This window comes from Pristiophorus japonicus, chromosome 4, assembly GCF_044704955.1.
Source record: "Pristiophorus japonicus isolate sPriJap1 chromosome 4, sPriJap1.hap1, whole genome shotgun sequence".
NCBI classification, from domain to species: Eukaryota; Metazoa; Chordata; class Chondrichthyes; family Pristiophoridae; genus Pristiophorus; species Pristiophorus japonicus.
The window spans coordinates 92,658,055-92,802,233 of NC_091980.1; the positions used below are offsets into that span (position 1 = coordinate 92,658,055).

The 144,179-nt window shown below is 46.3% G+C and overlaps 1 protein-coding gene across 1 annotated transcript; it reads right to left on the reverse strand.

The window, feature by feature from the left end:
• Positions 1–16,355: 16,355 nt before the first annotated feature.
• LOC139262994 (prenylcysteine oxidase-like) lies at positions 16,356–96,833 on the reverse strand. The gene is made up of 6 exons (XM_070878424.1): positions 96,589–96,833; positions 84,756–84,962; positions 69,102–69,276; positions 65,918–66,129; positions 50,124–50,264; positions 16,356–20,219 (listed from the first exon to the last, which is right to left on the reverse strand). The coding sequence occupies exons 1-6, from the start codon at positions 96,677–96,679 to the stop codon at positions 19,561–19,563; spliced, it is 1,485 nt and encodes a 494-aa protein (XP_070734525.1). The 5' UTR covers positions 96,680–96,833; the 3' UTR covers positions 16,356–19,560.
• Positions 96,834–144,179: the final 47,346 nt, after the last annotated feature.

A 144,179-nucleotide genomic window follows, 5' to 3' on the forward strand; every position in this document is an offset into this window, starting at 1 on the left:
CCCAGTGGAATTCAGCGAGCGCACCAGCTGGAGGAGTCTTCGAAGGGCCTCACCTGCATGAACATGCACAAGGGACTGTTCATCTACAACAGATGCCAGTTTGGAATTCGGTCGGCTGCAGCGATCTTCCAAAGAAACATGGAGAGCCTACTCAAGTCGGTACCACGCACGGTGGTTTTTCAGGACAACATATTGGTCACGGGTCGTGACACCGTCGAGCACCTACAAAACCTGGAGGAGGTCCTCCAGTGACTGGATCGCGTAGGGCTGTGGCTGAAGAGGTCGAAATGCGTCTTCATGGCAACAGAAGTGGAATTTTTGGGGAGAAAGATCGCGGCAGATGGCATTCGGCCCACATATGCCAAGACAGAGGCTATCAGGAATGCGCCCAGGCCACAGAATGTCACGGAGCTGCGGTCGTTCCTGGGACTCCTCAACTATTTTGGTAACTTCCTACCAGGATTAAGCACCCTCTTAGAGCCCCTACATGTGTTATTGCGTAAAGTTGAGAACTGGGTATGGGGAAAAAAAACAATTAATTGCTTTTGAGAAAGCCAGAAACATTTTATGCTCCAACAAGCTGCTTGTATTGTATAACCCGTGTAAAAGACTTGTGCTAGCATGTGATGTGTCGTCGTATGGAGTCGGGTGTGCATTACAAGCTAACATTGCGGGGAAGATGCAACCTGTCGCCTATGCCTCCAGGAGCTTGTCTAAGGCAGAGAGGGCCTACAGCATGATTGAGAAAAGAGGCATTAGCGTGTGAGTTCGAGGTAAAGAAAATGCATCAGTACCTGTTTGGCCTCAAATTTGAGCTTGAAACCGATCACAGCCCCTCATATCCCTGTTCGCTGAAAACAAGGGGATAAATACTAACACTACAAAGGTGGGCACTCGCGCTATCAGCGTATAATTATACCATCCGCCACAGGCCAGGCACCGAGAACGGGGGTGGAAATGGCGCAGCCTGCAAACTCGCAGACTTGTTGATGGTCATGGAAGAGTTTGAAAATGATAAATCACCTGTCACGGCCTGTCAGATTAGGACGTGAACCAGCCAAGATCCTCTGCTGTCCCTGGTAAAAAAAACTGTGTACTGCATGTGAGCTGGGCCAGCATCCTCGTTGAAATGCAAGAACTAATCAAGCCGTTCCAGCGGCGAAAGGACGAGCTGTCCATTCAGGCAGACTGCATGTTGTGGGGTAACCGTGTAGTGCTACCCAAAAAGCGCAGGGAGACGTTCATCTCGGATCTCCACAGCATACTCCGGGTATAGTAATGATGAAAGCGATAGCCAGATCCCATGTGTGGTGGCCCGGTATCGACTCTGACTTAGAGTCCTGAGTACGGCAATGCCACGTGTGTGCTCAGTTGAGCAACGCGCCCAGAGAGACACCACTAAGTTTGTGGTCGTGGCCCTCCAGACCATGATCGAGGCTGCATGTCGACTATGTGGGCCCGTTTCTCGGTAGAATGTTCCTGGTGGTGGTGGTGGTGGATGCTTTTTGAAAATGGATTGAATGTGAAATAATGTCGGGAAGCACCACCACCGCCACCATTGAAAGCCTGAGGGCCATGTTTGCCACCCACGGTCTGCCTGACATACTGGTCAGTGACAACGGGCCATGTTTCACCAGTGCTGAATTTAAAGAATTAATGACCCGCAATAGGATCAAACATGTCACCTCGGCCCCGTTTAAACCAGCCTCCAATGAGTAGGCAAAGCGGGCAGTACAAACAATCAAACAGTGCCTTGAATGAGTCACAGAAGGCTCACTCCAAAGCCGCTACCGCACGAGACCCCACTTACATACAGGTGTGCCCCTGGCTGAGCTACTCATGAAAAGGACACTTAAAACCAGACTCTCGCTGGTTCACCCCAACCTGCATGATCAGGTAGAGAGCAGGTGGCAGCAACAAAATGTAAACGATGGTTGCGCCATTGTGTCATGGGAAATTGATCTGAATGACCTTGTGTATGTGCTAAACTATGGACATGGTCCAAGTGGATCGCGGGCACGGCGATAGCTAAAGAAGGGAGTAGGGTGTTTGTAGTCAAACTAGACAATGGACAAATTTGCAGAAAGCACCTGGACCAAACGAGGCTGCGGTTCAGACTGCCCTGAACAACCCACAGCAGACACTGCCTTTTTCGAGCCCACAACACACACCCAAAGGATCAACGACACCACTCCGGACCAGGAAATTGAACCCATCATGCCCAACAAGGCCAGGCTCACCCAGCAGGGCCAACAACACGCCAGCCCAGCGAGGGCACAGCCAACACACCAGAACAAACATTTGTACCGAGGTGGTCCATCAGGGAAAGAAAGGCTCCCGACCTCCTCAACTTGTAAATAGTTTTCACTTTGACGGTGGGGGGGGGTGGGATAGTGATGTTGTGTATCTGTAAAGCATTCACTCCCATGTTCCGCCACCAGGGAGTGCATCCCCTGAAGTCCTAAGGGATCCCAACATCCCTTGGGAGCACTGTATATAAGCCAGCCCCCAAGGCCTGTTCCTCACTCTGGAGTGTCTTAATAAAGACTGAGGTCACTGTTACTTTAGCCTCCCTGTGTGCAGTCTCATCTGTGTTAGGAACACAATAAAGAGGATCATTGGCATCTTGAAACAGCGTTTCCGATGCCTGGACCAGTCCGGAGGCCACTTGCTATACTCTCCTCAGATTGTCAGTCACTTCACTGTTGTGTGCTGCATGCTCCATAGCTTAGCCATCATGAGGCAGCCAGGAGCTGGTATTGGAACCAGAAGACTCACATGAGGGGGCGAGTGCCTGATGATAGTAATTTGGAAGAGCAGGATGAGGATGATGGCAACGATCAGGAAAGCATGCAAGTGCCTGATGCCGGAGCACGAGGTCGGAGGAGGGCCGTCCCTCGTGCTCCTTTAACGATTGCTCGAGCCCTGCGCCAGCAGCTCATCCATGAACGCTTCAATTACTGATGCCCGAGCGCTCAGCGACAACTGTTGAGCATGGACATGTTTATTTTTTGGAGTTGTTCCTACGTTGTGTTGTGTTAATGGAACATGATTCAGTTTTAATGAAAAAATATTTTATTGAATAGTTAACGTTAGTGTTACAAAATATTTGTTGTATCAAACTTTATTTTTTACTATGACTCTTTAAGATCACTTATAAACTTGTAAAGTTACAAAAGTTACAAAACAATTTCAATGTGAAAATTCTTACACTCTTAGGATCACTAAGACTTCAGGATCACTTTTTAGGTGCAAAATTAAATAAGATACAAAATATGAGCGCATTTACACTACAAGATCACTTATAAACCCTAAGATCACTTATAAGTTGTAAAGTTACAAAACTTACAAAACAGTTTCAATTTGAAAAACATTACTACAATTACATCAAGAACAAGAACAAAAGCAGCAAAGAAAGGCTGCAACCATCTCTCATCCACATCTCAGTGAATGTTCACTTCTTCGTGGGCGTGTCATTTGATTGGCCGGGCTGTGTGCCCTTATTGCAGCAGCTATCTCCATGAGGGCCTGTGCCGTCACTTGCATGCCCTCCCTGACGGCCTGTGCCGTCGATTGCACTCCCTCGGACATTCCCTCCCTCATTTCCCGTGTCATTACTGCTATTTCTCCCGTCAGTACCATCACCTCTTCACCCATTGCACTGATGCTGCCGATGAATGATCGGGTAAGCTCATTGGTCTCCATACCCAATGCCACAACCTGAGCCGCATCTGTTGCACGCTGCATCTCAGGAGAGCGTGTCTCCAATCTCCTTCTCCCCTGCCTGGGTCTACCTCGCGGCACCACTACACTGGGACGGTGGGACGCTCGGTGTTCCAAACGGTAGCACTAGAGTGGGAGTTGCGGGCTGGGATTGTGCGGCCCTGGGTCTTGCATCCGGCACCACTCCAGTGCGAGCCATGGGCTGGGATGGTGGGTCAATGGGTGTAAACTGCTCCATTATATTACCAGCACCACTGGGACCTGCAACATCGGAATCAAAACTATGGAAGGTGGAACCAGAACCTATGCGAGTGGGAGGCGCAGGCGCAGGCTCGGACACTGGGGCACTGGCTGTAATCTGCTAAATTACACCAGCAGCACCACTGGGACCTGCAACATCGGAATCAAAACCATGGAAGGTGAAACCAGAACCTATGCAAGGGGTTGAATCTCTGATGCCCATTAATGTGGGCTCATAAATATTAATTTGGAAGGTCTCCCCTGAAGACATTTCAGTCATCACCGCCCGCAATCAGTCTGGATCTTCCTCATCTGGTTCTTGTTGTGGATCTTCAGGATTGGCATCATCATCATCATCATCATCACCTTCTGCAAAATATATCAGAACAGTCAAATGTTTAGCAGCAGAGGAGGGGGCCGGATGGGTGGCATGAGTACTCTCACACATAGCAGGCCAGGCAGTAGGTTGATTTGAAGGGCCACGATGCATTTTCAGGACTTACCCTCTTCCTCGCGTGCGGGAACAGCTTGTGCTGAACCGATTGCTTTTCTCCATGTATGACTCATCATAGCAGCTACCCTCTGTTCCAAGGGTATCAGTGGATGCAGATTGGGCACGCCTCCTCCTGTTGAGTTCTTTCCTTTTTGTTGTGGGCCAATTTCTTCTGCAAAGATTAAAATATAACTTTTTACAGAGTGCGTCTTTCTGCAAGGTGGGACATAGATAGTCGCATTTACAATTACAATTACATTAAAAAATGAAAATATTACTTACACTAGCTACTTGACCAAGGGCGTGCCATTTCTTTTTACACTGGCTTCCAGATCTCATGGTATGCACCACTGCGCAGTAGTCTTCTGCAACTTGGTTCCAGCGTTTCTTCATTTCTTTGGGTGGCACTTTTATGTGTCCTCTGTTGCTGGTATCCAGCTCCTGCCATCTCTGCTCAATGACATTAACTAATATCTCCACTTCCTCATGCAAGAAATTATTTGTTCTTGGTGGACGTTGTTCCATTGTTGTATTGAATTGACACTCTGATTTTTCAAAACACATTGTCCTTATTTTGCATGCACCTGTGCAGCACTTGTTCTGGAAGTTTAGCAACAAAAAGCAGCACTCACTGATTTCAGCAGGTGATTTCTTCAACAGTGCTGCGAAAAGCACTCCTTCAGGCACAAAAAAAATCACCAAGATTCAATCCCAAGCCTTTCCACAGCTCCATTAAACAAATCAGCACTTTACCTCCTGTACCTTTAAAAAGGCCGAGTGCCAATGTTTGCGTCTCACTGCGCGTGCGCGCACGCTCCAACACGCATGCGCAGGGCTGCCGGCACGACATCTTCTGCTCTGAGCTAGCCCCGCCCCCCTGCACTCTCAAATTCGGTGCAATGCTTTGACCATGCTCCCTGCTGAAATCTGCGCGCCGCGCCGAGCTGAGCTGGAAGCAAGCTGCTGGAAGGCCGAGAATTGCTCGTTAAGTTTTTGACGCGCTTTTGAGCGCGGAAAACGGGCGGGGTGTCGGGGCTGCACCGTTCTAGGCGCGGCCCGAAACTTGAGGCCATAGAAACATAGAAATTTACAGAGCAGGAGGAGGCCATTTTGGCCCATCGTGTCCATGCCGGCCGACAAAGAGCTGCACGGCCCTCGGTCAGCAGCCCTGAAGGTTATATATAAACCTATGAACAATGAACAATGGCGGAAAGGCAAAGAGCACACAGCCCAACCAGTCTGCCTGACACAACTGTTACACCCCTTATACTGAAACATTCACCCCAACTGAAGCCATGTGATCTCCTAGGAGAGGCAAAAACCAGATAAAACCCAGGCCAATTTAGGGAGAAAAAAATCTGGGAAAATTCCTCTCAGACCCATCCAGGTGATCGAAACTAGTCAAGGAGATCACCCTGGCCGTATTCGATTCCCTGCAGTACTTACCATTATATTTGCGCCGGCCAACAAAAGGTTATCCAGTTTAATCCCAATTACCAGCTCTAGGTTCATAACCCTGCAGGTTACAGCACTTTAAGTGCCCATCCAGCCATCTCTTAAAAGTGGTGAGGGTTTCTGCATCCACCACTCTTCCAAGCAGCGAGTTCCAGATCCCCACAACCCTCTGCGTAAAGAAGGCCCCCCTCAAATCCCCTCTAAACCTTCCACCAACCACCTTAAAACTATGCCCCCTCGTAATAGACCCCTCCACCAATGGAAATAGGCCCTTACTATCCACTGTGTCCAAGCCCCTCAATATTTTGTACACCTTAATGAGGTCTCCTCTCAACCTCCTCTGTTCCAATGAGAACAAACCCAGCCTATCCAATCTGTCCTCATAACTAAGATTCTTCATTCCAGGCAGCATCCCAGTAAATCTCCTCTGCACCCTCTCTAGTGCAATCACGTCCTTCCTATAATACGGCCCCCTAGTTCTAGTCTCCCCTATCAATGGAAACATCCTCTCTGCATCCACCTTGTCAAGCCCCCTCATAATCTTATACGTTTCGATAAGATCACCTATCATTTTTCTGAATTCCAATGAGTAGAGGCCCAACCTACTCAACCTTTCCTCATAGGTCAACCCTCTCCTCTCCGGAATCAACCTAGTGAACCTTCTCTGAGCTGCCTCCAAAGCAAGTATATCTTTTTAAAATATGGAAACCAAAACTGTACGCAGTATTCCAGGTGTAGCCTCACCGATGCCCTGTATAACTGTAGCAAGACTTCCCTGCTTTTATACTCTATCCCCTGGCAATCAGAACTGAATACAATATTCAAAGTGCAGCCTGATTAGAGTACTGCAAAGTTTGATCACTACTCCTCTGACTTGTATTCTACGGTTTGTAGTATATTATTCAACATTTGCTGATTCCTGCTTTGTATTGGTTGGACATGTTTAGCATGAAATCCACTAAGACTCCTAAGTTTCTTTCAGCTTCCCCTAGGGTTGCCAACCCGCCTGGATTGTCCGAGAATCACCCAGAGTTGAGGGTTGGTCTCCCAGGCACTGCTGATAGCAACCTGGGTGAAAAGCAGAACTTCAACAGACTGGAAAACAGGGAGAATCCAGGAAATAATCACAGAGTGATCGATGTATGGGGTAAACTACCAGATAGAGTAGTGAAGGCAAAAAAAAAAATCATTTAAATCCAGATCAGGAGAATTAACACATGGCTAAAGGTCTGGTATGGGAAAGAGGGGCTCCTTTTCACGGGACACTGTCACCAGTTCTGGGATCGGAAGAAGCTGTACCAATGGGACGGGCTCTGGGATAGGACCTGTGTCCTGGAGGAAGGGGTAAATAGAGAGGAGGCAAAGGCTTTAAACAAATAAGGGGGGGGGGGTGGCAGAGAGAAAGTAATCTACAAGACATGTAATCAGCCTAAATATAAACAAAACAGGAAAAGGGAGCATAGGAAAGAATAAAGTAAGGAAGGACATTGATAGTAAGGGAATAAATAAAGAACAGGAGTCTTAAAAGATGGTTAAACATAAAGTGAGAGGAAATCCTATTAAAAATTTTAAACTGTCTGTGCAGCAATGCACAGTGTCTGCAATAAAACATGGGAGCTGGAGGCAATCATGCGATGCGAGGAACCAGACATAGTAGGGATTACTGAGATATGGCTACAGAAAAGTCAGAAGTGGGAATTAAAAATTGCAGGGTTATTTTGACTTCGCTCCTAATCTTTTTGTATTCTCCCTTATCATGCACTCCCCTGCTGTCTATGTACTTAATGTATGCTACATTCCTTACCCTCAATTGTTCCGTTATGGCTTTATTCATCCATGGTTCTCATTGGTGTTTAGTTTGTTCTTTCCTTTTTGCAGAATATATTGTTTCTGCAATCTGCTGTACACCATTTTAAATGTTTCCCATATCATTTTTTGCCAATATTGTTGCACATTTTATTTCCCCAAGTTTTATTCTCTGACCCTCAATATCAGCTTTTCTCCAATCTATTACCCTGGTTTTTGTCATACTCAATTAACATATTTAGAAAAGTTAGAGAGGGGGAAAGGGGAGGTGGAGTAGCTGTACTTATTAGGCATAACATAATAGCAGTAGAACAAAGTGATGGAGCTAGAAGCAAGACATCAATAGAATCCATATGGATAGAAATAAAAGATAATAAAGGACCAATCACACTAATGGGTGTAGTCTACAGATCATCTAATAGTGGAAGGGAGGAATAAATACACAGACAAATTAGGGAAAGGAGTAAAAAAAAAAGAATAATAACCATGGGGATTTCAACTACCCCAATATTAATTGGACAGAAGAGGTAGGTAAAGGGGATAAGGGAATGGAGTTCCTGCAATGTGTACAGGATTCCTTTCTAACCCAATATGTAAAAAGCCCAAGGGAGGATTCACTATTAGATCTAGCAATGGGGAATGAACCAGAGCAGATAAGAGAAGTAAAAGTAGGGGAACATCCAAGCAAAAGTAGGGGAACATCTAGGCAATAGTGACCATAATATAATACGCTTTAAAATGATAATTGAGAGGGACGTAATTGAGTATGACAAAAACCAGGGTAATAAATTGGAGAAAAGCTGATACTGAGGGTCAGAGAATAAAACTTGGGAAAATAAAATGTGCAACAATATTGGCAAAAAATGATATGGAAAACATTTAAAATGCAGATTGCAGGAATAATATATTCTGCTAAAAGGAAAGAACAAACTAAACACCAATGAGAACCATGGATGAATAAAGCCATAACGGAACAATTGAGGGTAAGGAAAGTAGCATACATTAAGTACATAGACAGCAGGGGAGTACATAAGGGAGAATACGAAAAGATTAGGAGCGAAGTAAAAAAAAACAATTAGGAAGGCAAAGAGGAACTATGAAATTAAATCATCAAGGAACATAAAACAAAGTAGTAAAATATTTTATAGGCACATCAACAAAAAAAGGTTGGTTGGGATGGGAATAGGGCCATTAAAGGGACAGACAGGATAATACCATAGATAATGAAAGAGAGACGGCAGAAATATTTAAAAATTATTTTCCTGCAGTATTTACCAGGGAGATAGAACAGGTTGACATAATATTGGATGATGAGATTGGTAATAAGATAAGTACGTTTAAAATAAAAAGAGGGAATATATTAAATAAACTAATCAAACTCAGAGGATAAAACCCCTGGTCCGGATGGATTGCATCCATGCATTTTAAACGAATCTAGTGAAGAGATAGCAGAGTCATTGCTACACATTTAATAATTCATTAGAAAAAGGTGCAGTGCCAGAGCACTGGTGGATAGCTAACATAATAACTATATTTAAGAAGGGGGATAGAACATGACTGGGGAATTATATACCAGTCAGCTTAACATTGGTGATAGGAAATATAATGGAATCCCTACTAAAGGAGAAAATAGAAGAACATCTAGAAACCAAAAATATAGTAATGAATAGTCAGCATGGACTGCAAAAGGGAAAGTCTTGCTTGACCAACCTCATTGATTTTTTTGTAGAGGCAACAAAGAGAGTAGTCAATGGTAATGCAGTAGATGTAATTTATCTAGATTTTCAAAAGGTCTTCGATAAGGTTCCTCATAATAGATTGATGAATAAGGTCAGAGAATGCAGAGTCAGGGGACCAGTAGCAGAATGGATAGCTAGCTGGCTTCAAGACAGAAAGCAGAGAGTAGGGGTAAAGGGTAGATATTCACAGTGGCAAAGATGGGTACCGGTGTTCCACAGTGCTGGGACCACTGTTGTTCACAATTTATATTAATTTAGACTTTGGAATCAAAAACAGAATTTCTAAATTTGCAGATGACACCAAATTGGGATGGGGGGGGGGGGGTGGGGGGCGTGGGGAAGAGTGTCAAAACTGAGGAGGATTGCAACAAATTACATTAATAAACTTGCAGAAAGGGCATATAATTGGCAAATTAAGTTCAACACAGATAAATGAGATATATTACATTTTGGTAGGAAGAATAGGGAGGTCACTTATTACTTAGAGGATGTGAGTCAAGGTGGGATAGAGGAACAAAGGGATCTTGGAGTACAAATATACTTATCTCATTAAAAATCATTAAAAGTTGCGACACAAGTTGCAAGGCCATAAAAAAAAAGCAAGCCAAGCACTAGGGTTTATTTCTAGAGGTATAGAATTGAAAAGTAGGGAAGTTATGTTCAACCTGTATCGAACCTTGGTTAGAGCACATTTAACGTATTGCGTACAGTTCTGGTTGCCATATTATATTACATTATAAAAAGGATATAGAGGCACTGGAGAGGGTGCAGAGAAGATTTACAAGGATGATACCAGAAATGCGAGGGTACACATATCAGGAAAGGATGAACAGGCTGGGTCTTTTTTCTCTTGAAAAGAGAAGGCTGAGAGGTGACCTAATAGAAGTCTTTAAAATTATGAAAGGTTTTGATAGAGTGGATAGAGAGACAATGTTTTAACTTGTGGGGAAGAGCATAACTAGAGGCCATCAATATAAGATAGTCACCGAGAAGTTCAATAGGGAAATCAGAAGAAACTTTTTACCTAAAGAGTGGTGAAAATGTGGAACTCGCTACTACAGGGAGTGGTTAAAGTAAATTGTATAGATGCATTTAAGGAGAGGCTAGACAAGCATATGAGGGATAAGGGAATAGAGGGTTATGATGATATTTAGATGTAATGCAATGTAATCCTATGTAAATATGCCACAAAGACAGTAACAACCAGGAGAGCGGGAAATACTCTGCATAGGTGTTTGGGGACAGAGGGAAGTATGAAGGTAAAGCTGAAAAATGAAACTCTCACCCTGCAGCATTCCAATTCTCCCGTCAATTTAAATTACCCACAGAGTTCTGTGCCAGATTGGTTACATGGGTGCAATTGATTGACAGGAAAGATTGGGGCAGGCGCAGGAAAAAGAACAAAGGCAAAGGCAGCAGAGTAGTGAGAATGGATGGAAAATATAGGGAATGTCAGAGCAGACAGGGAATGTCAGGGTAAAGGGAATTGGAACAGTGGAAGGTTCTCTCTTAGTAGATAAAATTTCAGCAGTAACCCAAAAACAGCTCAGGAAACGGGTTAACCAGGCTTGCCTTGATTTATAAATTATGTTACAATTCATGTCACTGAAATCTTTGCATTTGACTAAACAAATAGACAGCTATGTTTTATTTGGCCCTTGGTGATAGAGACACTCAATTCAGGTAAATGCAATAACATTTGCAAACAATGAGAAAACATCACATGATTAAACCTCCATGAATACTTCTAACCAGAATTGGCAACTCTGGCTTCACCTGGAGCCATTTCAACATCATTCATCGACTACTTGCATCACCTATTTGTCCTTCCTATGTGCAGCACTTTAAATTTGTCTGCATTATATTTTATTTGTCTTTGTTATGCCCACTTCAGCTTGGCTCAGTGGCAGCAATCTTCAAGGTCATGAGCTTAAGCTGTACAACAGACTGCATCACCTATTCCAGGCATTGTTGCATTTTGGATGAGGTATTTAACGGAGACATCATCTGCCCGCTCAGGTTAATGTAAAAAATCCCAAGGCACTTTTCAAAGAAAAGCATGGGCATCTATATATATATCATTACTGTTTGTGGGACTTTGCTGTGCTGCTACCTGGTTGCTACATAACAAAAGTAATTCATTAACTGTGAAACACTTTGGGACATCCTAAGGACATGAAAGATGCTATTACTTTTAAATACAAGTTATTTCTTGAAGTTATTTTTGTAATTTCTGTACTGCCTCTTCGGATTCCATTGCCTGTCTACTTTTCATTCATTATCACAATGACTGAGGCTTGGGAAAGTCTCCAGCCTTTCCTCCATCATGGAAAACTACCTGGGATAAGGAGAGTTCAACAAGGCAGGGATGGGGATAGAAAGAGGTAATAACACGAGAGCTGTATAGCAGGAAAGATGTTGGGCAACTTGTAAACTTCCTGATGGCCTATTATAGTAGCATTGTCAACAGACTGTCATTGGCAGCTGTATTTCTCACTTTTTTTAGTGCTTGTATCCCCCATGTGGGATTTTGGGAATGCAATGTAAGATCTAAAGAAGTGAGAAAACAAACTGAGTATTAATCCACATCTATGATGTTTAAATAGAATATGCAGATGGAAGATGCATGTGTGGGTGGAGGAAGCATAATTAATTAAATGTTTTGTGACTTCATCCTGCTGAAGCCTTTCAAGGCTAATTTCAATCTACGTCCAGAGATTTATAAAAATAATTAGGTACTGAAAGAACAAGCACTTTTATTCATAAATGAAGCCACTATGCATTTTGTCATGGAGTGTTTGGAGAATTCAAATTTAATTTTAAGATTTATATTCAGTTAAGACAGAAAATGGATAAACAGTAGAATTCTTCAAATTTATTTACATAATTACCAATCCAAAATATTAATAAACATTAGTAGTGAGCTGAAACCATACAACACTGTTGGCCCTTCAATGATTTGTAGAGGCACCGGCCCCAAGTTTGCCCAGCACTGGGTGCCGTTTTCTTCGACACCCAGTGAGATTTTTGGCGCCGAAACCCAGTTCAAAGATTCCCCAATGTCGGGGCGCTGGTATCTACTACCAGCGCCAGAATATTTGACACCATATATTCTGCCGCTGGTGTACTTGTAAAAGAAGGTTGCGTGCCATTTCTGGGCATAAGGCAAACTTTCCCCACCAACAAAATTTTTAAAACCAGCACGCAGACCCTAGAAGCACTGTAGGAAAAACCCTTACCTGCAGTTAGAGAAATCCACGCTGGCCTGTTCCTATCCCCGGCCGAAGGGACGACTTGTCTCTTTTAAATAAACTTTTAGGGAATTTAAAAAGCAAACAATAACTATAGGCAAATATAAAAATAGAAATAAATGTAAACTTACCATTAATGCTGCTCTTGCGATGCTAAATGTCAGCTTGCAATGAAAGAAAAAATCTTTACCTTTTTCCTGCAATCTTCTCACTCCCCAAAATCTTCCAAAGTGCAGGGAAACCTTTTACAATTGCCAGGATTGAAAAAGTAGCAGACAAATCAGAGTCGGCTTCTTTAACCATCCAATGCAGCCTTCTCCCGATTCTCCAGCACGTCGACTGCTAGCCGCCGGTCGAAGGTCCTGCACCCACACAGTGGGTTTAAATATTTTTTTTTGGGAGCGCATGCAATGTGCGGTTCCGGTGCACAATGGAAGCCCCGCCCTACGAGATCAGCTCGGGTAGCGCCGGCGCCAGAAAGTGCACATGGTGGAAGACAACTTAGGTTTTTTTTATTTTCAGCGCTGGGGGGGCCTAATAAAAATGGGCAGCCAGGTAAGAGAACGCCATTATTTTGTTATTCGGGAAACTTGGGACCCATGGTATCTGATGTTCTGGACTTAGTTTTAGGAAATGAAGCTGGGCAGGTAGAAGGGGCATCAGTAGGAGAGTATTTTGCTACCAGTGACCATAATTCAGTCAGATTAAGGTAGTTTGGAAAAGGACAAGGATAGACCAGGAATAAAAGTTCTAAATTGGGGAAAAGCAAATTTTGCTAAGCTGAGATGGGATTTAGCCATAATGGACTGGAAACAGCTACTTGAAGGTAAATCAGTGTCAGAGCAGTGGGAAGCATTCAAGGAGATCCAGAGGGTTCAGACCAGATATGTGCTCTTAAAGACAAAAGGCAGGACTAACAAATCTAGAGCCCTCTGGATGTCTAGGGGAATAAAGGAAAAAAAGGGAGGCTTATGACAGATACCGAGTGCTAAATACTGCAGAATCTTTAGAGTATAGAAAGTGCAGGGGTGCAACAAAAAAGGATATTAGGAAAGCAAAGAGAGCATGAAAAATTATTGGCAAGTCAAATCAAGAAAAGCCAAAGATGTTTTATAAATATATTAAGAGTAAGAGGATAACTAAAGGGTAGGACCTATTAGAGATCTTAATATGGCCCTTACGGCCAAGGGGATCATGGGGTATGGAGAGAAAACAGGAAAAGGGGTACTGAGGGAATGATCAGCCATGATCTCACTGATTGGCGGTGCAGACTCGAGGGGCCGAATGGCTGACTCCTGTACCTATTTTCTATGTTAAGGGTAATCTGTATGTGGAGGCGAGAGATGTTGATAGGATTCTTAATAAATACTTTGTGCCTGTTTTCACAAAGGAGAGGGGCGAAGCAGACATTGCTATCAGGGAGGAGTGTGAAATATTAGATGAAATAAACAGAGCAAGAGAGGAAGTATTAAGGGGTTTAGCAGCTTTGAAAGTGGATAAATTCCCAGGCCTGGATGAAATGTATCCCAGGCAGTTAAGCGAAGCAAAAGAGGAAATAGCAGAGGTCCTGACCATCATTTTTCAATCCTCTCTGGCTACAGGTGTGGTGCCAGAGGACTGCTTATGTGGTACCTTTGTTTAAAAAGGGAGAAAAGGATAGACTGAGTTATTACAGGCCAGTCAGCCAATCCTCGGTGGTGGGAAAATTATTGGAAAGAATTCTGAGGGACGAGATAAATCTTCATTTAGAAAGACACGGATTAATCAAGGACAGTCAACACGGATTTGTTAAGGGAAGGTCGTGTCTAACAAACTTGATTTAATTTTTTGAGGAGGTAACACGGAGGGTCAATGAGGGTAGTGCGTACGATGTAGTGTATATGGATTTTAGCAAAGCTTTTGATAATGTCCCACATGGCAGACTGGTCATGAAGCTAAAAGCCCATGGGATCCAAGGCAAAGTGGCAAGTTGGATCCAAAATTGGCTCAGAGGCAGGAAGCAGAGGGTAATGGTTGATGGATGTTTTTGTGGCTGGAAGGCTGCTTCCAGTGGGGTTCCGCAGGACTCAGTACTAGGTCCCTTGCTTTTTGTGGTATAAATCAATGATCTAGACTTGAATATAGGCGGTATGATTAAGAAGTTTGCAGATACTAAAATCGGCTGTGTGGTTGATAATGAAGAAAGCAATAAACTGGTCAGGTGGGCAGAACAGTGGCAAATGGAAGTCAATCCGGTGAAGTGTGAGGTGATGCATTTGGGGAGGGCTAACAAGGAAAGGGAATACACATTAAATGGTAGGACACTAGAAATGTAGAGGAACAAAATGATCTTCAGTGCAGGTCCACAGATCCCTGAAGGTAGCAGGCCAGGTAGATAAGATGGTTAAGGCGGCTTACGGAATGCTTGCCTTTATTAGCCGAGGCATAGAATACAAGAGCAGGGGATTATGCTTGGACTGTATAAAACACTAGTTAGGCCACAGCTAGAGTACTGCATGCAGTTCTGGTCACTGCATTACAGGAACGACGTGAACGTACTGGAAAGTGTACAGAGGTGATTTATGAGGATGTTGCTGGGAGTAGAGAATCTTAGCTATGAGGAAAGATTGGATAGGCTGGGTTTGTTTTCCTTGGAACAAAGGAGGCTGAGGAGAGACCCTAGAGCTGCATAAAATTACGAGGGGCCTAGAAAAAGTGAAAAGGTCCAATTTCCCTTAGCAGAGGGGGCATAGATTTAAAGTAATTGGTAGAAGGTTTAGAGGGGATTTGGGTGGAAATTTATTCACCCAGAGGGTTGTGGGGGTCTGGAACTCACTGCCTAAAAGGGTGGTAGAGGCAGAAACACTCACCACATTTAAAAAGTACTTGGATGTGCATTTGAAGTGCCATAACCTACAGGGCTATGGACCAAGAACTGGAAAGTGGGATTAGGCTGGTTAGCTCTTTGTTGCCGGCACTGACACGATGAGCTGAAATGGTCTCCTTCGGTGCTGTAAATTTCTATCATTATTTGATGTCCTCAAAAATGAATGTCAACTTAATAGCTTCAATTCCAGGTTAACTGATCTCAGCCAGAGCAATAGTAGGGGTGCTCCAATTGACTGAAGCATCCCCGGACTAGCAGGAGTATGGACAAACCCAACTAGGTTTCCATTTCTGATCACTATCCTGCAACTCTTCCGGGAAAGTAATGTGTGCGTTGTCATCAAACGAGGACAGAATCTGGAGCAGTTATGAAAGTATTCACTTAGTCTAGTAGTACTAAAAATTGAACCATTTCGTTTTGCAACATGCAAAGTAAACCAATTGATGGAGTATCATCGCTCACTTTCTACAGAGGCACCTTTAGTCAGAGGTACATTTCACTGTACTCACAATGTCATTGCAAGGGTATTGAGAGAATTGCAAAGCACACAACATTAGGGTCCCAGTGATCCAAAATAACTGAAAATTATGACATCCCAATCTACTTTAAGAGCAAATGTCATAGGAGGTACAGGATCAACTCATGATAAAAGGGTATTTGGTTGACAGGCTGGGCTCCCTTCCATTCTGAATAATATGTTCATCACTGAGTCCTTCATAAACTACTGAAATAGGATTGAGGAAATGAATACATTTTAATGATGCATTACACGTGCACACAAGTACATCAACACATCCATGCAACATTTGTATCTAACCACGGTATTTATATCAAAGAAAAGACATGAGGGCCAAGGTGTAAAATAAAAACACTGTTCAATAAGAAATGTCAAATAATACTTAGCTTAGGTCACTCCTTCAATATTGGTAATGAATTGCTATTCTTAGCTAAAATTAATTAATTACTACGGTCAAGACATTCTCCGCAATAGGCAAGCTTTATTTGAATGACAGTTTAAGAATACAAGAAGCAACCCTTTCAAAGACAAATCCCCATTCCCCTTAATAAAGTCAGTCTTTGAAGCTCAGGTTTGGGCACATTCACTTATTGTTATACAGTGGTGAAAAGAACAGAGCACACTCACAGGCAGGAAGGAATATTCTGTAGCTCAATAGAGTTTGCAAGAGATTAAAAATAAACATTTGGGATGTTCACCTCAGCAATGCTGTGATAAATAACAGAATGCTGTCATCAATCTCTGCTTTTCTTCTCTTGCAACAATCTATTTTGATCATCAGAAAAGTAATTAAAATATTTCTGGTTCTTTCCTAGAACAAAACAATTAGGATTTATTATAATACATCACACAATTATATCTCCAATTCATTATCACAGTTTCATAACCAGAAGAAGAAATTTGTCACCTTGGAGAAACCTTTACTAAAACACAAATTGCATTGTGTGGCGAGGGTCTTCCTCCAATACTAGCCATCCTTCCCATCTTTCCCTAGCCATAGATACATTATTTTCAGTATTTGTTTTACTTCATTAAACAAGAGCAGCACTGTTGTGAACAGTGCACCAGTGTTTAGGTATGTTGTAAATATGCCAACACCATAATGGCACATTGTACCATCCCAATTTTCAATTATCTAAAATTAGAAAAATATAATAGCAGGTTTGACTATCAAAATTCCTACAGTATGTGTGTAAATGTACCGGTGTACCAACAGTGGAAAATCAATACATCACCATGTCAGATTTTGATCGAAAAATGCTTCCAAAGTGAAATCTTACCCATGTGCCTTTTTAACACATTTGTAATTTCTACTCATGTCAAAAAGCCTTTTTAAAGCCTATTGCAGAGGTTAGCCAATTTCTGCAGCTACAGTAACCATTGTCTGTAAAATATATTACTTTTTGTGATTCAGATATTTTAGGAAGGTATAGTGTGACCTGTGGGCGATTACTCTCCTCCCAACCCTGAAAAACCCTTCAATTTGCTAATTAATCTTTAGTAAAGGATTTTTTCTCCCCTCCTTTTACAATACTGAGGTATTATTTCACACATACTGGGAGCCCTCTAATGCCTTCTTTATGCATTATACTAGACAGATCATTATGGAAGCTATTTGACCACTAGTGCATCACAGCCAAGTCAGATCCTGCACCTGCTCAGTATCTACACATTTCATTCCAACAGGTGTCAATGGAATACAATGATTCTTTCCCCTTCTCCCCACCCTGACAGAGCCCAACTGTAATACCCCCACTGCCAACCCAGATAAGATTCCAAGATAGGCATAGATTAGGAAGGACATTTGCCCTATCTTAGGTTATCTAAATAAAAGCCTTCCATACCCCCTTCCCCACCATCACACCATCCTACTAATGTGGGACAGAAAGGAATACCATCTGGGACCTTGTTACTCTGTATGGCTCAGCACTACATCAAATATTATGGTGCAGAACCTTTCAGAAACAAAACTGCTGGCTATGTTTAATTACCTCTCTCCTACTGCCCAGATTTAAAGAAAGCTTCCCCCAAAGATTGTTCATTTTTATTTACATCTTACGGAAATTTATTAGCAAATCAGATGCGATAAAGCAATATCGTTTGCAGGATTAAGCAATTGAGAAAAAAAAATTAACAAAACTTCTATTGCTATAAGAGTTGCTTTTTTGCTTTTTCCACATTCTATTACAACATTTATTCTCATTTTAAACTGTGATGTTGCAACTACTATCTGAAATCTTGAGTTGAAGAAGCACTACTGCAAAATGTTAACATACAGGATTGTGCTTTTAGAGTGTTGGGAGAGCCAAGCACTGCAATTAACCTGTGAGTTATAAATGTCTAGAGATTTAACAGAGTAAATTAATAGAAAGCACAAGCTGGCTGTACTCTGTACTTTAAAGCAAAATACACTGGTCAGCAACTTGAAGAGGCATCTTCATATTGATCAATAGTTCCTTATATGCCTTGTAACAGTAACATAGGGTGAGCACTTCAAACAAATTATATACTTGTTTTTGTTAAACATTTGTCTCCCCATTAAAGGTCCCTTCTTGACCTACACCACTCCTCCTTCAGGTGACCTTTCCTTTTAACATTCAAATGCATAAAAGACCAGGGGAAAATAGGTTACCCCTCTTTTTCAGGGGAAGTATTTTACCTCCAACAGCATCTCTCAGATTGCTTATGTAAAATTGTAACTGTGTGAGGGTAATCCCAGGTATCGGACCTCTGTGGGGGGGGGGGGGGGGGGGGTGAGGGAATCCAAAGGATAGAACCATTATCCTATCATTCTACATAGTGCACTGGGCCACAACACATGTGCATTTATAGGTTGAATGAAATGGTGCTATATACATTTCACATGGACTAATAATGGCAACAAAGTAGGTTCACGGTGACAGCCAGGACATTTGTTTTCTCTGAGGTAGGTAAACCCTCTATTCATGATACAAAATCAGAAAACTGCAGATGCTGGAAATCTGAAATAAAGAGAGCACAAAAGCTGGAAACATTCAGGAGGTCATGCAGCATCTGTGGAGAGACAAGCAAAGTTAATGTTTCAGCTCGATGAATCTCATATGTTAGCTCGGTTTTTCTTTCCACAGATGCTGCCTGACCTGAGTATTTCCAGCCTTTTCTGTTTTTAACTCTATTCATGATATTGTTCATCTAAATGCTCTTCTATCATTCCTAAAACAATACAATGAGCATTGTGACCTTCCCCTTTGTGAAGCACAACAGAACTTAAGACAGTACTTTTAAAAAAAATGTTAAAATAAAACCTGAACGTTTCACAACTTTCATTCATAGCAATAGGTTACCAATCAGCAACAGGTGCTGTCTAATTCAATATTTCTTTACCATCAGATTAAAATGACAGCTGAACCTGTTACATTCAAAGTTTAAATTTGCAACTTCAAGTACAGAATCTGCTTATTCATTCAGCATTAACTTGTCTGTGCCCTTGCTCACAGTTCAGTTTTGATTTTATGTACCAAGTCTTTCTGATCAATCTTATCCAGTTGTTGGTTCCACCGATTATACACCAACAAAGCTACGTTTTTGGCAGCAATGGCACTCATTTCCATGGCACTCGCCGTCCACTCTATACCATTCAAATAGTACAGGTTGTCATGGAGAATTATGGGAGGTATTTCTTTCACGGAGTTGTATTGAGGATATGCCAGCCAATCAGTGACTTGGACAGAGTAGTATGAACGAAAGAGTGTCTTTAGTTGTTCTTTGGTTAGGGGGGCGGGTGAAAAGACCTTCCATACAGCAGCCTCCTGTGGTTGCTTTCTTCTGTAATTACCGGTGATATTCACTGGGCAAATACTGGCTGTGCTAAACATGAAAAGTTTTGGACTTTCTATTGTTAGAATTGCTGCAAATGGGAAGAGTTTGGGATCTGGGAACCCAAAATATGAGGAATTGAGGTAACCATGAACTACAGAAACAACCATTTGTTGGTAGTGACCAGGAAACTCCGTAACTGGTGGTGTAAGACCACTGAAGGTGATATTTGTAGTTTCCTGATGTAGAGGAGTTGCAATGACTACAATGTCATAGAAGTCATAACCGCCTTCATCTTCATTTTCATACTTCACTTGGTAAAGGGAATTATCTCCTACAGAAAGAAAATTGAAAAATTATTTACAGAAATAGATTGAATTTTGCAAACAAATCGTTGCTGCAAAAGACCAAGTCTGCCTTCTCTTTTTGTTTAAGCATAAAATGTACCACTGGTACATTTCAATAAGAATATAAAGAATGGAGTGAGAAAAGGTCATTCAACCCATCAATCCTGCTTCCGCTGCCCTACTGTCTGCACGTGCCACTGTCTGCCAACACATAGGTCTTGCACAGCTGGAGGCAGCCAGAAGCAAATTTCATGGAATTATTTTTTTTTAAGTTTGTGTTTTTTTTTTAAATAGAGGTTACCAAACTGCCACTGGCTGTTCGAAAACCAGTAATCATGCTAGTTAGGCAGCTTAATCCTTGTTAATGACATTAAAATGCCATCACGTACACATGTATGGCAATTTTGCTTCAGTCAGTACTTTATGCATGTGGACAGGCTAAACTAGCCCTGCCAGTCTGTGCATATACAAAATACCAGCACTCCTTTTGTGGTGTTTCTGGAGACTGGCTGCATTATTAGGACATAAATGTGGGAGAAAGGCATACTTCAGTCACTCTCCTAAGATCCCAAAGCAGCTTTTCTTGGGATCTGCTCTACTCTAAGGGAGAAAATCGTTCCTTCCACTCTCGAGTCCTCGGCTTCTACATTCACAGTTCGAGGTAAATAATCTGCTTACATCGACATAAATTTTGCTCCTCAGGGACGTAACCCAAGACTTTACAAAATGTCATTAATCTTCTTTGTTCCAAAGAAAATAATTTCAGCAAGTCTCTCCTCACAATTCAAGAGCCTCAGGTCCCAGAGTTAGCCGTGTCGCTCTCCTCTGAACCCGCTCCAAAAATTAATGTGCTTTTGAAGTGAAGACGTCCAAACTGGCATATAATATTCTGAATGTGGTCTCAATAGTGATCTATCCAAGGTTAGAATCAATTATTTCAGCCATAATTAAATGACCTCAAAATGGATAAAGTATTTGATTAGTCTTAATATCAGTTTCACATTGACTGGAATGTTTCAGTAACAAAATATTAATAAAAACTTTTTTTTTTTTTAAAAAGCTATATTTTCCTACAACATTATTTAAGTTTGATTTGCAACAAGATTTAACTTCACAAGAATGTGGTTTGTTTATAAGTGTTACACATATCTATCCTGGCTTTGTGACTGAAGGCATATATAGTTAGAAAGTATCAGCACCCTTAATATGCAAGCTGCATGATTACTGGGTTGAAGTTCTGAGACTGTCTCCAAAATATAATTATTTGCTCTACTGATTTTACCTTTATTCTTTTATACGACATTATGGTTTTAATCCCTTACTCCCTCCCTCTCATTTAGATATATTTTAGCTTAATCAAAAATTCCTCCCTCCAGGGAAGAAAGCTTGCGTTTATATAGCCTTATCAAGTCCCTATGAAACATTCCAAAGCACTTCACCTACAATTAATGACTAACTGTTATATAGGGAAACACGGCAACCATTTTGCATGCAGCAGGATTCCATGGAAAGCATGCCTGGGTGTCTTCTGGTGGTGATTGAAGGAGGAATGTTGGCCAGAACAATGGTGGAACTCCCTGCTCTTCTTTGAATAGCGCCATGCGATCTTTAGCATTCACCAGAACAGACAGTTGGGGCCTTGGTTTAATATCTCATCCAATGGCGGCACATCAACAATGCAGCACTCAGTACAGTTTAGAAATGCCAGCCTCGCTTAACGTGTTCAAGACCTGGAATGTAAGTTGAATCATAACCTGACTCAAGCAACAAGAATGTTAATAACTGAGTCAAGCTGACCTATAAGTACATACCTATTCGGGTCCCCTCCTTCATCTCTTTTTCCAGTACATTGACGACTATTGGTGCCGTGAACTAGAAAATGTCATTTAATTTGCTTCCAATTTCCATCCTTCCCTCACCTTCACAAGGTCCATCTCGGACTCTTCCCTTGCCTTCCTTGACTTGTGTCTCTATTTCTGGGGATAAGCTATTGACAAACATCCACTACAAGCCCACTGACTCCCACAGCTACCATGACGATACTTCCTCCCACCCTGCTTCGTGCAAGGACTTTATTCCATTCTCCCAGTTTCTCCGTCGCATCTGGTCCAATGATGCCACCTTCCATAGTAGTGCTTCCGATCAACCAAAGATTCCCCACTACTGTGGTGGACATGGTGCATGACTGTGTCCCTCTCATTTCCCGCACTTCTGCTCTCACCCCTTCCCCTTCCTCCCGGACTCACGATAGGGTTCCCTTGTCCTCACTTTCACCCCACCAGCCTCCATATTCAGCAGATCATCCATCCTCTGCCATTTCCATCACCTCCAGCTTGATCCCACCAGCTAACAGCCCTCCCCTTTCAGCATTGACGGGACCACTTCCTCCATGACACTCTGCTCCACTCCTCAATCACCCCCAACACCTCCTCCCCACAGCACCTTCGCATGCAAACGCAGGAGGTGCAACACATGCCCTTTTACCTCCTCCTTTCCCAAGTGTCCAGGGCTCCAAACACTCCTTTCAGGTGAAACTGCGATTTATTTGTACTTCTTGCAATTTGGTATACTGTATTCGCTGCTCACGATGTGGTCTCCTGTACACTGTGGAGACTAAATGCAGATTAGGTGACCACTTTGCGGAACACCACGGTTCAGTCCATAAGCATGACCCCAAGCTTCCGGTCCACTCCCACTGTGACCTCTCCATTTTCAGCCTCTTACACTGTTCGAACAAAGCTGAAATGTTAGCTCAAAGTAAGCGTGAGAAACAGCACCTCATCTTTCGATTAAGCACTTCACAGTCTTCTGGACCAATATCGAGTTCAACAATTTCAGGCCATAACCTCTGCCACTATTTTTTCCACATGGCGGCTATTGATTTTTCTGCCATTCCCATTTACACCTCTTCTTGACTTATCTTTTGTTTCTTTACTTGTCCCATTACTGTCTCCTTTTGCTTTGTACCATCATAACTTTTGTTATTTAATCACTCCTGTCTTCCACCCTATCACAGACCTTCCCTTTTGTTCTTTCCTTTCATTAACCCAAGGATTCTGGGGTCTATTTTAGCACCCCTAACAAAACCACAAAATGAACCTTAACCTTCTGTTCTCTATGATCTAGTTCCATAGTGGGGAACACATACATTTTTTAATAAAAGCTCTCTCTATCTCCATTTTAGGGTACCCTTCACATTCCCTAGCTGATATGATAAGCAGAAGAGTGCTCGGGTTCTGACAGTAATATCACTAGTTCTTCAGCCAGTTGCTTGAATGTGCATGAGGATGTCCCTGGACAGCTCCATCCTTGTGAAAAGGCAATTGGACCTCAGTTAACACCTCTTCCTGATAATCCTGATAATGTGGTGCACAAGGGGAACTTGCAGTGTGGAAATATCCAGGGTGAACACACATTCTACAATCCAGCGCTGTGGTGCCTTTGTACCAATGCGCTGTTTCATCTTCCCGCTCCATTAAGCAAGATACTGAATAGAGCCAAGAGTGTTTTTACCAGACAAGAGCACATATGTAAACAGGGTGGGGAGGGAAGAAGTCTTTGAAAGAGTACCAACCAGTGTTTGAAAACAATGCAGGTCTGTTTAATGGAGCCAAGAATAGTGTGTAAAATAGTTTGTCTTCGAAATATAGCTGGTTAAAAGTGAACATGTCTGTTGTGTATCAGTAAAGCATGCACTCCCATGTTCCGTCACCAGGGAGTGCATCCCCTGAAGCCCCAAAGGATCCCAGCATCCCTTGGGAGCACTGTATATAAGCCAGCCCCCTAAGGCCTGTTCCTGACACTGGAGTGTCTTAATAAAGACTGAGATCACTGTTACTTTAACCTCCCTGTGTGCAGTCTCATCTGTGTTAGGAACACAATAACTGACGACGAGTATACGAATCCAACGCAAAGATGCATCACACTGGGCATCCTGGAGAAGTTCTTGGTGGATGAGGACTGGGAAGCCTACGTCGAACGGCTAGACCAGTACTTTGTAGCTAACGAGCTGGATGGAGAAGGAAGCACTGCAAAAAGGAGAGCAGTCCTCCTCACGGTCTGCAGGACACCGACCTACAGCCCATGAAGAATCTTCTGGCTCGCGTGAAACCCACAGATAAGTCATATGAGGAGCTGTGTGCACTGATTCGGGAGCATCTTAACCCGAGGAAGAGCGCGCTGATGGCGAGGTATCGGTTCGACATGTGCCAGCGATCTGAAAGTCAGGAAGTGGCGAGCTATGTCGCCGAGCTAAGGTGACTTGCAGGACAATGTGAGTTTGATGGCTACCTGGAGCAAATGCTCAGAGACTTTTTCGTACTGGGTATTGGCCACGAGACCATCCTATGAAAACTTTTGACTGTAGAGACACCGACCCTCAGTAAGGGCATTGTGATAGCACAGGCGTTTATGTCCACCAGTGATAACACCAAACAAATCTCTCAGCACACAAGTGTTAGCAATGTTCATAAATTAACTGGAACTGTGTTTGCGAGCAGAAATGTATAGGGCAGAAACCACGAGTCTGCAACCGCCAGCAGGCCTCAGGTGACCCATATGACTCAGAGTCCGCAACAATGGATGAATGCAAGGCAAGTCACACCTTGTGGGTGTTGTGCAGGCTTCCATTCAGCCTATTCATGCCGCTTCAAAGGGTATGTTTGCAAGAGCTGTGGAACAATGGGGCACCTGCAATGAGCTTGCAGACAAGCTGCAAGCTCTGCAAAACCTGCTAACCACCACGTGGCAGAGGAAGATCGGTCCATGGTGGATCAAAGCAATTTCAAGCCTGAGCGAGAGGAGGCAGATGCTGAAGTACACGGGGTGCACACATTTGAGACGAAATGTCGATCTATAATGCCAAATGTAAAATTGAATGGCTTACCCATAGCCATGGAACTGGACACTGGCGCTAGCCAATCCATCATGAGTAAAAAGATGTTTGAGACTGTGGTGCAACAAGGCACTCAGACCAGCCCTGAGCCCCATCCACACGAAACTGAGAACGTACACCAAAGAGCTCATCACTGTCCTGGGCAGTGCCATCATGGTCAAGGTCATCTACGAGGGCATGATGCATGAAATGCCACTCTGGATTGTCCCGGGCGATGGCCCCACACTGCTTGGAAGCAGCTAGCTGGTCAAAATCCCCTGGAACTGGGATGACATCCTAGCGCTATCACATGTCGATGAGGCCTCCTTCCCTTTTTGAGCCAGGCATTGGAAACTTTTCCGGGGCGAAGGTGCGTATCCAGTTGGTCCCAGAGGCATGACCCATTCACCGCAAAGCGCTAGCGGTACCTCACATGATGAGGGAGAGAGTGGAAATCGAGCTGGACAGGCTGCAACGCAAGGGCATCATCTCCCCAGTGGAATTCAGCGAGCGCACCAGCCCGATTGTTCCAGTACTCAAAAGTGATGGCACGGTCAGGATTTGCGGCGATTATAAAGTAACTATTAATCGTTTCTCGCTACAGGACCAATACCCGCTACCTAAGGCAGACGACCTATTTGCGACGCTGGCAGGAGGTAAGCTCGACCTGACTTCGGCCTACATGACGCAGGAGCTGGAGGAGTCTTCGAAGAGCCTCACCTGCATCAACACACACAAGTGACTGTTCATTGACAACAGATGCCCGTTTGGAATTCGGTCGGCTGCACCGATCTTCCAGAGAAACATGGAGAGCCTACTCAAGTCAGTACCACGCATGATGGTTTTTCACAACAACATATTGGTCATGGGTCGGGACACCGTCGAGCACCTACAAAACCTGGAGGAGGTCCTCCAGCGACTGGATCGCGTAGGGCTGCGGCTGAAGAGGTCAAAATGCGTCTTCATGGCAACAGAAGTGGAGTTTTTGGGGAGAAAGATCGCGGAGGATGGCATTCGGCCCACAGGCGCCAAGACAGAGGCTGTCAGGAATGCGCTAGGCCACACAACGTCACAGAGCTGCAGTCGTTCCTGGGACTCCTCAACTATTTTGGTAACTTCCTACCGGGGTTAAGCACCCTCTTAGAGCCCCTTCATGTGTTATTGTGCAAAGGTGAGAACTGGGTATGGGAAAAAAAAACAAGTAGTTGTTTTTGAGAAAGCCAGAAACATTTTATGCTCCAACAAGCTGCTTGTATTGTATAACCTGTGCAAAAGACTTGTGCTAGCATGTGATGCGTTGTCGTACGGAGTCGGGTGTGTATTACAACAAGCCAACGTTGCGGGTAAGTTGCACCCCGTCACCTATGCCTCCAGGCGCATGTCTAAGGCCGAGAGGGCCTACAGCATGATTGAGAAAAGAGGCATTAGCGTGTGTGTTCGGGGTAAAGAAAATGCATCAGTACCTGTTTGGCCTCAAATTTGAGCTGGAAACCGATCACAAGCCCCTCATATCCCTATTCGCTGAAAACAAGGGGATAAATATTAATGCCTCAACCTGCATACAAAGGTGGGCACTCACGCTATCAGCGTATAACTATACCATTAGCCACAGGCCAGGCACAGAGAACTGTGCGGATGCTCCAATTGCCCACCACGGGGGTGGAAATGGCGCAGCCTGCAAACTTCTTGATGGTGGCGCAGCCCGCAGACTTGTTGATGGTCATGGAAGCGTTTGAAAATGATAAATCACCTGTCACGGCCCGCCAGATTAGGACTTGGACCAGCCAAGATCCTCTGCTGTCCTTAGTAAAAAAAAAACTGTGTACTGCATGGGAGATAGGCCAGCATCCCCGTTGAAATTCAAGAGCTAATCAAGCCGTTCCAGCGGCGAAAGGACGAGCTGTCCATTCAGGCAGACTGCCTGTTATGGGGTAACGGCGTAGTGCTACCCAAAAAGGGCAGGGAGACGCTCATCTCGGATCTCCACAGCACACACCCGGGTATAGTAATGATGAAAGCGATAGCCAAATCCCACGTGTGGTGGCCCAGTATCGACTCTGACTTAAGAGTCCTCTGTACGGCAATGCAGCGTGTGTGCTCAGTTGAGCAACGCGCCCAGAGAGACACCACTAAGTTTGTGGTCCTGGCCCTCCAGACCATGATCAAGGATCCATATCGACTATGCGGGCCCGTTTCTCGGTAAAATGTTCCTGGTTGTGGTGGATGCTTTTTCAAAATGGATTGAATGTGAAATAATGTCGGGAAGCACCGCCACCGCCACCATTGAAAGCCTGAGGGCCATGTTTGCCACCCACGGCCTGACTGACATACTGTTCAGTGACAACGGGCCATGTTTCACCAGTGCTGAATTTAAAGAATTCATGACCTGCAATGGGATCAAACATGTCACCTCGGCCCTGTTTAAACCAGCCTCCAATGGGCAGGCAGAGCGGACAGTACAAACAATCAAACAGAGCCTTAAACGAGTCACAGAAGGCTCACTCCAAACCCGCCTGTCCCGAGTACTGCTCAGCTACCGCACGAGACCCCACTCGCTCACAGAGGTGCTCCCGGCTGAGCTACTCATGAAAAGGACATTTAAAACCAGACTCTCGCTGGTTCACCCCAACCTGCATGATCAGGTAGAGAGCAGGCGGCAGAAATAAAATGTAAACGATGGTCACGCCACTGTGTCACGGGAAATTGATCTGAATGACCCTGTGAATGTGCTAAACGATGGACATGGTCCCAAGTGGATCACGGGCACGGTGATAGCTAAAGAAGGGAGTAGGGTATTTGTTGTCAAACTAGATAATGGACAAATTTGCAGAAAGCACCTGAACCAAACGAGGCTGCGGTTCACAGACTGCCCTGAACAACCCACAGCAGACACCACCTTTTTCGAGCCCACAACACACACCCAAAGGATCAACGACACCACCCCGGACAAGGAAATCGAACCCATGACGGCCAACAGCCCAGCAAGGCCAGGCTCACCCTGCAGGGCCAACAACATACCAGCCCAGCGAGGGCACAGCCAACACACCAGAACAGACATTTTTACCGAGGCGGTCCACCCGGGAAAGAAAGGCTCCCGACCGTCTCACCTTGTAAATAGTTTTCACTTTGACTTTGGGGGGGTGGGGGGGGGCGGGCAGTGATATTGTGCATCTGTAAAGCATGCACTCCCATGTTCTGCCACCAGGGAGTGCATCCCCTGAAGTCCCAAGGGATCCCAGCATCCCTTGGGAGCACTGTATATAAGCCAGCCCCTAAGGCCTGTTCCTGACTCTGGAGTGTCTTCCTAAAGACTGAGGTCACTGTTACTTTAACCTCCCTGTGTGCAGTCTCATCTGTGTTAGGAACACAATAATGTCCGTGCAGGTCAAGCATTTCTCTCTCCTTTCTGTTTTCTCTCTCGGTCTATGAATCCCATACATTCAGTGAATGGCCTCGGCACATGACCTGCTTTCAGACCACTGCCATTTCATGGTTCCCAACCCTTCCCTCTCCTTAGCCCGCTGACACTTTGTCACAAACTAACTGTTTGCCAATGCTAGTCTTGACTGGTTAGAGGTTAGTACTTCTTTCATTGTTTCCCTGCCCCCGCCACCCCACCTCAATGGAGAAGAACAGACATTCACTGGACACCACCCCTAACAGCACGCTGAGATGAGGATGTTGTCCTGTCGGAATTGGAAGTGAGAATACAAATCCTTCCAGTCAGCAGTACTATGCATTGAACAGCATGGAGGCCCTGACCTGCATGATAACACTAGCGGAAGGTCAGGGCCTGAAAAGGAGCGGAGGTGCGGCGGCCTCGGGAGAAGCATGGAGGCACACCACTTCAGGGAGCAGCGCGAGCTGGTGCAGGAGGGTGACGGCAGCGAAGAGTGACATCAGCAAGATCCAGATCGGTGATTAGAGTGTGGGCAGGTACAGCAGGAGCGGCGAGGTCGGGGCGAAGGAGCAGTGAGAGACTGGAGGGATGTGATTGGGGCCCAGGGGAGGCGTCAGTTCAGGGGCAGCATGGGCCAGCCCACACTGCGATATGTGTGCACACTAGGTCCGTGCAGCAGAGCTGGTCTCCAGTCGTCTTGGGTAATCCTTGCCACTGGACCAAGACCTAGCTCTGTCAAGCCCGTGTGGTGGCTGGTGTGCAATGGCCACCACACATTAAAAAAATCCACGCACAGGCATCTTCCACTCTTGAGGATATAGTTCGGGTCCTTCATTGAAACACCTGTGAACTCATCCTTTTTTTGGCGTGGAAGCAAGTCATCCTCATTTCGAGGGACCGCCTATGATGATGATGATGATGATGCATTGAGGTTATCAATTTGCCTGTACTTTGAACCACGATACTACACAACTTATTTTAGTTTTAATTGCTCCACCACTGCTGCCAAGGCCCTAAAGCTCTGGAATTGCCCCCATAAACTTCTCCGATCTCGTGCCTCTTTTAAAGACCCTCCTTAAAACTTACTTCTTTAATCGTCAGCCCGAATATCTCCTTACGTGACCAGGTGTCAAATTTTGTTTGATAACACTACATTAAAGGTTCTATATAAATATAAGTTGTTGTAAGGCCTCCCCTGAATGAATAGCCCACAGAGACCAAAAAGGTCTGTCTCAGATTTGATGTCTTGTCTGTGGTGAGTTAGCTGATCTTAGCAGTGCTGGGGTTTGGGGAATTATAATTGGCGTCAGTTCACCTGGGTTTCCACTTTGTTCTCAGAATCCAGTGACTTTGTGTGGTACATCGGGTGAAAGCAAAAGAGACGTCAGCTCTGATGCCTCTTGGAGTCAAATAGCTGTCAGTCAAATATCAAAACTCCCATATAAAGGATTGCCGCCTGGGTGAGGTGCCAGAAGGTGATTGCGGCTGTAGAACCAGCCCCCAAAGAGTCAACTTGTTTGGGAGATGAGGGAATCAACTGGAAAGGAACAAAGAACGATGGCCATGGACTAAAATGAAGTTTAAATTTCTTACATGTTCCCCCTACATTGGTTAACAAGTCACTGCCTGAACAAGATATTCATGCCTAAAAATCAATTATTTTACACCTATAGTTAACTAAGCAAATGTGCTGCTAAAACTTTACATGGAAAGGTTCATTTTTTGTTTGCAACTTTCAACATTTATTTCCTTCCTTCCACCCCCCACCGTGCTTTGTACTCAGGTGAACCCCCTCTATCTGCAGGGCTGAAAGATCTAGCCCACCTCTGGAGGCTATTGGCTTGGCTGCTACGATGCAGCTGTTGGATATCCTAGAGAGTTAAGGGTTAACATTTGAACATCTTTGTATCTTGGAGTAACAAACTTTCCAAGAAAAATAGGATGGCTTTGAAATATCGTGAGAAGAAAGCATGGTTTATCTTCTGCTTCCAATATCTCGAGAAATGCTTGTGCAAAGAAATGTGACTGGGAAGACATCAAGTTTGAGTGATTAAAGTAGAACAACTTGCATTTATATAGCACCTTTAACGTAGTGAAATGTCACAAGGCGCTTCACAGGAGTATTATCAAACAAAATTTGACACAAAGCCACATTAGTAGATATTTGGGCAGATGACCAAATGTTGGTCAAAGAGGTAGGTTTTAAAAGGGAAGGAAAAAAACTTCATTTCTATAGCACCTTTCATGACCACCGGACATCCCAAGGTGCTTTACAGCCAATGAAGTACTTTTTGACGTGTAGTCACTTCAAGGAGCATCTTAAAAAGGAGAGAGGTATAGAGAGGTGGATAGGTTTTGGGAGGGAATTCCAGAGCTTAGGGTCTCGGCAGCTCAATGCATGGTTGCCAATGGTGGAGTGATTAAAATCAGGGAATGTACAAGAGGTCAGAATTAGAGGAGCGCAGACATTTCAGAGGGTTTTAGAGCTGGTGGAGGCTACAGAGATAGGGAGAGACAAGGCCAGGGAGGGATTTGAAAACAGATGAGAATTTAAAAAATCAAGGCATTGTTTAACGAGGACCCAATGTTGGTCAGTGAGCACAGGGGTGATGGGTGAACCGGACTTCAGTGGTTAGTGTAATAATTTAGGCAGAGGAACCCATTAACTATAGTATAGAAAGGTAACATAATAAATCTACTCTTTAAAAGGAGTTGTGTGAGGAAGACTTGTTTGAGATAAGTAGCTTTGAACTAAACAACTACAACTATTTAAGCAAATATACTGTTTTCCAAAGGTTCAGGAACAGCTACTTCATGAGGTCATATGTAGGACATGTACTTTGATGTAAGCAAAATATGGTGTATAAAGAAGCATGGGGCTAGATATTCCACTTGGTGGCTAAGGCCGAAAAAAAGGCGTGCTGATCGTCGGCTCAAGGCCATTTTTTTTCGGCGATTTTCCACTCGGCCTTACCCCGGCGATGTCAAATGGGCGATGTGATTTCTCGGCGATCTCACGATCGCCCAAAGAAAACAGAAGTGAATGGAAAAAAAAAGCTTCCCTAGCAATGCATTACTGCGCATGTGCAGGTTGATTTTTTTTTCAGGTTGATGCTCTTTCCTGCGTTTTGAGGGGTCAGGGGTCTTCACACATGCTCAGAAGCTCTGTGTGGGTCTGGGAGAGAGAGAGTGGAGAAAGGAAGCAGGGATTTGACAAAGCACTTACCAGAGAAAAATACTACCCTTAATTCAACTTAAACAATGGAGGGATCAGTCGAAAGGCGAAGGGCCAAGCCCTTCAGCGAGGAGGCCAATGAGGCCCTCGTTAACATTGTTAGCACGAGGTGGGAGGATCCGACACGGGGTGGGCATGGGAAACCTCCACCCCGTGCATATCGGAGGATTTGAGCAGAGATTGCCGACGTGAAGTGCAGACACTGCACCAATGCCGCAAAAAATGGAACAGTCTACTGGCGGCTGCAAGAGTAAGATGAAATTTATATTTGAAATCATCCATATTTATTATTTAATGATGTATGGAAATACTAATTAGAATCTCCAATGTTATCTCGTAATCTTTAAACATAACTAAATAAGGATTAAATGATGATTACATTTATACACCGCAACATAAATTTGAATGTTACAGTATGAAATATCTTATTCCTATGCAATGTAGTACAAACTTGTAATTTAACTTATAAATCAGTCAGTCTTAAATGTTTATTGCCAAATCCATTTGCTTATGCCGTGCAATGTTACCTTATCTATTAATGAAGAAGATATCTATCAACCAACGCGAGCAACCCAGGACGGGCGGGGGCTGTGCCATGCTGCAGTTGCTCAATGCGTACGAGGAGCTTGCAGTGGCCTTGGTGGGGCCAGAAAGCCGTTCGGTCACAACCCGTGGTGTGGCCGAACCTACCCTAGAGTCACGTGAGTAATGAGAACTATGCATTGTGCAATGTGTGAATCAATAGTAAATATTTGTTATGCAGGTAATCCTATGCAATGATACTTTAATTTGATATTTAATTGAGTTATACTATTGATCTTCAAATGAGGTCATATTAGGCCTGGTGAGCGCTTGTGCATAAGGGCTAATGGTAATGTTTTGAGTTCTTGAAAAACTCAGATGAATTGATTTGAATTGTTAAACGTTGTTTATAAATTCCATTTGTCTTTCAAAGGTCAGCAAGTATCAGTGGAGTCAGCGGACAAGTCCACTGAACCTTCAGGAACCTCCCACGAGGAAGAGCCAGAGGAGGAGCCAGTGCAGACTCCTGCTGCTGCTGTGCGTGAGCAGGAGGAGGAGAGAAGAGGAGGAAGAATAGGAGATTTTTTTTTGGGGGGGGAAAACAACCTGCGGCTATCTCTTTTGAGACAGATGAGGCACTGGGACCAAACAGTGTGCAGGTGGTGGCACCAAGACGCGTGACATCGCACACACTGACCCCACGGTGGTCCGGTCAGCGTGATATGCACTCGCCTGCCACGGAGGACCAGACGGGGAGCTTACTATCCCTGTGCAGGGAGACGGTCGCGACCTTATCCAGGGGCTTGCGGGTTTCTCAGCCAATTGGAGCCAGTTCTCCACAACCTGGAGCGAGTTCTACTCGCGCTTCTCCAGCTGGTCTTCTGAGCAATCACAGACTGCTCGGGAGACGTTGGAGGCGATCAGGGAGCAGATAGCGCAACAAATGCCCTAGGACATGCATTGCTGGCTGGACACGGCGCTGCACCCCAAGGTGTCGTGTCCACTCGCAGCGAGACCCCAAGCACACAGTTCCACCTGACTCGGAAGTAGAGCCTGAGGCTTCTGCTTCCGCTCCGTTACGTCCACCACGGCAGGAAGTCTTGACATCCCACTCTGCACGACGTCTTGGTGTCGGTGTGCGGAGACCAAAACGGGCAGGTGGGATGCGAACACGGGGTGGGACAGGATCTGGAAGGAAATGTGGCTGTAGGTAGGGAGGGGGGAGTGCTTTTCAATAGTTCCGTTGTTACATAAATGTTCACTTGTTATCACTTTAGTATTCTCTTGTTATTCTTATTAAATTGGGCACTTGTTATCAATATTTAAATGGTCACTTGTTATCATTACTTAAATGTTCAATTTCTTCTTCTAATGTTTTGGGGATTTGAGGGAAGGGTGGGTTGGTGTGGGGGGTCGGGGGTTGGAGGGAGGGTTCTTAAAAAAAAATTTGTTTCTTAATAAAAAAAAATGTTTTCTACAACTTTTGTACCTTCTCTCAGTTACATTTATAGTTTTACAACGTACAGTTTTTCAGGCATATTTGTTTGTTTATTCGGTTTCCCCACGGAAATGAAACTTTTGATTAACCGTAACTGTAATTGAACGTTTGAATATCAGTTGTACATGGCCTTGGTGAGGCCGCACCTGGAGTATTGTGTACAGTTTTGGTCTCCTAACTTGAGGAAGGACATTCTTGCTATTGAGGGAGTGCAGCGAAGGTTCACCAGACTGATTCCTGGGATGGCAGGACTGACATATCAAGAAAGACTGGATCAACTGGGCTAGTATTCACTGGGGTACTTCAGAAGAATGAGAGGGGATCTCATAGAAACGTTTAAAATTCTGACGGGTTTAGACAGGTTAGATGCAGGAAGAATGTTCCCGATATTGGGGAAGTCCAGAACCAGGGGTCACAGTCTAAGGATAAGGGGTAAGCCATTTAGGACCGAGATGAGGAGAAACGTCTTCACCCAGAGAGTGGTGAACCTGTGGAATTCTCTACCACAGAAAGCTGTTGAGGCCAATTCACTAAATATATTCAAAAAGGAGTTAGATGTAGTCCTTACTACTAGGGGGATTAAGGGGTATGGCGAGAAAGCAGGAATGGGGTACGGAATTTGCATGTTCAGCCATGAACTCATTGAATGGCGGTGCAGGCTCGAAGGGCCGAATGGCCTACTCCTGCACCTATTTTCTATGTTTCTATGTTTCTAATAATAGTTTATGCGAAGATTTAATTAATGAGCTGCTGATGCAAAAGCTTAGCGGCCGTGTAACTGCCACTGGCTACTGGTCTTCGGGAAAGGTGTGGTGGTACCGGTGCTAGATCGCTATGCTGATTAAACTCCCCTATACCCTCGCCCTCTCCTGCCTGTTCCTCCTCTTCATCCTCGCCGGCTGCCTCTTCTGTCTCATCTCCTTCTGGAGGTGGACCTGCAGCATGATCTGGCATTATTTGCCCTCTCTTTATAGCTAGGCTATGCAGCATGCAACACACCACAATAAACTCTGCTACCTGATCAGGGTGGTACTGGAGGCTGCCTCCCGAATGATCCAGGCATCTGAAGCACTGCTTTAGGACTCCAATTGTCTTTTCAACGATGTTGCGAGTCGCTATGTGACTTTCATTATACCGTCTCTGTGCTTCAGTGACAGGATTACGCAGAGGGGTCATGAGCCAACTGGCAAGGCCATATCCTTTATCCCCCAGCATCCAACCGTGACCTTCTGGCTGATTGGCAAAAAGGTCAGGGATAGCACTTTCACGTAGGATGTGCGCATCATGGATGCTGCCAGGAAATGTAGCATTTACTGTCATGATTGTTTGATTGTGGTCGACAACAAGCTGCACATTTAGTGAGTGGAACCCCTTTCTGTTACGAAACACCTCCGCATTCTTTAAGGATGCTTTCAGGGCAATGTGCGTATAGTCTATTGCTCTCTGCACCTTGGGGGTGTCTGCTACTCTCGAGAAACCCAAAGCCCTCTCGATCATTGGGAAGCTTATGAAGTCCATCCTGCGAGCATAAAGGGCTTCAGTCACCTGTCGAATGCAGCAGTGTGTAGCGTGCTGAGAGATATGGCAGATGTCGCCAGCTGAAACCTAAAAAGATCCCGATGCGTAGAAGGCTAGGGCAGCAGTAACCTTCACCTCAACGGACAGTGCAGTTCTGAGGGTGCTGTAAGGCTGCAGATCACCCTTGACGAGTTGACATATCTCATCGATGACCTCCTTCCAGAATCGCAGCCTCCGAAGACAAGCATTTTCAGACAAGTTCAGGTAAGATTGCTTCTCCAAGTACCTTCGTTGGCTATACGATCTCCTCCTCTGACTTCGTCTCCGTCTACGCATTACTGTGCCACCTCTTCAATTGATCCTTTCAGTAACCAGTGTGTGAGCAGTTGCAATTAAAGGCAGGGAAAGCATGGGCCCCATCACCGTCGATAATTATTTTCACTAATTTTAATAATCTCTACTCTATACTCTCTAATCACTGTACTCTGCCCTCTCTAAGCTGTGTACCAGTCAGTTTGATAGGCCCCAACAATATCATTAAATAACTTCACTATGTAAAAGCTATTTACAAAATAATTCCAATATATGAAAACTATTTAGCATAAATAAGTTGATAATACCTATTTATTCCCTGTCCCAAATTTCTGAGTACAATTCTCTTCAATTTTACTCTCTAAAATGACTCACAACTAATTCTCCACCCTTCCTCCGAAGTTCAAAATGGCATCCGTAGTGCCCATTTCCTTCTCTTAGGCCCTGAAAAAGCAACTATTTTTCAGCACTCTTTTGGGCCTTGCATCTGCCCAGCGAAGTGCATGCTAGGTGCCGAAACTTGGGATGGGCCTTGTGTGGGCGAACAAAGTGGAAACTTAGGCACCTGTTTTTCCGGCAATATTTTGGGCCAAGTTTCCACTTTGTGCTCAAAATGGGCGATAGAGGTCCGTTTTGGGCATAGATGGGCGACGTGAGGTAGAAACTCTAACCCGTGGTTTTCAACAGCTCTTCAGGGGGCTCGATAGAACTAAAAGCCGTAAGCTTTTGGGCAGTCCGAGAGGCGGGAGTTCGTGGCGTTGGTGAGGCCTATAAAGGCCCAGCGGCAGCGAGAGGCGGCGGGAGTCCGAGAGGTGGGAGTTCGTGGCGTTGGTGAGGCCTATAAAGGCCCAGTGGCAGCGAGAGGCGGCGGCAGGAGCTCGAGGTGCGTGGTGAGGCCTATAAAGGCCCAGCTTGTGCAGCTCCAGCCGGGAGAAAAAGCAAAAAAGAAGTAGAAAGAAATCAAAAGGTGACATCACAGCCAAAGGGGTAAGTGATTGGCAAGTAGCTTTTCTTTTTCTTTTTTATATCCGTAAGTAACCTGTTAGCATAGTTGTTGCCAAATTAAGTGTATCTAAGGGTTAAGTCATGGCAGGAGAGCTCGGTCACGTGATATGCTCCTCCTGTACCATGTGGGAACTTGGACACTTCCGGTGTCCCTGACGACTACATCTGCGGGAAGTGTATCCGCCTCCAGCTCCTTACGGACCGCGTTGCGGATTTGGAGCTGAGGGTGGATTCACTCTGGAGCATCCACGATGCTGAGAATGACGTGAGTAGCACGTGTAGCGAATTGGTCTTACCGCAGGTGAAGGGTCCACAGCCAGCTAGGGAATGGAAGACCAGCAGGAAGAGCAGTGCAAGGAAGGTAGTGCAGGGGTCCCCTGCGGTCATCCCCCTGCAAAACAGATACACTGCTTTGAGTACTGTTGAGGGGGATGACTCATCAGGAGAGGGCAGCAGCAGGCAAGTTCATGGCACCGTGGCTGGCTCTGCTGCACAGCAGGGCAGGAAAAAGAGTGGGAGAGCGATAGTGATAGGGGATTCAATTGTAAGGAGAATAGATGGGTGTTTCTGCAGCCGCAACCGAGACTCCAGGATGGTATGTTGCCTCCTTGGTGCAAGGGTCAAGGATGTCTCGGAGCGGGTGCAGGACATTCTAAAAAGGGAGGGAGAACAGCCAGTTGCCGTGGTGCACATTGGTACCAACGACATAGGTAAAAAAAGGGATGAGGTCCTACGAGACGAATTTAAGGAGCTAGGAGCTAAATTAAAAAGTACGACCTCAAAAGTAGTAATCTCGGGATTGCTACCAGTGCCACGTGCTAGTCAGAGTAGGTATCGCAGGATAGCTCAGATGAATACGTGGCTTGAACAGTGGTGCAGTAGTGAGGGATTCAAATTTCTGCGGCATTGGAACAAGTTCTGGGTGAGGTGGGACCAGTACAAACCGGACGGTCTGCACCTGGGCAGGACCGGAACCAATGTCCTAGGTGGAGTGTTTGCTAGTGCTGTTGGGGAGGAGTTAAACTAATATGGCAGGGGGATGGGAACCAATGCAGGGAGACAGAGGGAAACAAAAAGGAGACAAAAGCAAAAGACAGAAAGGAGATGAGTAAAAGTGGAGGGCAGAGAAACACATGGCAAAAAACAAAAAGGGCCACTGAATATAAAGAGGCTGCAGGAGGGGTCAAAACTAAAAATCATGGTTTAATAACTAGGATTAAAACACTCTACCTAAATGCACGCAGCATTTGAAATAAAGTAAATGGGTATGATTTGGTGGCCATTACAGAAACATGGTTGCAGGGTGGCCAATACTGGGAATTAAACATACAGGGGTATCTGACAATTCAGAAAGATAGACAAGAAGGGAAAGGAGGTGGGGTAGCTCTGTTAATAAAGGATGATATCAGGGCAGTTGTGAGAGACGATATTGGCTCTAATGAACAAAATGTTGAATCATTGTGGGTGGAGATTAGAGATAGTAAGGGGAAAAAGTCACTGGTGGGCGTAGTTTATAGGCCCCCAAATAATAACTTCACGGTGGGGCGAGCAATAATCAAGGGAATAATGGAGGCATGTGAAAAAGGAGCGGCAGTAGTCATGGGGGATTTTAACCTACATATCGATTGGTCAAATCAAATCGCACACGGTAGTCTGGAGGAGGAATTCATAGAATGCATACGGGATTGTTTCTTAGAACAGTATGTTACATAACCTACAAGGGAGCAAGCTATCTTAGATCTGGTCCTGTGTAATGAGACAGGAATAATAAACGATCTCCTCATAAAAGATCCTCTTGGAATGAGTGATCACAGTATGGTTGAATTTGTAATACAGATTGAGGGTGAGTAAGTAGTGTCTCAAACGAGCGTACTATGCTTAAACAAAGGGGACTACAGTGGGATGAGGGCAGAGTGAGCTAAAGTAGACTGGGAACACTGACTAAACGGTGGCACAATTGAGGAACAGTGGAGGACTTTTAAGGATCTCTTTCATTGTGCTCAACAAAAATATATTCCAGTGAAAAAGAAGGGCGGTAGGAGAAGGGATAACCAGCCGTGGATAACCAAGGAAATAAAGGAGAGTATCAAATCAAAGACCAATGCGTATAAGGTGGCCAAGGTTAGTGGGAAACGAGAGGATTTGGAAAATTTTAAACGACAGCAAAGAAAGACTAAAAAAGCAATAAAGAAAGGAAAGATAGATTACGAAGATAAACTTGCGCAAAACATAAAAACAGATAGTAAAAGCTTTTACCGATATATAAAACGGAAAAGAGTGACTAAAGTAAATGTTGGTCCCTTAGAAGATGAGAAGGGGGATTTAATAATGGGAATGTGGAAATGGCTGAGACCTTAAACAATTATTTTGCTTCGGTCTTCACAGTGGAAGACACAAAAACCATGCTAAAAATTGCTGGTCACAGGAATGTGGGAAGGGAGGACCTTGAGACAATCACTATCACTCGGGAGGTAGTGCTGGACAGGCTAATGGGACTCAAGGTAGACAAGTCCCCTGGTCCTGATGAAATGCATCCCAGGGTATTAAAGAGATGGCGGAAGTTATAGCAGATGCATTCGTTATAATCTACCAAAATTCTCTGGACTCTGGGGAGGTACCAGCGGATTGGAAAGCAGCTAATGTAACGCCTCTGTTTAAAAAAGGGGGCAGACAAAAGGCAGATAACTATAGGCCAGTTAGTTTAACATCTGTAGTGGGGAAAATGCTTGAAACTATCATTAAGGAAGAAATTGCGGGACATCTAGATAGGAATAGTGCAATCAAGCAGACGCAGCATGGATTCATGAAGGGGAAATCATGTTTAACTAATTTACTGGAATTCTTTCAGGATATAACGAGCATGTGGATAGAGGTGTACCGATGGATGTGGTGCATTTAGATTTCCAAAAGGCATTCGATAAGGTGCCTCACAAAAGGTTACTGCAGAAGATAGAGGTACGCGGAGTCAGAGGAAATGTATTAGCATGGATGGAGAATTGGCTGGCGAACAGAAAGCAGAGAGTCGGGATAAATGGGTCATTTTCCGGTTGGAAATCGGTGGTTAGTGGTGTGCCACAGGGATCGGTGCTGGGACCACATATATACAATATACATAGATGACCAGGAAGAGGGGAGAGAGTGTAGTGTAACAAAATTTGCAGATGACACTAAGATTAGTGGGAAAGCGGGTTGTGTGGAGGACACAGAGAGGCTGCAAAGAGATTTGGATAGGTTAAGCGAATGGGCTAAGGTTTGGCAGATGGAATACAATGTCGGAAAGTGTGAGGTCATCCACCTTGGGAAAAAAAAAGTGAAAGGGAATATTATTTGAATGGGGAGAAATTACAACATGCTGAGGTGCAGAGTGACCTGGGGGTCCTTGTGCATGAATCCCAAAAAGTTAGTTTGCAGGTGCAGCAGGCAATCAGGAAGGCGAATGGAATGTTGGCCTTCATTGCGAGAGGGATGGAGTACAAAAGCAGGGAGGTCCTGCTGCAACAGTATAGGGTATTGGTAAGGCCGCACCTGGAGTACTGCGTGCAGTTTTGTTCACCTTACTTAAGGAAGGATATACTGGCTTTGGAGTGGGTACAGAGACGATTTACTAGGCTGATTCCGGAGATGAGGGGGTTACCTTATGATGATAGATTGAGTAGACTGGGTCTTTACTCCTTGGAGTTCAGAAGGATGAGGGGTGATCTTATAGAAACATTTAAAATAATGAAAGGGATAGACAAGATAGAGGCAGAGAGGTTTTTTCCACTGGTAGGGGAGACTAGAACTAGGGGGCACAGCCTCAAAATACAGGGGAGCCAATTTAAAACCGAGCTGAGAAGGAATTTCTTCTCCCAGAAGGTTGTGAATCTGTGGAATTCTCTGCCCAAGGAAGTAGTTGAGACTAGCTCATTGAATGTATTCAAGTCACAGATAGATTTTTAACCAATAAGGGAATTAAGGGTTACGGGAAGAGGGCTGGTAAGTGGAGCTGAGTCCACGGCCAGATCAGCCATGATCTTATTGAATGGCGGAGCAGGCTCGAGGGGCTAGATGGCCTACTCCTGTTCCTAATTCTTATGTTCTTATGTTCTGTAGGACCTCCCTGCTTTTGTACTCCATCCCTCTCGCAATGAAGGCCAACATTCCATTCGCCTTCCTGATTACCTGCTGCACCTGCAAACTAACTTTTTTTGGGGATTTCATGCACAAGGAGGCGTTCTGGGACGTCCTGGGGAGCGACTACGCGCGGGTCCTGGGGGAAAGTCTGGCGACCGGGGAGATGCCCCTCTCTTGGCGCAGGGCAGTCATCGTCCTGCTGCCTAAGAAGGGCGATCTCCGCCTCCTTAAGAACTGGCGCCCGGTCTCCCTCCTCAGCACGGACTACAAAATCTTCGCCAGGGCGATGTCTGCTCGCCTTGGTGCCGTGCTGGACCACATGATCCACCCCGACCAGTCCTACACGGTCCCGGGCCGGACAATCCACGATAACATCCATCTGGTCCGGGACCTCATCCATTGTTCCCAGGAGGCTGGTCTGTCGGTCGCCTTCCTATCCCTCGACCAAGAGAAGGCGTTCGACAGGGTGGATCACGACTATCTGCTCGGAACTCTGCGCGCTTTCGGGTTCGGGACGCATTTCGTCGCCCGGATCCGACTTTTGTACGCCGCCGCGGTGTGTCTGATTAAGGTTAACGGGTCCTTGACGGCGCCCCTTCGCTTTAGGAGAGGGGTGCGCCAGGGATGCCCCATGTCCGGCCAGTTATACGCCGTTTGCGTGGAGCCTTTCCTGCGCCTCTTGCGGACGAGGTTGACGGGACTGGCTCTGCAAGGGCCGGGCGTGGAGGTCGTCCTCTCGGCTTACGCCGATGACGTGCTCCTCGCGGTAGAGGATCCCGCTGACCTGCGGAGGATGCGTGAGTGCCAGGAGATTTACTCGGCCGCGTCCTCCGCCAGGATCAACTGGGAGAAATGTTCCGGACTCCTGGTGGGTCAGTGGCGGGTGGACTCCCTGCCGGAGGAGCTCAGGCCTTTTGCCTGGAGCACGACCCATCTCCTCTATCTGGGAGTCTACCTTAGCCCCGACGAGGGAGCCTGGCCGGCGAACTGGCAGGAGCTGAAGGCCAAGGTCGCCGCTCGCCTAGGGCGCTGGACAGGACTGCTCCGAGTGCTGTCCTACAGGGGTCGAGCGCTAGTCATAAACCAGCTGGTGGCCGCAATGCTGTGGTACCGGCTGGTCACTTTGACCCCTCCCCCTGCGTTTGTCGCCAAGATACAGAAGAAGCTGGTGGACTTCTTCTGGAACAACAGGAAGCACTGGGTCTCTGCCGCGGTCTTGAGTCTCCCGCTTGAGGAGGGTGGTCAGTCGTTGGTGTGCGTCAGCGCCCAGATCGCGACTTTCCGTCTTCAGACTCTGCAGAGATACATTTACGTCGAGCCCCCTCCTAGGTGGTGTGCTCTGGCGAGGTATTTCTTCCGCCAGCAGCGCGACCTCAATTATGACACGCAGCTCCTGTTTGTGAACTTGGGGGGTGCCAGGACCGCCCTCCGGGAGCTGCCTGTCTTTTACAGGGAACTCATCAGGGTCTGGAACAAAGTCTCCACCAAGCGCAGCTCTCCGCCGGCTGGAGTGGCGGCTGTCCTGCAGGAACCGCTGCTCGGGAATCCGTATCTCCACGGCCGAGGTTTTATGTGGCGGTCGGAAGAGAGGGCTGTGGCTGGTGAGGTGACCAGGGTCAGGGACCTGCTCGATGGCGGAGGAGCGGGCTGGATGGCGCCAGACACGCTGGCGCGGCGCCTAAATTCTGCCAACGTCCGCCACGCGGCCGATGCCATCGAGTCGCTAAAAACAGCTCTGGGCCCTGACTCCGTTAGGTGCATCGAGGAGGCTCAAGCACGTGGGGAGATCCCGTCCGAACTGACCCCCGTCCGGACGGAATTCCTCATCGGTGCCAAACCCCGGAACCTCCCTCGGGGGCCGGCGCCTCACAACTTGAGCCGCCTCGGGGAAATCCCCTCCGTGCCTTTCAGTTCCGCGCGGAGGGGTTTCCTGTACGGGCTGCTCCTGCACACCCTCAACTTTGCCATCCTCGCCGGCCGTCCGGACACGCCATGGCGTACCATCTTGCCGTCCGGAGGAGGCGGGGATCCCCGATGGAGGGCACTCTACGCAGGGGTCCTCCCACTATTCATCGGGGACTTGGCCTGGAGGGTGGTGCACGGAGCAGTGCCGTGCAACAAATTTTTAAGCCGGTTCACGGACTCCCAGGCCGCCTGCAATTTCTGCGGTCTGGAGGAGTCCGTGTTCCATGTTTTTATTGAGTGCACAAGGTTGCAGCCCCTGTTCCATTATTTAAAGGGGCTGCTCCTGAAATTCTGGCTGCACTTCAGTCCCACTCTCCTGATCTTTGGGCACCCTGTGCGGAGGGGAGCGGGTAGGTCCGAGGGCCTCCTCGTAGGACTGCTCCTGGGCACGGCCAAGGGTGCCATCAGCCGGTCCAGGCAGCGGGCGGTCGAGGGGGTCGTTCAACCTGACTGCCTGCCTCTCTTCCGCTCTTACATCCGGTTCAGGGTGTCCTTGGAGATGGAGCATGCGGTGTCCACCGGTACGCTCGCGGCCTTCCGCGAGAGGTGGGCACCGGAGGGACTGGAGTGCATCATCACGCCCGGCAACCAAATTTTAATTTGATTTTACGTTTTAAAGTTTAATTTGTTTTCATTGCCGGTGCTTTTAGTGTCCCCCTCCCCTTTTATAGGGGGCACTGGAAAATTTGATTTTAGCGCCCCAAAAAAACCACCAAAAAAAAAAAAAATAATTAAAAAAAAAAGGGGGCCTTGAAAATGTCTGCTGTGTCACCCAGGTCGGGTGGCATGGTTTTAATGTTTATGTTTTTGCAGGTAAACTCAAAAGAGTTTCATGCACAAGGACTCCCAGGTCCCTCTGCACCGCAGCATGTTGTAATTTCTCCCCATTCAAATAATATTCCCTTTTACTTTTTTTTTCCCAAGGTGGATGACCTCATATTTTTGTTGAGCTCCTTAAAAGTCCTCCACTGTTCCTCAATTGTGCCACCGTTTAGTCAGTGTTCCCAGTCTACTTTAGCTCACTCTGCCCTCATCCCACTGTAGTCCCCTTTGTTTAAGCATAGTACGCTCGTTTGAGACACTACTTCCTCAGCCTCAATCTGAATTACAAATTCAACCATACTGTGATTACTGATTCCAAGAGGATCTTTTATGAGGAGATCGTTTATTATTCCTGTCTCATTACACAGAACCAGATCTAAGATAGCTTGCTCCCTTGTAGGTTCTGTAACATACTGTTCTAAGAAACAATCCCATATGCATTCTATGAATTCCTCCTCCAGGCTACCCCGTGCGATTTGATTTGACCAATCGATATGTAGGTTAAAATCCCCTATTCTTTTTCCTTTTTCACATGCCTCTATTATCCCCTTGATTATTGTCCGCACCACCGTGAAGTTATTATTTGGAGGCCTATAAACTACGCCCACCAGTGACTTTTTCCCCTATCTCTCATTTCCGCCCACAATGATTCAACATTTTGTTCATTAGAGCCAATATCATCTCTAACAACTGCCCTATCATCCTTTATTAACAGAGCTACCCCACCTCCTTTCCCTTCTTGTCCATCCTTCCGAATTGTCAAGATACCTCAGTATTGTTTAATTCCCAGTCTTGGCCACCCTGCAACGACGTTTTTGTAATGGCCAGCAAATCATACCCATTTGTAATGTTTTTTGCCGTCAACTCATTTACTTTATTTCGAATGCTGCGTGCGTTTAGGTAAGAGTGTTTTAATACTACTTTTTAAACCATGATTTTTAGTTTTGACCCCTCCTGCAGACCCTTTATATTCATACATATTGTCCCTTTCTATCACCTTGTGGTTTGCACTTACCCCAGTGCTACTCTGCTGTGTTGCCTCCTGCCTTTTGCATTCTTTCTTGGGTCCTGTTCATCTGAGCTCTCACCCACTCTAACTAGCTCAGAGACCTCTCCTGGGTTCTGAACACTCCTCGCATTGAGGCACCGAGCTTTCAGGCTTGCCTTTCTATTACACTTTGACCCTTTAGAATTTTGCTATACATTGGCCCTTTTTGTTTTTTGCCTTGGGTTTCTCTGCCCTCCACTTTTACTCATCTCCTTTCTGTCTTTTGCTTCTGTCTCCCTTTTGTTTCCCTCTGTCTCCCTGCATAGGTTCCCATCCCCCTACCATATTAGTTTAACTCCTTCCCAACAGCACTAGCAAACACTCCCCCTCGGACATTGGTTCCGGTCCTGCCCAGGTGCAGACCGTCTGGTTTGTACTGGTCCCACCTCCCCCAGAACCGGTTCCAAAGCCCCAGGAATTTGAATCCCTCCCTGCTGCACCACTGCTCAATCCACGTATTCATCTGCGCTATCCTGTGATTCCTACTCTGACTAGCACATGGCACTGGTAGCAATCCCGGATTTCTACTTTTGAGGTCCTACTTTTTAAATTTAGCTCCTAGCTCCTTAAATTCGTCTCGTAGGACCTCATCCCTTTTTTTACCTATGTCGTTGGTACCAATGTGCACCACGACAACTGGCTGTTCTCCCTCCCGTTTTAGAATGTCCTGCACCCGCTCCGAGACATCCTTGACCTTTGCACCAGGGAGGCAACATACCATCCTGGAGTCTCGGTTGTGGCCGCAGAAATGCCCATCTATTCCCCTTACAATTGAATCCCCCATCACTATCGCTCTCCCACTCTTTTTCCTGCCCTCCTGTGCAATAGAGCCAGCCACGGTGCCATGAACTTGCCTGCTGCTGCCCTCCCCTGATGAGTCATCCCCCTCAACAGTACTCAAAGCAGTGTATCTGTTTTGCAGGGGGATGACCGCAGGGGACCCCTTTACTACCTTCCTTGCACTGCTCTTCCTGCTGGTCTTCCATTCCCTAGCTGGCTGTGGACCCTTCACCTGCGGTAAGACCAACTCGCTACACGTGCTACTCACGTCATTCTCAGCATCGTGGATGCTCCAGAGTGAATCCACCCTCAGCTCCAAATCCGCAACGCGGTCCGTCAGGAGCTAGAGGCGGATACACTTCCCGCACATGTAGTCGTCAGGGACACCGGAAGTGTCCAAGTTCCCAAGTTCCCACATGGTACAGGAGGAGCATATCACATGACCGAGCGCTCCTGCCATGACTTAACCCTTAGATACACTTAATTTGGCAACAACAATGCTAACAGGTTACTTACGGATATAAAAAAAAGAAAAGCTTCTCACCAATCACCAGCCAATCACTTACCCCTTTGGCTGTGATGTCACCTTTTGATTTCTTTCTACTTCTTTTCTGCTTTTTCTCCCGGCTGGAGCTGCACAAGCTGGGCCTTTATAGGCCTCACCACGCACTTCGAGCTCCCGCCTCCGATGGCGTGGACTATGGCCAGCTTTTTTTTGACAGTTGTTTGTCAGTGTTCTATAGCACTGAGGTGCTGCAAACACTGACACATTGCACAGAGGTGCACGGCTGCACCCAGGCTCTCCCATGACTCCCTCCAGATGCTTATGGGGGGAGCTACAGAACGCAGGGAGGTTCTCTTCCCTTTTAAATGGACAGAAGAGACCTCCCCAGGTCACCAACACAGCCTGTTGCACATTGCACAAGAGGGCACAGGCAGGGATGTGGTCAGGAGGACCAGGCTGCAGTGGAGCAAGCCTTTCAATGATCTCAGTAGATCACTAAATGTTATTGCAAAGTCACACTCAACCTCATCCTGTTGTGCCTCTCATCACATCCCCATCACTCGGTTTCCCTACTGTACACCTGCACATCCTTACTCCCACCAACTTATCTTGCACCTCCACCCATCCCTCTCTATCTACATTGTCACTTCCCCATCTCTCTAGCTGCCCCTCATGCTTGTCCAATCATACCAACTAACACACAAGGGTAGGCACTTGGGTGTTTTAGCCAATGTTCATGTAGAGTTTCTGCTAACGTGTTGTCAAACAATGAAATGTTTATTTTGAACACTATGTTCTTGGACAGATTTGCATGCACTTTTGGAACGGCTTAGTGAGTTCTAGTGAATGGCGAGACATAAGGGTCATCGTCGGCAGTCTGTCGAATGAGGATGACTTGCTTCCACATCAAAAGGGATGGGCTCATAGATGTTTCAATGAAGGACCCGATATTCCAGTCCTGAACTCCAGGGGTGGAAGATGCCTGTGCGTGGTTTTTTTTTAATGTGTAGTGACCGTTACACATCAGCCACCACATGGGCTTCACAGAGCTAGGCCTTTATCCAGTGGCAAAAGGTTAACCAGGACGACTGGAGACCTGCTCTGCTACACGGACCTAGTGCGCACACATATCGCAGTGTGGGCTGGCCTGTGCTGCCCCTGGGCCCTCGGCTCTTCTGAGCCCTGTACCCTCATTTGCCGCTCCTCCGCCACGATCTCTCGCCGTTCCTCCGCCACGATCTCTCACCGCTCCTCTGCCACGATCATTTGCTGCATTTCTGCCTCGATCTCTTGCTGCTTTTCCGCCTCAAACATTCGCTGCACCTCAGCCACGTTCCCTCGCTGTTCATCCGCCCCGACCTTGCTGTTCCTCTGCTGTACCTGGGCCCCACCGATGTTCCTGTCCACGCTCCAAACGGCGATCTGGGTTTTGATGTCACCCAGTCGCCCACCTCGAAGTCGTCGCTCACTTGGACCAGCTCGCACTGGAAGTTGTAGTGGCATGCTCCAGTTCTTTTATCCTCCGGACTTGCGGTCGTGTCCTCTCGCAGGTCGGGGTGGCCCACATAAGGGTACCTACACAGTGGTGATGAGTATGAAAGGAATAGCTTGGGCATTGCGGGGATGCGTAATGGTGCTGGTGTGGGGTGGTGCCAACCTGCTGCATCATGTGGCAGCCAGCGTCAAGTGCAGTAAATTTGTCCATGGTCCCAAGCAGCATTGTGGTCAGAGGCTGATGCCCTGTGCAGCATCAGGTGATTGCGGAGAAGGAGATGATGATGATGGTGTGTTTAGTGATGTTGGTGTTGGGCTGATCATGGTGGGATGCTGAGGACCAAGATGAGATGGTTTCAAAAGGCACCAATGCTGCTGGAATAGATGGCAGGTGAGGTTGAGGTGACAGAATCAATCTGTCAATAGTGAGAGAGGTTGCTCCAAAGAGGTGACAGTGAAGAGAGAGTTCACTCCAAACTCGTCCAAACTGCATACAGCTCAAAAGTTTCTTACAAATCCTGAAGGTTCCAGCTTCTGACATTGGAAAGCGAACAGCTGTGAAATGGTAGCTTTTATACCACTTCTGCAGCTGTCAACTAGCCAAAGCAATAGAGAGTCAGTGAAAACCCAACACATTACCGAGGGACACAAACACAAATTTAGTAAAATGTTCGTGCCCGAGTAAAATCCTTTTAAATTACCTCTACAGCATCTTAATTGACTGGCCCGCCGCTTGGTGTCGGGTCTGTGATCCGCACACAGACTTGACAGTTGAGATATTGACACGGAGGCAGGTTCAGTACGGACTTCCGACCCACTGTCAATCACGTCCATTTTGACAGCGGGCCCGCCTCCAAACCCGCACTCACAGGGCCGGGAAGATTCCAGCCACCTACCCGGTGACCCAGGCAGCTCACTGATGAAGTAGATTTCAATTTCGGGTCACTGTATTGCCAGCAGCAGCTCTCAGGTTGGTCCTCGCAGGGGGAATGAAAGCAATTGGGAGACGTGTAATCGGGAGAGGGAGTGGTGTGAAAGTGATCAAGAGGGAGGGGGCCGAGCAGGGCCAGTGATGATCTTCAGTATTCCAGTGAAATCGGGAGGAGCATTCCTGCTTCTCCCAGCTCCACATTCAGTTCATTGTTTTTTTGCTGTTGTGAAGGCAGCCTCCAGCACTCTCCAAGTACCACTAAGTAGACCGCATGTAGACCATGTTTGCAGGGCAGCCTAATTTTGCAAAGTGGGCCTCAGACAGGCATTAGGGCCTCTACTTGCATATGCAAAGGAGCAATGGCTCGTTCAGGCACAGGCCCTGGACGTCTTGCTTTCTGCCTTTACCAATATGGGTGGGGGGGGAACTTCCGCCGCATTGAGCACCCGCTTAGGCATCCGTTTGGAACCATTGAATTTCTAAAAGATGAAATCTGGTTTAAAAAACACCTTAATTTTTTAGCCTTTGGACCTTTTGTGGTGTCTTTATCAAAAGAGTTAACATCCTCACGTGCTGGTGCGTTGGCTGATTATGTTGTGTTTGTAAGATGCATCTTTTCAAATAAGTCAAAACAAGCTGTCTATTTGAAATTACCATTTCTACATGTACATGGGACACAGCCTCTACAGGTTTTTTTTAAAAATTGTAGAATTTCTGTAATGTATCAATTTTGTGTACCTTTTCCCTTCCCCCTGCACCAGTGTGATACGGCACAATGTTAATCTCCTGCTAGTCCCATATGAAAAGAGGAGGAGGAACAAAATACTAACCTTTCAAACTGTCATTTAAAGCCTGCAGGTTAAATGTCAACTTCATTCCCGTCAGATGATGAAGGATACATGTAGCAAGTTTGTACATGATGATTGGTAGCTTACCAAAAGCCCAGTTAACATTGTAACATAGAAACATGGAAAATAGGTGCAGGAGTAGGCCATTCGGCCCTTCGAGCCTGCACCACCATTCAATAAGATCATGGCTGATCATTCTTTCAGTACCCCTTTCCTGCTTTCTCTCCATACCCCTTGATCCCTTTAGCCATAAGGGCCATATCTAACTCCCTCTTGAATATATCCAATGAACTGGCATCAACAACTCTCTGCGGCAGGGAATTCCACAGGTTAACAACTCTCTGAGTGAAGAAGTTTCTCCTCATCTCAGTCCTAAATGGCCTGCCCCTTATCCTAAGACTGTGTCCCCCTGGTTCTGGACTTCCCCAACATCGGGAACATTCTTCCCGCATCTAACCTGTCCAGTCCCGTCAGAATCTTATATGTTTCTATGAGATCCCCTCTCATCCTTCTAAACTCCAGAGTATAAAGGCCCAGTTAATGCAGTCTCTCCTCATATGTCAGTCCAGCCATCCCTGGAACCTTCGCTGCACTCCCTCAATAGCAAGAACGTCCTTCCTCAGATTAAGAGACCAAAACTGAATACAATATTCCAGCTGAGACCTCACCAAGGCCCTGTACAACTGCAGTAAGACTTCCCTGCTCCTATACTCAAATCCCCTGGCTATGAAGCCCAACATACCATTTGCCTTCTTCACCGCCTGCTGTACCTGCATGCCAACTTTCAAGGACTGATGAACCATGACACCCAGGTCCCGCTGCACCTCCCCTTTTCCTAATCTGCCACCATTCAGATAATATTCTGCTGAGCTGGTGTTGATAATATAATAGAAAAATAGAACAGCTATATATTCTCTTGCAATTGGGTCCTCACTGATGTCATTTGATGTTTGAATAATTATTTTCACACAATTGCTGAGCAACCCAAATGTCTGCACAAAGTATATGGTTTTCCCTTTTACCTGATTTCTGCAGAGAGATTGAAGTCACTGTGGTGTGGATAATATGGGCTTTTGCTGAATCAAGCAAATGTGAACAAACCAGCTTATTCCCTCCTTCCACAGCCCAAAGGCCAGCCTGGACCCCTGCCATTGATACTGCTCCTGTAGAGATAAAATAAAAATCATAAGAATATCTCGTTTAACTACCAATTACCTTTCAGAAAGGCAAAGCTGTTTTATCCGATGAAGAAAGAATGCTGCAAACTTTGAAAACTGAAAATGATTCTTCTGTAGTGAAAAGAATCAGAATGCCAACTTTACAAGAATTTCAACTTATCTCAGCATGCCAAATATTTGCAGAATAACCTGCTATGTGCTGAATATATGAGGCCACCTCCCCTTTCTGATGAAATGTGAGTGAGTGTAGACAGTGAGGATCAGTCAAGCCTGATCCAGTTGCGCAGCCAACAAACCACAAATGCACACTTTCAGCGGTAGTCACTGGACAACAATCAGGAAGATATAAACAGCATGGGCCTCGGTGTGAGTAGACATGGCTAAATATGTTCCCATACAATTAGCTGATTCCACGGACCGGGAATAACTCTCTGGCCCAATTAAAACCATTCATCTAGCTTAGTGCCCATTTTTGCACAGGGTTACCTAATTTTTTAGCGATTTTAATTCTGCTTGTTCCATTTTATCACAAAAAACCACCAGCCATTCACCTACTATAGAATGTTTACAGCAAGATAAGCATAGATAACGCTGGAGTCCAAATTCAAGCAAGAGATTGCAAATAAAGACTTTTTTTCAAAATTCTTTATTTAAAAAAAAAGCAGTTTCATGATTTTTATTTGAGACTATATGTGTCAGGCTAGATAGACTAGCTGGTCGTTTCCTGTCTGACATGTTCTTATGCTGGACAGCTGAAGAAAGTCTTTATTTTAAAACTTTAGTAGGACAATTATGTAATTCGAAAGTCTTTCCTAAGGGAGCTCTAACTTAAGTTCCTTTAATTACAGAGCTTTAATAAAACCTGCCGTAAAGTGTGACCAATGTTAAAGACCACCTGCCCAGTGAAAGACCCAATAATAAGGAACAGTCTCAAATTAGTAAGGCTTTACTGTACTTCACGCTCGCTCGGTTTGTTCACTTTGTCTCTCACATGCACATTTCATTCTAAAGATAAAGTTCAACATTTACATTACTATATCTCCACAACTAAAAAAGGATTTAGAAGTTGGTGTTCTTTTGGAAATGAATTTAAACTGAAGTAAATTACATAACTGTAGTACTGGAGCATTTTAATGAGTTAAACGTATAGAAGATTCGACAACTCGGGGAAATTTGAACCAAATCCCACTCAATGGAGAGTTATATGGGATGAGGTGTAAAATCAGAATTCTATCCAATCCCATCAGGTTAGGTTAAAATTACGGGATATCCCACTCTAAAAACTGAGTGGTAGATGCTAACTGTTGAAAATATCACAACTGGATGCAAAAAAAAACTAAAAAAAAAAACAGATTAAATGTAGTTGCGTGCTTTTTATTAACTGCAAGTAATAATTGACAGGTGATCTACTTGATTGGAGTCACTTGATCTGTTTGGATGCCCTCCAGACAGTTCGGGTTTCGACAGGACATTTTTGTCCTGACAGCGGGGAAGGTGAGGAAGTACGTTTATGTAGAATCACCATTTTACATGAACAACAAACAAACATTTGGCCTTTGTTTTGCTGAGTGAGTTTAACTCTCTACTTAAGTCCAAGATTAAAAGTTTACTCCACCCAGGTACAATCCTTCAGGGACTGTGTTGGTAATATCTTCTTATTAATACAGCTTTAAATGGAAGGAGGGCGTCCAGGTCTCTTCGGAGACAGTGTTGTAAGCAGAGGCCCTCCCTTTACCACTGGCTATTTCTACTAATGTTGCATTCTTACTAAAGTACAAGATAGTATCAGTTTCACAGGCAGTGCTGCCTGATTCACACCGTAATTTCATGCCCACAAAGTTAGCACTGATTATATGCACCAACTGGTATGTGCAGAGATCATTGCAGAAGCTACAATTTAAATGTTTAAAGGCAGACACATGTGCACTCTTTAAACCCTACCAGGAGGGGAGATGTTTAAAGGGCTGATACCACATTGCATTTATACTCAATGCTGGAAATCTGAAACAAAAACAGAAAATGCTTCAAATGCATAGCAGATCAATCAGCATCGAGAGAGAGAAGAGAAGTTGATATTTTAGAGAAAACCCTTTTGTCAGAACTTGAAGTGCAAAGCTGCTTTTATGTTAATATTGTTTCATTTTGGATTCTGGGAAACTGGCATGCTGAGTTTCTAAAACAACATTTGGATTTATATAGCGCCTTTAACATAGTAAAACATCCCAAGGCACTTCACAGGAGCATAAATCAGACAAAAATTGACATGGAGCCAAATAAGGAGACATTAGGACAGGTGAAAGAGGTAGGTTTAAAGCAGTCTTACAGGTGGAGAGGGAGGGAATTTGAGTGCTTAGGGCCTAGATGGCTGAAAGCACGGTCACCAATAGCGGAGCAAACACAGGGGGGATGTGCAAGAGGCTAGAGTTGGAGGAATGTGGAGTTTTTGGAGGATTGGAGGGCTAGACTAAATACAGCTCTTGTATCCCTGTGGAAAAGTCCTGAACAAAGGTTTTTGTGGGTCTATGATTCTATCACTTCGATAAGCAAGCTGGATTTAGTGTAAGCTTGAGAGCCGGCCTCTCAGAACCTGAATTGAAATGATGGCAGTGGAAAAGCAGCTTGCAAAGCCTCCACCAGGAACCTCATATCATTTCTCTAACTCGAGTTACTTGTTACAACCAAATGAAAAAGACTCCAGAATCATTTTTAAGTTATTGGAAGGAAAATCAGGTGAGTTCCTCTACAGCCATGCGCTTTGATCTGCTTTAACTTTACAATATTCACTGTGCCTCAGCGAAAACCCGGGAAAATCCTCCCTATAATGCAACTTCAAATCCACAGTTCTACTGCAGGACACTGCTTTGCATTGATGCTAAAGTTGTACTTTAAATGCATCCTAAGTGAGAAGATAGGTGGTTTGTTCAAACTCAAGCCACCTGTTACGAGGTGCACAAAAACAATTCTGAGGTAATTTCTACAATTTTCTAACCTTTCCGTGAGGAAAGCGCATAGTCCTTAGCACTATCTCCAAGATAAAACATTGCATGAGGAGAAATATGGGAGAAAATTGCAGAATTTAAACAAAGGCTTTATGAAAAAAATCATTCAAGCTTTAAACCTTCATTTATTTTGGCACTACTTCAAACATGAGAATTTAACTTGAGGCACATTATAGGAGGGAGGAGCAGAAGGACTACGGATCATGAGATAGTGACTAATATTGCAAGAAGGAAAAGCTCCTTGGACAGTCTTGTGTGGAACAGAGGCAAAATGACTGAGGAAGGGCCCGTCTTCCTAGGTATGTAAAGAGAAAAAGGTTAGTAAAGACAAACGTAGGTCCCCTGCAGTCAGAATCGGGGAAAGTCATAACGGGGAACAAAGAAATGGCAGACCAATTGAACAAGTACTTTGGTTCGGTATTCACTAAGGAGGATACAAACAACCTTCCGGATATAAAAGGAGTCAGAGGGTCTAGTAAGGAGGGGGAACTGAGGGAAATCTTTATTAGTCGGGAAATTGTGTTGGGAAAATTGATGGGATTGAAGGCCGATAAATCCCCAGGGCCTGATGGACTGCATCCCAGAGTACTTAAGGAGGTGGCCTTGGAAATAGCGGATGCATTGACAGTCATTTTCCAACATTCCATTGACTCTGGATCAGTTCCTATGGAGTGGAGGGTAGCCAATGTAACCCCACTTTTTAAAAAAGGAGGGAGAGAGAAAACAGGGAATTATAGACCGGTCAGCCTGACCTCAGTAGTGGGTAAAATGATGGAATCAATTATTAAGGATGTCATAGCAGTGCATCTGGAAAATGGTGACATGATAGGTCCAAGTCAGCATGGATTTGTGAAAGGGTAATCATGCTTGACAAATCTTCTGGAATTTTTTGAGGATGTTTCCAGTAAAGTGGACAAAGGAGAACCAGTTGATGTGGTATATTTGGACTTTCAGAAGGCTTTCGACAAGGTCCCACACAAGAGATTAATGTGCAAAGTTAAAGCACATGGGATTAGGGGTAGTGTGCTGATGTGGATTGAGAACTGGTTGTCAGACAGGAAGCAAAGAGTAGGAGTAAACGGGTACTTTTCAGAATGGTAGGCAGTGACTAGTGGGGTGCCGCAAGGTTCTGTGCTGGGGCCCCAGCTGTTTACATTGTACATTAATGATTTAGACGAGGGGATTAAATGCAGTATCTCCAAATTTGCGGATGATACTAAGTTGGGTGGCAGTGTGAGCTGCGAGGAGGATGCTATTAGGCTGCAGAGTGACTTGGATAGGTTAGGTGAGTGGGCAAATGCATGGCAGATGAAGTATAATGTGGATAAATGTGAGGTTATCCACTTTGGTGGTAAAAACAGAGAGACAGACTATTATCTGAATGGTGACAGATTAGGAAAAGGGAAGGTGCAACGAGACCTGGGTGTCATGGTACATCAGTCATTGAAGGTTAGCATGCAGGTACAGCAGGCGGTTAAGAAAGCAAATGGCATGTTGGCCTTCATAGCGAGGGGATTTGAATACAGGGGCAGGGAGGTGTTGCTACAGTTGTACAGGGCCTTGGTGAGGCCACACCTGGAGTATTGTGTACAGTTTTGGTCTCCTAACTTGAGGAAGGACATTCTTGCTATTGAGGGAGTGCAGCGAAGATTCACCAGACTGATTCCCAGGATGGCGGGACTGACCTATCAAGAAAGACTGGATCAACTGGGCTTGTATTCACTGGAGTTCAGAAGAATGAGAGGGGACCTCATGGAAACGTTTAAAATTCTGACGGGTTTAGACAGGTTAGATGCAGGAAGAATGTTCCCAATGTTGGGGAAGTCCAGAACCAGGGGTCACAGTCTGAGGATAAGGGGTAAGCCATTTAGGACCGAGATGAGGAGAAACTTCTTCACCCAGAGAGTGGTGAACCTGTGGAATTCTCTACCACAGAAAGTAGTTGAGGCCAATTCACTAAATATATTCAAAAGGGAGTTAGATGAAGTCCTTACTACTCGGGGGATCAAGGGTTATGGCGAGAAAGCAGGAAGGGGGTACTGAAGTTTCATGTTCAGCCATGAACTCATTGAATGGCGGTGCAGGCTAGAAGGGCTGAATGGCCTGCTCCTGCACCTATTTTCTATGTTTCTATGTTTCTATGTTTGTGGAGTTGACTGATCTCAGGAGAAATACAAATGGACCCTACTACTTGATCCAGGGAGCTGGTCTAAAGGGGGAGGGGGGCAGGAAATCTACCAGGATTCCAGCTCCTGATCTATTCTACTGGAAGATGCACCGTGTGGACATGAGGAGAGGGGAGTATAGGACGAAGCTTGATTTGTGCAGGAAGAACAGCTCCTTAGAACTGTACCTGAAGAGTCAACAACTTTGGGTTGGTGGAAAGATGCTGCATAAAAATAGCGAAAGATGGACAGCACTCATCTTTTCTTGGACAATGTACATCCTCACAATTCGCATTTGGTTGCTCAATCCCCCATGCTAATTCCATGCCTCAGTGGCTCTAGTTTATTTCCCCGACAACTACCATTGTAATTTAGACTTCAGTGTTCAGTGTTCATAAAGTGTCAACACTTAAAAAGCTCCCACTTCCACTTCACTCCTCACTTGAACTTTACACTAGTAATTATAGCTGCAGCATTTTTTGTAAGATAATAGAGGAATCTTCACAGTGGGTGTCGCCAGCTTCCAGGAAAAGGGCTGGCTGAACCCTGTGCCGAACTTTAACTGTGCTGACCTTTGACAACAATGTTATCTCTGCAGCCAGAATGAGTAACAAAATTGTAATTCTCTTGCTAATTCAGAGAACAATTTATTTCTCTGACACAGAAAAACATGTACAAAAATAACAAATTTAATATTTTGTATCTGACATTTACAACATATAGAATAATAAATGAGAAGTAAGTTACAAGATGAATGGATGCAAGGCTCCATCCTTCATCTTATCATAATATTACTGTAGTTTATCTTTATATATAAATTAGTTTGCAAGACTCTGGGCAGCTAAATGGAGCTAACTCAGCTAACTGAAACCAATTACTTCTCTAAATTCAGATGGTATCCGTACAAAGTTTATTCAGAAGCTATGGAATTGGGCTGCTGGGAGGAATCTTCAGACTAAGTTGCAGCTTCGATATACTATTGAAATCTTTTCCACAACCCAAAGTCTGCCAAATGTCCTGGTTGGTCCCAGCCATAGATTTGCAAATAACTATTATTTTTGGGAGATGGTTGTCGTGAGACAGCGCCTCCTACTTTCAGTCGGCCATCACAAAAAACACCAGCAGCAGAAACACAGGAAATCAGCAATGTTCAGCTTAGCCAGCCAGTCATGTTGGAGCTTTCTGAGGATTAGCTTTATCTATGACCTGGAGGGTGACTGAACGGGATTGAACTCAAGAGTTTTGGTATGCAGTGTTTGGAAAGAAGCTTGAGGTACAGAGTAAATAACTCCTGGAGTTACAGCTGGATATCCAGATGGGAACACCAAGTCGGTCAGTTGTGGGACTAACGGGCTCCTCTTCTCATGTAAACCCGCTCAGTGAATGTTCTTAATAATAAAGGGAGACTATAAACTGTCAGCATTGTGAAGCTCATCTAATTTAATCAGGCTTATTGCTTGATGTTCATATTTGAGAGTTTTGTTTTCTGTTTTGTCACTGCAGGAGGTACTGTGAAGCAGACAAGTTTGATTAATTGTGAAGTCTAACTTTTTATCCTTCATTGTGCCAGATGGGAGAGAGCCATGCAACCAGGCTATGCTCCATGTTCCTATTCTGTTGTACCCTTACGTGGTGTGGCAAATAGTGACTCAATGAGGTATTTTTCTTTCAAGTAAAACTTTATCAAAAGTTACTGAAGGAAACGGTTAAAACATTGGAATGTTATTATCTTGAAACAGTTAAGTGTAAAGGTAAGTACTATATTTCTGTAATCTGTGGATTTATTTCAACACCAAAAACAATTTGTAGCTTAACCTGAAATAAATGTTATGTCAGCATGGAGTTTTCCACCCAGCAGAGAAAGTGGGAGTGTTCAGCGATGAACCCATCAGGTTTAACTCAGTGATAAAATGTTTAACAGAAACAGTGGGCACCTGTTCAACCTTCGCCATCTCTAGGCCAGGTCCAAGACCACCCCAACCTCTGTCGTCGAGCTATAGTATGTGGACGACACCTGCGTCTGCGCACACACAGAGGCTGAACTCCAGAACATAGTCGATGTATTTACTGAGGCGTACGAAAGCATGGGCCTTACGCCAAACATCAGTAAGACAAAGGTCCTCCACCAGATGTCCTCGTCGCACAGCACTGCCCCCAATCATCAAAATCCACGGCGCGGCCCTGGACAATGTGGACCACTTCCCTTATCTCGGGAGCCTCCTATCAACAAGAGCAGGCATTGACGACGAGATTCAACACTGTCTCCAGTGCAGCCTTTGGCCGCCTAAGGAAAAGACCAGGCCCTCAAAACTGTCACCAAGCTCATGGTCTACAGGGCTGTAGTAATACCCGTCCTCCTGCATGGCTCAGAAACATGGACCATGTACAGTAGACACCTCAATTCGCTGGAGAAATACCACCAACGATGTCTCCGCAAGATCCTACAAATCCCCTGGGAGGACAGACGCACCAACGTTAGCATCCACAATCAGGCGAACATCCCCAGCATTGAAGCACTGTCCACACTTGATCAGCTCCGCTGGGCAGGCCACATAGTTCGCATGCCAGACACAAAACTCCCAAAGCAAGCGCTCTACTCGGAGCTCCTTCACAGCAAACGAGCCAAAGGTGGGCAGCGGAAACGTTACAAGGACACCCTCAAAGCCTCCCTGATAAAGTGCAACATCCCCACTGACACCTGGGAGTCCCTTGACAAAGACTGCCCTAAGTAAAGGAAGTGCATCCGGGAGGGCGCTGAGCTCCTCGAGTCTCGTTGCCGAGAGCATGCAGAAATCAAGCGCCGGCAGCGAAAAGAACGTGCGGCAAACCAGTCCCACCCACCCCTTCCCTCAACGACTATCTATCCCACCTGTGACAGAGACTGTGGTCTCGGATTGGACTGTACAGCCACCTAAGAACTCATGTTAAGAGTGGAAGCAAGTCTTCCTCGATTCCGAGGGACTGCCTATGATGATGATGATGATGATGATGATGATGATGTTTGCTTGAAATGGGGAACAGGTCATTCATTACAAAAATCAGAGAAACTTTGGTTAATAAGACTAGAAGGAAACGGTTAATTCTTAACTTTTAGCTTTTGCCTGTTAAGTACGTTTCTGTTTGAAGGACAGTTTAAATTAAAAGAAATCTCAGTCAGAGAGTTTTAGCTGATATGTTGCTGCACAGACACAGAACAAGCAGGGACAGTCTTTGCTGACAAGAGATTCAGCAAGGCAACACATTTTGTTAGCTCCAGCCTTGAAAAGGTAGCTACCATAGAAAATTAGGGAGTGTGTCAAGTTTTGGGGAGTTATTTTTGTTAAAACTGAAGTCCAACTAACTCAATGAGGCAATATTTCAAAACATGCAGATTCTCATGTAGCTAGAGTGCAAGAAAGGTAGAGAGATGTTTTTCGATACTTCAGAATTCGACAAGGAATGGCCAGCCGTTAAACCGTCAAGCTCAAAACCTGTGACACGGTGAATTCTCCTGTCTTGTATCGCAAGTGTGACACTAAGGCCCCAAGTTTCCACATGATTTGCACCTGATTTTTAGGAGCAACTGGTGGAGAACGGACTATCTTAGAAATCGCAATTCTCCACATTTTTTTTTCTGCAGTTCTAGTCAGTTAGAACAGTTTCACTTTGGAACAGAATTTTTTCTTCAAAAGGGGGCGTGTCCGGCCACTGACGCCTGATTTCAAAGTTTCCACAATGAAAATGTACTCCAAACTAACTTAGAATAGAGCAAGTGAAGATTTTTGTAGAACTGAAAAAACCTTGTCTACACATTAAAAAATCAGGCGCAGGTTACAAATTAGGCGTCCAGAACGAGGTTGGGGGGGGGAGGGGGAAGGGAAGTCATTAAATTCTATAATAAATCCTTATTTGTACTTATACAAATATTACACAAATAAATCCAACCTGAATAAAAATTTATAAGCAAAGAAAAGATTAAATAAACCATCTTCCTACCTGTGTGAAAGTGCTTCAGCCAGGGAGAATGCTGCAGGAAGCCTCACAAGTTGAGGCAGCCGTTCCCGCGGGGGAGGGAGGAGGCAGCCGTTCGTTCCCGACGGCAGGGGGGGGGGAGAAGGAGACAGTGAGAAGGCTGCAGGAAGCCTCAAGTTCAGCAGCCATTCCCCGACGGCGGGGGGGGGGGGGGGGGGGGGAGCCTCAATGCTGATGGCAATGTGCTTTTATTAAAAAATGTTCAAAGATTAAACAGCTACAAAAAAACTACAAAAATGGCCGAGTGCCAATGTTTCCTTCACACTGCGCGTGCGCAAACGCTCCAACGCGCAGGGTTACCGGCAGGAAAAAAACTAATTTAAATGGTACCCGCCCCCTCCCACTTACAAAATCGGCGCGCGTGTAAGCTCCGCCCCCCTGGGCGCTGCGCCAGCAGACATGGAGCTGCAGGGCGCTCTAGAATCTCGCGTTTTTTTTCCGGCGCTGTTTTCGGCACGAAAAACGGGCGCCCAGCTCGGAGGGGCTTCCGTTTTGTAGCGTGTGGAAACTTGGGCCCTAAGTATGTGTGTAATTATTAATAATAGTCATCAGTAGAAAGAACATCCATTCCCTAACGGGCCTACTTATGCAAGTTTCCTTTTGCAGTGATCATGAGCAAGGAACATTGGGAAAAGACTGGAATAGAACCATTGAACCACAGAACAGTACAGCACAGAGGGCTGGATTTTGAGGGGGTCAGTGGGCGCGATTGGTGGCGGGTCGGGTGGGAAATTGCTTTTTTCCCCCCCAGCTGGTCGGGACCCCACTGTGAACCTGCCGCCACTTGCCTTTACCAAAGGTCGGGCCTGTCAGCGCTGAGCAGACCCAGCACCCAGCAGCAGGGAAGCCAATTAAAATCATTAGTGGCTTGCTTACAGTCACTTATCAATGCTTTTCCCCTTAGCTGTTTGAATTTGACAGGTCACCCACTGGTTTCCCACTGTGCCTAGGCCTTGCCTGTGAAGCTGAGGTGGGAGGTCAGTGGACATTGAATGAGCTGATGTGTTGACAGCTTCAAATGTCATGTCAAAGCTCCCAGTTGATTGAAATGTTCCCTTAACCACTAACTTCTCTAAACTGCATTCCCACTACAGATTCAGGACGTTGCAAGTCTTTACACAAGTCTCTATCCAAGTCTGACCTCATTACCTCTCCAACCATTGACAGATCTCTTCTGTCATCTCTACTTCGCCTGCCATCTATTCCATCAGCATGGGTGCCCTTGAAACTCTCACTTTGGTCCTCCGAATCCCACCACGATCAGTCCCAACACCAGCATCAGGCACACCAACAGCAATAACAACACCAACCTTCCCCACAATCAACTGATGCTGCACAGGACACAGGGCATCAGTACCCAATCACATTGCTGCCTCGAAGGCCAGGGATGGCCTCACCATGGCCAGATTTACTTCACTTGATGCAGTACACCCTCACTGCCACATGATGCACCAGGTTGGCACCAGCCTACATCAACACCATAAATCATCCCTACAACGCCCAAGCCATTCCTTTTCACACTCACCACCATTGCAGGGGGCATTATATATCACCAATTCACTAAGCCACTTCCAAAAGGTGCACATTAATCTGTCCAAGAATGGAAAGTATTGAAAATAAAGGTTTCAATGTTTGACAGCACGTTAACAAGACTTTCCATGAACATTGCATAAAACACCCAAGTCCCTACGCTTGTGTGTTGTTAGTTGGTATGATTGCACTAGGATGAAGGCGAGTGTGAGGGGTGGCTAGTGAAGAGATGATGATGATGATGATAACATCGAGAGGGAGGGATGGGTGGAAGTGCGAGGTAAGTTAGTATGAGTAAGGATGTACAGGAGTAGGGTAGGGAAGGCAGTGTGATGGGATGTGATGAGAGGCACAACAGGATGCGATTGAGTGTGGCTTGTACTAACGCTTCCTGATCTACTGAGATCATGGAAACATTTGCGGCACTGTACCCAGGTCCTCCTGACCACATCCCTGCTTGTGCCCGTGTGTGCCATACACACGAACAATGACGGACAGGTGAAGACCATCTGGTCCATCAAGCCTGTCCCACACCATTGCAATTACCTTGTGTATCACAACTTATAAACCCAACCCCACCCAAAACCATGTGATCTCCTGGGAGGGGCAAAAAAAGATAAAAACCCAGCCAATTTGGGGAAAAAAATCTGGGAAATTCCTCTCCGTCCCATCTAGGCGATCAAAACTAGTCCAGGAGATCACTCTGGCCATTAAATTCCCTGCAGTAACCTTCTGTAAGATTTAATCGCTGCTGCAGCCAGAAACATTCCAAATTCTAACCACTCGTTGCATTACAAAATTTTTCCTCATGTTGCTTCTGGATCTTTTGACAATCACCTTATATATGCCCTGTGGTTATTGACTCTTCAGCCATTGGAAACAGTCTCGTTAATATTTACTCTACTGAACCCTTCAAGATTTTAAACGCCTCCATCAAATCTCTTCTTAGCCTTCTCTGCTCCAAGGAGAACAACCCCAGCTTCTCCAGTTTATCCACATAACTATAATCCCTCATTCCTGGAACCATTCTAGTAAATCTCTTCTGTACTCTCTCCAAAGCCTTCACATCCTTCCTAAAGTGTGGTGCCCAGAATTGGACAAAATACTCTAGCTGGGACCCAATTACCATTTTGTACAGGTAACAAGAGTATTCAAATGAGAAATGCAAAGGAGTAGCTCTCTAAACCTCCCTGCCTCTTTCTCTCTCTCTAAGTTGCTCCTTAAAAACTACCTCTTTGACCAGGCTTATTATCACCTGTCCCAATATCTCTGTTTGATAATGTTCCTGTGAAGCACCTTGGGACGTTTTACTACTTTAAAAGGCGCTATATAAATGCAAGTTGTTTTTGTTATAAATCTGAAATGATTAAACAGCAAGTCCGTTAGCATTTGTAAAGAGAAGAATAGCTTACGTCTTAAAGTACAGACCCTTTGTCAGAATGGTTTACATCTAATAAGTTAAGCTACCATTTCTGTACAGAGGCTGATAGGCTGATGCGCATTTCCAACATTTTCTGTTATACTTGAATCAGCTTTCAGCTGTTCAGGAAAATGGCTGCATACTTGCGTATAAATCACCCAGGGAATGCCCTTATTACTTGTCTTGACCCATCCTGCCATTATATTTAGAAATAATTGTAATATTCTCCTAATTAAGAGAAAATAAAGATCTGTAGCAATAGTGTGCTTGCTGCTTTCAGACTACCCGTGATCTGTAGGACTGTCATCCCCTCGAAACACACTGGGCATCGTACTTTGTAAAACTGTTGGTAATCAGAGACCTTCACAGGTGTAGTGCGCATGTTTGTGCTATTTTAATTTTTAGAATTTTACTCCTCCTCTTTAAAAAAAAATCTAAGCAAAGTGCAAGAAAACATTTCCAGGGAGGTACAGCGGAAGAGAACTAACACACATTTTCCAATGAACTAAAAACAGATTTCACACAAATGTGGGATTGGATAGTATCACATGACTTTCGTGGTTAATGTACTAATGTGTCGTGCTGTGGAAATTGGGAACATAATTTCAACACATACACACACACACACAGTGTAGTTAGTTCCTTTTACGGAGGCATCGCAGAGGAAAATGGAAAGAATCTGAACAATAGCTGACCCGGTGCTGCTGTTAGGCATCTTCTGACAGCTGGTTCAGCGTGACATGGGCAGAAGTCTGGGAGCAAATTGGCTGTCTGCCCTGTTAGCCATGGGACATGCATCCATGGCCTGGGAAGACCAGAGGGATGGGAAGAGGAGAATCACTGGTTGTGATATTTGGAAACCGGACAGATATAATGGATTTTTGGTTAAAAAAAAAATTAAATCCTGCTACTCAAGAGTGACAAATGGGAGCTAAATCACATTTGTTCAACTCTCATTTGTTAGTACAAATGAAGTACTAGGTAAGCTTGATTGACAGGTCAGTGTGACCCACATCTGACCCCAAGAGGGCGAGCCAGGCAGACCATAAAGGCATTTCTTTTGATTTTCCCAGTTTACTGACAGATATACGTTACTAGGTGGACAAAGGCTGGCTAGACGGAAGATCAGCCAGCGCTGACCCTTTCCATTCCCCATTTGTTCTTGTGCAGGAGGCAGAACCAGAAATCTGGGGGGTTTCCCCTCAGTTCTAGTGAAGGAGCAGAAACAATGAAAGTACCGAGGAGAACTGGAAGGGGCTAAACATCCAGGAGAGAGAGAATTAGACACAAGTTCCTTCTCTGTTGAAAATGATTCTGCAGGAAGAACATGCAGTTCACAAAATAAAATGGTCTCAATACACAAGACCACCCTCCCACCATTGATCAACAGTATTTGACCCATACATGCCTGCACACTTTCAGACATGTGTGTGTGTACTGCTCCTAAACTAAACTTAACCAAATCAGAAATAAGTATGGGAACAGTAGTTTGCTAAATAAATACTGCCATAGTTTACTCCAAAGACCATATTAAAAACAGGCAAGGACAAAAGGACCAAACAAAAAACAAAACTGGAAAATTCATGGTCTATAGAGCACCAAAAAGTGATGAATGGAGAGCATCTTTCTCAGAGCTTACAATCTCACTATCATGCAGGGAAGCAGGGTGGGAATGAGACCAGCCATGGGGAGGATGAGGGCAGGCTGAATTTATACTCTGGCCATTCAGTAGAGACCAATTGCTTAGTGGTATTGGCAGAAGCCTGGGAACAGCTTGCTTATGAACTGTTTTCAACAGAGAACAGTGTTGACAAAATTTGAGAGCAAACAAGTTTTAGAATTAATTTCACCTTTTTAAAAAAAAATATATATATTTTGTTAATAAATTTGAAAGATTATGAACACAGCAACATGGGAGTGAGGGAGAGGATAAAGAACTGAATTAGTTTCTCCCACTTCCATGGTGCCACTTTCAAACTAAATGTATAAACAGATCATTAGAAATTGAAAACTGTAGCAATCGCACAAGGCAGGAACACTGAGCCCATTTGATAGCAAATTACAATCACGAGTGGTTAGTACTGAATGCGCACAGACCAATGTAGAAATTTTACCTCGTGGGATTTGCATCTGTTGACCATTTGTTTCACTGCATTAATATCTGCTGATTTATCACCCATTAACCATAGAATTAAATGGCAAAAACAAACCATGTATGTGCCTCACTTCAGCTAAAAAAAGAGAAATATATATAAATATATATATATATATTATATGAAATGGTCCATTGTCCATTTGAAGTCAACTGTAAATCATTTTCCAACATTGCTGGCATTCTATCATGCATTTGGTTCACAAGTATTCCTTGTTAAAAATACGTTACTTGTGTCAACTGCCTCAAGTAAGCTGAGCCAACTAGCAATGACTCAAGCTTGGTATGCCACCAGGATGTGTTATTTTTAGCAGCACTGTGACAAATTACAGCTCATCCAGCCAAAGATGCAACATTGTTAGTTACTGTAACCTTAGTTACCCACAAGCAATTCTCAAATTCAAAGTCGTTTTACATTATATACTGTTGCTTGGCGTATGTGTTTGTGTATGCGTTACACAAACACAGATGGTAACGGTCTTAAAAATGTTCTTGAACTGCAACATTTCACACTCATGCAAATGTGCAGCTTTCTTTTGGTTTTAAGAAAAATCTATTTCCTCTGTTCATACCCACACGAGAGAGCCATGCAACAGGTGCATGATGTATAACTTACCTCAGTCGTGGGATGGACCCAAGGGGGGGGGGGGGGGGAGGAGAGGTGATGTTGATGGAAGGCGGCAATGTGTTTTTTTTTTGGACACTACATTTCATCCTTTTCTTATTTCAATTTAACCTGTAGTAAGGAGAAACACTAAATGCACAGACACATCTTGGAGATTGGCTGAACTCAGCGAGACCTGCCAATATTATCTTTCTAGCAGAATGATCTGCTGAGAATATCATGGGAAATAACTGCTTATCTCAGAGAGGACAAGCATGAACTGTATCCAGCTGTACCAAACTCAGTTTGTAAAGAAGAAACTTGCAGGAAAATGTTGCTGCCGATTGTTACAGGCATAAATCCAAAGTCCGAAATGCAAATAGTATGTGCATTATAAAACAGGCAAGGTGCCAGAAAGCTGCCAATGCTATGCCAGAATTAAACTCAAATTTTATCATCTCTTCTCTGGCCGTACAGCACATCACAGTCCAGTCGATCCCATTGTGCAATTGTACCAGAGTTAAACACCTCTCCTTTTATGGATGCCCAATTGTGAAATGAGACATTCGCTCTTAGTAAGGAATCTAATGTGCAGTAACTATTGATTTACCGAGCAATCAGATTATTAAAATTATTAAGGCAGCCAAAAGTTTTTTTTTTAAATTACCACAATGCCCAGTGATTATTCCCTTGTAATTATGCATCTTCTATACATATTTATTATATGCTGATTAACCAGGCCCAAAGGGATACATACCAACAAATGCAGGAATAGTTGCTGATTGGCCGTAGTTCGTTCTCATAACAGCAGTGACTATTTCATCAATGAAGCGCTGCGAGACTCCCAGTTCCTGCAGAGTCTCTGCCACAGATCGCCGTGTCATGTTAATGAAACGCTCCCCACCCAATGACTGCAGCATCTCCTCCACAGTACTGAACGCGTAGCCATGTGCCTGGTACTTGTAGATTCTGTCCCACAATAATACCACAGGGTTAAACACTTGTTTTAAGCACCACTCCTTTTTACACATGTTGAGATAATTGTGACTTATTGATTGTAATGCAATAAAGGAACTAATGTACAATCATTTAAAAGAAATCACTACGAGTTCTGTTCATCAGCTGTCCAGAGATGCCCAATCGGCATTTCTAAAATGCATTTACAACAATTATTTCAGTAGATGCCATTGGCCGGATTTCCCCACGCCAGTGAGAAAGAAGCCATTTTTGTATCAAGTGTCTAAACAGTACGGAGCTCAACTGTGATACCTTCCATTGTTCAACAGCCTACCAACACAAACTATCAGCTTACAAGTGAAGAATGGCCTTTTGAGTGAGGAACTGAGAGAGGCAACCAGCATCCACTGCCTTCAGGACATTTAGGTGGAGGAAGGGGGGGGAGATGGGGAAAGAAATGGCCACGGTGAGATGCCGAGGTTACTTCCCCAATAATGACTTGACACTTTTGACTAATCCTTGAGTAACTAATTCCTCTTTCATCACTCTGCAGAAGTACCTAGTCTCCATTTGGCACCTCCCTCACATAGGCGAATTCAGGATCTTACCAATTGTGTGTTAAAGCCCATGTCCTGTGGCACAGTGTGATAGAACAGTGAACTAACTTAAACTGTGCTTTAAAAGTCTGTTTTAGCAAGGCACCAAAAATAATATCTCAAACTATTCAGGAAATAGTTTTCTTAATATAAAGATGACAACCACTTAGAAAATAACACAATTCTGGCAGTTCTGCTGGATCGTGACCACCTGGGAACTTCATCACCGACTCTGCTGACGTTTGTGAAGGGGGTGGCATGCAGAGTTTGCTGTCACACCTGCATGCCACCCCCTACCCCACCAAAGACCCCTGGATCGCTCGTGGTAGCTGGCCTACCTGGAGAGGGGGGGGGGGGTGGGGGTGTGAGGAGAGGTTAGAGCAGTCCGAGTGCCCTAAGCAGCTCCCTTACAAAGGAGTCCTCTTAAAACTTCTCCGTCAAACGTTTCTTGCCCCTCCTGGACCCTCAGATGGGCTCCACATTTGTCTCAGCCAGAAAATGTCTGATGCAACCAGGTGTGCCTGCACTGATCATACAACAGGATTCGACTAAGGGCCTAGCGGCAGGGAAAGCCAACCTATGGAGCCCCGCTCTATGCTGATGGCCTTGTTGAGGTAGGTGAAGGCTCCACCACCACAGGGCCACACAGGAAACTTTGCCACAAGGCTGGGATTTGGCATATTTGCGACCGAGCTGAGTTAGCAGCCATTCTGGCGGACTGCTGCCAAACATACGGTGGGAGTTCACCGGAACAACTTTGAATTCTTGGGGCCAACATGTTTTGCTTACAAATAACGCTGTTCTGCATCACTATATCTTGCAACTGCAAAGCCAAGAACCAGCAGTACAGAATGAAAGTCAATGGCATTAGTGAGCTGCTAATGTGCTGCTGAGGTACTTGTGCATCCTTCTGCGCATGCGCGTCTTGGACTCCGCCCCCTTTCCCCGCATATGCCCTTGACCCAGTCGCACGTGTGCAGTGCGACATACAAGGAAGCCAGAAGTGGGGACGAACCACGAATATTGCTGCTCCAGCCTGGAACTGGACATGCTTCTAGGGCTTGTGAATTATCTCCAGGACTTTTGACTAAAACATCATTGAGATTATCTACACAAACATTTTTGCAGCCTTCTGTGGGAGAGAAAAAAAAATCGGAGGGAGAGAGAGGGAGAGAGGGAGAGATAAAATGCAAGACTGATCACGTTCTTCCAATCCACCCCCTGGGATGGGCGGTGGGGCAGGAACTTGGGTGGGTAGGGGGCGATCTCATCCTGAGAGAGTGAGCTCTCTCCTGCCTGGAGTCAGCAATTAGAATGGCTCGAATTACACTTTGCAAAGTCACTGTTCCGTTGCAAATAAACGGCTTTAGAATCCCCAAGCTGCAATGGGCAAATAAAATTAACCATGGTTTGCACTCGCTGCCCGTGTTTCTGCCCATGTCAGTGACCCAATGCATGAACCTCATTCTCATTTGGTTCAGACTCCAAGGCTGCTGGCAATAAACATTTGCAGATATACAATGATACAGAACAAAGCCTTATTCCAAAACCGAAACATTATACAACAAAGGGATCGGATTCCATGCTGATAAAAATGGTTTCGTCACATTCTTAGAGAATTTTTTGACATTCATTAGAAGGTGTCATCCTTGGTTGTGATAGATTTTTTGTCGGGGTCAGAAGGTTATGGGTTCAAGACCCACTCCAGAGATTTCATAGAATCATAGAAGTTTATGGCACAAAAGGAGGCCATTTGGCCCATCAAGTCGAAAAAGAGCTATCCAGCCTAATCCCACTTTCCAGTTCTTGGTACGTAACCTTGTAGGTTACAACACTTCAAGAGTATATCCAAGTACTTTTTAAAATGAGATGAGGGTTTCTACCTCTACCACCCTTTCAGGTACTGAGTGCTAGACCCTCCACCACCCAGGTGAAAATAGTTCTCAACTCAACTCATTATTTAGGCTGACACTTCAGTGTAGTACTGAGGGAGTGCTGCACTGTCCAAGCTGCCGTCTATCAGAGAAGACGTTAAACTGAGCCCCCATCTGTCCACTCAGATGGACGTGAAAGATCCCAAGGCACTAGCGGAAGAGCAAGGGCGTGCTCTCTCAATCAATACCTAAAACAGATGATCTGGACATTTATTTCATCACTATTTGTGGGATATTGCTGTATTGGCTGCTGGGTTTCACACATTACAACTCTAGGACATCCTGAGGTTGTGAAAGGTACTATATAAATGAAAGTTCTTTCTTTTACTTTTCCAGTAACAATGGGAGGGGAGGATCATGTTTCAAAGTGCCCCTTGACTGAGGATCTGTAGGTTTTCTAAGTAATGTTACACTGAAGCAACAATTTGTAAAATATATGAATTGCACAATGTACCTCATGAACTTCTCCAGTATCTCCTCCACCCACATCTGCAGGCGTAGTAAACCAAAGCCATACCGCCACCACATTTTAAACAGATCCTGGAGGTACCAGTCAGTCTCTTCAAACACAAACTGCTCCCCATTGAAGATTGCCACTTTCTCTGGGACACCTTTTCTGTGCTTCAGACCTAGGACAGAGATAGAGAGGGGAAGACTAATAAATTAAAAATTGCTAGTTACAATAACTTGGATATTTTAAAATCAACCTTGTTGAATCATAACTTTTATTTATATAGCGTCTTTAACGTAGTAAAATGTCCCAAGGCGCTTCAAAGCAGTGTTATGAGACAACAGATAAATTTGACACCGAGCCACAAGAAATTACAGCAAATGACCAAAAGCTTGGTAAAAAGGTAGATTTTAAGGAGCATCTTAAAGGAGGAAAGAGAGGTAGAGAGGCGGAGAGGTTTAGGGAGGGAGTTTCAGACCTTAGGGCCCAAACAGCTGAAGGCACGGCCACTGATGGTTGAGCAGTTATAATGAGGGATGCTCAAGAAGGCAGAATATGAGGAGCGCAGATATCTCGTGGGGTTATGAGGCTGAAATAGATTAGAGAGATAGGGAGAGACCAGGCCATGGAGGGATTTGTAAACAAGGATGAGAATTTTGTAATCGAGGCATTGTTTAACCAAGAGCCAATGTTGGTCAGCAAGCACAGGGGTGATGGGTGATCGTGACTTGGTGCGAGTTAAGACACGGGCTGCTGAGTTTTGGATGACTTCAAGTTTACGTAGTGTAGACTGTGGAAGGCCAGCCAGGAGTGAGCTGGAGTAGTCAAGTCTAGAGGTAACAAACGCATGGATGAGGGATTCAGCAGCAGAAGAGCTGAGACAGGGGTGGAGACGGGCAATGTTAGAGGTGGAAAAAGGCGGTTTTAGTTATGCCGCGGCTGTGTGGTCAGAAACTCATTTCAGGTTCAAATATGATGCCTAGGCTGCTAACAGTCTGGTTCAGCATCAGATAGATGCTAGGGAGAGGGATGGAGTCAGTGGTTAGGGAACGCAGTTTGCAGCAGGGACCAAAAACAGTGGCTTCGGTCGTCCCAATATTTAACTGGAGAAAATTTCTGCTCATCCAGTACTGGATGTCGGTCAAGCAATCTGACAATTTAGAGACCAAGGAGGGGTCGAGAGAAGTGATGGTGAGGTAGAGCTGGGTGTCGTCAGCGTACATGTGGAAACTGACTCCATGTTTGCGGATGATATCACCAAGGGGCAGCCTATAGATGAGAAATTGGAGGGAGCCAAGGATAGATCACTGGAAGACACCAGAGGTAACGATGCGGGTGTGGGCAGAGAAGCCATTGCAGAAGATTTGCTGGCTCTGATTAGATAGATAAGAATGGAACCAGATGAGTGCAGTCCCACCCAGCAAGACGATGGTGGAGAGGCATTGAAGAACTGTGTCAAAGGCTACAGACAGATCCAGGAGGACGAGGAGGGATAGTTTACCTTTGTATCAGTCACAAGGATGTCATTTGTGATTTTGATGAGCCGTTTTGGTACTGCGGCAAGGGCAAAAACCAGATTGAGGGATTCAAACCGGAAAGATGGTCACGGATTTGGGAGGCGACAACATGTTCAAGTACTTTGGACAGGAAAGGGAGGTTGGAGATGGGGTGAAAGCTAGCAAGCACAGTGGGGTCAAGGGTTGTTATTTTTTGAGGAGAGCGGAACAGTACCTGAGGAGAGAGAACCGTTAACAATGTCGGCTAACATGGGAGCCACAAAAAGGAAGTTGGGTGGTCAGCAGTTTAGTGGGAATAGTTAAAAGGGAGCAAGAAGTGGGTCCCATGGACAAGATGAACGTGGAGAGGTCAAGAGGGGAGATCAAAGAAAAACTAGAGAAAGATGTGAGTTTAGGGCTAGAGCAGGTGGGAGCCTCAGATGAAGTTTGGCCCGGTGGGCGAGGGGAAGGAAGGGAGCTCGCAGAGGCAGCTGATCGGATTGTCTCAATCTTTGAGACAAAGAAGTCCATGAGCTCCTCACACTTGTTGTTGGAGTTGAGGATGGTGGAGACAGGGAAGATGGGTTTAAGAAGACGGTTAGCAGTAGAGAATAGTAGCCGGCGGTTATCTTTGCATTCCAGAATGATCCTGGAATAGTGAGCAGTTTTTGTAGGCAAGAGTTGGACCTGATGATGCCTTGTGTGGTCGAGCCAGATCTGGCGGTGAATGGCTAAACCAGTTGTCTGTCACATCCGTTCAAGTCTGTGCCATTTGGACTTGAGGGAGCGAACATGATGGCTGAACCGGGGGAATGGCTAGGGTGGGAGAGAATAATGGGTTCAATAAGGACTAGGGCATCAAATGTGGTGGTGAGGGTGTGGTTGAGCAGATCAGTGGCTGCAGAAATGTAATTGTGAAAGGAGCGCTAAAGGTTGGACAGTTTGGAGTTTTTAATGTAGTTGCAAGAGAGTTTGGAGAGTGTTTTTTTCCAGGGTTACGGAAGCAGAAGGAAGTAGGTTTGGATTGGGGAAGGGGGATGTGGGTTGAGAGCAATACGAGAAAATGGTCAGAGATGGCCTTTTCTTTAATTGACACGGTTGGAATAGCAAGGCCACGAGAGATGGCAAGGTCAAGGGGATGGCCGTGAATATGGGTAGAGGAATTTACATGGACGGTGAGATTAAGGGAGGACAGGAAGGAGAACTCAGAAAAGAGAGAGCATGATGAATTGAGATGGAGATTGAAGTCATCGAAGATCAGAAGTCACTCGGTGCATAGGCTGAGGGAGGAAAGCAGTGAGGATATATCAGTGATAAAGTTTTTAATCATACTTGGGTGGGCGGTAGAGAACGAGAATTTTAAATGAGAGGAAGAGGAGTGGAATAAGGTGAGATGTTCAAAAGAGAAAGTGCCGGAGGAGTAGGGGGGACAGACTAGGGTGTGATTTGATGATGAGAGCCACACCGCCACCATGCGATCTAGGCAGGGCAAGTGGTGGAAGGTATAGCCAGGAAGGGAGGTACTTTTGGTTCTCCAGCAAAGTCTCTTTAAGGAAACCAGCTGATGACACGTCATCAGATGATGTCATCACTCCCGCCTCCAGTTAATTGGCCCGGAAACCCGCAGGCCGGGCTTAACAAACCCCAACCACGGAAGATTGCTGCAGCTGGGAGCAGGTTCCCCGAATACCACCGATTCCACCCGCACCCAACTCGCATCCATCCAGTCAAGGCAAGACTGGGCTTGGATGGAAGGCTCACGGTCTCGGCCCATGCATAATAATGGGCACTTAAACAAGATCCTAAAGGGCAACTGGCTACCTCTGAATTCAAAGCAGCAAGGAGTCAAGGTTTACAGGATAGGAAATGGGGAAGGAGTGAGAAATTGATGGAAAAAAAGCAAGCCTCGCATCTTCTGTGGGAAAGGGGGGAGTACATTGTATTTAACAATCTTCGCTGACAGCCTTTATTTGTTAGAGAAAGAAAAGTAATTTATAAAGTACTGCCTCCATCACCAAAACTCCTCATTAAAAACGTCTGCACCATAGTTGTCCCTTGATCGCAACAAAGTATTTCCTGTAAAAATCTATTACAGCTGTATTGTGTAGTGGGTGATTTGTATATGAAAAAGGCTTGGTGTTTGGAGCAAACAATTTAAATAAAATATGTTGCAGCTTTATATTAAAAAACAGATTGTTTGCTAGTCGGTGGATCTAAGACAGCACTGTACAGAATTTCCAAGTTATTTTCGGTACTGTAATCTAAATCTCAGTTTCTTTGTACCGTTGTTGATAAAAAAAATCTTCAATTCCTATGCAAATGAAAAGTGCTGGTATGGCATATTGTCCTTTATATATTCGCCGCATGGATCTCCACATAAGGACTGCATCGCAACAAAAGAGGTGTCTAAATTCTTATACTGCTGCTACATTTAAAACGGCTAGTATAAAAAGCGCAGAGTTACATATTCCCATCCTATATCAGAATAAAAGCTCCATTTCCCTGACCTTGATACAGATTTGAAATACAAAGCCAGAGATTCACAGCGGGATGATGTCAACAACCAGGCTCAGAATTTCAGTTATAACCAGGGATAAATCAATGTCATGAAGTCATTTTATAGGAGCTTCACCATGGGCAGTATTGAATACAATTTGGAGAGAATGCATTAAACACTTTCACCCTGAGCCAAGCAAACCATGGAGTAAAAATTGGAGGCAATTGCCATAATTAATCTCATGTCTTATCCAGTTGAGAACAATTTGTATTTATATAGCGCCTTTGACGTACTAAAACATCCGAAGGCGCTTCACAGGAGTGTTTTTTTTTTAAATTGACACTGAGCAACTTAGGGCCGATGACCAAAAGCTTGGTCAGAGGTAGGTTTTAAGGAGTGCCTTAAAAGGAGGAAAGAGAGATAGAGAGATGGAGAGATTTAGGGTAGGAATTCCAGACCTTAGATCCTTGGCAGCTGAAGGCTGAAGGAAATGATGAAATAAAAATTTAAAAATGCTGTAAATACTCAGATCATCAGGCAGCATCTGTGGCGAAAGAAACACAGTTAACGTTTCAGGTCGATGACCTTTCTTCAGAACTAGAAAATTCTCCAGTTCTGATTAAAGGTCACCGACCTGAAATGTTAACTCTATTTCTCTCTCCACAGATGCTGCCTGACCTGCTGAGTATTTCCAGCGTTGACCATAATCAGGGTGGGTTGGCCAGATATATCGGGGGACGAGGAAAATTGATCAGAGATAGCATTGGGGGGGGGGCGGGGGGGGAGCGGTGCGTCGGCCAGGGATTGCGGCTGTGGAGTGGCGAGGGTGTCTCCGATCGCAGAGGGTGGGTAGGCAGGAACCCTGCATCCAGGAGGTAGGTATTAAGCCACTTACCTCCTGGATGCAGCAGTCCTCTTTAACTGCTGAGTTTCACAAATTGTGTGAAACCCGTCCACAGGCAGTTAAACACAGAATGGATGGGGAAGAGGCTGCCAGCTTCATTACAATAGTTAAATTGAGGGAACCCCCCCTGGGAGTGGGTTGATCGCCTGCGTCCTGTCCCGCCTCTGACAAAGCTGTAAGTGAGCGGGTTGGAGGCGGGATCAGGTCAGGAATCCCATTTTTGACATTTTAACTCCCTCTCACGCTCCAAAACCTTTAGGGAAAAATTACAGCCAATGTATTTCCACATAAGTGTAAAAAAGGCACCTGAAGAAAAGGGGTTTGTACGATAGTCGAAGTTGCTTCCCCCAGACACTAGATTTAAGTAAGACAATCCACCACTGTTGTGTAGTCCGCATGTTCTTGTGGCATTACATGAATATAGGTTGTAATAACTAAACTAAGCATCTCTTATCGTACCTATTGCTCTGTGCATTTCATCTTACTGTGGAATAAAACAGCTTACAATTTGAACCAAATTCACTTCGTGTTCTATTAAATTTGGTTGGGCTTCAGATAGATTCAAAAGGTCCACCTGCTAAAGACAAGGGGGTCCTGTTGTTACTCCCCCAGATCCTGCTACCTTACAAATCCATATAAGGCATTGTGAGTCAACTCCCATAAACAACACAAAAGCAAAATACTACGGATGCAGGAAATCTGAAATAAAAAGAGAAAATGCTGAAAATACTCAGCTGCCCCATTACCACCCCCTTTTTGGGCCCAAGTTTCCACATGATTTGCGCCTGATTTTTAGGAGCAACTGGTGGAGAACGGACTATCTTAGAAATCGCAATTCTCCACATTTTTTTTTCTGCAGTTCTAGTCAGGTAGAACAGTTCCACTTTGGAACAGAATTTTTTCTTCAAAAGGGGGCGTGTCCGGCCACTGACGCCTGATTTCAAAGTTTCCACAGTGAAAACGTATTCCAAACTAAAGTAGAATGGAGCAAGTGAAGATTTTTGTAGAACTGAAAAAACCTGTTCTACACATTAAAAAATCAGGCGCAGGTTACAAATTAGGCGTCCAGAACGAGGTGGGGGGGGGGGGGGGGGGTGAAGGCAAGTCATTAAATTCTATAATAAATCCTTATTTATACTTCTACAAATATTATACAAATAAATCCAACCTGAATAAACATTTATAAGCAAAGAAAAGATTAAATAAACCATCTTCCTACCTGTGTGAAAGTGCTTCAGCCAGGGAGAATGCTGCAGGCGTTCGTTCCCGCAAGGGGGGGGGGGGGGAGGGGAAAGCCGTTTGTTCCCGCGGGGGGGGGGGGGGGGGGAGGGAAACGGCTGCCTCAACTTTGAGGCTTCCTGCAGCCTTCTCACTGCTGCAAGAAGCCTCAGTGCTGAAGTGCTGATGTGAATGTGCTTTTATTAAAAAATGTTCAAAAATTAAATAGCTACAAAGAACTACAAAAATGGCTGAGTGCCAATGTTTCCTTCACACTGCGCGTGCGCGAACGCTCCAACGCGCACGTGCAGCGTTGCCGGCAGGAAAAAAACTAATTTAAATGGTACCCGCCCCCTCCCACTTACAAAATCGGCGCGAGTGTAGGCTCCGCCCCCTGGGCGCCGCGCCAGGCAGACAAGGAGCTGCAGGGCGCTCCAGAATTGCGCGTTTTTTTTCCGGCGCCGTTTTAGGCGCGAAAAACGGGCGCCCAGCTCGGAGGGGCGCCCGTTTTTTATAGTGTGGAAACTTGGGCCCTTTGTCATTTAATCAGTCCTCCTGTCTCTGGACTTGCTTAAAAACTGGTCTGTTTTTTTTTTTATTCGTTCACAGTATGTAGGTGTCACTGCCAAGGCCAGCATATGTTGCCCTCCCAAAATTGCCCTTCAGAACATGGTGGTGAGTCATCTTTAACCATGGAAGGTGTAAAGTATGTACACAAGGTCTGCCCACCACCATCAGAGGTCCTAGGGTTATAGGTACACTCGTGCTGGGCCCAGTATGTAACCTGAACTTCACCTTTGTATCTTGACTTCTGGAAGCCATTAAAGACTGACCAGGTTACACCTAATCACTGGCTCACAGTACGGAGTTCATTGTATCATTTCATACTGAGTTTTCAAGTGCTGAGCAAATTTCCCTCACTGTTTGAACCGGAAATTGGCAGCTTCAAGTGAGCCAAGGTGCAGATTCACCTAGGCCCAGACATCACAAAGCCAGGGCGGTCCCGCACATGGTGAGACAAAAGGTCGAGCTCGAATTGGACAGACTACAACGCGAGGGGGTCATCTCACCAGTCGAATTTAATGAATGGGCCAGTCTCATCGTTCCGGTGTTAAAGAGCAACAGCATGGTCAGGATTTGTGGAGACTACAAGATCACGATCAACCGAGTTTCAAAACAAGATCAGTACCCGCTACCGAAAGCTGATGACCTGTTTGCAAGGCTAGCCGGGGGAAAATCGTTCACCAAGTTGGATGCAATGTCGGCCTGCATGACACAGGAACTGGTTGAATAAAAGAAACTTACGTGCATCAACACGCACAAAGGACTGTTTATTTACAACAGGTGCCCTTTTGCCGTTCGTTCGGCGGCATTTCAGAGAAACATGGAGAGCCTATTGAAATCCATCCCCAGGACCGTGGTATTCCAAGACGACATCCAAGTCACAGCTCGTGACACCGCCGAGCACCTGCACAATCTAGAAGAGGCTCTGCATCGTCTGGACAAAGTGGGACTCGGGCTGAAACGTTCGAAGTGTGTTTTCATGGCACCAGAGGTCGAATTCCTTGGACAAAAGATTGCTGCAGACGGAATCAGGCCTACAGACGTAAAAACAGAGGCCATCAAAAGCGTGCCCAGGCCCCAGAATGTGACGGAGCTGCATTCGTTCCTGGGTCTTCTCAACTACTTCGGTAACTTCTTACCCAAATTGAGCACAGTATTAGAGCCTTTGCACAAGCTGCTCAGGAAAGGAGACGACTAGGTGTGGGGTGAACTTCCAAGACAGAGCCATTGAGAAGGCTAGAAATCTGTTGTGTTCCCACAACCTACAGGTACTGTATGACCCATGCAAGCATCTAGTTTTGACCTGTGATGCATCGTCCTATGGGGTCGGCTGCGTACTCCAGCAAGCCAATGAGTCAAGCAAACTACAACCAGCTGCATATGCGTCTCAAAGCCTGTCCAAGGTGGAAAGAGCCTACGGCACGGTAGAGAAAGAGACTTTAGCATGTGTTTATGGAGTAAAAAAAATGCACCAGTTTGGGCTTTGCTTCCAGTTGGAAACCGATCACAAGCCGCTTATATCGTTGTTGTCGGAACACAAAGGTAGCAATCCCAATGCGTCGTCCTGCATCCAGAGGTGGGCGCTGACATTATCTGCCTATCATTATATCATTCGCCATAGAACAGGCACCGACAACTGCGCTGATGCATTGAGCCAGTTACCATTGCCCACACCAGAGGTGGAAACGTCAATGCCCACAGAGCTACTCATGGTCATGGACGCCTTTGAGAATGAAGGGTCGCCTGTCACTGCTCAACAAGTTAAGACCTGGACCAGCCAGGATCCGACCCTATCGATTGTAAAACGTTGTGTTCTTAACAGGGACTGGTCGACCATCCCCAAGGAAATGGGTGATGAAACCAAACCGTACAGCCGTCGCAAAGGTGAGCTTTCCATCCAGTCCGACTGTTTACTGTGGGGTAATCGTGTTGTACTGCCCAAGAAAGGCAGGGCGAGATTTGTACGGTATTGTCATGATGAAGGCCATCGCCAGGTCCCATGTTCGATGGCCTGGCATTGACTCGAACTTCAGTGCAGCACTTGCACGCAGTTAAGCAATGTCCCAAAGGAAGCTCCCCTCAGGCTGTGGTCATGGCCATCCAAACCGTGGTCTAGAATCCACATCGACTTTGCGGGCCCCTTCCTCGGTAAATATTTTTTGTGGTGGTGGATGCATACTCCAAATGGATAGAATGTGTGATCATGTCATCCAGCACTTCCACTGCCACCATTGAGAACCGGAGAGCCATGTTTGCCACACATGGTCTGCCAGAGACAACGGACCGTGTTTCATGAGCCTAGAGTTTCAAGAGTTCATGAAACGCAATGGCATAAAACATTTGAGGTCAGCCCCGTGTCTAATGGTCAAGCGGAGCTGGCAGTTCAAACCATCAAGCAGAGCCTGAAATGCGTAACTCACGGTTCCTTGCAGACACGCCTGTCACGCATACTGCTCAGGTACAGGACAAAGCCATACACGCTCACTGGGGTCCCGTCTACGGAACTATTGATGGAGAGGCCCCAAAACCAGGGTCTCTCTAGTCTATTCTGACCTTAATGATCATGTCGAAACCGGACGTCAACACCAGCAGTGGTATCACGACTGCGCCGCAATGTCACGCGACATATCTATAAATGACCCAGTGTATCTGCCAGAGAAATCATGCTTGACAAATCTTCTGGAATTTTTTGAGGATGTTTCCAGTAAAGTGGACAAAGGAGAACCAGTTGATGTGGTATATTTGGACTTTCAGAAGGCTTTCGACAAGGTCCCACACAAGAGATTAATGTGCAAAGTTAAAGCACATGGGATTGGGGGTAGTGTGCTGACGTGGATTGAGAACTGGTTGTCAGACAGGAAGCAAAGAGTAGGAGTAAACGGGTACTTTTCAGAATGGCAGGCAGTGACTAGTGGGGTGCCGCAAGGTTCTGTGCTGGGGCCCCAGCTGTTTACATTGTACATTAATGATTTAGACGAGGGGATTAAATGCAGTATCTCCAAATTTGCGGATGACACTAAGTTGGGTGGCAGTGTGAGCTGCGAGGAGGATGCTATGAGGCTGCAGAGTGACTTGGATAGGTTAGGTGAGTGGGCAAATGCATGGCAGATGAAGTATAATGTGGATAAATGTGAGGTTATCCACTTTGCTGGTAAAAACAGAGAGACAGACTATTATCTGAATGGTGACAGATTAGGAAAAGGGGAGGTGCAACGAGACCTGGGTGTCATGGTACATCAGTCATTGAAGGTTGGCATGCAGGTACAGCAGGCGGTTAAGAAAGCAAATGGCATGTTGGCCTTCATAGCGAGGGGATTTGAATACAGGGGCAGGGAGGTGTTGCTACAGTTGTACAGGGCCTTGGTGAGGCCACACCTGGAGTATTGTGTACAGTTTTGGTCTCCTAACTTGAGGAAGGACATTCTTGCTATTGAGGGAGTGCAGCGAAGATTCACCAGACTGATTCCCAGGATGGCGGGACTGACCTATCAAGAAAGACTGGATCAACTGGGCTTGTATTCACTGGAGTTCAGAAGAATGAGAGGGGACCTCATGGAAACGTTTAAAATTCTGACGGGTTTAGACAGGTTAGATGCAGGAAGAATGTTCCCAATGTTGGGGAAGTCCAGAACCAGGGGTCACAGTCTGAGGATAAGGGGTAAGCCATTTAGGACTGAGATGAGGAGAAACTTCTTCACCCAGAGAGTGGTGAACCTGTGGAATTCTCTACCACAGAAAGTTGTTGAGGCCAATTCACTAAATATATTCAAAAAGGAGCTAGATGAAGTCCTTACTACTCGGGGGATCAAGGGTTATGGCGAGAAAGCAGGAAGGGGGTACTGAAGTTCCATGTGCAGCCATGAACTCATTGAATGGCGGTGCAGGCTAGAAGGGCTGAATGGCCTGCTCCTGCACCTATTTTCTATGTCTATGTTTCTATGTATGTACTTAACCATGGTCAAGGGTCCAAGTGGCTCCCGGGCAATATTACAGATAAGAAGGGTAACCGGGTGTATATGGTTAAGCTCAAGAATGGGCAGATGTGCAGGAAACACATTGATCAAATCAAGCTAAGACACACTGACGAAGCGGAACGGTTGGAAGAAGACACCGCGAGCTTAGACGACCAACCAACTCACGTCCAGCCATCAGAAGAACCCACTGTGGTCAACACCCAGCTCCAAGTCGTGAAGAGACTTGGAAAGCACTGGGATTGTACTGAGACGGTCAACCAGGGAGTGAAGGGCTCCGGGCCGTCTGAAATTGTAATATGGACTTGTACCAAGAACTGGGGGGGTGGAAATGATGTAATGTATGCACATAAGGTCTGCCCACCACCAGGGAGCACTACCGTCGGAGGTCCTAGGGTCATAGGTACACTCGTGCTGGGCCCGGTATATAACCTGAACTTCACCGTTGTATCTTCACTTCTGGAAGCCATTAAAGACTGACCAGGGTATACCTAGTCACTGGTTCACAGTACTGAGTTCATTGTATCATTTCATACATCACAGAGGGCAGTTCAGAGGGTCTGGAGTCACATACAGGCCAGACCGGATAAGGACGACAGATTTCCTTCCCTAAACGACATTAGTTAACCAGACGGGTTTTTGCAGCAGTCCAGTAGCTTCATGATCACCATTACTGCAAGTAGCTTTTAATTCCAGATTTATTGAATTCACTGAATTTAAATTCCCCAGTTGCCGTGGTGGGATTTGAACTCATGTCTCTGGATCATTAGTCCAGGCCTCTGGATTACTAGTCCAGTAACAACCACTATGCTACTGTACCCCTGAATTTCTAACCTTTCCCAGTTCTGATGAAAAGTCAGTGACCTGAAAAGTTAACTCAGTTTCTCTCTCCACAGATGCTGCCTGAACTGCTGAGTATTTCCTCGCTTCCCTACTACCCTCCCAGTAAGACTTCCTCAACTTCTTGGTTTCCCCTGACCACATGGAGGACTGCAAATCTGCAGTTGGCATCAGTGCCACTCTACCAGATCAGTAGAAAGTTGGCAAACCTATCCTCTGCTTTCCATCCCCCGTTTCCGAGCAAGCATCTGGCTTCCACTAGCCAATCTTGCACAGCAAGAGAGTGGAGATCAGAGAATTAAGTGGACTGTGGAATTGCAGGAATGCCCACATCCAATGTGCTATCTTGTCTACATTATTAAAAAGAACTGATATTGTGCAGCAAATATAGAGGCCCACCAGCAGGGAAGTCTCAGTTGGCAAGATCAGCTGGGCAAACTAGAAGGAAAAAAATTGGGGAGGAGGATATCAGCTGTGATATGGATGAGAAAATTAAATACATATGAATGGCCTAGTAGTCACAAACGACACAGATCTCTGGGGAGGTATGATTGGCAGAGAGGGGTAGGGAAATGAGAGGTGATTAGCAGAGAGGGGGAGGGAAATCCAACTCCAACAGTACCTTGCTCCTGATGAAATGCCTAGAACATGACCTTGTCATTACCGACACCTTGTTCCATCAGAGGGACAAGTACAAGACATCATGACAGCACCCTCGCTCCAAGCACTGGCATCTGCTCGACTACGTCATTGTCCAAGCGAGGGACCGCAAGGATGTAAGCATCACCCGCGCCACAACACGAGCCGACAACTGCTGGATGGACCACCGCCTAATTCGCTCCGTCATTATCAATGTAGCTCCAAAACAGCGACAGCAACAAAAACAATGCCGCACGAAAATCAACGCAGGAGGCACTCAAAGTCCCGGTTAAAAAAGCCCTATTCAGCCAGCGCCTCATTGCCAATCTGGTGTCCCTCGATAACCCAGAGACGCAGTGTCCACAGCGCCTGGTCTGCCCTCAAGGCCTCCATAATCAGCATTGCAACCAGGAAACACCAAGATTGGTTCAACGAGAATGACCAGGGGATCCAGGAACTAATTAGCCACAAGCACAAGGCATTTCTGAACTTGAAACTGCAACCCAACAAGAGGGCAAGAAAGCAGCTCTACAGATGGCTGAAGGCAGAGGTCCAACAAAAAACCCACGACCTAAAAAAAAAGATGGTGGGTGGAGAAAACACAGGAGATCCAGCAGTTAGCCAACAATCACGACGTGCGAGGATTCTTCAGCACAGCCAAGACCACCTACGGCCCAAGCACCCAAGGCGCCACCCCACTGCTGGCCAAGAATGGCGACAAGGAGAGAGAGGCAGTCAGTGCCCGTTGGAAGGAGCATTTTGAAGATCTTCAACGCGAGTGTCCTCAACTCCATCCCATAGCATGCTACCTGCCACCAACTCAGCACAACCCAACCCGGCACAAGGTAGAAAAGGCCATCCGTCAGCTGAAGAATAACAAGGCAACAGGAGCAGATGGAATTCCTACCGAAGCACGTCGGAGAAGCACTTTTGGCATGAATACATGATCTTATTTCTCTTATCTGGAAGGAGGACAGCATGCCAGGAGATCTCAGGGACATCGTAATCGTGACCATCTTCAAAAAAGGGGACTTCGGTAACTAGAGAAATCTCACTGCTGTCGGCCACAGGGAAAATCATTGCAAGAATCCTCCAGCCCTGTGGCTAAAGAGCTCCTCCCAGATTTGCAATGTGGATTCCGTCCACTACGGGGTACAGTGGACATGATCTTCACCGTGCGACAACTACAAGAGAAATGCAGGGAACAGCACCAACCCTTGTACATGGCTTTCTTTGACCTCACAAAGGCCTTTGACACCGTCAACCGCGAGGGATTATGGAGTGCTTCCTCTGTTTTGGCTGCCCCCAAAAGTTTGTCACCATCCTCCGTCTGCTCCACAAAGACATGCAAGCTGTGATCCAGACCAATGGATCCACCACAGACCCAATCCACATCCGGACCGGGGTCAAGCAGGGCTGCATCATCGCACCAACGCTCTTTTCGATCTTCCTTGCTGCAATGCTACATCTCACCAGTAGCAAGCTCCCCGCCAGAGTGGAGCTAAATTATAGAACAGATGGGAATCTGTTCAACCTCCACCGCCACCTCCAGGCCAGATCCAAGGTCATATCATCCTCTGTCAAACTACAATATGCAGACGACGCTTGTGTCTGCGCACACTCGGAGGCCGACCTCCAAGCCATCGTCAACACTTTCACCGAGGCGCAAGAGAGCACGGGCCTTATGCTAAACATCCCTAAGACAATGGTCCTCTACCAACCTGATCCCACAACACAGCACTGTCCCCGATTATCAAAATCCATGACGAGACCTTGGACAACGTGGACCATTTTCCATACCTCGGGAGCCGACTGTCAGCAAGAGCAGACATTGACGACGAGGTCCAACACCGCAGCCTTTGGTCACCTGAGGAAGAGAGTGTTTGAAGACCAGGACCTCAAACTGGCACCAAACTCATGGTCTACAAGATACTAGTGATACCCGCCCTCCTATATGGCTCAGAGACATGGACTATATACAGCAGACACCTCAAAGCACTGGAGAAGTACCACCAGTGCTGCCTCCGCAAGATCCTTCAAATCCATTGGCAGGACAGACGCACCATCAGTGTTCTCGCTCAGGCCAACATCCCCAGTATCGAAGCATTGACCACACTCGATCAGCTCGGTTTGGTGGGCCACATCATCCGCATGCCCGACACGAGACTCCCAAAGCAAGTGATCTACACAGAGCTTCGACACGGCAAGCGAGCCCCAGGTGGGTAGAGGAAATGCTTTAAGGGCACCTTCAAAGCCTCCCTGACAAAGTGCAACATCCCCACCGACTCCGAGGAATCCCTGGCCCAAAACCACCCATACTGGAGGAAGAGCATCCAAGAGGGTGCTGAGCACCTCGAGTCCCATCGCCGAGAACAAACAGAAACCAAGCGTAGACAGCGGAAGGAGCATGCATCAACCCAGATTCCCTGACCACCCTTTCCTTCAACCACTGTCTGCCCCACCTGTGACAGAGACTGTAGGTCCAGCATTAGACTCACTCACTTTTAGAATGGAAGCAAGTCATCCTTGACTCCGAGGGACTGCCAATGATGATGATGAGTAATGAACTACATGTATATCTTTGGTGCACTATTTGAATTTGTAAACGAGGTGTTAACAAATTTGCTAACCGAATGCAGAGAGAAAATGCTCTCTTGTTGATGTCACTTGTTGCTGAGATGCTGTGCTGCCTAGAATGGTTTTATCACAAAAGCTGCAGCGACAGGTCCAAATCTGAACAGTAAAACACATCTGCAGGAGCAAAGGAAATGTGTACGGTATATATTCTAAAACAGAACTAGCGTGGATAGTGACACCTGGTTGACAGAGCAGGTTAGAACACTGTCCTTTTACCAACAGGATCTGTGGTACTGATCATACAGAGTCTTCTTTCTCTGATGGCTGTACAAGTTTGAAATGAAGTGATTTGAGGAAGATCAGGCCAAAGGAGAGGCGAGAATAACTACCCTCCAGTATGGCAGCAATGAGCCGAGCAATAATGATGTCACTGGGGGTCATACCAAGTTTCTCTTGCTTGTCAGAAGCCAATTGTTGCCCCAAGACATCACAAGATCCTCAGCGCGGTATTCTCCACCCAACGCTCTTCAGTGGCTTCATCAACTCTACCTCCATCATAAAATTGGAAGTGGGACTGTCTATTGATGATTCTACAGTATTCAGCTCCATTCATAGCTCCTTTTAATAATGAAACAGCCCATTCCAGCCTGCACCACATAAGTAGTGAATACTCCCCTGTGGTTGGCAAAACAGCATTACTGGGAAAAACTAATGGAACTTAACACAGCATTTAACCTGTGCTAAACTTGACCTTGAAGTACTGACAACACAGCTGTAACTGGCTAAGTATTTCACTCCAAACATTAACACATCATATCACAATATTATTTTATCTCAAAAAGAAAACTATTATATACAGAATTCGAGGTTTATGCAGTTCTCAGCGTTGCTATTTATTAAAAAAATTTAAAATTAACCTGCTGAAAACGGAATCATTAAACATAACCTTACCTAGCTGTTTAACAAAGTCCTGCATGTGAAGATTGAGTGGGTGGATTACCGAGCCACCAGTCTCATACTGCTGACCATTTACAGTAACTGTCGCCAGTCGACCTCCGACAGTGCCCTTCTCATAGACATCGATTTTAACATTGTGACCAAACTCCCGCCTAAGAAAATACGCAGCTGAAGATCCTCCAATTCCTGCACCTACCACTGCTGTGGGAGACAAAAAAAAAGACATCAATAAAAGAGAAATTCCAGTATACAATATCTAGCTACTTATTTTGGTTACAGTGGGACTTTTAAACTCACAATGCAACAAAATCAATGTATTCATTAGTACTGCAAGAAATAGCGGGACATCTAGATAGGAATAGTGCAATCAAGCAGACGCAGCATGGATTCATGAAGGGGAAATCATGTTTAACTAATTTACTGGAATTCTTTGAGGATATAACGAGCATGGTGGATAGAGGTGTACCAATGGATGTGGTGTATTTAGATTTTCAAAAGGCATTCGATAAGGTGCCACACAAAAGGTTAGAAGATAAAGGTACGCGGAGTCAGTGGAAATGTATTAGCATGGATAGAGAATTGGTTGGCTAACAGAAAGCAGAGAGTCGGGATAAATGGGTCCTTTTCGGGTTGGAAATTGGTGGTTAGTGGTGTGCCACAGGGATCGGTGCTGGGACCACAACAGTTTACAATATACATAGATGACCTGGAAGAGGGGACAGAGTGTAGTGCAACAAAATTTGCAGATGACACAAAGATTAGTGGGAAAGCGGGTTGTGTAGAGCACACAGAGAGGCTGTAAAGAGATTTAGATAGGTTAAGCGAATGGGCTAAGGTTTGGCAGATGGAATACAATGTCGGAAAGTGTGAGGTCATCCATCTTGGGGGGAAAAAAGCACTAAAAGGGATTATTATTTGAATGGGGAGAAATTACAACATGCTGTGGTGCAGAGGGACCTGGGGGGTCCTTGTGCACGAATCCCAAAAAGTTAGTTTGCAGGTGCAACAGGTAATCAGGAAGACGAATGGAATGTTGGCCTTCATTGCGAGAGGGATGGAGTACAAAAGCAGGGAGGTCCTTCTGCAACTGTATAGGGTATTGGTGAGGCCGCACCTGGAGTACTGCGTGCAATTTTGGTCACCTTACTTAAGGAAGGACATACTAGCTTTGGAGGGAGTACAGAGACGATTCACTAGGCTGATTCCGGAGATGAGGGGGTTACCTTATGATGATAGATTGAGTAGACTGGGTCTTTACTCATTGGAGTTCAGAAGGATGAGGGGTGATCTTATAGAAACATTTAAAATAATGAAAGGGATAGACAAGATAGAGGCAGAGAGATTGTTTCCACTGGTCGGGGAGACTAGAACTAGGGGGCACAGCCTCAAAATACGGGGGAGCCAATTTAAAACCGAGTTGAGAATGAATTTCTTCTCTCAGAGGGTTGTGAATCTGTGGAATTCTCTGCCCAAGGAAGCAGTTGAGGCTAGCTCATTGAATGTATTCAAATCACAGATAGATAGATTTTTAACCAATAAGGGAATTAAGGGTTATGGGGAGTGGACGGGTAAGTGGAGCTGAGTCCATGGCCAGATCAGCCATGATCTTGTTGAATGGCGGAGTAGGCTCGAGGGGCTAGATGGCCTACTCCTGTTCCTAATTCTTATGTTCTTATGTTCTTATGTAAGGATTCGGCGAAATACATCGACAGCAAAAGCATAAACTTTTGGACTTAAACCTTTGAACTTTAAGTTTTGGACATTGCTTTTAACTTAGCTGTTACTGCAGAAGGGCGACAGCATAGCGTGGAACAGGTCCAAACATGTTCCACAGGAATACACATCAAGTGGGCAGGAAAGCATGCAGGAAGATGGTTGATGGGGGGGCCCTTTGTCATGTAATGGGAACCCATCAGTGAGAGATCAAGAAGATTGGTCGGTGCTGTTCAACCACCCAGACTTTTTGGAGCCTTATCCCTAGGAACAGGACAGTTGACAAAGACACCGTTCGAGGAGGTGTTTCTTTTGCTTTTTAGTTATACTGCCTGAGGCGGACTAACTATTGGTGTGAGTAGAAACATTTTTGCAGGTATGAGAGAGGCAGTTTTGGCTGCCATTTTGTGCTCTCTCCTCTTCTACACTTGCTTGCTTCGTTCAACGCACTCAAAGACCGAGCACTCCATCTGGGATGGAAAGAAGAAACACCATCTGCAAGCAAAGAGAGCCTCGCTCATCGGGAGAAGCAGCGAGTAAGTCAGAGGGGTAATTGGTGAGCATTTATTCCAGCCCACTCATCTTTAAGACTACCGTATAGTGTGAAGAGATGTCGTGTGTCCCAACCAAGCCTTAGGGGTTTAGTGGGGAGGTTTTTGCACGGATCATAAGTGTACGTACAATTCTGTTGGACAGATTCGGTGGTGCACTTTTGAATCCGAGCAGGGGTGGGTACTTCGGGTTAGGGGCCTGTTCAGACGGGCCAAGGTTGTGTATTGTACTGTGTTTGTTTGTTTTACACCACCAGGGTGTGCTTTAACTTGAATAAAAGCATTGTGACAGTTGAGGCCGAAAGATCTGGCTAGAGCTGTGTATTTCTGTTCACTACTAAAATTCTGGTGTCTAAAACTGTTGTAAAGAGGGGGGGGGGGGGGGGATTCGAAAGCACCTAGGGCAAAACCACTTACTGTACACACCAGGTCAACAAGGGAGATCAGCCTCAGGCAAGATTAAACTAATCGTCAACAAGTATCAGAGTAAAGGTCATCCTCATAGAAAACTGTGAGAACAAAATGTACCAAAGTGGCCATTTTAATTTTACTTTGGCAAATAGGAGGCTTGTTCGCCTCAATGTGCAATGAATGGAAAAGTGACATTGTGGGATCCCAGAAGCCAACCGACTAAATTACTTTAGCTATCAGCCAACAAAATTTAGTGCATCTATCAGTAGTTTTGAAATGGCCTTTCAATTACAAAGTGATGCAATTCAAATATTTCACCACAGTTCTAAGGTTTTGAAATGTTCTTACTGCCAATTTTCTGCCCTCCCTGTTTGAAAGTGTTGAATCGCTGCTAGATGTGGTTCTACTGTTGCCAGGTGACCTCTAGTACCTTGTCCACCAACCATTATTTGTGAGCCAGTCTACCTACCCCAATCTTATCCTTATCCAGGTCCACATATTGCCAGCTTGGGTTATTGGACAGTAAGAATCCTAGCTGATTTTCCACACACACAAACCTAGAGTACCTAGGCCAGTAGTAGCACCTACTGCTGCCAGCTGAGATCTCAACACTAACTTCGTCTCAGTTAAACATGGAACAATCTGGGGGCCTAAAAAATTCTGGAGTTTGCACCCCCTCCAATTTTCTTTTCGCCTCTCCACCAGTACCTGGTGTTTGGGAGGGTTCCACGGATGCCAGCAGTGTTCACTTCATGTGTAACGCAAAACAGCGAGTGTCCAAAGGTCATTCAGACAATGCGATTATCACAGCTGAACTCGATCCTGTCCCCACCTGAAGACCGAGTACAAATATGTACCTTCCACAAGAAATCACTTATCGGCAATCAGGAGTAGGGACCTTCACTTCCAGGCCAGGGACTACAGGACAATTATAGTAACCCCTCAGTTGCTGTAGCTAGGGTATGTCTGGACTGTATGATTTAATACTATACCACATGGCATATATACCTACTGAGTCCCCGTTTTAATATATTGCAAGTTGCCTGCATCTCAAAACTTGGAAATAAGGACTGATGTGTATGGAATCCATACACAAGCATATTTTATCGTTTTCTGTAATTAAATAATAACACATTGACTCTGGATGGATCAAATAATCATATGTGGACTCTGGATGGAAAGGGCTTGATGGACTTTTCTCACTCTAGATTTTCTTTTTATGTAGTCAAAAGATTACACAGATTTTTTTTGACATCTTAGGATTATTACCCAAGTATTTTAACAATTCTTAAAAATAAATTGTAGTTGATGACCACAGCACACTATTGAAGATACCCAAACTGAGGAGAGAAAAAAAGAGGTTTAGAGCTGTACCAAATTTATACTCTTACTAATGACCTTAATGCAATTTAGAACTGGCCTTGACTCCGATGTAGACCTGGATGTGTCAAAGTAAATCAAAAATCCAAACCAACCAGGAATTTAATGGTGTTCGACAAATTTATGAGTGTTTTTTGAGGGTGTAATTATCAGGGTAGATAAGGGGGAACCAGTGTTTTTTTGTGTTTCTGGGATGTGGGCATTGCTGGCAAGGCCAGCATTTATTGCCCATCCCTAACTGCCCTTGCGAAAGTGGTGGTGAGCCACCTTCTTGAACCACTGAAATCCTTGTGGTGAAGGTACTCCCACAGTGCTGTTAGGGAGGGAGTTCCAGGATTTTAACCCAGCAACGATGAAGCAACGCCAATACGTTTCCAAGTCAGGATGGTGTGCAACTTGGAGGGGAATTTGCAGGTGATGGTGCTCCCATGCGCCGGCTGTCCTTGTTCTTCTAGGTGGTCGAGGTCACGGGTTTGGGAGTTGCTGCCGAAGAAGCCGTAGCGAGTTGCTGCAGAGCATCTTGTAGATGGTACACACTGTAGCCACAGTGTGCCGGTGGCGGAGAGAGGGAATGTTGATGGTTATGGATGGGGTGGCTACATTTTCCTGGATGGTGTCGAGCTTCTTCAGTGTTGTTGGAGCTACAGAACAAACGGGAAACTGTTCAACTTCCACCGTCTCCAGGCCAGATCCAAGGTCGTCACATCCTCGGTCATTAAATTACAGTACGCAGACGACGCTTGCATCTGCGCACACTTGGAGGCCAAACTTCAAGCCAAAGCATACGAGAGCATAGGCCTTACACTAAACATCCTTAAGACAAAGGTCCTCTACCAAACTGCCCCTGCCACACAGCACTGCTCCCCAATTATCAAAATCCACGACGAGGCCTTGGACAATGTGGACCATTTTCCATACCTCAGGAGAATGTAAACAAGGGAAGACATCGTCGACGAGGTCTAACACTGCCTTCAGTGTACCAGTTCAGCCTTCGGTCCCCTGAGGAAGAGAATGTTTGAAGACCAGGACCTCAACCCGGCACCAAGTTCATGGTCTACAGAGCAGCAGTGGTACCCGCCCTCCTATATGGTTCAGAGATATGGACTACGTATAGCAGGCACCTCAAAACACTGGGGAAATACCACCAACGCTCCCTCCGCAAGATCCTGCAAATCCATTGGCAGGACAGACGCACCGACGACAGTGTTCGCGCTCAGGCCAACATCCCCAGCGTCGAAGCATTGACCACGTTCGATCAGTTCTGTTGGATGGGCCACATCATCCGCATGCCCGATATGAGACTCTCAAAACAAGCGCTCTACTCGGAGCTTCGACATGGCAGGCGAGCCCCAGGTGGGCAGACGAAATGCTTCAAGGGTGTGCAGCATCCCCACTGACACCTTGGAATCCCTGGCCCAAGACCGCTCAAAGTGGAGGAAAAGCATCCGGGGAGGCGCCAAACACCTAGAGTCTCTCGCTGGGAGCAAGCTGAAGCCAAACGTAGACAGTGGAAGGAGCCTACGGCAACCCAAGCACCCCACCCATTCGTTCCTTCAACCACCGTCTACCCCACCTGAGGCAGAGATTATAGGTCCCGCATTGGACTCATCAGTCACCTGAGAACTCATTTTTAGTGTGGAAGCAAGTCATCCTCGACTCAGAGGGACTCCCTAAGAAGACTCATCCAGGCAAGTGGGGAGCATTCTATCACACTCCTGACTTATGCCTTGTAGATGGTGGAAAGGCTTTGGGAGTCAAGAGGTGAGACACTCACCGCAGAATACCCAGCCTCTGACCTGCTCTTGTTACCACAGTATTTGTGTGGCTGGCCCAGTTAAGTTTCTGGTCAATGATGACAGGGATTCGGCGATGGTAATGCCGTTGAATATCAAGGGGAGGTGGTTAGACTTTCGCTTGTTGGGAGATGGTCATTGCCTGGCACTTGTGTGGCGCAAATGTTACTTGCCACTGATCAACCCAAGCCTGAATGTCGTCCAAGTCTTGCTTCATGTGGGTATGTGCTGCTTCATTTTCTGAGGAGTTGCGAATGGAACTGAACACTGTGCAATCATCAGCGAACATCCCCATTTCTGACCTTATGATGGAGGGAAGGTCATTGATGAAGCAGCTGAAGATGGTTGAGCCCAGGACATTGCCTTGAGGAACTCCTGCAGCAATGTCCTGGGGCTGGGATGATTGGCCTCCAACAACCACAACCATCTTCTTTTGTGTTTGGTATGACTCCAGCCAGCGGAGAGTTTTCCCGATTCCCATTGACTTCAAATTTACGAGGACTCGATGCCACACTCGATCAAATGCTACTTTGATGTCAAGGGCAGTCACTCTCACCGCACCTTTGGAATTCAGCTCTTTTGTACATGTTTGGACCAATGCTATAATGAGGTCTGGAGCCAAGTGGTCCTGGCAGAACCCAAACTGAGCATCGGTGAGCAGGTTTTTGATGAGCAAGTACCACTTGAGAGCACTGTCGACGACACCTTCCATCACTTTGCTGATGCTTGAGAGTAGACTGATGATGCGGTAATTGGCCTGATTGGATTTGTCCTGCTTTTTGTGGACAGGACATATCTAGGCAGTTTTCCACGTTGTCAGGTAGATGCCAGTACTGGAACAACTTTGCTAGAGGCACGACTAGTTCTGGAGTTTTCAGCATGACAGCTGAGATGTTGATGGGGCCCATAACCTTTGCAATCAACCGCTTCTTGATATCACGTGGAGTGAATCGAATTGGCTGTAAACTGATATCTGTGATGGTGGGGACCTCAGGAGGAGGGTGATGGGGATCATCCACTCAGCACTTCTGGCTGAAGATTGTTGCATTTGCGTGCTGGTCTCCGCCATCATCGAGGATGGGAATATTCATGGATCCTCCTCCTCCTCCCGTTAGTTGTTTAATTGTCCACTACCATTCATGACTGGATGTGGCAGGACTACAGAGCTTTGATCTAATCCGTTGATTGTGGGATCGCTTAGCTGTTTATAGTATGTTGTTTCCACTGCTTAGTATGCATGTAGTCTTGTGTTTTAGCTTCCCCAGTATGGTACCTCATTTTTTGGTATGCCTGGTGCTGCTCCTGGCATGCTCTTCTACACTCCTCATTGAACCAGGGTTGGTCCCCTGGCTTGATGGTAATGGTAGAGTGAGGGGTATGCCAGGCCATGAGGTTACAGATTGTGGTGAAATACAATTCTGCTGCTACCGATAGCCCACAGCACCTCATAGATGCCCAGTTTTGAGCTACTTGATCTGTTCTGAATCTATCCCACACACGTTCGAGGGTGTCTAAAGTGTCAAGACAGAACTTCGTCTCCATAATGACTGTGCGGTAATCACTGCCATCAATGCTGTCATAGACAGATGCATCTGCGACAGGTAGATTGGTGAGGACGAGGTCAAGTAGATTTTTCCGTCGTGTTGGTTCTCTCGCCACCTGCTGCAGGCCCAGTCTGGCAGATATGTCCTTCAGGACTTGGCCAGCTCAGTCACTAGTGGTGCTACCGAGCCACTCTTGGTGATGGACATTGATGTTGCCCACCCAGATTACATTCTGGTGCCCTTGCTACCTTCAGTGCTTCTTCCAAATGGTGTTCAACATGGAGGAGTACTGATTCATCAGCTGACGGAGAGCAGCAGGTGGTAATAAGCAGGAGGTTTTCTTAAAGCCATGCTTAACCTGAACCTCATGAGGTCCAGAGTCAATGTTGAGGACTAGTTATGGAAAAGGACAAAGGGGGACCAGTTATTTAAGTTCTCAATTGGGATAAAGCCAATTTTGCTGAGCCGAGATGGGATTTGGCCAAAGAGGACTGGAAAAGGCTACTTGATGGTAAGTCAGTGTCAGAGCAGTGGGAGGCATTCAAGGAGATCTTGAAGGTACAGAGCAAGTATGTTCCCTTAAAAAAAAGATGGGGCTAACAAATCTAGAGCCCCCTGGATGCCAAGGGACATACAGGGCAAGATAAAGAAAAAAAGGGAAGCTTATGACAGATACCGAGAACTCAATATGCGGAAACTCTGGAGGAGTACAAGAAGTGCAGAGGTGCAATTAAAAAATATACCAGGAAAGCAAAGAGAGAGCATGAAAGAATGTTGGTAGGTAAAATCAGGGAAAACCAAAAGATGTTTTATAAATACATTAAGAGCAAGAGGATAACTAGAGAAAGAGTGGGGCCTATTAGAGATCATAAAGGAAATCTGTGATTGGAGGTGGAAGACGTGGGTAGAATTCTTAATGAACACTTTGCATCTGTTTTCACAAAAGAGAGGGGCGATGCAGATTTTGCAATGAGGGAGGAGGAGTGTGAAATATTAGACGAAATAAACATAGTGAAAGAGGAAGTATTAAGGGGATTAGAAGCTTTGAAAGTGGATAAATCCCCAGGCCCGGATTAAATGTATCGCAGGCTGTTAAGAAGCTAAAGAGGAAATAGCAGAGGCTCTGACCATCATTTTCCAATCCTCTTTGGTTACAGGTACGGTGCCAGAGGACTAGAGGACTGTTAATGTTGTACCTTTGTTTAAAAAGGGAGAAAGAGATAAACCGAGTAAGTACAGGCCAGTCAGCCTAACCTTGGTGGTGGGAAAATTATTGGAAATAATACTGAGGGACAGGATAAATCTTCATTTGGAAAGACGTGGATTAATCAAGGACAGTCAGCATGATTTGTCAAGGGAAGGTCGTGTCTGACTAACTTGATTGAATTTTGAGGAGGTAACCAGGAGCATCGATGAGGGCGGTGCGTATGATGTAGTGTAAATGGATTTTAGCAAAGCTTTTGCCAAGGTCCTACATAGCAGACTGGTCACGAAGGTAATAGCCCATGGGATCCAGGGCAAAGTGGTGAGTTGGATCCAAAATTGGCTCGGAGGCAGGAAGCAAAGGGTAATGGTTGATGGGTGTTTTTGTGACTGGAAGGCTGTATCCAGTGGGGTTCTGCAGAGCTCAGTGCTGGGTCCCTTGCTTTTTGTGGTATACATCAATGACTTGGACTTAAATGTTGGGGGTATGATTAAGACGTTTGCAGATGACACGAAAATAGCCTGTGTGGTTGATAACGAAGAAGAAAGCTACGGATTGAAGGAAGTTATCAATGTACTGGTCAGGTGTGCAGAACAGTGGTAAAAGGAATTCAATCCGGATAAGTGTGAGGTAATGCATTTGGGGAAGTCTAATAAGGCAAAGGAATACATATTAAATGGTACAACACTGAAAAGTGTTGAGGAAGTGTGGAGTGCAGGTCCACATATCCATAAACGTAGCAGGCCAGGTAGATGAGGTGGTTAAGAAGGCATATGGAATACTTGTCTTTATAAGTCAAGGCATGGAATACAAGAGCAAGGGGATTGTGCTTGAACTGTATAAAACACTGGTTAGGCCGCAACTGGATTGCAGTTCTGGTCACCACATTATAGGAACAATGTGATTGCACTGGAAAGGATGCAGAGGGGATTTACAAGAATGTTGCCTGGACTGAAGAATTTTGGCTATGAGGAAAGATTGGAGATGCTGGGTCTGAGTGGAGTAATTACCACTCAGTCACCTTGGCCATTTCGGAGGGCAGTTAAGAGTCAACCACATTGCTGTGGGTCTGGAGTCACATAGACCAGACCAGATAAGGATGGTAGATTTCCTTCCCTAAAAGGAAGGGCATTAGTGAACCAGATGGGTTTTTACAACAGTCCGGTAGTTTCATGGTCACCATTATTGACACTAGCTTTTTATTCCAGATTTATTTAATTAAATTGCTTTTTTTTTTTAAATTCCACAGCTGCCGTGGTGGGATTTGAACAGACATCCCCAAATTATTAGTCCAGGCCTCTGGAATACTAGTCCCGTAACTTAACCACTCTACTACCCTTAGATGTAGTATATTTGGATTAACCAAAGGCATTCAATAAGGTGCCACATAAAAGGTTGTTATGCAAGGTAAGGGCTCATGGGTTGGGGCTAATACATTAGCATGGATAGAAAATTGGTTAACTGTCAGAAATCAGAGAGTAGGGAAAAACAGGTCATTTTCAGGTTGGCAGGGTGTAACTAGTGGGGTTCCGACCGAATGTAATGTATTCAAGCTTGCTGATGATAAAAGCTTGGTGGCAGACTAAGCTCTTTCTGCGACACCCGTTAGCACCTCCGGGGATCCACTTCCTCTGAGAGGCAGTAACCACAATATTGCGGCATGGCGGGACTTCTGCACCGGTTACAGGAAGTCCCGCTCCCCGAGGCAGTTACCACCCCCAGTTGGAGCACTGGGGAATTTCTCCCCGAAAGAGTCTGCAAACGGATATAGATAAAGTGAATGAGCAATAGTCAGATAGAGTATAATGTGGGGAAATGTGAAGTTATTCACTTTGATAGGAAGAATAGAACAGATTTATTTTAAATCGTGAGACATTTTTTGGTGTCCAGAGAGATTTGGGTGTCCTCATACAACACAAAGTTAGCATTCAGGCACAGCAAGCAATTAGGAAGGATAATAGCATGTTGGAGCACAAGAGTAAGGAGGTTTTGCTTCAATTATACAGGGTTTTGGTGAGACCACACCTAGAGTACTGTGCAGGGTTTAATCCCCTTATCTAAGGACGGATATACTTGTCTTGGAGGTGGTACAACAAAGGTTCATTAGATTGATTCCTGGGATGAGAGAGTTGTCCTATGATGAGAGATTGAGTAGAATGCATCTATACTCTCTAGAAAAATGAGAGGTGATCTCATTGAAACATAAGATTTTGAATGAGCTTGTCAGAATAGATGCTGAGAGGTGACTTCTCCTTGTTGGAGAGCCTAGAACTCTCTAGGGGTCATAGTCTCAAGATAAGGGTTCAGCCATTTAAGACTGAGATGGGGAGAAACGTCTTCACTCAGAGGGTGGTGAATCTTTGCCATTCTCTACCCCAGTGGGCTGTAGATGCTCAGTTGTTGTGTATACTCAAGGCTGAGAGAGATAGATTTTTGGACTCTACGGGAATCAAGGGATATGGGGATTGGGTGGGAAAAATCACATTGAGGTTGAAGATCAGCCATAATCTTACTGAAGGACGGAGCATGCTCAAGAGCCCGTATGGCCTACTCCTGCTTCTATTTCTTATGTTCTCCAACATTTGTACAACCATATCAACATCACCACATACAACCACATGCAACACATCATTTTAGATACATGTTATTCTTTCAAACCTTTCTTGTAGCCTCAAAGTTCCACTTGGAAATTTCTCTCTACACAACTTCAATTGTTTTTATGTAGGGGGCAAAAGTGATTATGCAATAAAAGTGTATCAGCAGGAACCGAAGACACATCCACTAGTCTTGGTAATCATAAGCTAATTCAAATGACATCAAACAGCTTTGAAAACAGTATTAAATCAGAGATTTTGATCAATCCCATATATGTTCTCCATCTCCTACTCCCAAAAATACATCATATGCATTATGTCAAAGCCATCTAGCTCACATGCAGTGATGCATGGTATCCATTTCCTACATCTCTAATCGATAGGACCAGTTTTCATTTTCTGGGATTCGGGAAAGTTCTAATTTTTAAAGCAAATGTTTGATTTTTTCTCCGGATGAACGTTATTTGTATACAAATAAATAGCAGGTTTAGCAACAATTACCATTAAAACTGAACACTAAAAATTACAGGAATTGCCTTTGCCTTATAGAATACCATCATTGCAAGTGGGAATAAGTCGCAGCACTAAACATGTTGCAGCTTCTACAATAAATCCACTTTGCAGACACAAATCTTACCTATTTTTTTAGGAGGCGCTTCTTCCTGGTGACACACGGTGACTCCGATGCTGATTAAAAATGCAAGTGTCAGTCCCGCACGAACAGCCATATTGCTTAATGCGGAAGTCTCGCAACTAATGCAAGGTACCAGAAAGGAGAAAGACTGACCAAAGCTGCCGGACAGTAAGGAGTGCTGGCGGGGTTGAAAGTCGTCGGCAGCTTGTGTTAATGTGGTTCCTGTCTCAACACAGCTCCGCCATGGGCTGCCAGTCCCGGCTCTGTCCTTCAAAAACCCAGGAGCCGGAGCGCAATCCCAACCTGTGCGATACACTTTTAGGGGCTTGGGAGCCCGCCTGCCACTCGTTACTTTGTGGGGTTTTTTTTTAAAAGAGGAAAATATAATCTCTCTAATTGTCAGAATTTCCGGCATTCCTTTTGTTTTTCGAAAACCATCTCGGTCCAGTTGATGAGGAGCTCCGTTTGCCGGGTTTTCCGGAATCCCTCACCATTGACAAAGGCTGACACTCGCTAACACTGGCGCAGGCTCCGGCCCCCGGCAGGAAAGCCAGGGTTCTGCCTCACTCTGCCTGCAGTTGAGTCATGCCTTTGCAATGAATGGGAAAGCTGCAACATGGCCCGACTTTCTTTCCAATTGTCCACCTTCCCCATTCAGTTTGGGGGAGGAGAGAGGGATGGTTGTGAAAAATAAAACTTTTAAAGAAAAGACTTTACTGCGTCCAGGGGCCACAGTAGAGAATCATACAAATGTTTATGTATGTGCAAATTCCCAATGCAAAGCTTGAAATAATGTCCGTGCACGTCTGTCTCTCAAGATCCCAGTTGCAGAACAAAACAATTATAGAAGTTTCTTCACAACAGCTTTGAAGGGCTTGACAAAGTAAAAAGGAAGAGCTAAGACTTCAGGGCAACCCAATTTTGCACACAAAACCTCAAACAAGTGTTAGGCCTCTGTTTTTTTGATGCGAATACCAGAGTGGCACTTTCAACTTTTGTAATGAGCTTCCCTGTCTTCAAATTTGGAGACTTGAGTGCCAATTTAGCACCTGAAAAATGCACCATCAAGTCCAATTCAGCTTCTGGGAGTGACTGAGGCCTTGAAATAAAATGATTCTTCAATGTAAACAGAATGGGAAGTTGAGAAGTTGGTGAGAGTGGAAATTTGGTGCAGAGGGGGAAAGAGGTGCAACTTTTTGCTTTGTATAAACTTGGTTTGTATATGCTTGAGGCAGTAAGTATTTGAAACTAGGAACTTATAATTAATGCTTTATTAAATTAATTTAAACTCATTAAATTAATTCATTTTTTTTAAACTAAAAATAAACCAAGTGAATTAATTTCATGAAACTCAGAATCATAGAAATTTACAGCACGGGAGGAGGCAATTTCGGTCCATCATGTCCGTGCTGGCCAACCAAGAGCTATCTAGCCTAATCCCACTTTCCAGCTCTTGGTCCGTAGCCCTGTAGGTTACGGCATTTTAAGTGCACATCCAAGTATCTTTTAAAACTCTTGGTCAAGCATATTCCCAGGTGCTGGTCATAAGAACATAAGAAATAGGAGCAGGAGGCCATTTGGCCCCTCGAGCCTGCTCCGCCATTCAATAAGATCATAGTTGATCTCATCCTGGCCTCAACTCCACTTCCCGGCCCGCTCCCTATAACCCTTGACTCCCTTATCATACAAAAATCTGTCTCCACCTTGAATATATTCAAAGACCCAACCTTCACAGCTCTCTAAGGTAGAGAATTCCAAAGATTCACAACCGTCTGAGAGAAGAAATTCCTCCTCATTTCTGTTTTAAATGGGTGACCCCTTATTCTAAAACTATGCCCCCAGTTCTAGATTCCCCCATAGCCCTGTCAAGCCCTCTCAGAATCTTATATGTTTCAATAAGATCACCTCTCATTCTTCTAAACTCCAAGGAGTATAGGCCCAACCTGTTCAACCTTTCTTCATGTAACAACTCCTTAATCTCAGGAATCAACCTCGTGCACCTTCCCTGAACTGCCTCCAATGCAAGTATATACTTCCTTAAATAAGGAGACCAAAACTGTACATAGTGTTCCAGGTGTGGTCTCACCAACACCCTATACAGTTGTAGCAGGATTTCCCTACTTTTATACTCCATTCCCCTTGCAATAAAGGCCAGCATTCCATTTGCTTTCCTGATTACTTATTGTGCCTGCATGCTAACTTTTTGCGTTTCATGTACAAGAACCCCCAGATCCCGCTGTATTACAGCAATTTCGCTCCCCATTTAAATAATAATTTGCTTTTTTATTTCTCCTATTAAAGTGGATAATCTCACATTTTTCCACATGGTCATGAAGATCTCGAAACAATTTGGACCTGAACTTATTTGGAATAACTACTCTTGCACCCCACATGATACAATCTTTATCCACTGATAATTCACTCCTACGAACAAAATATGGATGAATATCTTTCTCTCATACCTAGTTTGGCCAGCCATTTGCTATGTAATCATACATAGGCAAGGATTAACCGTGGCCCCCCCGACCTGCGAGAGAACAGACCCGCAGGTCGGGCTACAAAAGAGCTGGAGCGGTATACCACTTCAACCTCCAGCGCAAGCCTCTCCAAGTATACCACGATTTTGAGATGGGTGACTGGGTGACATCATCAAAACCCTGGTCGCCATTTTGGAGCGTGGGCAGGAACATCGGCAGGACCCAGGTACAGAGGAGTGGGAAGGTCGGGACGGTTGAGCGGCGAGTGTTTGTGGCGAGATGCGGTGTATGTTTATGGCGGAGGCGTGGTGAATGTTTATAGTGGAGGTGCGACAGATGAGGGTACGGGGCCCAGAAGAGCCGACAGACCAGGGGCAGCACGGGCCAGCCCACACTTCAATATGTGTGCACGCTAGGTACATGCAGCAGAGCAGGTCTCCAGTCATCCTAGTTAACCCTTGCCACTGGATAAAGGCCTAGCTCTTACACGCCCGTATGGCAGCTGGTGTGTAACGGTCACCACACATTAAAAAAATTTACGCACAGGCATCTTCCACCCCCTCAATTGGAGTTCAGGACTGGAACATCGGGTCCTTCATCAAAACACCTGTGATCTCGTGGAAGCAAGTCATCCTCATTCGAGGGGCCGCCTATGATGATGATGATGATGATGAAATGTGGTGAGCGTTTCTGCCTCTACCACCCTTTCAGGCAGTGAGTTCCAGACACCCACCACCATCTGGGTGAAGAAATTTCCCCTCATATCTCCTCTAAACGTCCCCCCAATTATTTTAAATCTATGCCCCCTGGTTGTTGGCCCCTCTGCTAAAGAAAACAGCTCCTTCCTATCCACTCTTTCCAGGCCCCTCATAATTTTATACACCTCAATCAGGTCTCCCCTTAACCTCCTCTGTTCCAAAGAAAACAGACCCAGCATCTCCAATCTTTCCTCATAGCCAACATTCTCCAGTATAGGCAACGTTCTTGTAAATTTCTGCACCCTTTCCAGTGCAATCACATCTTTCCTGTAATGTGGTGACCAGAACTGCACACAATACTCCAGCTGCGGCCTAACCAGTGTTTTACACAGTTCAAGAATAATTTCCTTGCTCTTGTATTCCATGCCTCGACTAATAAAGGCAAGTTTTCCATATGCCTTCTTAACCACCTTATCTACCTGGCCTGCTACCTTTAGGGATCTGTGGACCTGCACTCCAAGGTCCCTTTGTACCTCTACATTTTTCAGTGTCATACCATCTAATGTATTCCCTTGCCTTGCTACACCTCCCCAAATGCATTACCTCACCACTTATCTGGATTACATTCCATTTGCCACTGTTCTCTACCCACCTGACCAGTACATTGATATCCTCCTGCAGTCCGCAGCTTTCTTCTTCATTATCAATCACACGGCCTATTTTAGTGAAATCATACCCCAACAATTAAGTCCAAGTCATTGATATATATACCAAAAAAAGCAAGGGACCCAGTACTGAGCCCTGCGGAATCAGAGCTTTCCAGTCACAAAAACACCCTTCTACCATTCCCCTTTGCTTCCTGCCTCCGAGTCAATTTTGGATCCAATTTGTCACTTTGCCCTGGATCCCATGGGCTATTACTTTTGTGACCAGTCTGCCATTTGAGACCTTATCCAAAGCTTTTCTAAAATCCATATACACTACATCATACGCACTTCCCCCATTGACGCTCCTGGTTACCTACTCGAAAAATTCAATCAATTTAGTCAGACACGACCTTCCCTTGACAAATCCATGCTGACTATCCTTGATTAATCCATGTCATTCCAAATGAAGATTTATCCTGTTCCTCAGGATTTTTTCCAATAACTTTCCCACCACTGAGGTTAGGCTGGCTCACCTGTAATTACTCGGTCTACCCCTTTATCCCTTTTTAAACAAAGTTACAACATAAGCAGTCCTCCAATCCTCTGGCACCACACCTATAGCCAGAGAGGATTGGAAAATGATGGTCAGAGCCTCTACTATGTCCTATTCTGCTTCTCTTAACAGCCTGGGAAACATTATATATGTGGACTTGTATTTACTCTGTACAGCCACCAGAGGGCTCATTCCCCGGAGTCCCAATGGATCCCATAATCCCTTGGGAGCACAGGTATTTAAGAAGGCTTCACAGGTTGGAGCAGCACTCTGGAGACCTGCAATAAAAGACTAAGGTCACACTTTACTTTGAGCTCACAGTGTTCAGTCTGACTCTTTCTCCATATACCACAGCTGGTGAGGAGATACAGATAGCGAACCCAAAGATGCAGAGAATAGTGGGCATCCTGGAGAAATTTTCAGAGGGAGATGATTGGAAAACTTTTGTGGAGCGACTCGACCAATACTTCGTGGCCAACGAGCTAGATGGGGAAGAGAGCGCTGCCAAACGTAGAGCGATCCTCCTCACCGTCTGTGGGGCACCAACGTATGGCCTCATGAAGAATCTGCTCACTCCAGCGAAACCCACGGAGAAATCGTACGACAATTTGTGCACATTGGTCTGAGAGCATTTGAACCCGAAGGAAAGCGATCTGATGGCGAGATACCTGTTCTACACCTCTAAAAGGTCTGAAGGCCAGGAAGTGGCGAGTTATGTCGCTGAGTTGAGACGCCTTGCAGGACATTGCGAATTTGAAGGACATTTGGAGCACATGCTCAGAGACTTTTTCATACTTGGCATTGGCCACGAAACCATACTTCACAAGCTTTTGACTGTAAACACCCAAACCTTGAGTAAGGCCATAGCGATAGCGCAGGCATTCATTGCCACCAGTGACAATACTAAGCAAATCTCTCAGCACACAAGTGCTGCTACAAGTACTGTGAACAAAGTGATGTTGTTTTTGAATCGTAACGTACAGGGCACGTCATACATACCTGCAGCTACACGTCCGCAGATGTCTCAGAGTCCACCATCAAGGGTGATGAATGCAAGGCCATTAACACCTTGTTGGCACTGCGGGGGTGATCATCGTTTCCATTCATGCCGATTCAAAGGATACGTTTGCAAGGGCTGTTGAACAATGGGACACCTCCAACGAGTGTGCAGGCGAGCTGCAAAGCCTGTTAAACCTGCAAACCACCACGTTGCAGAGGAGGACAGATCCACGGTGGATCACTACGAACCAGAGCCTCAGATAGAGGAGGCAGAGGTACATGGGCTGCAAACATTCACCACGAATTGTCCCCCGATAATGCTGAATGTTTAACTAAATGGACTCCCGGTGTCAATGGAGCTGGACACGGGTGCGAGCCAGTCCATCATGGGCAAAAAGACTTTCGAAAGGTTGTAGTGCAACAAGGCCTCAAGGCCAGTCTTAACTCCAGTTCGCACGAGACTAAGAACTTACACTAAAGAACTGATTCCTGTAATCAGTAGTGCTACCATAAAGGTCTCCTACGAGGGAGCGGTGCACAAGCTACCACTCTGGGTGGTACCGGGCGATGGTCCCACGCTGCTCGGCAGGAGCTGGCTGGGAAGATACGCTGGAATGAGAGCTATCGCCAACTGACGACACTTCGTGTGCCCAGGTCTTAAACAAATTTCCTTTGCTGTTCGGGAAATTCCAAGGAGCAAAAATGCAGATCCACCTAATTCCGGGGGCGCGACTTATCCATCACAAGGCGAGAGCAATACCGTACATGATGAGAGAAAGGGTAGAGATCGAGCTAGACCGGCTGCAAAGAGAGGGCATCATTTCATCGAGCGAGTTAAGCAAGTAGGCCAGTCATATTGTCCCAGTCCTCAAGGGAGACGTCAGAATCAGTGGCGATTACAAAATAACTATCAATCGTTTCTCCCTGCAGGACCAATACTCACTAGCAAAAGCCTTTGCAACGCTGGTGGGAGGAAAGACGTTCACGAAGCTGGACCTGACTTCAGCCTACATGACGCAGGAACTGGCAGAATCATCGAAGGCCCTCACCTGCATCAACACGCACAAATGCCTTTTTGTTTATAAGAGATGCCCGTTTGGAATCCGATCAGCGGCAGCGATATTCCAGAGAAACATGGAAAATTTACTGAAGTCGGTCTCACACACCGTGGTCTTCCAGGATGACATCTTGGTCACAGGCCGGAACACAGTCGAGCAACTGCAGAACCTGGAGGAAGTTCTTAGTCGACTCAACCATGTGGGGCTCAGGTTAAAATGCTTGAAGTGCGTTTTCCTGGCGCCTGAAGTGGAGTTCCTGGGAAGGAGGATTGCGGCGGACGGCATCAGGCCCACCAACACAAAGACGGAGGCAATCGAGAACATACCGAGGCCACAGAACGTGATGGAGCTACAGTCATTTCTGGGACTCTTGAACTACTTTGGTAACTTCTTACCGGGTCTCAGCACCCTGCTAAAACCACTACATGTCGTACTACGAAAAGGGGGCGAATGGGTTTGGGGCAAAAGCTAAGAAAATGCCTTTTTAAAAGCGAGAAAATTGCGAAGTTCAAACAAATTGCTTGTGTTGTATGATCCACGTAAGCGTTTGGTACTAGCATGCGATGCGTCATCATATGGCGTCGGGTGTGTATTGCAACAAGCTAATGATTTTGGGAAACTGCAACCGGTTGCTTATGCATCCAGGAGTCTGTCTAAGGCCGAGAGTGCCTACAGCATGATTGAAAAAGAAGCTTTAGAGTCTGTCTATGGGGTAAAGAAGATGCATCAATACCTGTTTGGACTAAAATTCGAATTGGAAACTGACCATAAGCCACTTATATCCCTAATTTCCGAGAGTAAAGGAATAAATACCAACGCATCGGCCCGCATCCAGAGATGGGCGCTCATGTTATCCGCAACTACGCCATTCACCATAGGCCAGGCATAGAAAACTGCACCGATGCTCTCAGTAACATAGAAATATAGAAAATAGATGCAGGAGTACCACCATTCAATATGATCATGGCTGATTATTCACCTCAGTACCCCTTTCCCGCTTTCTCTCCATACCCCTTGATGCCTTTAACCGTAAGGGCCACATCTAATTCCCTCTTGAATATATCCAATGAACTGGCATCAACGACTCTCTGCGGCAGGGAATTCCACAGGTTAACAACTCTCTGAGTGAAGAAGTTTCTCCTCATCTCAGTCCTAAATGGCCTACCCCTTATCCAAAGACTATGTCCCCTGGTTCTGGACTTCCCCAACATCGGGAACATTCTTCCCGCATCTAACCTGTCCCGCCCCGTCAGAATCTTATACGTTTCTATGAGATCCCCTCTCATCCTTCTAAACTCCAATGTATGAAGGCCCAGTTGATTCAGTCTCTCCTCATATGTCCGTCCAGCCATCCCTGGAATCAGTCTGGTGAACCTTTGCTGCACTCCCTCAAGAGCAAGAACGTCCTTCCTCAGATTAGGAAACCAAAACTCAACACAATATTCCAGGTGAGGCCTCACCAAGGCCCTGTACAATTGCAGTAAGACCTCCCTGCTCCTATACTCAAATCCCCTAGCTATGAAGGCCAACATGCCATTTGCCTTCTTCACCGCCTGCTGTACCTGCATGCCAACTTTCAATGACTGATGAACCATGACACCCAGGTCTTGTTGCACCTCCCTTTTCCCTAATCTGCCGCCATTCAAATAATATTCTGATTTTGTGTTTTTGCCACCAAAGTGAATAACCTCACATTTATCCACATTATACTGCATCTGCCATACATTTGCCCACTCACCTAACCTGTCCAAGTCACCCTGCAGCGTCTTAGCATCCACCTCACAGCTCACACCGCCACCCAGTTTAGTGTAATCTGCAAACTTCGAGATATTACACTCAATTCCTTCATCCAAATCATTAATGTATATTGTGAAGAGCTAGGGACCCAGCATTGAGCCCTGTGGTACTCCACTAGTCACTACCTCCCATTCTGAAAAGGACCCGTTTATCCCGATTCTCTGCTTCCTGCCTGCCAACCAATTCTCTATCCACGCCAAAACATTACCCCCAATACCATGTGTGTTGATCTTGTACACCAATCTCTTATGTGGAACCTTTTGAAAGTCCAAATACACCACATCCACTGGTTCTCCCTTGTTCACTCTACTAGTTACATCCTCAAAAAATTCTAGAAGATTGGTCAAACATGATTTCCCCTTCATAAATCCATGCTGACTTGGACCGATCCTGTCACCGCTTTCCAAATGCACTGCTATTTCATCCTTAATAATAGATTCCAACATTTTCCTCACTACTGATGTCAGGCTAGCCGGTCTATAATTACCCGTTTTCTCTCTCCCTCCTTTTTTAAAAAGTGATGTGACATTAGCTACCCTCCAGTCCATAGGAACTGATCCAGAGTCGATAGACTGTTGGAAAATGATCACCAATGCATCCACTATTTCTAGTGTCACTTCCTTAAGTACTCTGGGATGCAGACAATCAGGCCCCGGGGATGTATCGGCCTTCAATCCCATCAATTTCCCCAACACAATTTCCTGACTAATAAGGATATTCTTCAGTTCCTCCTTCTCACTAGATCCTCGGTCCCCTAGTACATCCGGAAGGTCATTTGTGTCTTCCTTTGTGAAGACAGAACCAAAGTATTTGTTCAATTGGTCTGCCATTTCTTTGTTCCCCATTATTAATTCTCCTGAGTCTGACTGCAAGGGACCTACGTTTGTTTTCACTAATCTTTTTCTCTTCACATATCTATAGAAGCTTTTGCAGTCAGTTTTTATGTTCCCGGCAAGCTTCCTCTCGTACTTTATTATCCCCCTCCTAATTAAACCTTTTGTCCTCCTCTGCTGAATTCTAAATTTCTCCCAGTCCTCAGGTTTGCTACTTTTTCTGGCCAATTTATATGCCTCTTCCTTGGATCTAACACTATCTTTAATTTCCCTTGTTAGCCTCGGTTAAACCACCTTCCCTATTTTATTTTTACACCAGACAGGGATGTACAACTGTTGAAGTTCTTCCATGTGATCTATAAATGTTTGCCATTGCCTATCCACCGTCAACCCTTTAAGTATCATTTGCCAGTCTATTCTAGCCAATTCACGCCTCATGCCATCAAAGTTAGCTTTCCTTAAGTTTAGGACCCTAGTTTCTGAATTAACTATGTCACTCTCAATCTTAATAAAGAATTCTACCATATTATGGTCACTCTTCCCCAAGGGATCTCGCACAACAAGATTGCTAATTAGTCCCATCTCATTGCACATCACCCAGTCTAGGATGACCAGCTCTCTAGTCGGTTCCTCGACATATTGGTCAAGAAAACCATCCCTAATACACTACAGGGAATCCTCCTCTACCGCATTGCTACCAGTTTAGTTAACCCAATCTATATGTAAATTAAAGTCGCCCATGATTACTGCTGTACCTTTATTGCACACATCCCTTATTTCTTGTTTCATGCTTTCCCCAACCTCACTACTACTGTTTGGTGGCCTGTACATAACTCCCACCAGCATTTTCTGCCCTTTGGTATTCCGCAGCTCCACCCATACAGATTCCTCATCATCCAATCCAATGTCCTTCCTTACTATTGCATTAATTTCTTCTTTGACCAGCAATGCTACCCTGCCTCCTTTTCCTCTCTGTCTATCTTTCCTAAATGCTGAATACCTCTGGATGTTGAGTTCCCAGCCTTGTCCGCCCTGGAGCCATGTCTCTGTGATGCCAATTACATTGTATCCATGAACTGCTACCTGCGCAGTTAATTCGTCCACCTTATCCCGAATACTCTTCGCATTGAGGCACAGAGCCTTTAGGGTTGTCTTTTTAACACACCTTGCCCCTTTAGAATTTTGCTGTAATGTGGCTCTTTTTGTTTTTTGCCTTGGGATTCTCTGCCCTCTACTTTTACTATTCTCCTTTCTATCTTTTGCCTCTGTCTCCCTTTTATTTCTCTCTGCCTCCCTGCATATGTTCCCATCCCCCTGCCATATTAGTTTAACTCCTCCCCAACAGCACTAGCAAACACTCCCCCTCGGACATTGGTTCCGGTCCTGCCCAGGTGCAGACCGTCTGGTTTGTACTGATCCCACCTCCCCCAGAACCGGTTCCAATGCCCCAGGAATTTGAATCCCTCCTCTCTGCACCACTCCTCAAGCCACGTATTCATCTGAGCTGTCCTGCGATTCCTACTCTGACTAGCACGTGGCACTGGTAGCAATCCTGAGATTACTATTATTGAAGTCCTACTTTTTAATTTAGCTTCAAGCTCCTTAAATTCGTCTCGTAGGACCTCATTCCTTTTTTTACCTATATCGTTGGTACCTATGTGCACCACGACAACTGGCTGCTCACCTTCCCTTTTCAGAATGTCCTGCACCTGCTCCGAGACATCCTTGACCCTTGCACCAGGGAGGCAACATACCATCCTGGAGTCTCGGTTGCGGCCGCAGAAACGCCTATCTATTCCCCTTACAATCGAATCCCCTATCACTATCGCTCTCCCACTCTTTTTACTGCCCTCCTGTGCAGCAAACCACCCACGGTGCCATGAACTTGGCTCCTGCTGCCCTCCCCTGATGAGTCATCCCCCTCAACAGGACCCAAAGTGGTGTATCTGTTTTGCAGGGGGATGACCGCAGGGGACCCCTGCACTACCTTCCTTGCACTACTCTTCCTGCTGGTCACCCATTTACTATCTGGCTGAGTACCCTTTGCCTGCGGTGTGATCAACTCACTAAACGTGCTATTCACGTCATTCTCAGCATCGTGGATGCTCCAGAATGAATCCACCCACAGCTCCAGTGCCGCAATGCGGTCCATCAGGAGCTGGAGGCGGATCCACTTCCTGCACCGGAAGCGTCCCTGACTTCCTACATAGTATAGGTGGAGCATAACACATATCCGAGCTGTCCCGCTATGACTTAACCCTTAGATACACTTAAATTGACAACAAAAATGCTAAATGTTACTTACTGATATAGAAAAGAAAAAGAAAAGATACTTACCAATCACCAGCCAATCACTTACCCCCTTGGCTGTGATGTCACCTTTCAATTTCTTTCTACTTCTTTATTGCCTTCTCCCTGCAGCTGCACAAGCCACGCCTCCTCCTCGACACTGCCCGAACTCGTGCACTCGCGGCTTTTTATAGGCCTCCGACCCCGGACTGTCGCCTCCTCCTCGACACTGCCCGAACTTCTGCACTCGCGGCTTTTTATAGGCCTCCGACCCCGGACTGTCGCCTCCTCCTCGATACTGCCCGAACTCCTGCACTCACGGCCTTTTTATAGGCCTCCGACCCCGGACTGTCGCCTCCTCCTCGACACTGCCCGAACTCCTGCACTCGCGGCTTTTTATAGGCCTCCGACCCCGGACTGTCGCCTCCTCCTCGACACTGCCCGAACTCCTGCACTCACGGCCTTTTTATAGGCCTCCGACCCCGGACTGTCGCCTCCTCCTCGACACTGCCCGAACTCCTGCACTCGCGGCTTTTTATAGGCCTCCGACCCCGGACTGTCGCCTCCTCCTCGACATTGCCTGAACTCCTGCATTCGCGGCCTTTTTATAGGCCTCCGACCCTGGACTGTCGCCTCCTCCTCGACGCTGACCGAACTCCTGAACTCGCGGCCTTTTTATAGGCCTCCGACCCCGAACTGTCGCCTCCTCCTCGACGTTGCCCGAACTCCTGAACTCGCGGCCTTTTTATAGGCCTCCGACCCCGCACTGTCTCCTCCTCCTCGACGGTGACCGAACTCCTGCCATTGCCCACCTTGGGGGTGGAAATGGCGCAGCCCGCAGATCTAGCCATGGTTATGGAAGCATTTGAGAGTGAGCAATCACCCGTCACTGACTGGCAGATCAAAACCTGGACAGGCCAGCATCCCTTATTATCTCTAGTCAAAAGCTGTGTGCTTCACGGGAGCAGGTCCAGTGTCCCAGTGGAAATGGTGGAAGAGATAAAGCCGTTCCAGTGGCGCAAAGATGAAATGTCTATACGGGCAAACTGCCTTCTGTGGGGCAATCGAGTCGTGGTCCCCAAGAAGGGCAGAGACACCTTCATCAATGACCTGCACAATACTCACCCAGGCATCGTAATGATGAAAGCAATAGCCAGATCCCACGTGTGGTGGCCCGGTATCGATGCAGACTTAGAGTCCTGCATTCACAGATGTAATACATGCTCGCAATTAAGCAATGTACCCAGGGAGGCGCCGCTAGGTTTATGGTCTTGGCCCTCCAAATCATGGTCTAGGGTACATGTCGACGATGTAGGCCCATTCTTGTGTAAAATGTTCCTTGTGGTTGTAAACGCGTACTCCAAGTGGATTGAATGTGAGATAATTTCGGCTAGCACATCCACTGCCACCACTGAAAGCATGCGGGCCATGTTTGCCACACACGGCCTACACGATGTCCTGGTGAGCGACAATGGCCCATGTTTTACCAGTGCTGAGTTCAAAGAATTCATGACCCGTAATGGGATCAAACATGTCACATCTGCCCCGTTTAAACCAGCATCCAATGGTCAGGCAGAGAGCAGTGCAAACCATCAAGCAAGGCTTGAAACATAGAAACATAGAAACATAGAAAATAGGTGCAGGAGTAGGCCATTCGGCCCTTCTAGCCTGCACCACCATTCAATGAGTTCATGGCTGAACATGCAACTTCAGTACCCCATTCCTGCTTTCTCGCCATACCCCTTGATCCCCCGAGTAGTAAGGACTTCATCAAACTCCTTTTTGAGTATATTTAGTGAATTGGCCTCAACAACTTTCTGTGGTAGAGAATTCCACAGTTTCACCACTCTCTGGGTGAAGACGTTTCTCCTCATCTCGGTCCTAAATGGCTTACCCCTTATCCTTAGACTGTGACCCCTGGTTCTGGACTTCCCCAACATTGGGAACATTCTTCCTGCATCTAACCTGTCTAAACCCGTCAGAATTTTAAATGTTTCTATGAGGTCCCCTCTCATTCTTCTGAACTCCAGTGAATACAAGCCCAGTTGATCCAGTCTTTCTTGATAGGTCAGTCCCGCCATCCCGGGAATCAGTCTGGTGAACCTTCGCTGCACTCCCTCAATAACAAGAATGTCCTTCCTCAAGTAAGGAGACCAAAACTGTACACAATACTCCAGGTGTGGCCTCACCAAGGCCCTGTACAACTGTAGCAACACCTCCCTGCCCCTGTACTCAAATCCCCTCGCTATGAAGGCCAACATGCCATTTGCTTTCTTAACCGCCTGCTGTACCCGCATGCCAACCTTCAATGACTGATGTACCATGACACCCAGGTCTCGTTGCACCTCCCCTTTTCCTAATCTGTCACCATTCAGATAATAGTCTGTCTCTCTGTCTTTACCACCAAAGTGGATAACCTCACATTTATCCACATTATACTTCATCTGCCATGCATTTGCCCACTCACCTAACCTATCCAAGTCGCTCTGCAGCCTCATAGCATCCTCCTCGCAGCTCACACTGCCACCTAACTTAGTGTCATCCGCAAATTTGGAGATACTACATTTAATCCCCTCGTCTAAATCATTAATGTACAATGTAAACAACTGGGGCCCCAGCACAGAACCTTGCGGTACCCCACTAGTCACTGCCTGCCATTCTGAAAAGTACCCATTTACTCCTACTCTTTGCTTCCTGTCTGACAACCAGTTCTCAATCCATGTCAGCACACTACCCCCAATCCCATGTGCTTTAACTTTGCACATTAATCTCTTGTGTGGGACCTTGTCGAAAGCCTTCTGAAAGTCCAAGTATACCACATCAACTGGTTCTCCCTTGTCCACTCTACTGGAAACATCCTCAAAAAATTCCAGAAGATTTGTCAAGCATGATTTCCCTTTCACAAATCCATGCTGACTTGGAGCTATCATGTCACCTCTTTCCAAATGCGCTGCTATGACATCCTTAATAATTGATTCCATCATTTTACCCACTACTGAGGTCAGGCTGACCGGTCTATAATTCCCTGTTTTCTCTCTCCCTCCTTTTTTAAAAAGTGGGGTTACATTGGCTACCCTCCACTCGATAGGAACTGATCCAGAGTCTATGGAATGTTGGAAAATGACTGTCAATGCATCCGCTATTTCCAAGGCCACCTCCTTAAGTACTCTGGGATGCAGTCCATCAGACCCTGGAGATTTATCGGCCTTCAATCCCATCAATTTCCCCAACACAATTTCCCGACTAATGAGGATTTCCCTCAGTTCCTTCACCTTACTAGACCTTCTGACCCCTTTTATATCCGAAAGGTTGTTTGTGTCCTCCTTAGTGAATACCGAACCAAAGTACTTGTTCAATTGGTCTGCCATTTCTTTGTTCCCCGTTATGACTTCCCCTGATTCTGACTGCAGGGACCTACGTTTGTCTTTACTAACCTTTTTCTCTTTACAAATCTATCGAAACTTTTGCAATCCGTCTTAATGTTCCCTGCAAGCTTCTTCTCGTACTCCATTTTCCATGCCCTAATCAAACCCTTTGTCCTCCTCTGCTGAGTTCTAAATTTCTCCCAGTCCCCGGGTTCGCTGCTATTTCTGGCCAATTTGTATGCCACTTCCTTGGCTTTAATACTATCCCTGATTTCCCTTGATAGCCACGGTTGAGCCACCTTCCCTTTTTTATTTTTACGCCAGACAGGAACGTACAATTGTTGTAGTTCATCCATGTGGTCTCTAAATGTCTGCCATTGCCCATCCACAGTCAACCCCTTAAGTATCATTCGGCAATCTATCCTAGCCAATTCACGCCTCATACCTTCAAAGTTACCCTTCTTTAAGTTCTGGACCATGGTCTCTGAATTAACTGTATCATTCTCCATCCTAATGCAGAATTCCACCATATTATGGTCACTCTTCCCCAAGGGGCCTCGCACAATGAGATTGCTAATTAATCCTCTCTCATTACACAACACCCAGTATAAGATGGCCTCCCCCCAGTTGGTTCCTCGACATATTGGTCTAGAAAACCATCCCTTATGCACTCCAGGAAATCCTCCTCCACCGTATTGCTTCCAGTTTGGTTAGCCTAATCGATGTGCATATTAAAGTCACCCATTATAACTGCTGCACCTTTATTGCATGCACCCCTAATTTCCTGTTTGATGCCCTCCCCAACATCACTACTACTGTTTGGAGGTCTGTACACAACTCCCACTAATGTTTTTTGCCCTTTGGTGTTCTGCAGCTCTACCCATATAGATTCCACATCATCCAAGCTAATGTCCTTCCTAACTATTGCATTAATCTCCTCTTTAACCAGCAATGCTACCCCACCTCCTTTTCCTTTTATTCTATCCTTCCTGAATGTTGAATACCCCTGGACGTTGAGTTCCCAGCCCTGATCATCCTGGAGCCACGTCTCTGTAATCTCAATCACATCATATTTGTTAACATCTATTTGCACAGTTAATTCATCCACCTTATTACGGATACTCCTTGCATTAAGACACAAAGCCTTCAGGGTTGTTTTTTTAACACCCTTTGTCCTTTTAGAATTTTGCTGTACAGTGGCCCTTTTTGTTCTTTGTCTTGAGTTTCTCTGCCCTCCACTTTTCCTCATCTCCTTTCTGTCTTTTGCTTTTGTCTCCTTTTTGTTTCCCTCTGTCTCCTTGCATTGGTTCCCATCCCCCTGCCATATTAGTTTAACTCTTCCCCAACAGCACTAGCAAACACTCCCCCTGGGACATTGGTTCCGGTCCTGCCCAGGTGCAGACCGTCCGGTTTGTACTGGTCCCACCTCCTCCAGAACCGGTTCCAATGCCCCAGGAATTTGAATCCCTCCCTGCTGCACCACTGCTCAAGCCACGTATTCATCTGCGCTATCCTGCGATTCCTACTCTGACTAGCACGTGGCACTGGTAGCAATCCTGAGATTACTACTTTTCAGTTCCTACTTTTTAATTTAGCTCCTAGCTCCTTAAATTCGTCTCGTAGGACCTCATCCCTTTTTTTTACCGATATTGTTGGTACCAATGTGCACCACGACAACTGGCTGTTCTCCCTCCCTTTTTAGAATGTCCTGCACCCGCTCAGAGACATCCTTGACCCTTGCACTAGGGAGGCAACATACCATCCTGGAGTCTCGGTTGCGGCCGCAGAAACGCCTATCTATTCCCCTTACAATTGAATCCCCTACACTATCGCTCTCCCACTCTTTTTCCTGCCCTCCTGTGCAACAGAGCCAACCACGGTGCCATGAACTTGGCTGCTGCTGCCTTCCCCTGATGAGTCATCCCCCTCAACAGTACTCAAAGCAGTGTATCTGTTTTGCAGGGGGATGACCACAGGGGACCCCTGCACTACCTTCCTTGCACTACTCTTCCTGCTGGTCTTCCATTCCCTAGCTGGCTGTGGACCCTTCTCCTGCGGTAAGACCAACTCGCTACACGTGCTACTCACGTCATTCTCAGCATCGTGGATGCTCCAGAGTGAAGAGGATAGCTGAAGGCTCACTGCAGACTTGCCTATCCCGAGTCCTGCTTAGCTACCGCACGAGACCACACTCACTCACTGGGATCCCACCTGCTGAACTGCTCATGAAAAGAGCACTTAAGACAAGGCTCTTGTTAATTCACCCCGATCTACATGAACAGGTTGAGAGCAGGCGACTTCAACAAAGTGCATACCATGATAGTGCAACTGTGTCACGCGAGATTGAAGTCAATGATCCTGTATTTGTATTAAATTATGGACAAGGTCCCAAGTGACTTCCTGGCACTGTCGTGGCCAAAGAGGGGAGCAGGGTGTTTCGGGTCAACTTTCAAATGGGCTCATTCACCGGAAACACTTGGACCAAATCAAACTCAGATTCACGGACTATCCTGAGCAACCCACCTTGGACCCTACCTTTTTTGATCCCCCAACACACACACCAGTGGCAACCGACACCACGGTTGACCACGAAGCAGAACCCATCATCCACAGCAGCCCTGCAGGACCCAATACACCAGCAGCCCAGCAAGGCCAGCTGCAGAGCAGCCCAGCGAGGGCCCAACAAATGATTCAACAACACCAGCTTTGACACCGAGACGATCAACCAGGGCAAGAGGTCTCCAGATCAACTCACATTGTAAATAGTTACACTATTGACTTTGTGGCAGAATGTTGTTATGTATGTGAACTTGTATTTACTCTGTACAGCCACCAGAGGGCTCATTCCCCGGAGTCCCAAGGGATCCCATAATCCCTTGGGAGCACAGATATTTAAGAAAGTTTCACAGGTTGGAGAGGCACTCTGGAGACCTGCAATAAAAGACTAAGGTCACACTTTACTTTGAGCTCACAGTGTTCAGTATGACTCTTTCTCCATACACTACAGGAAACATTTCATCCGAGCCTGGGAATTTATCCACTTTCAAAGCTGCTAAGCCCCTTAATACTTCCTCTCTCATTATGTTTATGATCTCGTCTTATATTTCACAGTCCTCTTCCCTCATTGCAAAGTCTGCATTGCTCCTCTCTTTGGTGAAAACGGATACAAAGTTTGAGAGGTGATCTTATCGAAACATAAGATAATGAGGGAGCTCGACAAGGTGGATGCAGGGAGGATATTTCCACTCATCGGGGAAACTAAAACTAGGGGACATAGACTCAAAATAAGAGGCCGCCCATTTAAAACTGAGATGACGAGGAATTTCTTCTCTCAGAGGGTTGTAAATCTATGGAATTTTCTGCCCCCAAGAGCTGTGGAGGCTGAGTCATTGAATATATTTAAGGCGGAGATACAGATTTTTGAGAGATAAGGGAATAAAGGATTATGGGGAGCGGGCAGGGAAGTGGAGCTGAGTCCATAATCAGATCAACCATGATTTTATTAAATGGCGGAGCAGGCTCGAGGGGCCTAATGGCCTACTCCTGCTCCTATTTCTTATGTTCTTATATCATCCCTTCTCACAGCTGTATTGTTTCTTTAATCAATACTGTGATCCTCCCTCCTTTTTTACACCCCTCTCTATCCTGTCTGAAAACCCTGTAACCAGGAATGTTGAGCTGTCATAATTGCCCTTCTTTCAGTCATGTCTCAGTAATAGCTATAATCTCATAGGCAGTCCCTCGAAATCGAGGAAGACTTGCTTCCACTCTAAAAGTGAGTTCTTAGGTGACTGAACAGTCCAATATGGGAATTACAGTTTCTGTCACAGCTGGGACAGACAGCCGTTGAAGGAAACCGCAGGTGGGGAGTCTGGTTTGCCCCACGCTCCTTCCGCTGCCTGCACTTGCTTTCTGCATGCTCTCTGCGATGAGACTCGAGGTGCTCAGTGCCCTCCCGGATGCACTTCCTCCACTTAGGGCGGTCTTTGGCCAGGGACTCCCAGGTGTCGGTGGGGATGTTGCATTTTATCAAGGAGGTTTTGAGGATGTCCTTGAAATGTTTCCTCTGTCCACACTGGGCTCACTTGCCATGTAGGAGTCCCAAGTAGAGCATTTGCTTTGGGAGTCTTGTGTCAGGCATACGTACAATGTGGTCCATCCAATGGAGCTGGTCGAGTGTAGTCATTGCTCAATGCTAGGGATGTTGGCCTGATCGAGGTCGCTAACGTTGGTGCATCTGTCCTCCCAAGGGATTTGTAGGATCTTGCGGAGACATCGTTGGTGGTATTTCTCCAGCAATTTGAGGTGTCTACTGTATATGGTCCACGTCTCTGAGCCATACAGGAGGGTGGGTATCACTACAGCCCTATAGACCATGAGCTTGGTGGCAGATTTGAGGGCCTGATCTTCGAACACTCTTTTCCTCAGGTGGTCGAAGGCTGCGCCTACGCACTGGAGGCGGTGTTGAACCTCGTCCTCGATATCTGCCCTTGCTCCCGGAATCACAGTGCAGATTTCGTCCTCTACGGGATACAACAGACATGATTTTTATGGCGCGACAGCTGCAAGAAAAATGCAGGGAATAGCACCAACCCTTGTACATGACCTTCTTTGACCTTACAAAGGCCTTTGACACTGTTAACCGAAGGGTCTATGGAGCGTCCTCCTCCGTTTCGGATGCCCCCAAAAGTTCGGCACCATCCTCCGTCTGCTCCATGACAACATGCAGGCTGTGATCCTGACCAACAGATCCATCACAGATCCAATCCACATCCGGACCGGGGTCAAACAGGGCTGTGTCATCATGCCAACCCTCTTCTCGATCTTCCTTGCTGCAATGTTCCACCTCACACTCAACAAGCTCTCCACTGGAGTGGAACTAAACTACAGAACCAGTGGGAACCCATTCAACCTTCATCGTCTCCAGGCCAGATCCAAGACCGTCCCAACCTCTGTCATCGAACTACAGTACGCGGACAATGCTTCTGTCTGCGCACATTCAGAGACTGAACTTCAAGTCACGGTCAACATCTTCACTGAGGCGTATGAAAGCATGGTCCTTACAGTAAACATCCGTAATGCAAAGGTCCTCCACCAACCTGGCCCCGCCACACAGCATTGCCCCCCATTCATCAAGATCCACGGCGCAGCCCTGGACAACGTGGACCATTTTCCATACAATTAAACAGCTAACAGGAGGAGGAGGCTCCGTGAACATCCCCATCCTCAGTGATGGCGGAGCACAGCAAGTAACTGAAAAAGACAAGGTTGATGCATTTGCAACCCTCTTCAGCCAGAAGTGCCAATTTGGAAGATTCAGCTTGGCCTCCTTTTGAGGTCCCCTCAAGAAACTAGTCTTCAGCCAATTCAATTCAAGATTAAGTGCACTGGATAGAAATAAATAAAGAAAGGCTTGCATTTCTATAGTGATTGTCACAACCACCGAATGTCCCAATGAGATTTATGGCCAATGCAGGCACTGTTGTAATGTTGTGAACTCATATAGAAGCAAGTCATTCTCATTCGAGGGACCGCCTGTGATGATGATGATTGTTACACTCATAATAAATGGTTAGACTGAGTACTCTGTGTAATGAGCAAGTGTGACTTAGCTCCTTTATTACAATTCCAAAGTGCAGGTACCTTGTGGGTGGCCTGCTTATATACTGTGCTCCCAAGGGATGCTGGGATCCCTTGAGACTCCAACTGGTGGGCCCTCTGGTGGTCAGGTGTGATGCAGGTTACAAAGGGTTAAATACATAACATCACTCCCCCGTGAAGTCAGCAGTACTCTTATTTACAAGGTGAGATGATCTGGGGCTTTGCGCTCCCTTGTCGAACGTCTCGGTACAAATGTTGGTGTGGTTGGGTTGGTCAGTTCTTCACTGGGCTGTTGGGCAGCCGGCCTTGCCAGGCTGCTGGGGATGATGAGTTCAGTTTTGTGGTCAACTATAATGTCAGTTGCCACTTGTGTGTGTGTTGGAAGGTCAAAGTTGGTGGTGTCCTCTTCAGGTTGTGCGTAGCTGTTGGTGAACCGCAATTTGATTTGGTCCAAATGTTTTCTGTGTGTTTGTCCATTGGTCAGTTTGACCTGAAACACCCTACTTCCCTTCTTGGCTGTGACCATGCCAGCGAGCCATTTGGGACCATGTCCATAATTGAGCACAAATACAGGATCATTGATCTCAATATCGTGTGACAAATTTGCGTGGTCATGGTACACACTTTGTTGATGCCGCTTGCCCTTCACGTGATCATGGAGATCAGGGTGGACAAGGGACAGCCTTGTTTTAAGCGCCCTTTTCATGAGCAGCTCAGCTGGGGGAATCCTGGTGAGTGAGTGGGGTCTGGTGCGGTAGCTGAGCTGTACTCGGGACAACTGGGTCTGCAGGGAGCCTTTGTTTGATGATCTGAACTACCTGTTCTGCCTGGTCATTGGATGCGGCTTGAACGGGGCAGATGTGACATGTTTGATCCCGTTGCGGGTCATGAATTCCTTGAATTCAGCACTGGTGAAGCACGGCCCATTGTCGCTGATTGGACATCTGGCAAGCCATGTGTGGCAAACATGGCTCATAGCTTACAATGGTGGCCGTGGATGTGTTTACAGACATTATTGCACATTCAATCCATTTTGAGTAAGCGTCCACGACAACCAACAACATTTTGCCTAGGAATGGGCCCGCATAGTCTACATGGATCCTTGACCACGGTTTAGATGGCCAGGACCACAAACTTAGCGGTGCCTCTCTGGGTGCATTGCTCAGCTGAGAGCAAGTATTGCGCTGGCGCACGCATGACTCTAAATCTGAGTCGATGTCAGGCCGCCACACGTGGGATCTGGCTATGGCTTTCATCATTACGATGCCTGGGTAGGTGTTGTGCAGTTCACAAATTAATGTGTTTCTGCCTTTCTTGGGCAAGACCACGCGATTGCCCCACAAAAGACAGTCCGCCTGCAGGGACAATTCATCTTTGCGCCTGTGGAACGGCTTAATTGCTTCATGCATCTCCACTGGGACACTGGACCAGCTCCCATGGAGGACACAGTTTTTTTACCAAGGACAGTAAAGGATCCTGGCTGGTCCAGGTCCTGATCTGGTGGGCCGTAACGGGGAATTCTCATTCTCAAGTGCCTCCATGACCATGATCAAGTCTGCTGGCTGTGCCATTTCCACCCCGGTGGTGGGCAATGGTAGCCGACTGAGAGCATCTGCGCAGTTCTCTGTGCCCGGTCTGTGGCAGATTACATAGTTGTATGCCGACAGCGTGAACGCCCATCTTTGGATGCGAGCAGAGGCATTAGTATTAATCACTTTGCTCTCCGAGAATAGCGATATGAGCGGCTTGTGGTCAGTTTCAAGCTTGAACTTGAGGCCAAATAAGTACCCCATAAATGCACGCCAGAGCCTTCTTTTCAACCATGCTGTAGGCCCTTTCAGCCTTGGACAAACTCCTGGATGCATAGGCAACCGGTTGCAAAATCCCCGATTCATTAGCCTGTTGTAACACACACCCGACCCCATATGACGATGCATCGCAGGCTAAAACTAATCGTTTACATGGGTTATACAGGACAATCAGTTTGTTAGAACACAATAAGTTTCCAGCTTTCTTAAAGGCAGCCTGTTGTGAATTCCCCCATACCCAGTCGTCTCTGTTGCGCAGTAGCAAATGTAGGGGTTGTAGCAGGGTGCTTAATCCAGGTAGGAAATTACCAAATAGTTAAGGAGTCGCAGGAACGACCGCAGCTCCGTCACGTTCTGTGGTTGTGGCGCGTTCTTGATGGCCTCCGTCTTGGCGTCAGTGGGTCTGAAGCCGTCTGCAGCGATTCTCCTTCCTAAGAATGCGATGTGCTGTGCCAGGAAACTGCACTTCAAGTGTTTTAATCTGAGCCCCACGCGATCCAACCGACTCAGAACCTCCTCCAGATTCTTCAAGTGCTCCATGGTGTCCTGACCTGTAACCAATATGTCGTCCTGGAAGATCACTGTACAAGGAAACGAATTTAGCAGGCTCTCCATGTTCCACTGGAAGATCGCTGCAGCCAACCGAATCCCGAATGGGCACCGGTTGTAAATAACAGACCTTTGTGCGTGTTGATGCAGGTGAGGCCTTTCGAAGACTCCTCCAGCTCCTGCGTCATGTAGGCCGAGGTCAGGTCCAGCTTGGTGAACGTCTTCCCTTCAGCCAGGGTCGCAAATAGGTCGTCTGCCTTGGGTAGCGGCTACTGGTCCTGCAGCAAAAACTGTTTAATCATTTCTTTATAGTCCCCGCAAATTCTAACTGTACCATCCTCCTTGAGTACCGGGACAATCGGACTGGCCCAGTCGTTGAAATCCACCGGTGCGATGATGCCTTTGCGTTGCAGCCTATCCAGCTTGATTTCCACTATTTCACGCATCATGTACGGTACCGCCCGAGCCTTGTGGTGGATGGGTCGCGTACCGGGAACCAAATGGATCTGAACTTTCACCCCCGAGAAGCTTCCAATGCCTGGCTCAATTGACGATGGGAACTTGCTTAGAACCTGGGTGCATGCGGTGTCGTCGACGGACGAAAGTGCTCGGATGTCGTCCCAGTTCCAGCGGATTTTTCCCAGCCAGCTTCTGCCATCCCCTGGCACAATCCACAGCGGGAGTTCATGTACTGCTCCATCACAGGAGACTTTGACTTCAGCACTGCCAATTACGGGGATTAGTTCCTTGGTGTAAGTCCTTAGTTTGGTGTGAATGGGGCTGAGCTTGGGCCTGTGTGCCTTCTTTCTTTACAGCCTGTCGAAGGCCTTTTTACTCATTATGGACTGACTTGCCCCCTTATCCAGCTTCATAGATACTGGAATGCGTTCAGTTCAATTTTCAACATTATTGGTGGGCATTTCGTCGTGAACGTGTGTACCACGTACACTTCTGCCTCCTCTGTACGAGTTTCCAATTCAGTCTGATCCACTGTGGATCGATCTTCCTCTGCAACGTGGTGGTTTGCAGGGTTTGCAGGGTTTGCAGCTTGCCTGCACATTCATTGGAGGTGTCCCATTGTTCTGCAACTGTTGCACGCATAATGCTTAAAGCGGCATTGATGGGGCCGATGATCACCTCTTCAGTGCCAACAGGGTGTTAACTGCCTCGCATTAACAGATGATGGCAGACTCTGGGTCAATTGAGGTCGGGCCACAGCAGCCGGCGTGTACGTTCTGCCCTGTACATTTCTGCTCAAAACTGACGTTACTTTATGTACAGTACTGGCCAAAACTTCTTTGTTCTGCGAAATCTGCTTGGTGTTGTCGCTGGTGGACATAAATGCCTGGGCTATCGTTATGACTTTACTCAGATTCGGAGTTTCTACAGTCAACAGTTTGTGAAGGATTGTCTCATGTCCGATGCCCAGTACAAAAAAGTCTCTGAGCATTTGTTCTAGGAATCCCACTATAGCATTATAGCTCGCCACTTCCTAGCCCTCCGATCGTTGACACGTGTAGAACCGATATCTCGCCATCAAAACGCTTTCCTTAGGATTCAGGTACTCCCGGACCAATGTACACAATTCTTCGTAGGATTTCTCTGTTGGTTTTGCCAGGGCCAGGAGATTCTTCATGAGGCTATAGGTTGTTGCCCCACAGACAGTTAGGAGGATCGCCCTTCATTTGGTGGCATTTCAGCCCCTTCTAGCTCACTGGACACAAAGTATTGGTCGAGTCTCTCCACGAAGGTCTCCCAATCATTCCCTTCTGAGAACTTCTCCAGGATGCTGACTGTTCTTCACATTTTCGTGCGGTTGTTCGTTACCTCATCGCCAATTATTACACTCATAATAAATGGTTAGACTGAGTACTGTGTGTAATGAGGAAGTGTGACCTTAGCTTCTTTATTACAATTCCAGAGTGCAGGTACCTCATGGGTGGCCTGCTTATATACTGTGCTCCCAAGGGATGCTGGGATCCCTTGGGACTCCAACAGGTGGGCCCTCTGGTGGTCAGGTGTGATGCAGGTTACAAAGGGTTAAATACATAACAACATAACAATGATGATGATGTAGAATACAGCAATAGCTATAGGCCCCGACAACATCCCGACTATAGTGATGAAGACTTGTGCTCCAGATCCAGCCATGCCTTTAGCTAAGCTGTACTAGTACAGGTATGCAGCTCACCTGTACATTTGTTGGAGGTGTCCCATTGTTCTGCAACCATTGCACACATAGTGCTTAAAGCGGCATTGATGGGGCTGATGATCACCTCAGCAGCATGTTAACAGTGTGTTAACTGCCTCGCATTAACAGATGATGGCGGACTCTGGGTCAATTGAGGTCGGGCCACAGCAGCCGGTATGTACAGCTACAGCACTGATATCTATCTGACAAAGTGGAAAATTGCCCTGTATATCCTGTCCACAATGAACAGGACAAATCCTAGCCAGCAGACTACTCTCAATCATCAGCAAAGTGATGGAAGATGTCGTCGACAGTGTTATCAAGTGGCACTTACTCAACAATAACCTGCTCACCGATGCTCAGTTTGGGTTCTGCTAGAACCACTCAGCTCCAGACCTCATTACAGCCTTGGTCAAAACATGGGCAAAAGATCCAAATTCCAGAGGTGAGGTGAGTGACTGCCCTTGACATCAAGGCAGCATTTGACCAAGTGTGGCATTAAGCAGCCCTCGTAAAATTGAAGTCAATGGGAATCAGGGGGGAAACTCTCCACTGGCTAGAGTCATACCTAGTACAAAGCAAAATGGTTGTGGCCGTTGGAGGCCAATGATCTCAGCCCCAGGACATTGCTGCAGGAGTTCCTCAGGGCAGTGTCCTGGGCCAACTATCCAGCTGTTTCATCAATGACCTTCCCTCCACCATAAGATCAGAAGTGGGATGTTGCATCTAGGACAAAGCAGCCTGCAATACGTCCGCAGTGTGTAGCATCTACAAGATATAGCAACTCGCCCAGGCTTGTTCTACAGCACCTCCCAAACCCGTGACCTCCACCACCTTGAAGGACAAGAGCAGTAGGTGTATGGGAACACCACCACCTCCAAATTCCCCTCCAAGTCACACACCATCCAGACTTGAAAATATATCACCGTTCCTTCATCGTCGCTGGGTCAAAGTCCTGGAACTCCCTACCTAACAGCACTGTGGGAGTGCCTTCACCACAAAGACTGCAGTGGTTCAAGAAGATGGCTCACCATGATGTTCTCTCGAGGGCACTTAGGGAAGGGCTATAAATGCTGGCCTTGCCAACGATGCCCCCATATCCCATGACCTGGAGACTGCGATACTGACACTTGTAAGAATAAAAGTGTTCAGTAATGATAAAATTGATTCTGTGTATATAAAAATGTTGAAAGTGTAGATTATACCGAAAGGCTGCAGTTTGAAGAGACAAAATGGATACCTTCCCCAATTCCATGTGTTCTCTGGCTGGGCAGAGCCCGAGGAACAAAGGAAGCATGGTTTGAAACTTACCAAACTAGAAAAGGTGTTAATTGGAAAGCCATTAACCTAATCAAGTAATGGCACCGATCCTCCAGACAGAAACATATATGAGGAGAAGCCAATAAGGAACTGCCCTTTCTACAGGGCTGTAGTAATACCCGCCCTCCTGTATGGCTCAGAGACATGGACCATGTACAGTAGACACCTCCAAGTCGCTGGAGAAATACCACCAATGATGTCTCCGCAAGATCCTGCAAATCCCCTGGGAGGGCAGACACACCAACATTAACGTCCTCGACCAGGCCAACATCCCCAACATTGAAGTACTGACCACACTTGATCAGGTCCGCTGGGCAGACCACACTGTTCGCATGTCAGACATGAGACTCCCAAAGCAAGCGCTCTACTCGGAATTCCTTCATGGCAAATGAGCCAAAGATGGGCAGAGGAAACATTACAAGAACACCCTCAAAGCCTCCCTGATAAAGTGCAACATCCCCACTGACGCCTGGGAGTCCCTGGCCAAAGACTGCCCTAAGTGGAGGAAATGCATCCGGGAGAGCGTCGAGCACCTCGAGTCTCACCGCCGAGAGCATACAGAAACCAAGCGCAGGCAGTGGAAAGAGCATACGGCAAACCAGTCCTATCCCCCTTTCCCTCAACAATTATCTGTCCCACCTGTGACAGGAACTGTGGTGCTTGTTGTTGTGTATGGAGAAAGAGTCAGACTGAACACTGTGAGCTCAAAGTCAAGTGTGACTGTAGTCTTTTATTGCAGGTCTCCAGAGTGCCTCTCCAACCTGTGAGGCCTCCTTAAATACCTGTACTCCCAAGGGATTATGGGATCCCTTTGGACTCCAGGGGATGAGCCCTCTGGTGGCTGTACAGAGTAAATACAAGTTTACATATATAACAACACTCCCCTCCAAAGTCAATAGTGTAATTATTTACAATGTGATTCGATCTGAGGCCCTTCTTGCCCTGGTTGACTGTCTCGGTGTGAAAGCTGGTGTTGAATAATTTGTTGGGTCCTCGCTGGGCTGCTGTGCAGCTGGCCTTGCTACCTGGTGTGTTGGGCCCTGCTGGGCGGCTGTGGATGATGGGTTCTGCTTCGTGGTCAACTGTGGTGCCGGTTGCCACTGGTGTGTATGTTGGGGGATCAAAAAAGGTAGGGTCCAAGGTGGGTTGCTCAGGATAGTCCGTGAATCTGAGTTTGATTTGGTCCAAGTGTTTCCGGTGAATGAGTCCATTTGAAAGTTTGACCCGAAACACCCTGCTCCCCTCTTTGGCCACGACAGTGCCAGGAAGTCACTTGGGACCTTGTCCATAATTTAATACAAATACAGGATCATTGATTTCAATCTCGTGGGACAGATTTGCGCTATCATGGTATGCACTTTGTTGAAGCCGCTTGCACTCTACCTGTTCATGTAGATCAGGGTGAACTAACGAGAGCCTTGTCTTATGTGCTCTTTTCATGAGCAGTTCAGCAGGTGGGATCCCAGTGAGCGAGTGGGGTCTCGTGCGGTAGCTAAGCAGGACTCGGGATAGGCGAGTCTGCAGTGAGCCTTCAGCTATCCTCTTCAAGTCTTGCTTGATGGTTTGCACTGCTCTCTCTGCCTGACCATTGGATGCTGGTTTAAACGGGGCAAATGTGACATATTTGATCCCATTATGGGTCATGAATTCTTTGAACTCAGCACTGGTAAAACATGGCCCGTTGTCGCTCACCAGGACATCATGTAGGCCGTGTGTGGCAAACATGGCCCGCAGGCTTTCAGTAGTGGCAATGGACGTGCTAGCCGACATTATCTCACATTCAATCCACTTGGAGTACGTGTCCACAACCACAAGGAACATTTTACCCAAGAATGGGCCTGCATAGTTGATGTGTACCCTAGACAACGGTTTGGAGAGCCAAGATCATAAACTTAGCAGCGCCTCCCTGGGTACATTGTTTAACTGTGAACGCAGGACTCTATTCCGCATCGAAACCGGGCCACCACACGTGGGATCTGGCTATCGCTTTCATCATTACGATGCCTGGGTGAGTACTGTGGAGGCAATTGATGAAGGTGTTTCTGCCCTTCTTGGGGACCACTACTCGATTGCCCCACAAAAGGCAGTCTGTCTGTATAGACATTTCATCTTTGCGCCGCTGGAACGGCTTTATCTCTTCCTGCATTTTCACTGGTACACTGGATCAGCTCCCATGAAGCACACAGCTTTTGACTAGAGATAATAAGGGGTCCTGGCTTGTCCAGGTTTTAATCTGCTGGGCAGTGACGGGTGATTGTTCACTCTCGAATGCTTCCATAACCATGGCTAGATCTGCGGGCTGCGCCATTTCCACCCCCATGGTGGGCAATGGCAGCCTACTGAGAGCATCAGCGCAGTTTTCTATGCCTGGTCTGTGACGGATGGCGTAGTTGTATGCGGACAACATTGCCGCCCATCTCTGGATGCGGGCCGATGCATCGGTATTTATCCCTTTACTCTCAGAGAACAGGGATATAAGTGGCTTATGGTCAGTTTCCAATTTGGATTTTAGCCCAAACAGGTATTGATGCATTTTCTTTACCCCATAAACACATGCTTATATTTCTTTCTCAATCATGCTGTAGGCTCTTTCAGTCTTAGACAGTCTCCTGGATGCATAAGCAACCGGTTGCAGTTTCCCAAAATCATTAGCTTTTTGCAATACACACCCGATGCCATATGACGACGCATCACATGCTAGTACCAAACACTTACATGGATCATACAACACAAGCAATTTGTTTGAGATAACAATTTTCTCGCTTTTACAAAGGCATTTTCTTGGCTTTTGCCCCAAACCCATTAGTCCCCTTTTCATAGTAAGACATGCAGTGGTTCTAACAGTGTGCTGAGACCTGGTAAGAAGTTACCAAATTAGTTCAGTAGTCCCAGAAATGACCGCAGCTCTCTCACATTTTGTGGCCTCGGTACGTTCTCGATTGCCTCCATCTTTGTGTTGGTGGGCCTGATGCCGTCCACCGCAATCCTCCTTCCCAGGAACTCCACTTCAGGTGCCAGGAAATACAGTTCGAGCGTTTTAACCTGAGCACCATGCGGTTGAGTCGACTAAGAACCTCCTCCAAGTTCTGCAGATGCTCGACTGTGTTCCGACCTGTGACCAAGATGTTGTCCTGGGATACCATGGTGCGCGGGACCGACTTCAGTAAACTTTCCATGTTTCTCTGGAATATCGCCGCCGCCGATCGGATTCCAAACGGGCATCTGTTATAAACAAAAAGATCTTTGTGCGTGTTGATGCAGGTGAGGGCCTTCGATCATTCCTCCAGTTCCTGCGTCATGTAGGCTGAAGTCAGATTCAGCTTCGTGAACGTTTTTCCTCCCACCAGCATAACAAAGAAGTCGTCGGCCTTTGGTAGTGTGTATTGGTCCTGCAGGGAGAGCGATTGATAGTTACTTTGTAATCGCCACAGGTTCTGGGGGTGCCGTCTCCCTTGAGGACGGGGACAATAGGACTGGCCCACTCATTGAACTCGATCGGTGAAATGATGCCCTCTGTTTGCAGCCGGTCTAGTTCGATCTCTACCCTTTCTCTCATCATGTATGGTACTGCTCTCGCCTTGTGATGGATGGGTCGCATACCTGGAATTAGGTGGATCTGCACTTTTGCTCCTTGGAATTTCCCGATGCCAGGTTCGAACAGCGAAGGAAATTTGTTTAAGACTTGGGCATACGAAGTGTCGTCAGTTGGCGATAGCGCTTGGACGTCGTCCCAGTTCCAGCATATCTTTCCCAGCCAGCTCCTGCCGAGCAGCATGCAACCATCGCCGGGTACCGCCCAGAGTGGTAGCATGTGCACCGCTCCAATGTAGGAGACCTTTATGGTAGCACTGCTGATTGCAGGTATCCGTTCTCTCGTGCAAGTTCTTAGTTTCATGCGAACTGGAGTTAAGACTGGCCTTGAGGTCTTGTTGCACCACAACCTTTTGAAAGTCTTTTTGCCCATGATGGACTGGCTCGCGCCCGTGTCCAGCTCCATTGACACCGGGAGTCCATTTAGTTCAACATTCAGCATTATCGGGGGATAATTCATGGTGAATGTGTGCACCCCATGTACCTCTGCCTCCTCGATCTGAGGCTCTGGTTTGTAGTGATCCTCCGTGGATCTGTCCTCCTCTGCAACATGGTGGTTTGCAGGTTTAACAGGCTTTGCAGCTCACCTACACTCTCATTTGAGGTGTCCCATTGTTCAACAGCCCTTGCAAACGTACTCTTTGAATCGGCATGAATGGAAACGATGATCACCCCCGCTGCGCCAACAAGGTGTTAATGGCCTTGCATTCATCACCCTTGATGGTGGACTCTGCGACATCTGTGGACGCGTAGCTGCAGGTATGTGTGACCTGCCCTGTACTTTATGATTCAAAAACAACATCACTTTGTTCACAATACTTGTAGCAGCACTTGTGTGCTGAGAGATTTGCTTAGTATTGTCACTGGTGGCAATGAACGCCTGGGCTATCGCTATGGCCTTACTCAAGGTTGGGGTCTCTACAGTCAAAAGTTTGCGAAGTATGGTTTCGTGACCAATGCCAAGTATGAAAGTGTCTCTGAGCATGTGCTCCAAATGTCCTTCAAATTACCAATGTCCTGCAAGGCGTCTTAGCTCAGCGACATAACTCGCCACTTCTTGGCCTTCAGACCTTTTGTAGGTGTAGAACCGGTACCTCGCCCTCAGAACGCTTTCCTTCGGGTTCAAATGCTCTCGGACCAGTGTGCACAAATCGTCGTACGATTTCTCTGTAGGTTTCGCTGGAGTGAGCAGATTCTTCATGAGGCCATACGTTGGTGCCCCACAGATGGTGAGGAGGAACGTCCTTCGTTTGGCAGCGCTCTTTTCCCCATCTAGCTCATTGGCCACGAAGTATTGGTCGAGTCACTCCACAAAAGTTTCCCAATCATTTCCCTCCAAGAATTTCTCCAGGATGCCCACTGTTCTCTGCATCTTTGGGTTCGCTATCTGTATCTCATCGCCAGTTGTTGTGTATGGAGAAAGAGTCAGACTGAACATTGTGAGCTCAAAGTGAAGTGTGCTCTTCGTCTTTTATTGCAGGTCTCCAGAGTGCCTCTCCTACCTATGAAGCCTCCTTAAATACCTGTGGTGCCAAGGGATTTTGGGATCCCTTGGGACTCCAGTGGATGAGCCCTCTGGTGGCTGTACAGAGTAAATACAAGTTTACATATATAACACTCGTCTTGGACTATTCAGCCACCTAAGGACTCATTTTTAGAGTGGAAGTAAGTTTTCCTCGATTCCGAGAAACTGCCTATGATGATGATGATGGCCTGGAACCAAAACCCAATCCTGGGGCTTGCTGAGAAACAATGGACTTAACGGACATAAAAATCCAACGCAAAGATTGCTCAGTCTCTTTTTCTCTACTACTGACAACACGGCAAAGCAGGAAACCTTCCTCTACACAAGACGAAACCAAGAATCAGGCCGTGTGCTTTGCCAGAGGGAAGTAAAGTATACGTATTTATAAATCTGTAACTCACTATTGTAACATTATTGTATCTGTTGTAACTAAGTAGATCCGTAGGATAGCTGATGTCTGCTGTTCCTCAGATAGAAGTGCATGCGTGTGTGTTTAATAAACTTATTCCAAATTGTTTTAAAAGAATCGGTCTTGCTGTCAATTTAATGCCAGAGATTTAGAAATCTAACAAAATTAGGGCCTCGTTTGGGGTCTGGTGAGACAGCTTTTGATTATTCTTTTAAACAATTGAAAATTTCGGGAGTTGTGATACTAACCTGTCTTGCAACAGTTAAACTATAAACTGTTAAATGGATCGGGAGTTGCGTCTTAAGGAGCAGTCATCTTCGTAGTTGGAACTGTTTAAGTGGGGACCCACCAGTAGCTAAATTCAAAAGACGCAGCATGAAGGGATCGGTCATGTACAAAAAGCCAGCAAAAGATGTAGAGGTAGCCTCGCAATAGAAAATATACGTAAAGGTGTCCATAAAGGATGTACAAGAATTACAGGCACAGTACTTACGTAAGGGCCAACATGCATCCTTTGGAGAGCTCGTGACATTTATCCAGGAGAAAGTAGATCATGGAGAGCTAAGGCCAAAACGGGCAAACGATCTCTTGGCATTCAGTGCACATTATTGCGCTCGGAGAGATGAGGAATTAATGAGGCAGGATGCAACAGATATTCAACATTTAAGGGAAGTGACACAAAATTTAAAAGAACTACAAGTAAAAGAGATTCAAAGTATGAAAGAACAAATGGCAAAAGAGATACAAGATTTCAAAGAATTACAAGTAAAAGAGGATTGACTAAAAGAAAAATAGATTCAAAGTGTTGTGTATTGCTCTGGTACATTAAATGTATGATAAGTACAATGGTGCACCACAGAGGGCGCTGTGGTGGGAGACCTGAAAGTACCTGCACGAGGCAGTATAATAGGCTGCCCACCACACCTGTGGAGCATTCTAGAGCTGTTCAATAAAGGACTAAGGTCACAGCAGTCAGATCAACACCAGACCGTGTGGAGTCAGTGATTTGTGCTACATACACCACATTGGCGACGAGGAAGTGGACGAACTCCACGCAACCATGGCTACTCTGGGCTCGCTAAAGGATTTTACGGTGGGCAATGATTGGGAGGCCTTTACGGAAAGGCTCGAGTACTACTTTACAACAAACGACCTGATGGAGGACACGAACACACTGAGAGAGAAGCGTAAGGCGATATTGCTTTCCAGTTGTGGCGATGAGGTTTACTGTCTCGTCAGGGATTTGCTGGCACCCGGGAGCGCCAGGGACAAGTCATATGAGGAGCTGGTCGCACTCATTCATGACCAGTTGAAACCGAAGGAGAGCATCCTCACGGCCAGATACAAATTTTACCATCACTGCAGACCCGAGGGCCAGGATATCACCAAATATGCTGCAGACCTCAGGAGACTCGCGGCGCCGTGTGATTTTGGCGCACACCTTGACGAGGCGTTGCGGGACGTTTTCATCATGGGAATTGGCTATGAGGGCCTCCTTCACAAGCTGCTAGTCATGGAACCCACAGTCACCCTGACAAAGGCCATCACCATCAGCCAGGCATATATGACCTCGACATGCAGCACCAAGCAGATGATCCACACAGTCTCGAACCCGGCAGGCACTGTCCACAGGATAGCGGCCACCATGGACAAAACTGCAGAACATGGCTCTGCCCGGGACAGAGAGCACGGACCTCGGGGTCCTGGAACTCAGAGTCCGCTGAGGGGGGCCAATCAAGCAGCACCATGCTGGCGCTGTGGAGGAAGCCATGGGGCTCACCGGTGCAGGTTTGCGGAGTATACGTGCAATACCTGCCACATTAAAGGCCACCTTCAGCGTATGTGTAAACGAAATCGGACTCACCATGTGACTGAGGAGATGGTGGATGATCCACTGTTCAGCGAGGAGCAGGCAGAAGAAGATGAGGTGCTGGGACTGTATACGTGCACCGACGACTCACCCCCATGGATAATGGAAGTAAAAATTGATGGAGTCCCAGTGAGTATGGCAGTGGATACGGGATCGGGTCCGTCGTTGATGAGTCAGAGAACTTTTGATAAACTGTGGGGTAACCCAGCTGCACGACCCAAGCTGGTCCCGGTCACGGCGAAGCTGCGTACCTACACCAGGGAACTGATACCTGTTCTCGGCAGAGCGGATGTGCAGGTATCTCACGGGGGCGAGACGTACGGTTTATCTTTATGGGTCATTGCAGGCGATGGGCCAACGCTCCTCGGCAGAAGATGGATGGGAAAGGTTCGCGGGAGCTGGGATGACTTCTTCACTCCCCCACAGACTGCTGCTCCCCAGATTTCCAAAGAGCAGCGCCAACTGAGCTGGAGCTGCAGCAGCAGCCCAGAACTCCTGGCCCCAAGCAATCCTGCAGCCTCAGCCTCCACTCAAAGTCACAGGTGCGGGCTCATTGTTGGGGTGCGGGCCGGCGGGGCGCTGCGGGCGAGAAGCGGGAGGCCCATCGATGGTCGGCGGACCCACGCAGCGGAACAGTCGGGCGGCGGCAGCGGCCGCGATGGTAGCAGCCACGGAGCAGCAGGAGAGGCGGCCACGGCGGGAGCGGAGGCTGCAGCAGCGGCAGGCACGGCAGCAAGCAAACCGGCGCTGTCACTGATGTTTTTGTTTCTCTTTCTGTTTAGTCGGGCGGCAGCAGCAGCGCCAGAGGAAGATGATCTTGGACAAATGGAGAGAACTTTGTGGCCATGTGTCCTGGAACTAATTGATTCTGGCATCGGGTGCCTGAAACCTTCCTAAAAACACTGCAAAATTCCCTTTCCCTCCTTCCTTGTTCCTTCTTCTCCTTCCTAGAACACCTAAGATGGCGGCGCCCAACGGAAGCCTCGTGGGAGCCACAAGATGGTGTCTTAAAAGGGAAACGCTCCCAGGAGTCTTAAAAGGGCCTCACAGCACTGCGGTCCCCACATAAAGACTTTTGGACTTTTGTAAGGCTAGAGTGAGTCCAAGTGTGCTATGTGAATGTAGGATGATGGATTTATGACAAGAAATAATATTTTAATGCTGGGTGGTCACTGTGTTTAAAATAATGGACATGAATTGTGAATTACGACAAGAGTTAATATTTCAATACTGAATGGTTACTGTGTTTAAATTCAGGGACGTGGATCCGTGACCAACATTACCAATGGGCTAATGCGTTTTTCGATTTAGGGGATTCATGCAATGGCTTTTTGAACTGGGGAGGCAGTGATGTTATGTATTGCTCTGGTACATTAAATGTATGATAAGTCCAATGGTGCACCACAGAGAGCGCTGTGGTGGGAGACCTGAAAGTACCTGCACGAGGCAGTATAAAAGGCTGCCCACCACACCTGTGGAGCACTCTGGAGCTGTTCAATAAAGGACGAAGGTCACAGCAGTCAGATCAACACCAGACCGTGTGGAGTGTGCTACATACACGACACAAAGTACAAAAGAACAAACGGAAGAAGGCGTCCAACTTGTTTGGCAATTAAAGGAGGGAGAAATACAGCATTTGAGACAAGAAATTGATCAATTAAGCCACAATATTAGGCAATTATAAACAGGCAGCTTCATTGTTACAGCAACAAAGCCTCTCAAATTTGAATGCTACGGCAGCTGTCATTGAAGCAAATTAAAACAAATTAGAGTTAAAAAATATTATTGGGAAAACTTGGGGCTCCAGCAAGAGGTAGAAGATGCTAGGGGAGCTTTAAGGGAAGCAATTAAGAAGCCACATAGCGAAGCAAATCACTCCCAGTGCCAACGAGAAATAGCGAGGCTAAAAAGTAAGTTAGGGGAGCAGCAGGCCCTGGTATCTGCAGTTACATGGGGAGCTATAACAGAGACAGCAGAAGGGGACAAGGGGGAGACAGATTGGGAAGAGGAAGGCAGTCAGTATAATCCCTCGGAGGATGTTGAAGGATGGGATACCTTGGAGACACAAGGAAAAGGGGAGGTGCAACGAGACCTGGGTGTCATGGTACATCAGTCATTGAAAGTTGGCATACAAGTGCAGCAGGCGGTGAAGAAGGCAAATGGTATGTTGGCCTTCATAGCTAGGGGATTTGAGTATAGGAGCAGGGAGGTCTTACTGCAGTTGTACAGGGCTTTGGTGAGGCCTCACCTGGAATATTGTGTTCAATTTTGGTCTCCTAATCTGAGGAGGGACATTCTTGCTATTAAGGAAGTGCAGCGAAGGTTCACCAGACTGATTTCCGGGATGGCCGGACTGACATATGAGGAGAGACTGAATCAACTGGGTCTTTATACATTGGAGTTTAGAAGGATGAGAGGGGTTCTCATAGAAGCATACAAGATTCTGATGGGACTGGACAGGTTAGATGCAGGTAGATTGTTCCTGATGTTGGGGAAGTCCAGAACCAGGGGACACAGTCTTAGGATAAGGGGTAGGTCATTTAGGACTGAGATGAGGAGAAACTTCTTCACTCAGAGAGTTGTTAACCTGTGGAATTCCCTGCCGCAGAGAGTTGTTGATGCCAGTTCATTGGATATATTCAAGAGGGAGTTAGATATGGCCCTTACGGCTAAAGGGATCAAGGGGTATGGAGAGAAAGCAGGAAAGGGGTACTGAGGGAATGATCAGCCATGATATTATCGAATGGTGGTGCAGGCTCGAAGGGCCGAATGACCTACTCCTGCACCTATTTTCGATGTTTCTCTGTTTCTATGAGCCAATCGTAGCAGTAGTAACTATTTCTTTACAATGTAATACACATAGTCACATCACCAGTAACCATACCGACTCATGGCCCATATCTGCTGCTGGCGCCACGGCGTGTAGTCATGAGTTGGGGCCCATTAATGATGGGGACGACCCACTGGGAGTTAATAGGATGTGGGAACATTTTAGGAGGAGTCACCCTGAGTTAGAAGAGAGTGACTTAACACGAGTCCTCCTCTTGGCTTGTTCCATTTCCCTAAAAGATAATCTGCCAGACCCAATCCTCCAGCATGGCACAATGGCCGATGCAATCAAGACTGAGATCCTAAACCATTTAGGATACAAAACTTAAACTTAGTGGCTCTGCTTAATCAGACCAAGCAGCGCCCAGAATAGATCCCCGGAGCCTTCAGTAATCACCTGTACGATATCTATGAACATACCCAGAACCAAGCACCTGCAAATGCAGCAATAGGAAAGAATCAGGAACAATTTAAATCGATGTTCCTGACCCAACTCCACTCTTTAGTTAGAAACCCCATGGGCATAGCCATGATGCCCACCGATCAGTGGACAGATACAGAGATCAGCGCTCAAATAGCCTGGGAGATGGTAAAAGACCAGTTAAAGGTTAAGTCACCACCCACCGCAAAGAAACCAGTGTCAACGGTGGAGGGATCTAGGTGTTGTCATGTATTCAACCAGCATTGTAACCCATGTATAATCTGACCTAAGTTGTACACTGTGAGAACAATGACCACTAGGTGGGAGACACTCCTAACCTAGACTTTCAGGTATAAAAGGGGAAGCTCCACCCACCTTCATCACTTGAGTGCTAAGGAATAAAGGACAGGTCACAGACTGACCTTCTCTCAAGCATGGGCCTCGTGTGCATTTATACTGTGTAGTAAGGACGTATCAATGGCGACGAGAAACTGGGATTTAAACCACGCGAGCATGGCCACGAGCAGAACAGATGAGAGGTACTGTGTTAAGGAATGGTTGGGACAGAGATTCAAGCAGCACACAGTTCCCCAGGCAGACAAAGGCAATCGGGCATGCCCCAACATGTAGTCGAACCCAAAGGGGGAGATCGACAGAGACAATGGCAAGCTGAATGGCGATTCACGCCATTGCAAGGGACAATGCAGCCAGTAATGGGGCCATAAACACCTGTTAATGACGCATTCAAGGACAGTCACAGGGGCAGTCAGGGACGATCGACTGGCAAGGGACCTTTTGTTTCAAATAACAGCTCATGTTGGAGGCGTGGAGGCACACACTCAGCCGGAGTTTGCAGAGATGAGCAAAATACCTGCAGAAATTGCAGAAGTGAACGCTGGGAGAAATCGCTGGAAGCTGAAGTTCAGCGAGTTCATGTGGAGCACGTATACAGTTTGTAAAGTCCTGTCCCCTCAGTACAGATTCACATGAGGCATGTAGTTAAGTCAAGGTCACTCTGGACCTGCACCTTTATTTCACAGCTCTGGAATACTGCACTTGCCTGAGACCGGACCTTATATACCTGTCTCTTGCAAGTGCACCCCTGGTGGTAAGGTATGCTGGTGGTTACAGGTCATATCTTATTACAGGCATGTATAGCATGTTAGGATACAGTTATATATAATAATGTAAGATACATGACATCACCCTCCCCCAAGGTCTTATTGTCTTTATAGGTTCAGTCTCTCAGGTGGTCTACGCTCTCGCGTGGAGCATCTGAGTTGCGGTTCAGTTGTTTGCCTTGGTGTCTGTTTTTCTTTGGGTGTGGTTGCTGGTATCTCGCCTGGGGTGTCTGTTTCGATTGGTGTGATTGTTGTTGACTCGCCTGGGCTGTCTGTTGGGATTGCCCTTTCCTCAGGTTGTTCCCTCTGTCTGTCCACCAGGTGTGGTGCGAGTTCCACATTGTAGTCTGCCTCTGGTTCCGCAGTGTTGTTGGTAAATCTGCTTTTGATTTGGTCTACATGCCTCCGGCAGGTTTTGCCATTGTCCATTTGTACTACCAGTAGCCTGTTTCCTTCCTTGCCTGTTACTGTCCCTGCAAGCCATTTGGGACATCTGCCATAGTTTAGTACAAACACTTTGTCCCCTATCTCATTCCATCTCCCCCTCGAATTTCTGTCATTGTACTCAGTCAGCTTACGGCGCTTTGCCTCAATGATTTCGTGCATGTCTGGGAGGATTAATGAGAGCTTTGTTTTTAAAGTCCTTTTCATCAACAGTTGCGCGGGGGAGATCCCAGTCAGTGAGTGCGAACGAAATCTGTATACCAGCAGCAGTCACAACAGGCGACCCTGCAACGTGGGATCTTGGATTTTAAGCATGCCTTGTTTAATGATTTGCACTGCTCTCTCCGCCTGGCCTTTGGAGGCCGGCTTGAACGGTGCCGTCTTAACGTGATTTATGCCGTGGTCAATTATAAAGTCTTGGAATTCTGCGCTGGTGAAGCACGGACATTGTCACTGACCAATATGTCAGGGATTCCGTGCGTTGCAAACATGGTTGCGAGGCTCTCCACAGTGGTGGAGGTTGTGCTCGACTTTAAAATGGTGCATTCGATCCATTTTGAAAATGCATCTACAACCACGAGGAACATTTTGCCCATGAATGGGCCCGCATGGTCTACGTGCACCCGCGACCACGGTTTGGTCGGCCAGGGCCAGGGGCTCAGTGGAGCCTCCCTGGAGGCATTGCTGAGTTGGGCACAAATGATGCACCTTCGGAAGCAGAGCTCCAAGTCCGCGTCAATACCAGGTCACCAGACATGGAATCTGGCTATGGCCTTCATGAGAACGATCCCCGGGGGCTCGCGGTGGAGCTCCCGGACAAATGCCTCTCTGCCTCGCAGAGGCATGACTACTCGGCTGCCCCACATCAGGCAGTCTGCTTGTAGTGATAGCTCATGCATGTGCCTGTGAAAGGGTTTTAATTCCTCGGGGCAGGCATCGCGAGCCTCTGCCCAGTCACCGGTTAGGACACATCTTTTTACTAAAGATAACGTGGGGTCGCTGGCCGTCCAGACTCTGATTTGGCGAGCTGTCATGGGCGAACCTGTGGACTCAAAGGCATTGATTGCCATGACTATCTCACAGTGCTGTTCGTCAGACCCTTCCGTGGTCGCCAGGGGTAGCCTGCTGAGCGCGTCGGCATAATTGTCTGTGCCTGGTCTGTGCCTTATGGTACAGTCGTAGGACGCCAGCATGAGTGCCCACTGTTGAATTCGCGCCGAGGTGTTGACGTTTATTGCCTTGCTCTCGGATAGGAGAGACGTGAGGGGCTTGTGGTCGGTTTCTAACGCGAACTTGGCCCCGAAAAGGTATTGGTGCATTTTTTTGACACCGTACACGCACGCGAGCGCCTCCTTCTCTACCATTCCGTACCCGCACTCCGCCCGTGAAAGTGACCTGGAGACATAAGCTATGGATTGTAATTTGCCCGCACTATTGACATGTTGCAAAACATACCCGACCCCATACGCTGACGCATCGCATATGAGAACTAGCTTTTTACCTGGGTCAAAGAAAGTCAAAACACTGTTGGAACACAGAAGGTTGCGTGCCTTATTGAAGGCGCGTTCCTGGGCGTCCCCCCAAAACCAATCGCACCCCTTCCTGAGTCGCATGTGGAGAGGCTCCAGCAGTGTGCTTAAGTTCTGCATAAAGTTCCCAAAGTAATTGAGTAGCTCGAGAAAGGCGTGCAGTTCTGAGACATTCCGGAGCCTGGGTGCCAGGCGAATTGCTTCGGTTTTGGACTCTGTTGGGCGGATTCCATCAGCGGCAATCCTTCTGCCCAAAAATTCAACCTCAGGTGCGAGAAACAGGCACTTGGATTTCTTGACTCGTAGGCCTACCTGATCCAACCGCTTTAGTACTTCCTCCAAATTACGGAGATGGGAGTCGGAGTCCCTGCCCGTGATAAGTATGTCGTCTTGAAATACAACCGTCCCCGGGATGGACTTGAGCAGACTCTCCATGTTGCGCTAGAATATGGCAGCTGCCGACCTGATGCCGAATGGGCATCGATTGTACATGAAAAGGCCTCGATGAGTGTTGATGGTGGTGAGTAGCTTGGATTCCTTGGTCAATTCTTGCGTCATATACGCAGATGTGAGGTCTAATTTTGAGAAAAGTTTACCTGCAGCTAATGTGGCAAATAAGTCCTCCGCTCTGGGCAGCGGGTACTGGTCCTGTGGGGAGACTCTGTTTATGGTAGATTTGTAGTCCCCACAGATTCGTACGGATCCATCAGGCTTCATGACTGGGACGATGGGACTTGCCCAGTCGCTAAATTCCACAGGTGATATAATGCCTTCCCGCAGAAGCCTGTCTAGTTCGTGTTCAATCTTTTCCCTCATCACATAGGGTACAGCTCTGGCCTTGTGATGGACCAGTCTAGCATCCTGTGTGATGTAGATTTTGACTTTAGCCCCTTTGAAAGTGCCCACACCTGGCTGAAAGAGATGTTCAAATCGTTTTATAACTGTTGAGCAGGAGGTCCGTTCCTCTAATGGCATGGCATGGACATCATCCCATTTCCAGTTTAGTTTTGCCAGCCAGCTTCTCCCCAGCAGTGCTGGGGGGTCTCTGGGGACAATCCACAGGGGAAGTCGGTTCACTGTCCCTTTGTGTGTGACAGAGTGCATGGCGCTGCCGAGGACTGGTATGATTTCTTTGGTACAGGTCCTTAGTTTGGTGTTGACCCTTGTGAGTTTTGGTCTATCTCTTTTATGCGGCCACAGTTGTTCAAATTGTTGAGACCCCATGAGAGATTGACTCGCTCCCGTATCCAGCTCCATTTTGACAGATATCCCGTTGAGTAGGACCCTCATCATTATAGGAGGTGTCCTGTTGTAGGAGCAGCGGCCATTGATCGTGTTGTCCTGCTGTACACCGGTGTCCCGAATACTGTCCCCACCATCTTCTGGTCTGCTTTCCGACCCATCCAATTCGTATACCTGCTGAGCTGCTGTTTTTTTGCACATGAAGGCCAAATGCCCTGTATATTCACAATTTCTGCAAACAGCCTGCTGAAATCGACATCCCCTTGATGAGTGCCCACCCCCACACCTCCAGCACAGACTTGTTCCATTGTTCAAAGAGTTCCCAAAGAATGGGCTGCATCTGGCTGATCTCTCTTGAGCTTCTCTCAGTTTGTAGTTGATTGCTCGCATTGTGGGTTGATGAGGTGTGAATGGCCGTTCCTGTGGCCATTGAAGGCTTCTGCCTGCTGTCGAGAACCTGTTCTCCTAGTTTTGTCTGTGTGTGGGGGTAGCAGCTTGTTTAGTGCTGTGAACTTCTTGTTCCAATATTTCGTTAGTTGTCGTACCTGCATTGTAAATCAACCTCGTTTCTTCTTCCCCTACCAAGAATGTCTGTGCAACCAGTGCTACTGCCTCTAAGGTCAGGTTCTTGGTCTCTATGAGCTTTCGGAATATGCCTGCGTGGCCTATTCCTTCAATGAAAAAGTCTCTCAGCATTTCTCTCCTCAGTTCATCAGAGAACTCACATAAACTAGCCAACCTCCGAAGTTCCGCCACGAAGTCGGGTATGCTCTGGCCCACACAGCGTCTGTAGTTGTAGAACATGTGTCTGGCCATGTGTAGGCTGCTCGCTGGCTTCAGGTGGTCTCTTACCAGTGTGCTCAATTCTTCAAACGACTTGCTTGCTGGCTTCTCGGGTGCCAACAAATCCTTTATTAAAGATATGTTTTCGAGCCACAGCTGGTCAAGAGATGGGCTCTTCTCTTGTCTGCCTTATTGTCACCTAACCAGTCTTTGGTTACAAAGCTTTGCTGGAGCCTTTCTATAAAGTCCTCCCAATTGTCTCCCGCATTGTACTTTTCATCTGATCGTTGTTCGCCATTCTGTGGATTCTGTAATCCCGTAACCCGTCGCCACTGTAAAATCCTGTCCCCTCAGTACAGATTCACACGAGGCATGTAGTGAAGTCAAGGTCACTCTGGACCTGCACTTTTATTTCACAGCTCTGGAATGCTGCACTTGCCTGAGACCTGTCCTTATATACCTGTCTCTTGCAAGTGCACCCCTGGTGGTAAGGTATGCTGGTGGTTACAGGTCATATCTTATTACAGTCATGTATAGCATGTTAGGATACAGTTATATATAATAATGTAAGATACATGACACAAGTTCATACACCAGGACACCACTGATAATGATGAAAGTGCTCCTCAATGGCATCCCAGTATCAATAGGGACTGGGCAGCCACGTACAGGGCATGCCCTGAGGAAGTTAAACCATTTCACAGGCGCAGGGATGAACTCTCGATTCAGGCCGATTGCCTACTGTGGGGAAATCGCGTAGTCATGCCCCAGATGGGCAGAGAGGTGTTCATCAGAGAACTCCATAATGAGCACCCAGGCATTGTCATGATGAAGGCAATTGCCAGGTCACACGTTTGGTGGCCGGGGATAGATGCAGATCTGGAATTTTGTGTTCGCAGGTGCAACATGTGTGCCCAGCTGGGCAATGCGCCCAGGGAACCTCCCCATTAGCCCCTGGCCATGGCCCGCCAAGCATTGGTCACGCATCCATGTGGACTACGCAGGTCCTTTCATGGGAAAAATGTTTTTGGTTGTAGTAGATGCCTACTCCAAATGGATCGAGTGTGTCATTTTAAATTCAAGCACAGCCTCTGCCACGGTAGAAAGTCTACGGGCAATATTCGCTGCCCACGGTCTACTGGATGTCTTGGTCAGCGACAATAGCCCGTGCTTCACAAGCACTGAATTCCAGGACTTCATGGCAGGCAATGGAATTAACCATGTCAGAACGGCACCGTTGAAGCCGGCCTCAAACGGCCAGGCAGAACGAGCAGTGCAGATAGTCAAACAGGGGATGCTCAGAATCCAAGGGGGTTCCCTACAAACCCGCTTATCACGCCTCCTGTTGGCCTATAGATCCCGACCACACTCGCTCACAGGGGTTCCACCCGCAGAGCTGCTAATGAAAAGGACGCTCAAAACCCGGCTTATACACCCCACCATGAAAGAAATTGTCGAGGGCAGGCGCCAGTCACAATATGACTACCATGACAGGAATGCAAGGGCGTGATGTATTGATGTAAATGATCCTGTTTTTGTCCTCAACTATGCTGCGGGGCCCAAATGGCTCGCAGGCATTGTGATTGCCAAAGAGGGAAATAGGATTCTTGTAGTTAAACTTACCAATGGACAAATCTGCCGCAAACACGTGGATCAAACAAAAAGGAGGTTCAGCAACTCCATAGAAGAAGTAGAGGAAGAACACGATGTAGAGTTCACTCCACCACAGGTGACCGAACACCGGAACCAAAGGGAGGAAAGCCCAATCATTGTCGGCAGTCTGGATAGGCCTGAGGCACCGCAAACAGCTGACACTCAGGCCAGCGCCCAACAACCGGAGCCCCAACTCAAGGCGCTCTACAAGAGAGCGTAAACCACCAGAGAGACTCAACCTGTGATCACAATAACACTTTGGGGGGGAGGTGATGGCATGTATTCAACCAGCATTGTAACCCATGTAAAATCTGACCTAAGTTGTACACTGTGAGAACAATGACCACTAGGTGGGAGACACTCCTAACCTGGACCTTCAGGTATAAAAAGGGAAGCTCCACCCACCTTCATCACTTGAGTGCTAAGGAATAAAGGACAGGTCACAGACTGACCTTCTCTCAAGCATGGGCCTTGTGTGCATTTATACTGTATAGTAAGGACCTATCAGGTGTTACCCCTTTAAGGGACAGTGCTTTAATTGTAAAAAGGTAGGCCACCTAGCAAAAGACTGCAGCAGACCCAGACAGGCACCAGACCATGATGCAATGCACAGATACCTCCCGAGGGACGAATCCAAGCCCTCTGGGATGGATCAACGATTGGACCAGTTGATAACCCTCATGAAAGCCCAAATTGTTACGGAGGGATGCAAAATCATTTACCGGTGCACGCAATCGTCAATGCACATCCATTAGAGACACCCTCTCAAGGGTCCACCCTATGATGGGGTCCGGCCCCCAAAGATTGGTCAGAAGTGGGATTCCGACGTGCTGGTAGTGGGAGACCAGTAGTCCTTGTTGTCTTAAAGGGGGGCCGGCAGAAGATTATGTTTATCAATACTGGCTCAGCCATTACCATCATCCACACCCCATACCCTGAACACCATGCAGTGGCAGGCAAGGGTTGTATGACCCTTAAAGGGTTTAACGGTGATACAACCACCGCGTATACAGGGAAGGTCACTGAACTTCAGTTAGGAGGCCTCACCTGTAAGGTCCCAGCGCCGATGCTGATGACCACCCCCGACGGAAGGGGAATTTTAGGGACTGATGTGTTGGAACAATATGGCATGGTAATAGATTACAATCGGGACAGTGTTTGGATGGAACTGAGACATAATACAAGAGTGATAGAAATTTCAAATGCTCATTCGGTTTTTGCTATTAAAAAGCCATTTGAGTATGACCCTCTGCGGAGCAAAAATGAAGCTGTGGCAAAACTAATTCAGGAACACCTAACGGTGTTTGCCACGTGCAAGCATGATTGTGGAAAAATGGCAGGTGAAGAGTCTATTGAGGGACCCCCCCACTCATTCACTAAACAGTACCCCATCCCAAGGGAGAGTCACCCTTACATCCGAGACACCATAAAATCCCATGTCGAGCAGGGTGTTCTTAGGACAGGCACTTTCACGACCAATTCACCCACATGACCGGTTAAAAAGCCTGATAGCAGCTGGCGACTGACTGTTGATTACAGAAAGTTAAATTCTGCAACACCAACCTGTTCATTGGTGGTAAGAGAAACTCCCACCATATTATCTCAAATTCCTGCTGGTTCCAAGTACTTCACGACATCGCCAATGGATTCTGGAATATCCCTGTTAAGAGAGAAGACCAGTACAAATTTGCGTTCACATTTGAGGACCAGAGCTACACCTGGACATGCCTGCCTCAGGAGTTCCACAATGGCCCCACAATCTTCCACAAAAGAATGGCTGCAATTTTGAAAGGCTTTTCCCACCCTACCTGCTTGCTGCAGTACGTAGACAATCTACTGCTAGCAACCGACAGCATGGAGGAGCATCTGTCCCTTTTGCGCGGACTTTTGACATTGTTGGCTCAGGCGGGACTAAAGGTGAATCCCCGTAAGGCTCAATTAGTAAAAGTACGGGTCACCTTTCTAGGAGTGTGCATTTCTCCAGAGGGGTCGTCCCCCGAATCTCACAAGGTGGAGATAGTACAGCAACTGCCATTACCCACTTCCAAAACAGCCCTACGATCATTCTTGGGTCTGGTGGGGTACCAAAGGAATTTTATTCCAGGCTTTGCAGAGTGCACAAAGTCCCTGTATGATTTGATAAAACTGCAGGGTGATGAAGGGGGTTTAGGAAGGGGGTTCGAGCCTAGCTTCAAAGCGCACCCCCACCTCAATGGCAATTGACTCACCTCCAGATAGACTTCATTGGGCCACTTCCACAGATGCAAGTCAATTTTCAGCATGCCCTAGTGGTGGTGGATCAAATCACTAAGTGGATTGAAGCAATCCCCTGCTGCTCCAACACCGCAATCACAGCGGCCAGAACACTATTAAATCATGTATTTTGTAGGTGGGGAGTACCAGTACAACTGGACAGCGATCAAGGTTCACACTTTACCAGTAACATTTTTACCCACCTGCAGGAAATGTTAATATTACATATTGCTCAATTGTCGTGCTGTCAATTTAATGCCAGAGATTTAGAAATCTTACATACTGCGATGCATCAGAGAGGGGGAGAATTATCTAGACATTTTGACCCAGGATGCAGTCACACCCCTTAGGTTAGGTAGTGGTTTAGATTTGGTTAGTGGTCAGGGACAGGAGGATGTGACTGGTCAGGGACAGGAGGAAGCAAAAGGACTGCAGATGCAGTGAAGGAGGAGCCTCAGTCTTTGCCATTATCCAACAGGTACGAGGTACCAGTTACCGGTGTGGATGAGAACAAGGATTGCAGGAAGGATGGGCAATGGACCATAGCAACGTGGTGCAGGAAGCCATTCAAGTGGGTAAGTGAAAATGAATGTGGCAGTGGTAGGGGACAGTATAGTCAGGGGGACAGATACTGTTTTCTGCAGCCATGACCAGTGCCAGGGTTAAGGACATCTCCTCGTGGCTGGAGAAGAACTTGGAGAAGGAGGAGCAAGATCCAGTTGTTGTGGTCCATGTAGGAACTAACGACCTAGGTAGAACTAGGAATGAGGTTCTTCTGAGGGAGTTTGAGGAGCTAGGGTACAAATTAAAAAGTAGAACCTCAAATGTAATAATCTCCGGATTACTACCTGAGCCACGCACAAATTGGCATAGAAAGAAAGAAAAAAAAATAAAGACTTGCATTTATCTAGTGCCTTTCATGACCACCGGGCATACCAAAACACTTAACAGCCAATGAAGTACTTTTTGAAGTGTAGTTACTGGTGTAATGTAGGAAATGCGGCAGCCAATTCGCACATAGCAAGCTCTCACAAACAGCAATGTGATAATGACCAGATAATCTGTTTTATTGATGTTTGTTGGGAGATAAATATTGGCCAAGACACTGGGGATAACTCCCCTGCTCTTCTTCAAAATCGTGCCATGGGATCTTTTATGTCTACCTGAGAGAGCATTAGTTTAACATCTCATCTGAAAGACACTGGTGTGTCAGCCTAGATTTTTGTGTTCATCTCAGGAGATGGACTTGAACCCACAACCTTCCGACTCAGAGATGAGGGTGCTACCTACTCAGCCACTGGCTTACACACTGGGACAAATAGATTAGAGGTTTCAATGTGTGAAACAAATGGTTTGAGAAGCAGGGGTTTCAATTCATGGGGCACTGGTACCAGTACTGGGGAAACAGGGGGCTGTCCCATTGGGACTGACTCCACTTAAACTGTGTTGCAACCAATGTCCTAGCAAATTGAATAACTGGAGTGGTAAATAGGGCTTTAAATTAATAAGAACGAGGGTGGGTTAAGGAAAGGGTAAACTTATAAGCCTGAAGAGAAAGGTCAAGGCTGTACAGCAGAGTAGCAATTTGGGTAAAATCACGCAGATTGTGTCAGGAAGGGCATGAATTAATGGCACAAATAGAGATAAATGGGTTTGATCTAGTAGCCATTACTGAGACGTGATTGTAGGGTGACCAAGGTTGAGAACGAAGGAGTTCAGGAAAGATAGGAGGTGGTGTG

What these genes read in the sequence shown, in the direction of transcription:
- LOC139262994 (XM_070878424.1), bottom strand. Translation starts at nt 96,679, where the DNA reads ATGGCTGTTCGTGCGGGACTGACACTTGCATTTTTAATCAGCATCGGA. An exon ending in ATACTGGAGAAGTTCATGAG is followed by an intron (nt 66,130 to 69,101) that starts GTACATTGTGCA and finishes ATTGTGGGACAG; the next exon opens with AATCTACAAGTACCAGGCAC. An exon ending in AATCTCTCTGCAGAAATCAG is followed by an intron (nt 20,220 to 50,123) that starts GTAAAAGGGAAA and finishes TTCTTTCTGTAG; the next exon opens with GAGATAATTCCCTTTACCAA.